General features: G+C 48.8%; 1 protein-coding gene across 2 annotated transcripts; it reads right to left on the bottom strand.

Moving 5' to 3' along the window:
- Positions 1 to 12,639: 12,639 nt before the first annotated feature.
- Positions 12,640 to 107,222, bottom strand: LOC148481817 (scaffold attachment factor B2-like). Of its 2 annotated transcripts, none has more exons than XM_088452956.1 (19): positions 106,970 to 107,222; positions 99,368 to 99,455; positions 98,764 to 98,825; positions 98,268 to 98,295; positions 97,112 to 97,568; positions 96,769 to 96,812; positions 89,945 to 90,045; positions 87,380 to 87,529; positions 79,709 to 79,818; positions 73,655 to 73,770; positions 73,359 to 73,450; positions 60,487 to 60,623; positions 59,482 to 59,772; positions 56,880 to 57,011; positions 50,198 to 50,234; positions 37,014 to 37,108; positions 14,210 to 14,268; positions 13,862 to 13,922; positions 12,640 to 13,133 (listed from the first exon to the last, which is right to left on the bottom strand). In XM_088452956.1, exons 1-19 carry the CDS (start codon positions 107,126 to 107,128, stop codon positions 13,022 to 13,024), a joined length of 2,331 nt encoding a protein of 776 aa, XP_088309082.1. In that variant the 5' UTR covers positions 107,129 to 107,222; the 3' UTR covers positions 12,640 to 13,021. The 2 variants fall into 2 exon arrangements, with proteins under 2 accessions (XP_088309082.1, XP_088309081.1); XM_088452955.1 differs by having other exon boundaries at positions 50,198 to 50,237.
- Positions 107,223 to 121,896: the final 14,674 nt, after the last annotated feature.

A 121,896-nucleotide genomic window follows, 5' to 3' on the forward strand; every position in this document is an offset into this window, starting at 1 on the left:
GCAGCACAGGTGCGACAGGGCAGGAGTCCTGTGGAACCCTATGGAATTCATAGAAATAGAGATAACAAAAGTTCTTAGCATATCTCATATATTCTACATCAGGGTCCATAGGGTATCCACAGGATACCTTGGGGATGTCCCAAAGCAGTATCCTTCAAGGGTGGGGAAGCTCCTGTGCTGAAAGGAGAATCCGCCGCCCGAAGGAAGTATCCTGAGAGGCAAAGGTGTCAAACGCGTAATACCTCACAAAGGTATGGACAGAGGACCACGTGGCAGCCTTGCAGATCTAGACTGCAGAGGCACCACGTCGAGCTGCCCACGAAGGACCCACAGACCTAGTGGAATGAGCCCTCACAGAGGATGGAACCGGAAGGCCTTCATGAAGATAGGCTTCTGAGCTTGCCATACGAATCCAACCTGCCAAAGTTTGCTTTGAAGCAGGCCAACCCTTTTTACGGAAGCCATAGAGGACAAACAAGGCGTCAGACTTCCTAAACGAGGAAGTGCGGTCAACATAAATCCTTAAGGCCCGCACAACGTCCAAAGTGGCCTCACCCACTGAAAGGTCGGGTGAGTTAAAAGCCGGCACAACGATTTCCTCGTTGATTTGGAAGGAAAATTGTTTTAGCTGTCAGCCATTTAAAGGTCCACTGACCCCAGTGGTTCAAACGGCGGTCCCTGGAGAGCCCTCAGGACCACAGCTAAATCCCAAGGCGCCACCGGTGGAACAAATGGCGGCTGAATTCGAAGAACACCTTGCATAAAGGTGTGCACATCAGGGATTGTAGCAATTCTACAATGGAACCAGACGGACAGGGCAGCCACCTGCACCTTCAGAGAAGCAAGGCGAAGCCCATGATCTAGTCCCGCCTGTAGGAAAGCTAACACTCTAGACAGACGGAACTCCCGAGGTGCATAACCGCTCGGCCGACACCACTGGAAGAACGTATGCCACACACTATGGTATATTCTTGCAGAAGGCGGCTTCCGAGCTCTTAGCATAGTTCGTACTACAGAGCTGGAAAACCCCCTGGACCTTAACATGGCCGTCTCAACAGCCACGCTGTCAAAGACAGCCGAGTCAGGTCCCGGTGAAGACAAGGACCCTGTGACAGTAGGTCCGGTCTGTCCACGGACAGACCCTGAAGGTCTGAGAACCAGTGCCTCCTGGGCCACGCGGGAGCTATCAACAGGAGCGTCCCTCCTTCCTGTTTGAATTTCCGGATTACCCGTGGAAGAAGGGAAAACGGAGGAAAGAGATAAGAAAACCGGAACGTCCACTGGATGGACAGAGCATCCACCAGAGACGCCTTTTCGTCTCTTGTGCGAGACCCGTACACTGGCAACTTGTTGTTGTGCCGTGACGCCATGAGGTCGATCTCTGGAAGACCCCACCTGTCCACCAGAAGTTGAAAGACGTCCTGGTGCAGAGACCATTCCCCCGGATGAACGTCCTCCCAGTTGAGAACTCCCGGGATGAATACTGCTGATATGGCCGGAAGTTTGCGCTCCACCCAGACCAGGATGCGGGACACCTCTACGAGTGCCGCCCGACTTCGGGTTCCTCCTTGCCGATTTATGTAGGCCACGGTGGTGGCGTTGTCCGACTGGACCTGCACTGGGTGACCTTGGAGAACCCGCTGTGCCTGCTGGAGAGCATTGAAAACGGTGCAGAGTTCCAAGATGTTTATCGGAAGCTCCTTTTCCGCCTGAGTCTATCTGCCCTGAAACAAGTGTGGACCCGTGACCGCTCCCCAGCCCCGAAGGCTGGCGTCCGTTGTCAATAGGACCCAGTTCGCCACCCAAAATGGACGACCCTTGTTGAGATGGGTCATCTGCAACCACCAGGTAAAGGGACAGGCGAACCTCTGGAGCACCATCGTCTAGGACTTTAGACTCTGAGGCAGTCCATTCCATTTGGACAGGATCAATTGCTGCAGAGGTCTGGAGTGAAACTGGGCATATTCCACCATGTTGAATACTGACACCATGGAGCCCAGTAACCTCATCGCCGAGTGTAGAGACACACGGCGACTCTGTAGACAACTGCGCACCCTCAACTGCAAGGCAGAGATCTTTTCTCCCATCACAAAGATCTGCTGCTGACTGGAGTCCAATAAGGCTCTGAGGTGCAGAATCCTCTGAGATGGGATCAGGGTGGACTTTTGCCAGTTTATCAACCAGCCGTGCCGTTGCAGTACTGCAATAGTCAGCTCCAAGTGGCGTAGAAGAGCTCTGGAGACCCTGCTACCAACAAAAGGTCGTCTAGGTACGGCAACATGCGGACTCCCTGCAGCCGCAGGAACGCTGCCATGACCGCCATAACCTTGGTGTTGCTGTCGCCAAGCCAAAAGGTAATGCCCGGAACTGAAAGTGATCGTTGCGGATTGCAAACCTGAGGAACTGTTGGTGACGCAAAAGAATAGGGACATGCAGGTAAGCGTCCTGTATGTCCAACGACACCATGTAATCCCCAGGTTCCAGTGCCAGAATGATGGACCGTAGGGTCTCCATACGAAACCGCGGCATCTGCAAGAGCTTTGAGGTTGAGGATCGGACGGTACGACCCATGGGGTTTCTGCACCAAAAATAAAATTGGAATAGAAACCCTGGCCCCTCTGGGAGAATGGAACAGGCACTATAACTCCAGCCCTTGAGCATAGTGTGCAAAACCTTCCGCAGTTCCATGGCTTTGTTCCGGTCTAAGGGAAGACCCGTGGTGAAGAATCGGGATGGGGGCCTGTGCCGAAAGGAGAGGGCATACCCGTAAGAAACCACCTCGTGAACCCAAGTGTCTGTCGTAGTTGCCGACCAATACTGGACGAACTGCAGCAGGCGGCCTCCTACTTTGGGATCCCCCAAAGGGAGGCCCGGACAGTCAGGCAGCAGGCTTGTCATCAGACTTAGGGGCCGGACGTCTGGTACTCCAGGCCTGTTTCCTGGGCTTGGCCGATTTCTTGGGGCCAGCCTGTCGGGGAAAGGACTGTGCTTTAGGCCTACCCTGGGGCCTATAAGGCCGACGTACCCAAACTGGAAGGGACCGCAGCAGACGGGAGACATGCAGACTTGGCTGCCGCCAGCGTGGCCACAATTTTGTCCAGTTCCGGACCAAAGAGGACTTCTCCATTAAAGGGCAAAGCTTCCAATCCCTTTTTGGAATCAGCGTCCGCCTTCCAGGATCGCAACCATAAGGTGCGACGAGCAGCAACAGCTGCCGAAGAAATCCGAGATGTAAGGGTACTAATATCCAAGGCCGCTTCATTGAAGTGGCCGAATCCCAGAGGTTGCCTACCAACTCGGCCTGTTCAGCCTAACAGTCGGAATCCAAAGACGCCTCCAAACTATCAGCCCAGCGCTCCATAGCTCTGGCTACCCAACATACGGCCATAGCCGGTCTGGATGCCCCCCCCGCGAGGGAATAAATGGACTTTAGGCAGATCTCCACCTTACGGTCCGTAGCATCCTTCAAAGGAGGACATGGAGGGCATGGGCAATGTGGCACTTGGGACTAGGCGTGTCACATGAGAATCCACCTGAGGGGATTCCCACTTAGAAAAATAATTGTCCGTAAACGGATAAGCCACCGCTAAAAAAGTCTTCGAGGCTGATAGTTTACCAGGATGTTTCCACGCCTCCTCTAAATGGTTTACTAACTGACCCGAAAGAGTAAACACTGTGGCGTCACCCTTAATATCCTTGAAAAAGGCATATTTGGACTTTGATACACGGAGGATCATCATCCTCAATACCTAAAGCTCGGCGGACTGTACTAAAGAGTCGGACGCTAAGTCTAAGGTTTATATTCCTGGCCTTATTCGTGCAGACAGGCTCTTGGTCAGAAAGATCCAGAATCTCCCCATCATCGGACGTCACGTAGTCTCCCTCATAAGGAGCGGACAGAGACGCCACCGACCGCTTGTGAGGCCGCAACACAGACTCCCCTTGTAACACGTCCGACAAATGCTGTACAGAACTTGTCAGTGAATTAACCTACGCAGGCTCCTGAGAGACCTGAGGAGGGGAAATAGGGAGACTGTGGGGTACCATCAGTTGTCTCGGGAAACCCTGCATGGGTGACGACACCACTGACTGCTGGGACAATCCCATCTGTGAGAACGCAGGTTGCGGAGCCAACTGGCCCACTAGGGTTGTAAGCGCTTTGGCGCAACAAGCCCAGGGCGGTTTCTGTACCGGAGCCGTGACAGTAATTGGTCGCACCAATTGGTACCTCGCACGTAGTACACAGAAGCTGGAGAGGAAAATCACTCTCAGACAAGTATGTGACCCCTCTCACTGATACTCTTAGTATAGTGGGAGAACCACCCTGCAATCACCGCACTGCAAGGGCTTTAGCAGAAGAGCAGGGACAGTGAAATAGCTGACAGTAGAAAGTGAAAGTACAGGCAGCAGACGCTAGCAGCAGTCACATACAATGCTAAGAAATTAATACCTGCACTATCAGCGCTGATCCTCAACTACGCAGAGCCTGGTAGGACACAGACCTGTTCCAACGGAGGAGAGGTATGCCGGGGGACCCAGACCACGATGCCACTGATCAGCAGCTTCCAGCAGCGTTCGCCATGCTTCTGCAAAGATGGCCACCGAGGAGCAGAGAGGAGGCCGGCCTGGGGGAGGAGCGCTGCCACAGGGCCAATCGGCAGGTGCAGAGAGCTGTGTGCAGCGGGGAAGGCGCACCACTGGGATGCAATTAACCCCTGGGACGCCGCAGCGCTACCGCTCAGCTGCGGTCCGCAGTCCCAGGCGGGTAGTGGAAGCGCAGGTTGATCACCTGGCTCCACGCTGCAGCCAGTCCCCAGGGAGCCCCCTGCCTGGGGACTCTGGACCATGTTTCAGCGGGGACCCACCTGCTTACCTGCTGCCCCCTTGAATCCGGCCATGGTCCAAAACATCTGGGATCACCGCTAACTGTGACCCCAGATGCTTACCAGCATCCCTGGATCAGTACCGGCATTCTGGTACCGGCGGGGGTGTAGGGAAGACAGCATGGACGTCAGTAGTAACTGTCCATGCTGTACTTCCAGATGGGCAGCCACAGCTGCCTTGAAGAAAACTTCAGGGGCTATCCTTAGCCCCCCTCTAAACAGGTGCTCCGACTCCGAGCCGGGCACCAACGAAACTGGGATGCCTTGGCTCGGGGTATAGGAGGGGGACCCTAGTGCATCCTGGGAGGTTGAAAACTAACTCTATGGTGCCCGATGCCTGACGTAATCACCTATACCCCAAGGTATCCTGTGGATACCCTATGGACCCTGATGTAGAAATTGGCTTTTTGCAAGACCTGACATTAAACAGGAGTCAGTCTGCAAAACAAATGGTTGAAGCAGAAAAACCATTTCATGTTTTTTGGAATGTTAGTCAAAATTCAGACCTTAATATGATACAAATGTGTTTCAGTTACTGCCAAAACTTTCTATTATTTGATCGAATGGGCCTCTTTTTGTGACTTAGATCTGAAAACTCATACCTAAAGTTTGAACACTCTTGAAATTTAAAAATTTACCACTACTGTATGTGCGCTTTAAGTGACAGCCTGCAGTAGCATTCAAAACTAGTTAAAATGGGAACAGGTTACAGTGGAAAATATGTAAAGCGTTGATGGAATGGGATTTTGTGGCACCATAGTTTGGGTCATGTTAGCAACTTAAGAGCAGGGTGCTTAAATGAGGCATATTAAATTATTTAGCAAGAAGGGTTCTAGCTGAGAAAGGCAAAGTGAGTCAACTTATATATCCATTAGGCTGGGTACACACGTAAAGATTTTCTGTCCAACCATCCAACTAGTTGATTGGTTGGAATGAAAATCTGGGGCGGTATGAAAGCAAATGACAATCAGAAATTTGCTCCTAAATGCCAGAAAACAGATGAAAACGGTCAGACAAGTTTGAACAAATTGTTTAGATCAAACATTTAACAAACAATTTTTGTCCATTTTCTGGCGTTTGTGAGCAAATTGCCGATTGTCATACCTCACCACAGGGGTCAGTGAACTTCACCTTTTACCCCAAAATATATTTAGATACGCCGACGTTACCCTCTTGATTTGAAAGGAAGGAAATCATATAGTGGCCCCATATAATTCCCTAGTAGTGCCCCCATAGTTATGCCCCTGTAGTGCCGCTTGTATAAAAAAAAAAAAAACAAACAAAAAAAAAACACTTACCTTAATCCCTGCTCCTGCACCCGCCGCCGACCTGTCCGCACGGCTGCTCCTCGGAACTATGGGAGACACGTCATGACATCTCTCCCATAGTGTGCATGGAGAGAGCCGGAAGCTGGAGTTCAGAAGAGAACTCCAGCCTACGGCTAATGCGGCGCTGCAGGGAAGGAGCCGGGCGGACGCTGGTAATAACATCTCAGCGGGCATATGAATCATTCTACATTATAGAATGATTCATATGGATGCCAGGCGGTCCGTCCATTACCCCCAGGAATTTTATTTTTACCCCATGTGGGGTACTTTACCTGTTCCCTGACCACTGCCTTACCAGATTTTCATTCCAACCAATCAACTAGTTGGATGGTTAGACAGAAAATCTTTACGTGTGTACCCAGCCTTAGAATAGAAGTGATAAAACAAGAGATATGGTAAGAACTTACCTTTGTTATCTCTGTTTCTACGAAGTCCATAGGGTCCACAGGGTTGACCTTGGGGTATAGGTTGGGAACCAAATCCGGGCACCACGCAGTTAAAGCTTTTAGCTCCCAGGATGCACTTGGGTCCACTCTCCCTATAACCCCACCCCCCAGCCAGAGGCACCTCAGTTTGTAAGTAGCCAAAGGCCGGAGGAGGAGAGAAAAAGAGAGAGAAAACTGGAACACTCTAGAACCATACTCACAGAAAAGGAGACGGGAAACCGGTGACCAGTAACACAGCCCATATGAAGCCAGGTGCGTCAGGGCGGGCGCCCTGTGGACCCTATGGACTTCGTAGAAACAGAGATAACAAAGGTAAGTTCTTACCATATCTCTTGTTTTCTACTTCAGGGTCCATAGGGGGTCCACAGGGTTGACCTTGGGGATGTCCCAAAGCAGTTCAACCAAGGGTGGGGACGCTCCTGTGCTGAGAGGAGAATCCGTCGCCAAAAAGGAAGCATCCTGAGAGGCAAAGGAAACCAATGCCTAGAACCTTAAAAAAGGTTTGGACAGAAGACCACGTGGACACCTAGTAAGGCAAAACAGCCGAGGCGCCACAACGAGCCGCCCACGAGGGTTACATGACCCGAGAAAAAACAAGCCTCAACGACAGAAATGCCTACCTATGGGTAGGCCCCTGAGGAAGACATACGAGGCCATCCAGCCAACATTTCATTATAGGCCGGCCATCGTTTCCTGTGAAAACCAGAAACCGCAGACCACCAATAAGGAGTCCGATTACCATAAGGAACTTGAACGGATCATATAAAGCCAAAGAGGCCGGACCACAGTCAATGAGGCCACACCAGCCGAGAAGACTGGGGACTGAATGGCCGTACCATAAGTTCCAGAATAATATGGAACCTAAAAACCACTCTAAGAAGAAATACAGGGCGAGAGCAACTCACACCCTGACCTGATGCCCTCCAGAAGAGGGAGCCACATGAGAACGCTCCCAATTCAGACACTCTCCTGGTTGATTTAAACACCCTGAGAGAGAGAGAGCTTAAACAATAGACCTTGTAATGGCTATCACAACCAGCAGTTCCATTGACTGTCCCCGGACGGAACAAAGAACCACTACTAACTCCCCAGGAGACCCTAGGGAGGACAAGTGGAGGCATAATCCAGAAAACACTCCAAAGGATGAACTGGATACCAGAGCGGAGCAATTCCATATCTTAACCATACCGACAGTGTAGAGATCCGCACTGTCAGGAAGGCCAGGCCAAGGGTGAAACCCAAGCCAGCCGGAAGGAATGCCAGAATATCTGAAAATCCTGGACACCGGAGGATCGTATCGACAGGTACGATACCATAAGAATTATGTATGCCACAGTCCGTGGCAGATCCCAGCAAAGTCTGGCCTATCTGCTCTAAACATCTCAATGAAGACAGAGCCAGGGAAGCCCTAGGACCACAGTAGGGGCGCAGTCAAAGACAAACGATCCAGGTCCAGGGAAAAACAAGGACCCTGAGACAACAGGTCCAGATAGTGAAGCAGTAGGAACGGAGTATCGATGAGGAGACTCCGAAAATCTCAGTACCAGTGATGTCTGGGACGAACTGGAGCCCCCAGAAGGAAAACCCCTCCGTCTCGAATTAAACTTCCGAAGACCTCGAGGAAGAAGGGAGACCGGAGGACACAGGTACACAAAGTGGAAGGACCACTTCACTGACAAAGAGTCACTGAAGGTAGCTTCAGTACTCCTGGAGCTGGACTGTAACACCGGTAATGTGTGATCAAGTCAGAAGGCCATGAGGATCAATCCCCTCAGGGAGGCCCCCTCTGCTCACCAGGAGTTGAAACCTCTCTTGGAGAAGAGACTAGTCCCCGGGATGCACGTCGCAACAGCTGAGGAAGCCCGCTTCCCAATGGAGAGCTCCGGGAATAAACACTGCAGAGTTGGCCAGGAGAAGACCCTTGGACTATGTCAGAATGGATGACATACCTGACATTGCCACCCAACTACCAGTGTTGCCTAGATGGAAGTCACTGTTGTGACACTGTCGGACTGAACCTATTCAGGTTTACCGTGACATATGGGTTAGGCCAGAGTGAAGGTCCAAGACAGCCTAAAGTATCAACAAGTTAAGTGGCAGGACAGAAACGACAGACGTCCAACTGCCCCGAAACGAATGCGGACCAGACACTGTCTGTAGCAAAGAACACCCTGGACGAGATGGCCATAGCCACCCGGACAGAGACCAACTCGCCTCCGGAGAAAGTATCATCGTTCGAACAGCGATCCGATGGGAAAAACTCGATCCATCTGGAGGGGAGTCAATTATGGCAAGGTCTGGAATGGAACTGAGCACATTCCACCCTACCAAAAGGTAGACACTCTGGTAGACCGCGCATCACAAAGAGTAATGACATATGTCGAATGCGTAGATATCCGCACACTCCAAGTTGAAGAGTGGAGATCTTGTCTTACGCCAGAAAAATTCTCAGAGTCTGAGAATCCAGCAGTGCTCCCAGATGAAGAAAACCCTGTGAGGGATGTAGGGAGGACTTTTTCTCCGTTGACTAATTATCAGTGCCGAGAAGAAGCCACGGTTATCCTGACCTGGCGGTAAAGTACCTTGGTGATCCTGCTAAAAGCAGGAGACCATCCAGAGAAAGGAGCATTCGGATACCCTGAACAGGTGAACTGTCAGAAAATCCATAAGGCTGGTAAACCCCGGTGGAGTTGAGGACAGTCCCAAAAGGCAGAGCCCGAAACTTACAAGTGTTGCTGTGGCACAGCAAACCTGAACCCATGCTGATGAGATGGCTCTGTACGTACCCGTAGGTACGTATCCTGAATACTCAGATATACCCTAAAATCCCCAGGTTCCAAACGTCGGATGATGGAGCATGGACGATTCCACCTGAGTCCAGGCACCGTTGGAATCTGATTCAGGGATTTGAGACAGAGTATAGGCAAATGAGGACCAGTCGGTCACCGCCCCAGAAAGAAAGTAGAACAACCAGTCCCTCACTGAGATAGTGAGGTTGGCCGAAATAGCTCTGCTTACCACAAAGACTGTATAGCTTTCTGGGATTGTAAGGCCCTGATCAGGTCTGAAGAAGGGCCCGTGTAACAATGCCTGTGAGGAGGCTGCCTGAGCAATGAGAGGCCGTTGAGAATCAGTACCTCACTCTGGAAATTCCCCAGATGTAGACCTGTCCCGTCAGGCTGAGGGTATATCCTCAGGTGTAGAAACAGGGTCGTCCGGAAGTCCAGGACTGCTCGGTACTGGATATGGTGGCCCCCATGGAGGCCGACAGCCTAGGAAAAAACAGGCCTTTAGGCTGACCCTGAGGACAAAAAGACTTAACAGAGTTAGTCCGAATGTAGTGGGAGTAGCTAAAGACGGTATCTCCCCATTAGTGATACTGCCAATGATGCAACGATCTTGTCAAGGTCAGGACCAAACAAGATCTTCCCCATGGAAGGAGTGTGCATCTCTGCTTTCCCATAACGCAGCCATAGGGTACTGCGGCGGATACAGACGCCGCCGAAACCCTGAAAGTTAGAAGACCGGCATCCCATGAGGTAATCCCACATATGACCACTGCATATTTTATGTGAGCGGCAAAGATATATGAACCTCAGGACGTGTTGGAGGGGAAAAACGTCACAAAAGCATCACCATGCGATGGCCATGGTAGGACGGGCAACAGGCCCTGAAAACGAGTACATTGAATTCAGGCAAAGTTACCACCTACGGATCCGTAAAATCCGTCCAGGCCGGGATGGGAGGCGTATTAATGCCTGTAACCCGATGATTAACATACAAATCCATCCCAGAAGGGGATTTCCATTACTTGTGAGGACCCTCAGGGAACGGGAAACAGGAGGCCTTTGTGACTCCTCGTATCTGGCGACAGCCAGACTCCCGCTATGAGATCCACCCTCTGGGCAGAAAACGGGAGATGTATGATACAGGTGCAGGATCGACATTCTCTATATCCAGAATGAACCTGGCTACCAGCCCCAAAGCAGGGATAATAATACTTGAAATCGGCTCCCCCCATGTGAGAGGGAAAGAGCCGAATATACCATCCAGTTCACGGCAGAGCCACTGGTCAGTAACCACAGGACGTATATCACGCCAATTAGTATTTCTATAAAACAACACCCACCAGGGTGGCCGTTGTGGTAAACCCTGCAAGGGGAATGACAGACCGATGTGGTATCGGAGGTAATTCATGTACTGTGAAAAACCCCGGCGGGGAGCGACAGTCTGTTGCACAGGGGTAAATTGCAAGAAATTGCGAGATACCCCGAGTTCAAAAGGGCAGTATGGTGAAGTAACTCCAAGCGAGTGACGACAATGGGGCCCGCCCGGCGATCCTCAAAGGAGAGGATCCTGAGAAATAAACCGCCCTTTAAGGGGGTCGTGCAAGGGGCCCGGCGCCAGATGGTGCCGCATACATAAACCTTTCTGAGTTAAAATCCTCCGCACTAATTCCTGCAGGCTATGACTTGCAGGATCGCAATAATGGGTGCAGTATCGTGTGCAATCTCCTGGTCAGATATATCTGACTATCTTGACGGAAATATTAAGCAGCGCCATACCGGTCCTGACTGACGCTAAGATTAGCTGCAGGGACCCATTATCAGCGTATGCAACTCACAGTTCCATCTAAAATATGGCAACGTGCAGCACGCAACAGTATGTGACAAACCTCACAGATATTAACAAATATATATATGTGAGGTCTCAGAACCACCCCAGGTACACCTGTATTAGGGCAGATAAAGAAAAGGGATAGATATACACTGACAGGTGAGAGAAAAAGCAGACAGTCAGCACTAGCAAAAGTCACATACAATGCAGAAAAATATATATACATACATAAGCATGACATATAATATACTGCACAATGTCGCTACATTCAACTGCCCAGATTCAGTGTCTGGGAAGGCTATAGCGCTGTGTACACTCACCCAAAATGGCCAGGTACGCAGGGGGACTGGGCTCACTGTCATCCTAAGAGTTCTGCAGCACCACAGAGAGAAAATGGCCACTGGAGACCGAAGAAGCGTGGCCCGCGGAGGAAGCAGCTCAGCGACGCCAGACTGTATTATTGAAAGGCGCGCTGAGCTGAGGGGAGGAGCCGCTAGACAGGGAAGGCTTCCTCCCCTGGCTAGCAATTAACCCCCCGGGATGCCGGCTCCCGCTGCCGCTATAATCCCTGGTGGGCTGTGGACACGCGGGGTATGCCTCCATGGAGGGGGAGCCCGCCGCCACCGCTAGCGCCTCCGGTCTGTCCCCAGAGACCGGAGGCATAAGGCTGCATGTACACGCGGGTCACCGCAAGCGGTGACCACGCGACTTACCTGTCCCCGTCGATCCGGCAGCAGCCCAGGGATTCCTCCAGAGCCCGGCTAGTACAGACTCTGGGGTCCCGCTGCGATCCCCAGATCTGTACTGGCGTCGCAGCGCCGGCGGGGTGTAGGAGCGGCAGCTCAGACGTCCATTGGACAGTCTGATGCTGCCGCTCTGAAGAGTAGTAAAAAATAATAAAATAAAACTCTTTTAAGCTTAGGGGCTGCTAAGCAGCCCCCCTGCAGTAACGGTGACCCAACTCCGGCCGGGCACCAACTTAAACTGAGGTGCCTCTGGCTGGGGGGTGGGGTTATAGGGAGAGTGGACCCAAGTGCATCCTGGGAGCTAAAAGCTTTAACTGCGTGGTGCCCGGATTTGGTTCCCAACCTATACCCCAAGGTCAACCCTGTGGACCCCCTATGGACCCTGAAGTAGAAAGACAGGTTTTAGAATTAAAAAAAAAAAAAAAAAAGGATTAAGAAAAATGTCACCCACCTAACAATTTTCGAACACAACAGAACAGTGATGTGGATTGCTTGACAAAACACAAATGAAAAATTACTATAGCAATATTTAGATTGCAAGTAAAAAAAAAAATTTACCATGAACTTGCAGGTGATTTACATCCTGTACAACTTTGAATGATTTGACACGCCATGTCAACAAGGTTCATGATTTTATGCCATAAATATATGAACAAAAATGACCGTACATAGTAAGAGCCATGTCGTGAAGAAAACAAAGCTTAAAACCAGATGAAAAGATTAAGTTGTACATTTCATGTAGTTAAACCAGGTGTTAAAGTGTCCTGGATGTTTAATTCAATAGACCAGTTTATCTTAAAAGCATTTAGAAAACGGCATACCAAAAACGGTAAAAAAATTTGCTTTATGCAAGTTTCGTTTTTCATTTCAATCTTCTTTAATGGGTTATGAAGAATGTGTTTGTTACAAAGTAGTCTGAGAATACAAGCACAACCCTCAAAAAACAAAAAAAAACAAAACACAGTATGTCAAACTTATATTAAAACAATTTTTAAAAATGTTTAATAACGTGTAAATCGAGGGTCATTTGGTCTGTTTTGCCCTCCAAAGTTTCCTCCTTGAAGTTCTAATGTTGCAGACATATTTGTAGAGTTCTCATTTTGAAGAAAGTTGCTGTACAAGAGGGAAAAAATACCATACTTAGTACAAATTAAAAACAACCCCACAAACCATTCTACAAATACATACCTCCCCGTACATTTATGGTGCGTACACACTACACGATATGCTCCCTGAGCGATATCGTGTAGTGTGTCCCCGGCAGGCTGTGCTCAATGTCGTTCATGACATTGAGCACAGCCGCTGAACGATATCATTAACGATATCGTTCAGCGCCTGGCTCTCTTCCCCCATTCCCTAACATGCAGCAACCTGACGACATCGGCAGATTGTGCTGCATGTTCAGGCGATGGACAATGTCGTAAACGAGCAGCAGGAGTTCGCACCGAGCGATTGCACGATTATGATGTCGTAATCGTGCAGTCGCTCAGTAATATCGCCCAGTGTGTACCCACCATAATTGTAAAACGTGTCCCTTAAGTAAAGGATTTAGCAACAGTCAAATATTATGATTGATGGAAAGTGTTTAAAAAGCATGGCTAGAGATAGAGAAATACTAGAGATTGCAAACTAAGAAATCTGACTGCCAGCTGGAGAACACTGAGAAGCCCACGATGCAGTGAGCCATAAGTGAGAACTGACATTTGATTCCTGCAGTCTGTCATTTCCCTATACACATTTTAGAGTTTCATTATATATTAGAAATGGAATGCATTATATAAAAGGTTTAATCACCTTTCAAAAAGGTGAGGTTTAATATGCATATCTAGCCAGAAGCTTACCCATGTATTCCTCTATTCATGTGTCCTTGTCCTGAGGGACCAGGCTGCATTCCACGACCACCTTTTCAGAATAAAAAGCAGAAATATAAATGCATGAATCTTGCCATTTACCTAAAGCAGGGGTTCCCAACAAAGGCCCTCAAGGCACTCGACCAGTCCAAGTTCTAAGGATAGCCATACTTGAGCACAGGTGTCTTAATTAGTACCTCAGTTATTTTGATTTAACCACCTATACTCAAGCACGGATATCACTAAAACCTGGACTGTTAGTGTGCCTTGATGACAGAGGTTGGGAAACACTGACCTACAGCATCCCACCATCTGTCAAGTTCTCCTCATACACATTACCTGTTCTTGTACGATCAGCTTCCATTTTACGACCATGATCTCCCCAATCGCGACCATCCCTAAAATATAATGAAAAAAAGTTAGATTAGGACAAGATTAAGTTTATAAAGTTATTGACAAAAAGGGCAAAACACAGATAAATGGCTTATACATACTAGCATGTTGTGTATGGTTAAGTGCCGATATAGATTATATGGTTCCATTTAGTTTTAATGGCTTCCCTATGGAGAATGAGTGGGGCGCGTCATACACATACCTTAGAAAGATGGTGGGTTCCCTCTGAAATGATGGGTCCCCTTAGTACTTATTGTTTGGTGATCACCAGATGTTAGCCTGTACTACAGACATTTTTTCCACATATGGGGTGGAGGGGTACTGTGTCCTCTCGCACCCATGACACCAGCAAATTTGTAGGCACCCAAATTTGAAAGCAAAGAATTCACTCTTTTCTTGTGGACCCATTAGTAGCTACTGTCTAGTCACCAGACTTAACACTGAAAACGTTTTTTTTTTTTTTCCGTACACGGGCGAAAAGGCACTGCATGCCCTATCATCCACGCAATTACAACTTTTCCATCTTTCAAATTATGTATTCCCCTTAGCAGCTATTGACAGGCAGTAACTTGTGATCAGACTATTGCGTTGCACTACAGAGAAAAAAAAAAATAAAAAAATCTGCACTTGAAATGAAAATGCTTTCTCAAAATTTATAGTCTTGATTTAAGGCAGACTATGGTGGCACAACAAAGCGTGGTTTTATAAACTAGACCTACTGCATTATGAGGGACCATTTTCATTTGACAAGATAGGGAAGATATGAACTTTAGATTTCCCCCTCCCCAAAATTTGGAACATTTTTATTTACGATTATTGTCTAGTGATAGTCTTGAAAGAGGAGTGTCCTTACAGTGTGCCCTCATGTGTGTATGGGGGAGATCTTGTCTATGAAAAAAACACATTTTTATAACACCTACTTAGAAACACCCTGCTTATCACTATGGTTCTTGTTTCACCAATAATCCACAAGTATTTTTGTGACGTTTATAAGACCAAAAAAAAAAAAAACAGCAGTGTGTTAATAAATCTGTTTTCTGAAAATAAAGTCTGCTTAAAATAAAAACAAGAGATATGGTAAGAACTTACCTTTGTTATCTCTGTTTCTACGAAGTCCATAGGGTCCACAGGGTTGACCTTGGGGTATAGCTGGATCTGGATCCATGGGCACCACGCAGTTAAAGCTTTAGCTGCTCCCAGGATGCACTTGGGTCCGTCCTCCTCTATATCCCGCCCCCGGCCACAGCACCTCAGTTGGTAAGCAGCCAAGGCCGGAGGAGGAGACTAAACAGAGAGAAGGAAGACTGGAACACACAAGAAACCATACTCACAGAAATGGGAGACGGAAAACCGGTGACCAGCCACACAGCCCATTTGAAGCCAGGTGCGTCAGGGCGGGCGCCCTGTGGACCCTATGGACTTCGTAGAAACAGAGATAACAAAGGTAAGTTCTTACCATATCTCTTGTTTTCTACTTCAGGGTCCATAAGGGGTCCACAGGGTTGACCTTGGGGATGTCCCAAAGCAGTACAACTAAGGGCGGGGACGCTCCTGTGCTGAAAGGAGTACCCGGCGCCCAAAGGATGCATCCTGAGAGGCAAAGGTGTCAAACGCATAGAACCTCAAAAACGTTTGAATTGAAGACCAAGTGGCCGCCTTACACAGCTGAACAGCAGAAGCGCCACGTCTAGCAGCCCAAGAGGGACCCACAGAACGAGTGGAATGAGCCTTAACAGAGGCTGGCACAGGTAAGCCCTCCTGTGCATAAGCCTCACAAATAACGGAACGAAGCCAACGGGCTAACGTTTATTTGTTGGCAGGCCAACCCCTCTTGTGAAAACCAAAGAGGATAAACAAGGAATCAGACTTCCTAACCGAAGCCGTCCGGTCTACATAGATTCTAAGCGCCCGGACCACATCTAAGGAAGTCTCACCAGCTGAAAGATCAGGGGACTGAAAAGCTGGCACAACAAGTTCCTGATTAATATGGAACTTCGAGACCACTTTGGGCAAAAACTCAGGACGAGTGCGGAGCACCGCTCTGTCCTGGTGAAAAATCAGGAAAGGAGGGCGACAGGAAAGCGCCCCCAATTCAGACACCCTCCTGGCCGAAGCAATTGCCAGGAGAAAAACCGTCTTAAATGTCAGCCACTTGAGCTCCACCGCCTCAAGAGGCTCAAACGGAGGACCCTGCAGGACCCGTAGCACCACCGCCAAGTCCCAAGGAGCCACAAAGGGAGGCTGGATCCTGAGAACACCTTGGAAAAAGGTGTGAACGTCTGGTAGTATTGCAATCCGCCGTTGAAACCACACGGACAAGGCGGACACATGAACCTTCAGAGATGCAAGGCGTAAGCCGAGATCCAATCCTGACTGAAGAAATTCCAAGATCCTAGAAACTCGGAACACCTGAGGATCATAATGTCTGGACTCACACCACTGAAAGTAAGTGTGCCACACTCTGTGATAAATCCGTGCTGAAGCAGGCTTGCGTGCCCTGAGCATGGTACCAATAACCGAACTGTAGAAGCCCCGAGACCTCAAGACGGCTGTCTCAAGAGCGACACCGTCAAAGACAGCCGACCCAGATCCGGGTAAAGGCAGGGCCCCTGAGACAACAGGTCCCGACGCTGAGGAAGAAGGTACGGAGCGTCGATGGAGAGGCTCCTGAGATCGGAGTACCAAGGACGTCTGGGCCACGCCAGAGCTACCAGCACGAGCATGCCGCCGTCCTGCTTGAATTTCCGCAGAACCCGAGGAAGCAGGGATATCGGAGGAAACAGATACGCCAGGTGAAACGTCCATTTCAACGACAGCGCGTCCACCAGACTTGCACCTGCGTCTCTTGTCCTTGACCAGTAAACGGGCAACTTGTGATTGTAACGGGAGGCCATCAAGTCCAGCTCCGGCAGTCCCCACCTGTCCACGAGTAGCTGAAACACCTCTGGGTGAAGCGACCATTCCCCGGGATGCACGTCGTGACGGCTGAGGAAGTCCGCCTCCCAAATGGGGACTCCGGGGATGAAGACCGCCGAGATCGCTGGAATGTGACCCTCCGCCCAAGTCAGGATACGAGACACCTCCGACATCGCTGCCTGACTGCGAGTTCCGCCTTGGTGGTTGATATACGCCACCGTGGTGGCGTTGTCGGACTGCACCTGTACCGCCCTTCGAAGAGCGGGGCCGGACGACTGCAGGGCCCTGTATACTGCCCGCAGTTCCAGGATGTTGATGGGGAGAAGTGCTTCTTCCGCTGACCAACGACCCTGAAGCGACAAAGAGCCGGTCACTGCCCCCCAACCCCGGAGACTGGCATCCGTCGTGAGCAGGACCCAGTCCGGGATCCAAAATGGGCGCCCCTCGACCAGATGAGCTGTCTGAAGCCACCAAGCCAAAGATAGCCGAACGTCCGGAGACAACACCAGCACCTGAGAGCGGATCCGGTGAGGTAACCCGTTCCATTCCGATAGAATCAGCCCCTGCAGGGGCCGGGAATGGAACTGGGCAAATTCCACCATGTCGAATGTCGACACCATGGACCCCAGAACTCTCATAGCCGAATGGACTGACAGGCGGCAACGGCTCGGGCAACTGCGTATCCGCAGCTGTAGGGAGGCGACCTTCTCCGGAGTCAGGAAGATCCTTTGCTGACGCGAATCCAGCAGGGCTCCCAAATGAACCATCCGCTGTGATGGAATCAGGGAGGACTTTTTCCAATTTATCAACCACCCGTGTGCTTGCAGGCAAGCGATCGTCAGGTGGAGATGTTGAAGCAGTACCTCCGGGGAGCTCGCCAGCAACAGGAGGTAGTCCAGGTACGGCAGCAGCCGTACATTCTGGTTCCGAAGATGTGCGGCCATGACCGCCATAATCTTCGTGAACACCCTCGGTGCCGTGGAGAGACCAAAGGGTAGCGCCCGGAACTGATAGTGGTGTTGAAGGATAGCGAACCTCAGATACCGCTGGTGTGAAGATGCTATCGGAACATGGAGGTAGGCGTCCTGGATGTCCAGGGACACCATGTAATCCCCCGGTTCCATCGCCAGAATGATGGAACGTAACGTTTCCATCCTGAACTTGGGAACTCTGAGGAATTTGTTCAGAGACTTCAAGTTGAGGATAGGGCGATGAGACCCATTGGGTTTCTGCACCAGAAACAGAGACTAATAATACCCCGTCCCTCGTTGTGATAGAGGAACGGGAACAATGACCCCTGCTTTCAGCAAGGACTCTATAGCCTCCTGAACCTGTAACGCCTTGGTCTTGTCCTGAGAAGGACTTGTGCAGAAAAACTGGTGGGGTGGTCTGTGCCGAAAAGACAGGGCGTACCCCTGGGAGACCACTTCTCGAACCCAGGCATCCGTGGTGGTATTGTGCCAGCACTGGGCAAATAGAAGAAGTCGGCCTCCCACTCTGAGGTCCCCCAGAGGGAGGCCCGTCCCATCAGGCCGCAGGTTTATCTTCCTGCTTGGAAGAAGGGCGCCGAGCACTCCAGGCTTGCTTCTTGGGTTTAGAGGCAGTCTTACTCGCAGACTGTCTCGGGAAGGACTGACCTTTCGCCTTACCCTGAACCCGAAAGGAACGAAAAGCCGAACTCCGAACCTTAGCAGGCAGTGCCGCCGAAGGGAGGAAGGCCGACTTGGATTTAGCCAGGGTGTCCACTATTTTGTCCAAGTCCGGACCAAATAGTAATTCCCCATTGAAAGGTAAGGCCTCCAGACCTTTCTTTGAATCAGAGTCCGCTCTCCAGGACCGCAACCATAAGGATCGGCGGGCAGACACCGCTGCAGCCGATACCCGCGAGGTCAGCAGACTAGCATCTAAAGAAGCTTCTCCAATGTAAGAAGCGGCGTCCCTCATTTGTCCCAACAACGCCCGCTGGACATCCGGAGCGTCGTCCGGGACGGTATCTTCCAATGCATTGGCCCACCCCTCAATGGCCTTGGCCACCCAGGAGATGGCCATGGACGGTCGGGCCACCGCCCCGGAGAGGGAGTAAATAGACTTTAAGCAAGTCTCAACTTTCCTGTCCGTGGGATCCTTCAGCGAGGATATCGACGGTAATGGTAAGGTGGCGCCCCGAGTTAAACGGGTGACATGGGAATCCACCGCCGGTGGAGTTTCCCATTTTTTACAATGTGCCTCAGGGAAGGGGTAATTAGAAGCCAACCGCTTCTGAGGAAGGAATCTCTTACTGGGCGCCTGCCAAGCTACCGCCATATGATCCGTCAGGGGAAACACCGCAGAAGCCACCTTAGTTTTTTTGAAACTAGGAAACTTCGACTTAGGAACCGGTGCCTCATCCTCTATAAGAAGAATAGCTCGCACCGCCCTAACTAGTGCTTGCACATTAATGGACGACTTGGTATCCATTTCCTGGACCGAGGCGTCCGAGTCAGTGTCATCAGGGACCTCCCCATCATCTGAGGAACCCTCTGAGTCCGATACCTGAGCAGCCCGTGTCATGAGTGGGCGTTTTGAAATCCTAGAAGGCATGTCAGTCTGCAACATTGACTGAAAAGCCGAGGAAGCGGCCGCCAAATTTTGCACGGAATTGGAGAGCACATCCACCCAGGGTGGAGGAGTCACCATAGGGGCCTGAAAAGGTACCACAGGCTGCTGCGGCACAGGGGAAGCCTGTATATACATAGGCAACCTCGCATAGGGACCCACCGACTGAGACCCAGGAGGACTCCGCAATAACTGCGGGACACCCGGGGAATGGGGGATGGTCGGCTGGGGCAACGACCTAGTAGGGAGAGCAGTCGGGACCGACAGACGGTCCGCAATAGACACCAGCACTTGAGAAAACATCGCCCACGGTGGTTCCTGCGCCAGAGAAGGTCTGGATGGGCCAGGAGCCACCTGGCATCGACTACACAGGCCATCCTGTGACAAATCCTCCCTATCTACTCCTGCAGAACAGCGTCCGCAGGAGGCCAACACCGGAGCCACTGAGCGCTCAACCTCCTCGTCTGACATGACAGAATATATTATATAGTCAAAAAATATATCTGGCAACAGGGCAGAAGAAAACGCACTCACCGGTGTGCTAAACAACAGCCCACAATACGGCACTGTGTAGCACACAACTGTATGTGACGGACCTCACAAATACGTGATCTATATAAGTGAGGTCAGTAGAAACGCCCCTCCCCCACACACCTGTAGGGCTTGTAGGTGAAGTAAAGGGATAGGTATAAGCTGACAGTAAGCGGGAAAAAAAGCACAGACAGGCAGCACTAGCAAAAGTCACATACCATGCAGGAAGATATACTCACTGCACCTTTCCACTACAATCAACCTGCCCAGATTCAGTGTCTGGGAGGGCTATAGTGCTGTGTACGCTGTCCTTAATCAGGGGAGAGGTACACAGGGGGACCGGTCCGCGTGCTCCCTGAAGATCTGCGCTGCCACTGAGAAAATGGCCGCTGGAGACCTCAGAGGAGGAGTGGCCGAGTAGCTGCAGCTCAGCGACGCCAGACTCCGTGCTGAAAGGCGCGCTGAGCTGAGGGGAGGAGCCGCTAAACAGGGAAGGCTTCCTCCCCTGGCTAGCATATTAACCCCAGGGCTTGCCGGCATCCCGCTTGCCATATATCCCTGGTGGTCTAGTGGTCCCACGGGTTATTCCTCCTCAGAGGGGGAGCCCGCCGCCACCGCTAGCGGCCCCCGGTCTGTCCCCTAGGACCGGGGGCAAAGGACTGCATCTGCAGGCAAAACCCGCGAGCCGCCGCTAATCGGCGACTCGCGGCTTACCTTGTCCCCGGCGACTCCGGCAGCAGTCCAGGGAGGGACCCAGAGTCCGGCTAGTACGGACTCTGGCCTCCCGCCGCGATCCCCAGTGCAGTACTGGCGTCGCGGCGCCAGCGGGGAAGGAGAGCGGCAGCGTGGGCGTCTGCATAGACAGCCTGTCGCTGCCACACTAGAGCCTCTGTTTTAAAATAAAAATCTAACAGGCTCTTTTTTTTTTTTTTTTTAAATAAAAATAGAAAGCTTTTGGGGGCTGCTCCTGCAGCCCCCCTGCGCAGGTGACCCGACTCCGGCCGGGCACCAACTCAAACTGAGGTGCTGTGGCCGGGGGCAGGGTATAGAGGAGGACGGACCCAAGTGCATCCTGGGAGCAGCTAAAGCTTTAACTGCGTGGTGCCCATGGATCCAGATCCAGCTATACCCCAAGGTCAACCCTGTGGACCCCCTATGGACCCTGAAGTAGAAAATTCAGCGATACTAATGTTGGAATGTGACGAGCGCAAACATTGGAAAATGGCCTCTGCACAAGGGTGAGAAAACCCTCAGCAGCAAGGTGTTAATTCCTTTGTTATGACCACACTTAAAATCAAAGGAAAATTTAAAACAAACGAATTATACTGCCCAATAAATTATTTTAAAGCCAATGGTAAAGAGATTACCCGGGGGCAGATAAGTCTTACTAGGAGAGTGATTTCTAAAGTTCATGGAGCAAGGAGATACACTTGTCACACTGGGGTCTGAACTAATGGAGTTTAAAAGAGACACCAGCTTTAACATGTTATCCTTTTGTGGAATAAAATGCTAGAGCTTTAATTATTTCCTCTAAGCAGGAAGAGCAAAATTACTGACAGACATCTGTCACTAATACTTTTCCAGCTGTACCAATATGATCCTATACTTGGCCCTCAATGTAATGAACCGGACTACTTTGCAAACTTCCAAACCATTTTACTGTAAGAGGTATTGAACACCTCAATTAGGGGTTTGGCAGGACAAACTGAGAAACAAAAGTTAACGTTTTACACTAGTAGGCCTAAAATCACAGAACACAGGGATTAATAATAAAATGGTAGTTTTTGCACTAGCTGTCATTCAGTATCCAAGGCTTTAGAAGTGACAAACAATGGCCATCCACTCTTAAAAGGAAGCACAAATGAGAGGGGAGGATTGTTAAAGACTATTACAGCCTCTAGAGGTCTCATCAAAAACTATTTCAACCTTGACAGACTAGGAATACATGCAGGGATGAGAAGTTAGTTGCTCTGAAGACATCTGCCAATGCATCATGATGCACCATCTAGGAAGGTCGAATCACTGTGGTAAAGTGCACCATGTTCTAAAGAAGAATCCACACCACTACCACAGACGAGACCATACAGCCCATCCTGTAGACATTCAGCACATCACTTAGGCGGGAGGATGGACAAAGTGACCGCCAACAACTTATTGCCGATATGGAGGTGTACCTTTCGAGGTCCAGAGGGTTCACAGGAATACCATGGGGATTACGGTTCAAGACCAGACACCAAACAGTTAAAGCTTCAGCTCCCAGGATGCCTCAGTGTCCTCCATATAGAACCCCCCCCTCCCCCCCTCCCTAGCCATAGGACATCAGTTTAGTTAACAAGCCTCAGGAGAAGGAAAGAAGGAAGAGCAATCGTACACCAGGAACTTACACAAAATTAAGGAATCTGACCGAAAGAAAAAAAAAAAAGAAAAGATTACCCATGCAGTCAGGTGAGTCAGGGTGGGTGCCCTGTGGACCTCAAAGAAAAGGAGTTATTTAGGAAAGTCTAGCATAACTCTAAATTTTCTTCTTCAGGGTCCATAGGGTTCCACATGATTACCATGGGGATGTCCTAAAGCAGTTCCCCTGAGCAGTAAGGAGAATTCGTCGCGCAAAAGGAAGCATCCTGAGAGGCAAAAGTATCAAAGGCAAAGAATCTAAGAAAAACGTCTGGACAGAAGACCACGTGGCTGACTTGCACAATTGTTCAGCAGAGGCACCACGACTGGATGCCCATGATGGCCCTACAGACCTAGTAGAATGTGTTGGCACCATGCTTGGGACAGGGAGATCAGTCTGTGTACACCAGAGTCAACCGTAGCCATCTCGCCAGAGTCTGCTTATTAGCTGGCCATCCTTGTTTGTGAAAACCATATAATACAAAAAGAGCATCAGATTTTCTAAGAGATTTATTGCGCTCCACAGATAGAGGGCATGAACTACATCCAGGGATGTTTCACCTACAGAAAGATCTGGTGCCTGAATAGCTGGAATTGCAATTTCTTGATTTACATGAAAACTGGACACTACCTTAGGAAGGTAACCCTTGTATGAAGAACAGCTTTATCCTGGTGAAAAATCAAATGGAGAGCGACAAGAAAAGCGCTGCCAAATCAGAGACACTGCAAGCAGAAGAGATAGCGAGAAGGAAGTGTCTTTGCCGTCAACCACTTCAAATCTACAGAGTCTAGAGATTCAAATAGAGGAGCTTGTGGCCCCTTAAGAACCAAAGACAAATTCCACGGTGCTACTGGTGGCACAAAAGTAGGCTGAACTCCATTTAATTTTTTTCCCCCAACATCTGGTAATGAGGCACTCTTCATCTGGAACCAGACTGACAGTGCAGAAACCAGCACTGTCAAAGTAGCCAGGTGGAGAACACGGTCTAAACCTGCCTGGAGAAAAGCCAGTATCCTGGAAATCCTAAATACCTTCAAATCACACTTTGTGGGAACACAATTGACCAAAAGAATGCCACACTCTAATATATGCTGGAAGAGGCAGGCTTCTGTGCCCTAAGCATGGTTTCAATTACAGCATTGGAAAAACCTTTTGCTCTTAAGATGGAGGATTCAAGAGCCACGCCGTCAAAGCCATACGAGGAAAGTCCAGATGCCGGCAGGAACCCTGCGTTATCCTCTTCCTCTATGGCAGGATCTGCTAAGGACTGTATTGACAGATTCGGTATGTCGTGAACCAGTGACGTCTGGGCCAAGCCAGAGCCATCAGTATTACTGTTCTGCCTTTCTGCTTGAATTTCCTGATAACTCTTGGGAGGACGGAGTTCGGAGGAAAGATACGCCAGCTTGAAGTCCCATCTTACTGCAAGTGCGTCCACAAAGGTTGCTGATGGGTCTCTGGACTTGGACCTGTACCTGGGAACCTTGTGGTTGTGATGTGATGCAATGAGATTTCTGGTAGACCATTTGTTTACCAAGAGCTGAAACACTCCTGGATGGAGAGACCACTCTGTCGTATATGTCCTGGCGACTAAGGAGGCCTACTTCCCAATCGAGTACCCCTGGTATGAATATTGCAGAGATGGCCGGAAGATGACGTTCTGCCCAAAACAAAACCCATGTCACTTTCATGGCTGTGTAACTTCTTGTGCCTCCCTGATGATTGAGGTAGGCCACTGTTGCACTGTCTGGCGTCGCTGAGCTGCTTCCTCCGCGGGCCACGCTTCTTCTGAGGTCTCCAGGCAGCCATTTTCTATGTGCAGCAGCAGAGCTCCGGAGATGGCAGCGAGTCCAGTCCCCCTGCGTACCTCACCATTAGGTCAGTGTACACAGCGCTGTAGCCTTCCCAGACACAGAGCCTATTTCAGGTATTATCCCTGCTTTAGGGCTGGTAGCCAGGTCTATTCTGGTTATAGAGAATGTTGACATGCACCTGTATCATACAACCTCAGTCTAGCATGCCTTCGGGTTCCCTGTTTCTGACTGGCAGGTGATCGCATGGCGGGACTCTGGCTGTCGCCAGATATGAGGTATCACGACAGCGATTTGACCTCCTGTCCCAAATTCCCTGAGGGTCAACACAAGCCCCTCCTGGGGTGGATTGGCATGTTACTCGTCTGATTACAGACGTTACTACGCCTCCCATTCCTGCGTGGTCGGATTCTACGGATCCGTAGGTGGTAACACTGCCCCGGAATCAGTATATTCGCTTTCAGGGGCTGTTACCTGTCCTACCATGGCTATAGCATGGTTGGTTAATACTATTGCATACTGGACTGATGCATTTGTAACGTTTTTTCCCCTCCAACACCTCTGGGGTTCAAATGTCTTTGGTCACTCACATAATATATGCAGTTGTCCTATGAGGAAATACCTACATTGGATACCAGTCTCCTAACTTTCAGAGTTCCGGCTGCGACTGTATCCGCCGTAATACCCTATGGCTGCACTCTGGGTATGCAGCGGCGCAGATACCATCTATGGGGAAGATCTTGTTTGGTCCGGACCTTGACAAGATTGTAGTAACATTGGCGGTATTACTAACGACAAGTTTACCGCCTTCAGCTACTCCCACTACAAGGCCTCAGACTAAAGGCTTTTGGCCCTCAGGGTCAGCCTAATGGCCTGTTTCTTCCTAGGCTGACAGCCTCTACAAGGGCCGCCATATCCAGTACCGAGCAGACCTGGGCTTCCGGTCGACCCTGCTTCTGAACCGAAGGATAAATCTTCAGCCTCACTGGACAGGTCTACAACTGGGGGATTCCAGAGTGAGATACCGACTTTCTCAGTTCACCCAGTGCTGGTGTTAAGTCGCCATGGCTGCGTGGGTAGGACTGGTAGTCTCACGGGTACGCCCTCTCATTGCTCAGGCGGCTTCTTTCCATGTGGTGGTACGCGGGCCCTTCATCAGACCCAAACTGGGCCTTACAAATCCAGAAAACTATACAGTCTTTGCGGTAAGCAGAGCTCTTTAGGCCATCCTCACTATCTCAGCGGGGGACTGGTTGTTCTGCTGTCTTTCTGGTGCAGTGGCTGAATGGTCCTCTTTGGCCTATTCTCTGTCTCAATTCCCTGACCCAGTTACTACAGGTACCTGGGCTCAGGAGGCGTTCACCATGCTCCATCCTGGGGTCTTTATGGTATCACTGAATATTCAGGCAACGTACCTACGGGTACATATAGGGCCCTCTCATCAGCATGGGCTCAGGTTTGCTGTGCCACAGCAACAATTGCTCTTTTCGGGCTCTGCCTTTTGGGATTGCCCTCAGCCCCATCGGGATTTACTAGCTTTATGGATTTTCTGACAGTTCATCTGTTGTGTATCCGACTGCTGCAGTATCGGGACGGCCTCCTGCTCTTAGCAGGATCACCGAGGTACTTTACAGCCAGGTCAGGATAGCCATGGCTTCTTCAGGACACATGTTTAATCAACGGGGAAAAAGTCCTCCCTGTATCCCTCACAGGGTATTCTTCATCTGGTAGCCCTGCTGGATTCTCAGAATCTGAGAATTACTCTGGCGTAAGACAAGATCACTTCATCTAGGAGTGTGCGGATGTCTACGCAGTAGACTTATGTCATTACTCTGTGATGCGCGGTCAAGTATCCAGAGTGTCTACCTTTGGAAGGGTGGAATGTGCTCAGTTCCATTCCGGACCTTGCCATAATTGGCTCCTCTCCAGAAGGATTGAGTTTTTTTCCATCGGATCGCTGTTCAAACGATGATGCTCTCTGGAGGCGAGTCGGTCTCTGTCCGGGTGGCTATGGCCATCTCATCCAGGGTATTCTTTGTGAAGGACAGTGTCTGGTACGCATTCATTTTGGGGCAGTTAGAAGTCTGTTGCTTCCACCCTGCCAATTTACTTGTTGGATCTTTAGGCTGTCTTGGGCCTTCACTCTGGCCTAACACATTTCACGTTAAACCTGAAAGGGTTCAGGCAGACAGTGCCACAACAGTGGTTTCCATCCAGGCAACACTGGAAGATGGGTGGTAATGACAGGAATGTCACACATTCGGACATAGTCCGAGGGTCCCTCCTGGCCATCTCTGCAGTGTTCATTCCGGGAGCTCTCCATTGGGAAGTGGGCTTCCTCAGCAGTCATGACATGCATTCCGGGGACTAGTCTCTTCTCCAAGAGACTAGTTTCAACTCCTGGTGAGCAGAGATGGCCTCCCTGAGGTGATCCTCATGGCCTTCTGGCTATCACTTACTACCCATGTTACAGTCCAGCACTAGGGGTACTGAAGCAACCTTCAGTGACTGTCAGTGAAGTGGTCCTTCCACTTTGTGTACCTGTGTCTTCCGGTCTCCCTTCTTCCTCGAGGTCTTCCGAAGTCTAATTCAAGACGGAGGGGCTTTCCATCTGGTAGCTCTAGATCGTCCCAGATATTGCTGGTACTTATGTTTTCGGAGTCTCCTCATCAATGCTCTGTTCCTACTGCTTCTCTGTCCGGACCTGTTGTCTCAGGATCCTTGTTTTTCCCTGGACCTGGATCGTTTGTCTTTGACTGCGTCCCTACTGTGGTCCTAGGGCTTCCCTGGCTCTGTCATCATTGAGATGTTTAGAGCACATAGGCCAGACTTTGCTGGGATCTACCACAGACTGTGGCATACATAATTCTTATGGTATCGTACCTGTCGCTACAATCCTCTGGTGATTAGGATTTCCAGAAGTTCTGGCATTCCTTACAGCTGGCTTGAGTCTCGCCCTCTGCCTAGCCTTCCTGTCAGTGCGGATCTCTGCACTGTCAGTTTGGTTTGGATGTGGACTTACTCCACTCTCTGGTATCCGGTTCATCCTTCAGGGTGTTTTTTCTGGATTATGCCTCCCTTTATCTCCCTTAGGGGCTCCTTGGGATTTAGTAGTGGTTCTTCGTGCCCCCCTGGGACTTTCATTTGAACCACTAGCCTTGACAGTCATTACATGGTCTATAGCTTAGGCTCTCATGGCGTTGGCATCCGCCAGGAGAGTATCGGAACTGGGAGTGTTCTCAGGTGGCTCCTTCTACTGGATGATTCACTATGTCAGGGGGGTGAGTTGCACTTGCCCTGGGTCTTTTCCTAAAGTGGTTTTTAAGTTCCATATTTTTCTGGAACTTATGGTACTGACATTTTAGTCAACAGTCCTCTGCTGGTGTGGCCTCATTGACTGTGGTCCGGCCTCTCCGGATTTATGTGATCCGTTCAGGTTCCTTCAGGATCTCAGACTACTTATTTGTGGTCTTTGGACTTCATAGGGAAGGATGGCCGGCTGCTAATTTGACATTGGCTAGATAACTTCGTATGGCTATCCTCAGGGGCCTACACATAGGATAGGCCTTTCTGTTTTGGTTGATACTTATTTTACTTGGGCTGTGGGCCCCTTGTGGGTGGCTCGCTGTGGCGCCTCGGCTGTCCTGCCTTGCAAAGTGGCCACGCGGTCTTCTGTCCACACCTTTTTAAGGTTCTATGCATTGGTTTCCTTTGCCTCAGGATGCTTCCTTTGGGCGACGGATTCTCCTCTCAGCACAGGAGCGTCCCCACCCTTATAAGGACTGCTTTGGGACATCCCCAAGGTCAACCCTGTGGACCCCCTATGGACCCTGAAGTAGAAAATGAGATCTGGTAAGAACTTACCTTTGTTATCTCTGTTTCTACGAAGTCCATAGGTTCCACAGGGCGCCTGCCCTGACGCACCTGGCTTCAAATGGGCTGTGTGGCTGGTCACCGGTTTCCAGTCTCCTTCTCTGTGAGTATGGTTATAGAGTGTTCCAGTCTTCTCTTTCTTTCCTCCTCCGGCCTTTGGCTACTTACAAACTGAGGTGCCTCTGGCTTGGGGGTGGGGTTATAGGGAGAGTGGACCCAGTGCATCCTGGGAGCTAAAAGCTTTAACTGCGTGGTGCCCGGATTTGGTTCCCAACTTATACCCCAAGGTCAACCCTGTGGACCCTATGGACTTCACAGAAACAAGAGATATGGTAAGAACTTACCTTTGTTATCTCTGTTTCTACAAAGTCCATAGGGTCCACAGGGCACCCGCCCTGACGCACCTGGCTTCATATGGGCTCTGTGACTGGTCACCGGTTTTCCGTCTCCCATTTCTGTGAGTATGGTTCTTGTGTGTTCCAGTCTTCCTTCTCTCTGTTTCGTCTCCTCCTCCGGCCTGGGCTGCATACCAACTGAGGTGCCTGTGGCTCGGGGGCGGGGTATAGGGGAGGTTGGACCCAAGTGCATCCTGGGAGCAGCTAAAAGCTTTAACTCCGTGGTGCCCGAGGATCCAGCTATACCCCAAGGTCACCCTGTGGACCCCAAGGTCACCCTGTGGACCCTATGGACTTCGTAGAAACAGAGATAACAAAGGTAAGTTCTTACCATATCTCTTGTTTTTGGTGAAGGTGGTTAAATCAATCCTATACATTCAGGATGATGAACCAGCTCATAGTAAGAAGGCTCCAGTGTTTAATCACCACCGGAAGGTGGTAAACTGAGTTTCCTCTATCTGAACAGCTCACTGAGCTTATGGATGAGGCATGGTGTAACCCTGACAAATGTTTTTATGTGAATAACAAGAGATATGGTAAGAACTTAGCTGCTCCCAGGATGCACTTGGGTCCAACCTCCCCTATACCCCGCCCCCGAGCCACAGGCACCTCAGTTGGTATGCAGCCCAGGCCGGAGGAGGAGACGAAACAGAGAGAAGGAAGACTGGAACACACAAGAACCATACTCACAGAAATGGGAGACGGAAAACCGGTGACCAGTCACAGAGCCCATATGAAGCCAGGTGCGTCAGGGCGGGTGCCCTGTGGACCCTATGGACTTTGTAGAAACAGAGATAACAAAGGTAAGTTCTTACCATATCTCTTGTTTTCTACTTCAGGGTCCATAGGGGTCCACAGGGTGACCTTGGGGATGTCCCAAAGCAGTCCAACTAAGGGCGGGGACGCTCCTGTGCTGATAGGAGAACCCGGCGCCCAAAGGATGCATCCTGAGAGGCAAAGGTGTCAAACGCATAGAACCTCAAAAAGGTCTGAATGGAAGACCAGGTGGCCGCCTTACAGAGCTGAACAGCAGAGGCGCCACGGCTAGCAGCCCAAGAAGGGCCCACGGACCGAGTGGAATGAGCCTTAACAGAGGCGGGAACAGGTAAACCCTCCTGCATATAAGCCTCAATAATAACAGAACGAAGCCAACGGGCTAGAGCCTGTTTGTTGGCAGGCCAACCCCTCTTGTGAAAACCAAAGAGGATAAACAAAGAATCCGACTTCCTCACAGAACTAGTCCGGTCCACATAAACCTGGAGTGCCCTTACAACGTCTAAGGAAGTCTCCCCAGCCGAAAGATCAGGTGACTGAAAGGCTGGTACAACAATTTCCTGATTAATGTGGAACCTGGAAACCACCTTAGGCAGGAAATCAGGACGAGTGCGAAGCACCGCTCTGTCCTGATGAAAAATCAGAAAAGGGGGACGACAAGAAAGCGCCCCCAAATCTGAAACCCTCCTGGCAGAAGCAATTGCCAAGAGGAAAACAGTTTTAAAAGTTAACCACTTGAGCTCCACTGACTCCAAGGGCTCAAAAGGAGGACCCTGTAAGGCCCTAAGAACCACCGCCAAATCCCACGGGGCCACAGGTGGCACAAAGGGAGGCTGGATTCTCAAAACACCCTGGAAAAAGGTGTATACGTCCGGCATAGCAGCGATCCTGCGCTGGAACCACACCGACAGACCAGACACGTGTACCTTCAGTGAAGAAAGACGTAAACCTAAGTCCAAACCGGACTGAAGGAAAGCCAGAATACGCGAAACTCGGAACACCTGGGGATCATAGTTTCTGGCCTCGCACCACTGAAAGTAAGTGTGCCACACTCTGTGATAGATCCTCGCGGAAGCAGGCTTGCGCGCCCTCAGCATGGTGGTAATAACGGAGCTAGAAAAGCCCCGAGACCTCAGGACGGCTGTCTCAAGAGCCACGCCGTCAAAGATAGTCGACCCAGATCCGGGTGAAGACAGGGCCCCTGAGACAACAGGTCCCGCCGTTGAGGTAGGAGGTACGGAGCGTCGATGGACAGGCTCCGCAGATCGGAGTACCACGGCCTTCTGGGCCACGCTGGGGCCACCAGGATCAGTGTGCCTCCGTCCTGTTTGAACTTGCGCAGGACCCGAGGCAGCAGAGATATCGGAGGGAACAAGTAAGCCAGTTGAAACAGCCATTTCACCGACAGCGCGTCTATCAGACTTGCGCCTGCGTCCCTTGTCCTTGACCCGTACACAGGCAGCTTGTGATTGTAACGGGACGCCATCAGGTCCAGCTCTGGCAGCCCCCCACTTGTCCACGAGTAGTTGGAATACCTCTGGATGAAGCGACCATTCCCCGGGATGCACATCGTAACGGCTGAGGAAGTCTGCCTCCCAATTGAGGACTCCTGGGATGAAAACTGCCGAGAGAGCTGGAAGATAGCGCTCCGCCCAAGCCAGGACGCGGGACACCTCCGACATCGCAGCTCGACTGCGAGTCCCTCCCTGGTGATTGATGTACGCCACCATGGTGGCGTTGTCTGACTGCACCGTGAAGAGCGGTGCCGGACGACTGCAGGGCTCTGTATACTGCCCGCAGTTCCAGGATGTTGATGGGAAGAATCGCTTCCTCCGCCGACCAACGACCCTGAAGTGACAAGGAGCCTGTCACCGCCCCCCAACCCCGGAGACTGGCATCTGTCGTGAGCAGAACCCATTCCGGGATCCAAAAGGGGCGCCCCTCCAGGAGATGCGCTGTCTGCAGCCACCAGGCTAGGGACAGACGCACCTCCGAGGACAACACCAGCATCTGAGAGCGGATACTGTGTGGCAATCCGTTCCATTCTGAAAGAATCAGCCCCTGCAGGGGCCTGGAATGGAACTGGGCAAACTCCACCATGTCGAATGCCGACACCATGGACCCCAAAACTCTCATCGCTGAGTGCACCGACACTCTGCCACTGCTCAGACAACTGTGAATCCGCAGCTGTAAGGAGGAGACCTTCTCTGGAGTCAGAAAAGTCCGTTGCTGACGAGAGTCCAGCAGGGCCCCCAAATGAACCATCCGTTGTGATGGGATGAGGGAGGATTTCTTCCAGTTGATCAACCAGCCGTGCGCCTGTAGACAAGCGACCGTCAGGTGGAGATGCTGGATCAGTACCTCCGGGGAGCTTGCCAGCAAGAGGAGGTCGTCTAGATACGGTAGCAACCGTATCCCCTGGCTCCGAAGGTGAGCCGCCATGACCGCCATCACCTTGGTAAATACCCTTGGTGCCGTGGAGAGACCAAAGGGTAGAGCCCTGAATTGGTAGTGGTTGTGGAGAATAGCAAACCGCAGAAACCGTTGGTGCGATGTTGCTATAGGCACATGGAGGTAGGCGTCCTGGATATCCAGGGAGACCATATAATCCCCCGGTTCCATCGCCAGTATGATGGAACGCAAAGTTTCCATCCTGAATTTGGGAACCCTGAGAAACCTGTTCAGGGACTTCAAATTGAGGATGGGGCGATGAGAGCCATTGGGTTTCTGCACCAGAAACAGCGTAGAGTAATACCCCATCCCACGTTGAGACTGTGGTACGGGTATAATGACCCCCGCCGTCAGCAAGGCCTCTATGGCTTCCTGAACCTGCAAGGCCTTGGTTTTGTCCTGAGAAGGACTTGTGCAAAAAAACTGGCAAAGGCGGCCTGTGCCGAAAAGACAGGGCGTACCCCTGGGAGACCACTTCTCGCACCCAGGCATCCGTGGTGGTATTGTGCCAGCACTGGGCGAATTGAAGAAGTCGGCCTCCCACTCTGGGGTCCCCCAGAGGGAGGCCCGTCCCATCACGCAGAAGGCTTATCTTCTGGCTTGGAAGAAGGGCGCCTAGCACTCCAGGCTTGCTTCTTTGGCTTTGAGGCGGTCTTGGGTGCGGACTGCCTCGGGAAGGACTGACCCTTTGCCTTGCCCTGAACCCGAAAGGAACGAAACGCCGAGCTCCGGACCTTAGCAGGTGTAGTAGCTGAAGGGAGGAAGGCTGACTTGGATTTTGCCAGGGTATCTACTATTTTGTCCAGGTCCGGACCAAATAGTAATTCCCCATTAAAAGGTAAGGCCTCCAAGCCTTTCTTTGAATCCGCGTCTGCTCTCCAAGACCGCAACCACAAGGATCTACGAGCAGACACTGCTGCCGCCGAAACCCTAGAGGTCAACAGGCTAGCATCCAAAGATGCTTCTCCAATGTAGGAGGCGGCATCTCTCATCTGTCCTAACAACGCCCTCTGGACGTCCGGAGATTCATCCGTAAACGTGTCCTCCAAGGCGTTGGCCCACCCCTCAATGGCCTTGGCCACCCAGGAGATGGCCATGGACGGCCGGGCTACAGCCCCTGAGAGAGAATAAATAGACTTTAGACAAGTCTCCACCTTCCTGTCCGTAGGATCCTTCAGCGAGGATATAGACGGCAATGGCAAAGTAGCACTCCTGATGAGGCGTGTTACATGGGAATCGACTGCAGGCGGAGTTTCCCATTTCTTACAATGCGCTTCCGGGAATGGATAATTGGACGCCAAGCGTTTCTGTGGCAGGAAACGCTTACTGGGCGTCTGCCAGGCCACCGCCATGTGATCAGTCAACTGATCAGACAAGGGGAACGCTGTAGAAGTAACCTTAGCTTTTTTAAAACTAGGATACCTTGACTTGGGAGCGGGTGCCTCATCCTCAATCAGAAGAATAGCCCGCACCGCCTTAACCAGAGCCCGCACATTGATGGAAGACTTTGTCTACCTCCTGGACTGAGGCATCTGAGGCCGAGTCATCCTGTACCTCACCATCATCCGAGAACCCCTCAGAATCCGAAAGATGCGCAGCCTGTGCCATGACTGAGCGTTTAGACGCCCTGGAGGGCACGTCACTGCGCAACATCGACTGAAAAGCCGAAGATGCTGCCGCCAAATCTTGGACAGTGTGGGAAAGCGCATCCACCCAGGGTGGAGGAGCTGTCACAGGAGCCTGAAACGGCACCACAGCCGGCTGTGCCACAGGGGTGGACTGAATATACATTGGCAACCCCGCATAGGGACCAACAGGCTGAGACCCCGGGGGAGTCTGCAATAATTGTGGGACACCCGGGGAATGGGGGATGGCAGGCTGGGGCAATGCCCTAGTAGGGGCGCCAGTCGGGACCGACAGACGGTCCGCGATGGACACCAGCACCTGGGAAAACATCGCCCATGGTGGCTCCTGCGAAATGGGAGGTTTAGACGTACCAGGGACCGCCTGGCACCGTCCGCACAGGCCGTCCTGTGACAAATCCTCCCTATCCACTCCTGCAGAACAGCGCCTGCAGGAGAACAATGCTGGAGCCCCGGAGTGCTCAATCTCCTCCTCAGACATGACTTAGGAAGAAAACGTGCGCACTCACCAGTGTGCTGAACAACAGCCCACAATATGGCACCGTGTAGCACACAACTGTATGTGACGGACCTCACAAATACGTGATCTATATAGGTGAGGTCAGTAGAAACACCCTTCCCCCGCACACCTGTAGGGCTTGTAGGAGAAGGAAAGGGATAGGTACAGGCTGACAGTAAGTAGAAAAAAGACAGACAGGCAGCACTAGCAAAAGTCACATACCATGCAGGAAGATATACTCACTGCACCTTTCCACTACAATCAACCTCCCAGATTCAGTGTCTGGGAGGGCTATAGCGCTGTGTACACTGTCCTTCTGCAGGGGAGAGGTACACAGGGGGACCGGTCCGCGTGCTCCCTGAGAGTATCCACGCTGCCACAGAGAAAATGGCCGCTGGAGACCTCAGAGGAGGAGTGGCCGAGTATCTGCAGTTCAGCGACGCCAGACTCCGAGCTGAAAGGCGCACTGAGCTGAGGGGAGGAGTCGCTAGACAGGGAAGGCTTCCTCCCCTGGCTAGCATAATAAGCCCCGGGTTGCCGGCATCCCGCTTGCCGCGATATTAACCCTGGTGGTCTAGTGGTCTGGCGGGGTATGCCTCCGCTGGAGGGGGGCCCGCCGCCACCGCTAGCGCCCCCGGTCTGTCCCCTAGACCGGGGGCATGGGACTGCATTTGAAAGGAACCCGCGCACCGCCGCTAATCAGCGGTGCGCGGCTTACCTGATCTCCCCGGCGTCTTCCGGCAGCAGTCCCGGGGGAAACCAGTCCGGCTAGTACAGACTCTGGCTTCCCCCGCCGCGATCCCCAGTTCAGTGCTGGCGTCGCGGCGCCAGCAGGGAGAAGGAGCGGCAGCGTGGGCGTCTGTACAGACAGCCCAGCGCTGCTGCTCTAGAGAAAAAACTTATAGTAAAAAATAAATAAATTTAACTAAGTTAAATAAAAAATTAAAAGCTTTAGGGGGCTGCTCCTGCAGCCCACCCCGCAGGGTGACCCGACTCCGGCCGGGCACCATCTAAAACTGAGGTGCCTGTGGCTCGGGGGCGGGGTATAGGGGAGGTTGGACCCAAGTGCATCCTGGGAGCAGCTAAAAGCTTTAACTCCGTGGTGCCTGAGGATCCAGGATCCAGCTATACCCCAAGGTCACCCTGTGGACCCCAAGGTCACCCTGTGGACCCCTATGGACCCTGAAGTAGAAAGGAGGACTATCCACTGTAGACAGATGGTGGTCCTCCCGAGCTAGATCCTGGAGAGGAACTTTGCACATTATCTGAATCCTCTGATGAGTCTGAATCCATATGTTGATCAGACTGATAAAAAGCTAACTTGCTCTTAAGTGCCCTAGTAACTACTGGTCTGCGATCAACATTAGATGGTGCCATTCTCTGACTAGAATGGCCATCAACATACTTCCATGAAAAATGCATAGGACGTGCAAACACAGCCTGCTGTGGACACACTATCCAAGAAGGCATAGTGGGAGTGGCCATATGACCCACAAACTGCTTTATTACCTTGGATAAAGGCTACCCAAGAAGGCTCCCCCTCCTTTATCTTTTGACATTCAGTAAAGCAATACTTGCAATGTTATGTGACAGCCTTCACAAAATCTAAATGAATATGAAGTACTCAGAAAAACCTTCACCCCAAGAGGATTGAGAGGATGAAAAAAAAAAAAAAGTCAATACAGCAGCTAGCAACCCTGAACTGTTGGGGAGCCTTGAGGTCCGCGTTTGGGAACCTCTGACCAAAGGAGTGGAAGGATATAGAGCACTATATACCTTAACCAAGGGAAAGGTACACAGGGAGACTGACCCAAACCCTCCTGAGACCAATAGCTACAGGGCGCACAGAGCGTGGACCGTGAGAGTCTCATACACATGGAGGGTAGGCAAAGCAACCCATATGCACAAAACCCTTTGGTAGGGACTGCCTCTGGGTCGGTGGAGTAGCGCCTACCTTCCCCCTAAGCTGCGCTAACCAGCCGGGTACGCTGGGCTCGTAGCAGAAGAGGCTGCAGCCAGACGCCCAGCGTCAGACGACAAGGACCCGGTGGTATAGGGAGGATGCGGACAAACCCGGGCCCCGACAGTAGCGGCTTCTGGTGAGTCTGATACCGGAAGCAAGGACTGCCACGTGCTATTCCCCGAAAGCAAGGAAACGCCTTAGCTGACATCTCCGTGCATCCAGTTGCTGTCCAGGTCGCAGCATTGCGGCTAGCAAGCTTTGTGTTGCGGCGCAGCGGAGGTAGATGGAGTCGCAGTATACGAGTCTCAATTCAGATGCTTAATACTGCCAACCCAAAAACAAAATAAAACAATAAACGCTTAGGACTGCCAGAGCAGTTCCGTTACAAAGGTGCATCTTGATCCTGCCGCACCAAACAAACTGAAATGCTATGGCTAGGGGCAGGGTTTTTAGGACCCCGGGGCTTCCTGGGGGCTGAAGCTTTAACTGTTTGGTGCCTGGTCTCCAACCATAATATTCCCAATGGTATCCCTGTGGATCGCTAAGGACCCTGAAGAAAGGAGTGGGCAATCAGTAGCCCCCAGCTGTTTTAGAACTACACATCCCAGCATGCCCTGCCACATTTTTTTGCTATTTGGCCATGCTAAAACTGTTGCAAGGCATGGTGGGAGGTGTAGTTCAACAGCTGGAGGGCAGCTTATTTCCCACTCCTGTCTTAAAATGTAATAATTTCATTTTTAGCAACATGGAAATGTTTCTTCCAATGCTTTGGATCACTGCAAAAATCTTGCTAGCTTACATATCAAATAAATTTTACATGTAAAGTTATTAGAAGATCAATTCTAGAAACATGTTTAACGCAGGCATCATAGCTGAACTGTTGAATAGCTTTCATATTACAAACCTTCCATGTGGTGGGACACCTCTCCCTTCACTGACACGTCTATCATAATCTCCCCACCCATCACGAGGCTCTCTTCCATGACGATCCGGATAGTTCTTTTACGAAATGGAGGGGGGGGGGAGGGGAAAAAAAGTTGATACCAAATTGCAAACCCTTCATAAAATGTATTGAAAAAAAAAAAAATTCCACATGGGTTAAATTCCTACAGAAATGTAAAATTACCGATATTTGAAAAAAAAAAAAAAAAAAAAGCCAAACTATTTACGGTAACAGTTTTCAAATATACAGTGCCTTGCAAAAGTATTCACCCCCCTTGGCATTTTACCTTTTTACAGGATGTAATATGAAATTTATGATTGATCTGCACAAAATAGTCTAATTGGTGAAGTGAAAACAAGAGATATGGTAAGAACTTACCTTTGTTATCTCTGTTTCTACGAAGTCCATAGGGTCCACAGGGTTGACCTTGGGGTATAGGTTGGGAACCAAATCCGGGCACCACGCAGTTAAAGCTTTTAGCTCCCAGGATGCACTGGGTCCACTCTCCCTATAACCCCACCCCCAAGCCAGAGGCACCTCAGTTTGTAAGTAGCCAAAGGCCGGAGGAGGAGAGAAAAAGAGAGAGAAAACTGGAACACTCAATAACCATACTCACCGAAATGGGAGACGGAAAACCGGTGACCAGCCACACAGCCCATATGAAGCCAGGTGCGTCAGGGCGGGCGCCCTGTGGACCCTATGGACTTCGTAGAAACAGAGATAACAAAGGTAAGTTCTTACCATATCTCTTGTTTTCTACTTCAGGGTCCATAGGGGGTCCACAGGGTTGACCTTGGGGATGTCCCAAAGCAGTTCAACCAAGGGTGGGGACGCTCCTGTGCTGAGAGGAGAATCCGTCGCCAAAAAGGAAGCATCCTGAGAGGCAAAGGAAACCAATGCCTAGAACCTTAAAAAGGTGTGGACAGAAGACCACGTGGCCACCTAGTAAGGCAAAACAGCCGAGGCGCCACAGCGAGCCGCACACGGGGGTCACATGGCCCGAGAAAAAACAAGCATCAACAACAGGAAGGCCTACCCATGGGTAGGCCCCTGAGGAAGACCTACGAGGCCATCCAAGCCAACATTTGGTTATAGGCCGGCCATCCTTTCCTGTGAAAACCAGAAATCTCAGACCACCAATAAGGAGTCCGATTTCCGTAAGGAACCTGAACGGATCACATAAATCCAAAGAGGCCAGACCACAGTCAATGAGGCCACACCAGTCGAGAGGACTGGGGACAGAATGGCCGTACCATAAGTTCCAGAATAATATGGAACCTGAAAACCACTAAGAAGAAACACAGGGCGAGAGCAACTCCCACCCTGACATGATGCCCTCCAGAAGAGGGAGCCACATGAGAACGCTCCCAATTCAGACACTCTCCTGGTTGATATAAACACCCTGAGAGAAAGAGAGCCTAAGCAATAGACCATGTAATGGCTATCACAACCAGCGGTTCCATTGACTGTCCCCGGAGGTAACGAAGAACCACTACTTACTCCCAAGGAGTCCCTAGGGAGGACAAATGGAGGCATAATCAAGAAAACACTCCAAAGGATGAACTGGATACCAGAGTGAAGCAATTCCATATCTTAACCATACTGACAGTGTAGAGATCCGCACTGTCAGGAAGACCAGGCCAAGTGTAAAACCCAAGCCAGCCGGAAGGAATGCCAGAATATCTGGAAATCCTGGACACCGGAGGATTGTATCGACAGGTACAATACCATAAGATTTATGGCTGCCACAGTTTGTGGTAGGTCCCAGCAAAAGCTGATCCATGTGCTCTAATCATTCCAACGATGACAAAGCCAGGGAAGCCGTAAGACCACTGTAAGGACACAGTCAAAGACAAACGACCCAGGTCCAAGGCAAAACCAAGGACCCTGAGACAACAGGTCTGGGCAGTGAAGCATCAGGGATGGAGTATCGATGTAGAGACTCCGAAGATCCAAGTACCCCTGACATCTGGGGCAATCAGGAGCCACCAGCAGGAAAGCATCTCTGTCTCGATTGAAAACACTCCCAAAGACCTCGAGGAAGAAGGGAGACCGGAGAACACAGGTACACAAAGTGGAAGGACCACTTCACCGACAAAGAGTCGCTGAAGTTTGCTTCAGAATCACCATAGTGTGATAAAGTCAGAAGGCCATGAGGGTCACCTCAGGGGGGCCCCCCCTGCTCACCAGGAGATGAAACCTCTCTTGGGGAAGAGACTAGTCCCCGGGATGCACGTCGTGACGGCTGAGGACTCCCGCTTCCCAATGGAGAGCTCCTGAAATGAACGCTGCCGAGATGGTCGGGAGGAGACCCTCGGACTATGTCCGAATATGTGACATACCTGTCATTGCCACCCAACGAACAGTGTTGCTAAAAAGGAAGCCACTGTCCTGACCCTGTCGGACTGAACCTTTTCAGGTTCACCGGGAAACAAGAGTTATGCCAGAGTAAGTTAATTGACAGGGTGGAATCGACAGACGTCCAACTGCACTGAAAAGGATTCGATCCAGACACTGTCCCTAGCAAAGAAAACCCTGGACGAGATGGCCATAGCCACCCGGACAGGGACCGACTTGCCTCCGGAGAGAGCATCATCGTTTGAACAGTTATCCGACAGAAAAAACTCATTCCATCTGGAGATGAGCCAATTATGGAAAGGCCTGGAGTGGAACTGAGCCCATTCCACCATGCATCCCAGAGTGTAAAGACATCTGTCGACTGCGCAGACAACCATGTACTCCTAATGGAAGAGAGGAGATTCCGTCTTACGCCAGAAGAATTCTCAGATTCTGAGAATCCAGCAGGGATCCTAGATGAAGAATACCCAGAGAGGGATGCAGGGAGGACTTTTTCCCCGTTGATTAAACGTCTGCACCCTGAAGAAGCCACAGTCATCCTGACCTGGCCGTAAAGTACCCCGGTGATCCCGCTAAGAGCAGGAGGCCGTCCAGGTACAGGAGCATTGGGATATACTGAACAGAAGAACTTGAACAGAAGAACTGTCAGAAAATCCAAAACGCTGGTAAACCCCTGTGGGGCTGAGGACAGTCCCAACAGGCAGAGCCCGAAAAATTTTAAGTGTTGCTGTGATACAGCAAACCTCAGCCCATGCTGAGGAAAGGTCTCTGTAAGTACCCGTAGGCACGCGTCCTGTATATCCAGTGATACCCTAAAGTCCCCAGGTTCCAAACATCGTATGATGGAGCATAGGGATTTCCTCCTGAGCCCAGGTAGCTTTAGGAACTGGTTCAGGGAATTGAGACAGAGAATAGGCCAAAGAGGACCATTCAGCCACCGCACCAGAAAGAAAACAGAACAACCAGTCCCTCACTGAGATAGTGGGGATGGCCTAATTAGCTCCGCTTACCGCAACAACTGCATAGCTTTCTGGATCTGTAAGGCCCTTGTAAAGAGGGCGTACCCTCCTACCCACGTAGCCGCGGCAACTTGACACTAATACCGGGCGAACTGAGAAAATCGGTATCTCCCAGTTGTAGGCCTGTCCCGTCAGACTGAAGAGATATCCGTAGGTTCAGAAGCAGGATCGGCTGGCAGTCCAGGCCTGCTCGGTACTGGATATGTCGGCCCTTGTAGATGCCGACAGTCTACGAAGAAACAGACCTTTAGGCTGACCCAGAGGACAAAAAAGACTTAACAGACTTAGTCTGAGGCCTTGTAGTGGGCATAGCTGAAAGCGGTAAACTTGTCGTTAGTAATACTGCCAATGTTACTACAATCTTGTCAAGGTCAGGACCAAACAATATCAACCCTAAAGATGGTATCTGCACCTCTGCATTCCCAGAGCGCAGCCATAGGGTATTACGGAGGATACAGTCGCAGCCGGAACTCTGAAAGTTAGGAGACTGGTATCCAATATAGGCATTTCCACCTATGACAACAGCATATATTACGTGAGCGACCAAATACATTTGAACCCCCGACGTGTTGGAGGGGAAAAAACGTTACAAATGCATCAACCCAATATGCAATAGTATTAACCAACCATGCTATAGCCATGGTAGGATGGGTAACAACTCCTGAAAGCAAGTATACTGATTTCAGGCAGAGTTACCACCTACGGATCCGAAGAATCCGACCACGCAGGAATGGGAGGCGTAGTAACGTCTGTAATCAGACGAGTAACACGCCCATCCCCCCCAGGAGGGGCTCGTGATGACCCTCAGGGAATTTGGGACAGGAGGCCAAACACTGTTGTAACACCTCCTATCTGGCAACAGCCAGAGTCCCGCTATGCGATCCACCCGCTAGTCAGCAACAGGTAACCCGAAGGCACGCAATACTGAGGGTGTATGATACAGGTGCAGGTCAACATTCACTCTAACCAGAATGGACCTGCTACCAGCCCTAAAGCAGGGATAATAATACCTAAAATAGGCTTCCCCCCGTGTAAGAGGGAAAGAGCCCCGAACAGTACCCAGTTCACGGCAGAGCCAACTGGGAAGTAACCACAGGGCGTCAACCACGCCAATTAGCGTTTCGTAGAAAACGACATCCACCCAGGGTGGCTGTTGTGGTAATCCCTGCAAGGGGAATGACAGACTATTGTGGCACCAGGGGGAATTCATATACTGCGAAAAACCCCTGCAGGGAGCAGTAGTCTGTCACAGGGGAAGAGTGCAAGAAGCTGCGAGATACCCTGAGATGAAAAGGGCAGTATGGTGAAGTAACCCCAAGTGAGGTACAACAATGGGGCCCGCCCGGCGATCCGCAATTGAGAGGATCCCGAGAAAACAAACCGCCCAAGGGGGTCGTGAAAGAGGCCGGCACCAGATGACGCCACATACAGAACCCTTTATGAGTCAAATCCTCCGCACTAACACCTGCAGCACATGACTTGCAGGATAGTAAAAATGGGTGCAGTATAACGCTCTATCTCCTGGTCAGACATATCTGACCAATCTTGGCGGAAATATTAAGCAGCACTATACTGGTCCTGACTGATGCCAAAAATTAGCTGCAGGGACCCATTTTCAGCGTATGCAACACACAGTTCCATCTAAAATATGGCAACGTGCAGCACGCAACAGTATGTGACAAACCACACAAATATTAACAAGTATATAAATGTGAGGTCTCAGAACCACCCTAAGTACAGCTGTATTAGGGCAGATAAAGAAAAGGGATAGATATACACTGACAGGTGAGAGAATAAAGTACAGTCAGCACTAGCATAAGTCACATACAATGCAGATATATACATATATACATAAACATGTCATATAATATACTGCACTATTACACTGCATTCAACTGCCCAGATTCAGTGTCTGGGAAGGCTACAGCGCTGTGTACACTGACCTGATGGTGAGGTACGCAGGGGGACTGGACTCACTGCCATCCTGAGAGATTTCTGCTGCACCACAGAGATAAAATGGCCGCTGGAGACCTCAGAGGAAGCGTGGCCCGCGGAGGAAGCAGCTCAGCGACGCCAGACTATGGATACTGAAAGGCGCGCTGAGCTGAGGGGAGGAGCCGCTGTAACAGGGAAGGCTGCCTCCCCTGGCCGGCTATTAACCCCCGGGACGCCGGCTCCCTGCACCGATCGTTAAGTCCCTGGTGGTCTAGTGGACACACGGGGTATGGGGGGCCCGCCGCCACTGCCGGCGCCTCCGGTCTGTCCCCTGAGACCGGAGGCACAGGACTGCATTTGAAATGCGCGGATCACCGCAAGCGGTGATCCGCGACCTTACCTGCTCCCCGTGGATCCGGCAGCAGTCCTGGGCGCCCGCAGAGTCCGGCTAGTACAGACTCTGGGGTCCCGCTGAGATCCCCAGATCTGTACTGGCGTCTCAGCGCCAGCGGGGTGACGGAGCGGCAGCTTAGACGTCCTATGGACAGTCCGACGCTGCCGCTCTGAAGAGTCCAAAGTCCATGAAAAAACTTTGTCCCTAAAAAAATAAAATAAGCTTAGGGGCTGCTAATCAGCTCCCCCTGCGCTAACGGTGACCCGACTCCGGCCGGGCACCAACTTAAACTGAGGTGCCTCTGGCTTGGGGGTGGGGGTATAGGGAGAGTGGACCCAGTGCATCCTGGGAGCTAAAAGCTTTAACTGCGTGGTGCCCGGATTTGGTTCCCAACCTATACCCCAAGGTCAACCCTGTGGACCCCCTATGGACCCTGAAGTAGAAATGAGAGAAATTTATTTATATATATATATATATATATATATATATATATATATATATATATATATATATATATACATATACATATACATATACACACATATATACATACATACATACATAACAAGAGATATGGTAAGAACTTACCTTTGTTATCTCGGTTTCTACGAAGTCCATAGGGTCCACAGGGTTGACCTTGGGGTATAGCTGGATCTGGATCCATGGGCACCACGCAGTTAAAGCTTTAGCTGCTCCCAGGATGCACTTGGGTCCGTCCTCCTCTATACCCCGCCCCCGGCCACAGCACCTCAGTTGGTAAGCAGCCAAGGCCGGAGGAGGAGACTAAACAGAGAGAAGGAAGACTGGAACACACAAGAAACCATACTCACAGAAATGGGAGACAGAAAACCGGTGACCAGCCACACAGCCCATTTGAAGCCAGGTGCGTCAGGGCGGGCGCCCTGTGGACCCTATGGACTTCGTAGAAACAGAGATAACAAAGGTAAGTTCTTACCATATCTCATGTTTTCTACTTCAGGGTCCATAAGGGGTCCACAGGGTTGACCTTGGGGATGTCCCAAAGCAGTACAACTAAGGGCGGGGACGCTCCTGTGCTGAAAGGAGTACCCGGCGCCCAAAGGATGCATCCTGAGAGGCAAAGGTGTCAAACGCATAGAACCTCAAAAACGTTTGAATTGAAGACCAAGTGGCCGCCTTACACAGCTGAACAGCAGAAGCGCCACGTCTAGCAGCCCAAGAGGGACCCACAGAACGAGTGGAATGAGCCTTAACAGAGGCTGGCACAGGTAAGCCCTCCTGTGCATAAGCCTCACAAATAACGGAACGAAGCCAACGGGCTAACGTTTGTTTGTTGGCAGGCCAACCCCTCTTGTGAAAACCAAAGAGGATAAACAAGGAATCAGACTTCCTAACCGAAGCCGTCCGGTCCACATAGATTCTAAGCGCCCAGACTACATCTAAGGAAGCCTCACCAGCTGAAAGATCAGGGGACTGAAAAGCTGGCACAACAAGTTGCTGATTAATGTGGAACTTGGAAACCACTTTGGGCAAAAACTCAGGACGAGTGCTCTGTCCTGGTGAAAAATCAGAAAAGGAGAGCGACAGGAAAGCGCCCCCAATTCTGACACCCTCCTGGCAGAAGCAATTGCCAGGAGAAAAACGGTCTTAAACGTCAGCCACTTGAGTTCCACTGACTCAAGCGGCTCAAAAGGAGAACCTGCAAGACCCGTAGCACCACCGCCAAGTCCCAAGGAGCCACCGGAGGCACGAAGGGAGGCTGGATCCGGATAACACCCTGGAAAAAGGTGTGAACATCTGGCAGTGTAGCAATCAGTCGTTGAAACCACACGGACAAAGCAGACACATGAACCTTCAGAGAGGCAAGGCGTAAGCCGAGGTCCAAACCTGATTGAAGGAACTCCAAGATTCTGGAAACCGGGAACACCTGAGGATCATAGCTTCTGGATTCACACCACCAGAAGTAAGTGTGCCACACCCTATGGTAAATCCGTGCGGAAGCAGGCTTGCGTGCCCTAAGCATGGTACCAATGACCGAACTGGAGAAACCCCGAGACCTTAAGACGGCTGTCTCAAGAGCCACGCCGTCAAAGACAGCCGACCCAGATCTGGGTAAAGGCAGGGCCCTTGAGACAATAGGTCCTGACGCTGAGGAAGAAGGTACGGAGCGTCGATGGAGAGGCTCCTCAGATCGGAGTACCAAGGACGTCTGGGCCACGCCGGAGCTACCAGCACGAGCGTGCCGACGTCCTGCTTGAATTTCCGCAGAACCCGAGGAAGCAGGGATATCGGAGGAAACAGATACGCCAGGTGAAACGTCCATTTCACCGACAGCGCATCTACCAGACAGGCGCCTGCGTCTCTTATCCTTGACCCGTACACGGGCAACTTTTGATTGTGACGGGAGGCCATCAAGTCCAGCTCCGGCAGCCCCCAACCTGTCCACAAGTAGCTGAAATACCTCTGGATGAAGCGACCATTCCCCGGGATGCACGTCGTGACAGCTGAGGAAGTCCGCCTCCCAATTGAGGACTCCGGGAATGAAGACCGCCGATAACGCTGGAATGTGACACTCTGCCCAAGCAAGAATGCGAGACACCTCCGACATCGCTGCCCGACAGAGTTCCTCCTTGGTGGTTGAAATACGCCACTGTGGGGGCGTTGTCGGACTGCACTTGAACTGCCCTTCCGTGAAGAACGGGGCCGGACGACTGCAGGGCCCTGTATACTGCCCGCAGTTCCAGGATGTTGATGGGGAGAAGTGCTTCTTCCGCGGACCAACGACCCTGAAGCGATAATGAGCCGGTCACTGCCGCCCAACCCCGGAGACTGGCATCCGTCGTGATCAGGACCCAGTCCGGGATCCAAAAGGGGCGCCCCTCGACCAGATGAGCTGGCTGAAGCCACCAAGCCAAAGACTGCAGAACCTCAGGGGACAACACCAGCCTCACAGCGGATCCGGTGAGATAACCCGTTCCATTCTGATAGAATCAGCCCCTGCAGGGGCGGGGAATGGAACTGGGCAAATTCCACCATGTCGAATGTCGACACCATGGACCCCAGAACTCTCATAGCCGAATGTACCGACAGGCGGCAACTGCTCAGGCAACTGTGTATCCGCAGCTGTAGGGAGACCTTCTCCGGAGTCAGGAAGATCCGTTGCTGATGAGAATCCAGCAGGGCTCCCAAATGAACCATCCGCTGTGATGGAATCAGGGAGAACTTTTTCCAATTTATCAGCCACCCGTGCGCTTGCAGGCAAGCGATCGTCAGGTGCAGATGTTGAAGCAGTACCTCCGGGGAGCTCGCCAGCAACAGGAGGTCGTCCAGATACGGCAGCAGCCGTACATTCTGGTTTTGAAGATGTGCGGCCATGACATAATCTTTGTGAACACCCTCGGCGCCGTGGAGAGGCCAAAGGGTAGCGCCCTGAACTGATAATGCTGCTGAAGAACAGCGAACCTCAGATACCGCTGGTGCGAAGGTGCTATCGGAACATGGAGGCAGGCGCCCTGGATATCCAGGGACACCATGTAATCCCCAGGTTCCATCGCCAGAATGATGGAACGTAACGTTTCCATCCTGAATTTGGGAACTCTGAGGAATTTGTTCAGAGACTTCAAACTGAGGATAGGGCGATGAGAACCATTGGGTTTCTGCACCAGAAACAGACGAATAGTACCCCACCCCTCGTTGTGATTGAGGAACGGGAACAATGACCCCTGCTTTCAGCAAGGATGCTTATAGCCTCCTGAATCTGTAACGTCTTGTCCTGAGAAGGACTCGTGCAGAAAAACTGGTGGGGCGGTTGTGCCGAAAAGACAGGGTGTACCCCTGGTAGACCACTTCTCGAACCCAGGCATCCGTGGTGGTATGGTGCCAGGACTGGGCAAACAGAAGAAGTCGGCCTCCCACTCTGGGGTCCACCAGAGGGAGGCCCGTCCCATCAGGCAGTAGGTTTATCTTCCTGTTAGGAAGAAGGGCGCCTGGCACTCCAGGCCTGCTTCTTGGGCTTAGAAGCGGCCTTGGTCGCCGACTGCCTCGGGAAGGACTGACCTTTGGCCTTGCCCTGAACCCGAAAGGACCGAAAGGCAGAGCTCCGTAACTTGGTAGGCGCAGAAGCCGAAGGAAGGAAGGCTGATTTAGACTTAGCGAGAGTACCCACTATTTTTTCCAAGCCAGGACCAAAAAGCAACTCCCCATTAAAAGATGAGGCCTCCAGGCCCTTTTTGAAGTCTGCGTCAGCTCTCCAAGACCTCAGCTGCAGCCGACACCCGAGAGGTCAGCAGGCTTGCATCTAAAGATGCTTCCCCAATGTAGGAAGCCGCATCCCTCATTTGTCCTATCAACGCTCTCTGGATCTCCGGAGCATCCTCCGGAAAGGTATCTTCCAAAGCGTTGGCCCAGCTCTCGATGGCCTTAGCCACCCAAGAGATGGCAATGGACGGACGGGCCACGGCCCCCCGAGAGAGAGTAGATAGATTTTAAACAAGTCTCCAGTTTCCTGTCCGTGGGATCTTTCAGGGACGAGATCGACGGCAAAGGCAGCGTAGCGCTTTTAATTAAGCGGGTAACGTGGGAATCCACCGCAGGCGGAGTCTCCCACTTTCTGCAATGAGCCTCAGGAAAGGGATAGTTGGAAGCCAACCTTTTCTGCGGTTGGAATCTCTTGCTGGGCAACTGCCAGGCCCCTGCCATATGATTCGTTAACTGATCGGACAGGGGAAAAACCGTCGAAGTTACTTTGGCCTTTTTAAAATTAGGGTACTTCGACCTGGGAGCCGGCGCATCCTCCTCTATATGAAGGATGGCCCGCACCGCCCTAACCAATGCCGGCACATTAATGGAGGAGTCCACCTCCTGGGCCCCGGCATCCGAGTCAGAGTCTTCATGGATCTCCCCAGTCATCCGAAGACACGTCCGTGTACTGTGCCACCAATGAAGCCGGAACGGGTCGCTTGGACGCCCGTGGGGGCAAATCACTGTGCAACAGATTGAAAGGCCGATGACGAAGCCGCCAGACTCTGAACAGAGCTGGAGGGGACATCCACCCAGGGAGGGGGTACCGGTTTGAGGATACCCCTGAAAAGGTACCATCGACTGCAGCGGCAGCGTGGGAGATTGCATGAATACAGGCAATCCCGCATAAGGACCCACAGTCTGAGACCCGGGAGGAGACTGCACCAGACGAGTCACACCCGGGGAATGGGGGATGGTAGACTGGAGCAACGCCCTAGAAGGTACCGCAAGCCGGTCCGCGATCGACGCCAGCACTTGCGTAAACATCGCCCACGGAGGATCCTGCGCCACCGGGGGTTTAGAGGGACCAGGTACCAGCTGGCACCGCCCGCACAGACCGTCCAGAGACAAATCCGCCCCGTCAACCCCTGCCGAACAGCGTCGGCAGGAAAACAACACATGAGCCACGGAGCGTTCATTCTCCTCAGACACGACACAAAACTTTTTGCAATAAAAATGTATCACCGAAACGAGGTAAAGCGTATAACACCTGCGCACTCCCAAGTATGCAACACAAAACAGCCCACAATATGGGTACTGAGTAGCACACCGCAGTATGTGACGGACCTCACAAATACGTAGATCTATATAAGTGAGGTACACAGAAAGAACACCCCTCCCCCACGCACCTACAGGCCGTAGGAGAAGGAAAGGGATAGGTAAAAAGCTGACAGTAAGTAGAAAAAGCACAGACAGCAGCACTAGTCACATACCATGCAGGAAGTTATACTCACTGCACCTTCAGCTACAATCAACCTCCCAGATTCAGTGTCTGGGAGGGCTATAGCGCTGCGAACACTGTCCTGAACAGGGGAGAGGTACGCAGGGGGACCGGTCCACTGGAAGCCGCCTGGGAGCTCTGCGTTGATGGCCGCCGGAGAGCTCTGAGGAGGAGTGGCCGAGTGAGAACAGACCAGCGACGCCAGCACGCATGAGAGAAGGCGCGCTGGGCTGAGGGGAGGAGCAGCTCAAGCAGGGAAGGCTGCCTTCCCTGCTAGTAATGAAACCCCAGGGACGCCGGTTCCCTGCCGGTCTTACACACTGGTTGTCCAGCGGTCACGCGGGGTATACCACAGAGGGGGGGAGCCCGCCGCCGCTACTAGCGCCACCGGTCTGTCCCCAGAGATCGGCGGTATGAAGACTGCATACACTTCCCCCACGCACAGCGCTGCACGCGGCTTACCTGGCCCCTTGTGTCCGGCAGCAGGAGGTCCCGGAGCCACGCTAGTACTGACTCCGGGGTCCCGCTGCGATCCCCAGATCAGTACTGGCGTCGCAGCGCCAGCGGGGCTGTTGGAGCGGAAACGTGGACGTCCAGATGGACAGTCTGATGCTGCCGCTCAGAAGAAGTAAAAAATAAAGAAATACTCTTTTCTTTTGTAAAAAATAAAATAAAAACAAAAAACTTAGGGGCTGCTTATGCAGCCCCACTGCGCCAGGGTGACCAGACTCCGGCCGGGCAACTAAAACTGAGGTGCCTGTGGCTCGGGGGCAGGGTATAGAGGAGGACGGACCCAAGTGCATCCTGGGAGCAGCAAAGCTTTAACTGCGTGGTGCCCGTGGATCTAGATCCAGCTATACCCCAAGGTCAACCCTGTGGACCCCCTATGGACCCTGAAGTAGAAATTTTACTTTTCGGCCACCAAGGAAAACGCTATGTCTGGCGCAAACCCAACACATCCCATCACCCCAAGAACATCATCCCCACAGTGAAATATGGTGGTGGCAGCATCATGCTGTGGGGATGTTTTTCAGCAGCAGGGACTGGAAAACTGATTTGAGTCGAGGGAAAGATGGATGGTGCTAAATACAGGGATATTCTTGAACAAAACCTGTTACAGTCTGCCTGTGATTTGAGACTGGGACGGAGGTTCGCCTTCCAGCAGGACAATGACCCGAAGCATACTGCTATAGCAACACTCGAGTGGTTTAAAGGGAAACATTTAAATGTTTTGGAATGGCCTAGTCAAAGCCCAGATCTCAATCCAATTGAGAATCTGGGGTCAGACTTGAAGATTGCTGTTCACAAGCGGAAACCATCCAACATGAAGGAGCTGGAGCAGTTTTGCCTCGAGGAATGAGCAAAAATCCCAAGGGCAAGATGTGGCAAGCTCAGAGACTTATCCAAAGTGACTTGCAGCTGTAATTGCCGCAAAAGGTGGCTCGACATAGTACTGACTTTAGGGGGGTGAATAGTTATGCACGCTAAGTTTTCTATTATGTTGTCCTAAATGTTTGAATCAATATACAAAAAATGTAAAAAAACACACAACTTCAGTTGTAGTCATGTTCTGTGAATAAAATGAATTGTTTGAAGGTATGCATTTCAATACCAGGTTGTGAGGCAAAAAAACATGAAAAATGCAAACGGAGGTGAATACTTTTGCAAGGCACTGTATGGAACCATAACTATTCATACAGGATTTAATAATCTTACTCACCACATCTCTGCCTCCCAAGCCAGACCTTGATTCATCCCTTCTAGAAGAAAAAATTTGAACGTTACAATGTATAATCTTAAATGATCTCTTTTCCTCTGGTGCATTTTAACTCAAACTAATGCTTTAAAAAACAAGAGATATGGTAAGAACTTACCTTTGTTATCTCTGTTTCTACGAAGTCCATAGGGTCCACAGGGTTGACCTTGGGGTTATAGCTGGAACAGGATCCATGGGCACCACACAGTTAAGCTTTTAGCTCCCAGGATGCACTTGGGTCCTCCTCTATACCCCGCCCCCGAGCCACAGGCACCTCAGTTGGTAAGCAGCCTAGGCCGGAGGAGAATATGGAACAGAGAGAAGGAAGACTGGAACACACAAGAAACCATACTCACAGCAATAGGAGACGGAAAACCGGTGACCAGCCACACAGCCCATTTGAAGCCAGGTGCGTCAGGGCGGGCGCCCTGTGGACCCTATGGACTTCGTAGAAACAGAGATAACAAAGGTAAGTTCTTACCATATCTCTTGTTTTCTACTTCAGGGTCCATAAGGGGTCCACAGGGTTGACCTTGGGGATGTCCCAAAGCAGTACAACTAAGGGCGGGGACGCTCCTGTGCTGAAAGGAGTCCCCGGCGCCCAAAGGATGCATCCTGAGAGGCAAAGGTGTCAAACGCATAGAACCTCAAAAACATTTGAATTGAAGACCAAGTGGCCGCCTTACACAGCTGAACAGCAGAAGCGCCACGTCTAGCAGCCCAAGAGGGACCCACAGAACGAGTGGAATGAGCCTTAACAGAGGCTGGCACAGGTAAGCCCTCCTGTGCATAAGCCTCACAAATAACGGGAACGAAGCCAACGGGCTAACGTTTGTTTGTTGGCAGGCCAACCCCTCTTGTGAAAACCAAAGCGGATAAACAAGGAATCAGACTTCCTAACCGAAGCCGTCCGGTCTACATAAATTCTAAGCGCCCGGACCACATCTAAGGAAGTCTCACCAGCTGAAAGATCAGGGGACTGAAAAGCTGGCACAACAAGTTCCTGATTAATATGGAACTTCGAGACCACTTTGGGCAAAAACTCAGGACGAGTGCGGAGCACCGCTCTGTCCTGGTGAAAAATCAGGAAAGGAGGGCGACAGGAAAGCGCCCCCAATTCAGACACCCTCCTGGCCGAAGCAATTGCCAGGAGAAAAACCGTCTTAAATGTCAGCCACTTGAGCTCCACCGCCTCAAGAGGCTCAAACGGAGGACCCTGCAGGACCCGTAGCACCACCGCCAAGTCCCAAGGAGCCACAGGAGGCACATCCTGAGAACACCTTGGAAAAAGGTGTGAACGTCTGGTAGTATTGCAATCCGCCGTTGAAACCACACGGACAAGGCGGACACATGAACCTTCAGAGATGCAAGGCGTAAGCCGAGATCCAATCCTGACTGAAGAAATTCCAAGATCCTAGAAACTCGGAACACCTGAGGATCATAAAGTCTGGACTCACACCACTGAAAGTAAGTGTGCCACACTCTGTGATAAATCCGTGCTGAAGCAGGCTTGCGTGCCCTGAGCATCGTACCAATAACCGAACTGGAGAAGCCCCGAGACCTCAAGACGGCTGTCTCAAGAGCCACGCCGTCAAAGACAGCCGACCCAGATCCGGGTAAAGGCAGGGCCCCTGAGACAACAGGTCCCGACGTTGAGGAAGAATGTACGGAGCGTCGATGGAGAGGCTCCTCAGATCGGAGTACCAAGGACGTCTGGGCCACGCCGGAGCTACCAGCACGAGCATGCCGCCGTCCTGCTTGAATTTCCGCAGAACCCGAGGAAGCAGGGATATCGGAGGAAACAGATACGCCAGGTGAAACGTCCATGTCACCGACAGCGCGTCCACCAGACTTGCACCTGCGTCTCTTGTCCTTGACCCGTAAACGGGCAACTTGTGATTGTGACGGGAGGCCATCAAGTCCAGCTCCGGCAGTCCCCACCTGTCCACGAGTAGCTGAAACACCTCTGGGTGAAGCGACCATTCCCCGGGATGCACGTCGTGACGGCTGAGGAAGTCCGCCTCCCAATTGAGGACTCCGGGGATGAAGACCGCCGAGATCGCTGGAATGTGACCCTCCGCCCAAGACAGGATACGAGACACCTCCGACATCGCTGCCTGACTGCGAGTTCCGCCTTGGTGATTGATATACGCCACCGTGGTGGCGTTGTCAGACTGCACCTGTACCGCCCTTCCGTGAAGAGCGGGGCCGGACGACTGCAGGGCCTTGTATACTGCCCGCAGTTCCAGGATGTTGATGGGGAGAAGTGCTTCTTCCGCGGACCAACGACCCTGAAGCGACAAAGAGCCGGTCACTGCCCCCCAACCCCGGAGACTGGCATCCGTCGTGAGCAGGACCCAGTCCGGGATCCAAAATGGGCGCCCCTCGACCAGATGAGCTGTCTGAAGCCACCAAGCCAAAGATAGCCGAACGTCCGGAGACAACACCAGCACCTGAGAGCGGATCCGGTGAGGTAACCCGTTCCATTCTGATAGAATCAGCCCCTGCAGGGGCCGGGAATGGAACTGGGCAAATTCCACCATGTCGAATGTCGACACCATGGACCCCAGAACGCTCATAGCCGAATGGACCGACAGGCGGCAACGGCTCAGGCAACTGCGTATCCGCAGCTGTAGTGAGGCGACCTTCTCCGGAGTCAGGAAGATCCTTTGCTGACGCGAATCCAGCAGGGCTCCCAAATGAACCATCCGCTGTGATGGAATCAGAGAGGACTTTTTCCAATTTATCAACCACCCGTGCGCTTGCAGGCAAGCCATCGTCAGGTGGAGATGTTGAAGCAGTACCTCCGGGGAGCTCGCCAGCAACAGGAGGTCTTCCAGGTACGGCAGCAGCCGTACATTCTGGTTCCGAAGATGTGCGGCCATGACCGCCATAATCTTCGTGAACACCCTCGGTGCCGTGGAGAGACCAAAGGGTAGCGCCTGGAACTGATAGTGGTGTTGAAGGATAGCGAACCTCAGATACTGCTGGTGTGAAGATGCTATCGGAACATGGAGGTAGGCGTCCTGGATGTCCAGGGACACCATGTAATCCCCCGGTTCCATCGCCAGAATGATGGAACGTAACGTTTCCATCCTGAACTTGGGAACTCTGAGGAATTTGTTCAGAGACTTCAAGTTGAGGATAGAGCGATGAGAACCATTGGGTTTCTGCACCAGAAACAGAGACGAATAATACCCCGTCCCTCGTTGTGATAGAGGAACGGGAACAATGACCCCTGCTTTCAGCAAGGACTCTATAGCCTCCTGAACCTGTAACGCCTTGGTCTTGTTCTGAGAAGGACTTGTGCAGAAAAACTGGTGGGGTGGTCTGTGCCGAAAAGACAGGGTGTACCCCTGGGAGACCACTTCTCGAACCCAGGCATCCGTGGTGGTATTGTGCCAGCACTGGGCAAATAGAAGAAGTCGGCCTCCCACTCTGAGGTCCCCCAGAGGGAGGCCCGTCCCATCAGGCCGCAGGTTTATCTTCCTGCTTGGAAGAAGGGCGCCGAGCACTCCAGGCTTGCTTCTTGGGTTTAGAGGCCGTCTTACTCGCAGACTGTCTCGGGAAGGACTGACCTTTCGCCTTACCCTGAACCCGAAAGGAACGAAAAGCCGAACTCCGAACCTTAGCAGGCAGTGCCGCCGAAGGGAGGAAGGCCGACTTGGATTTAGCCAGGGTGTCCACTATTTTGTCCAAGTCCGGACCAAATAGTAATTCCCCATTGAAAGGTAAGGCCTCCAGACCTTTCTTTGAATCAGAGTCCGCTCTCCAGGACCGCAACCATAAGGATCGTCGGGCAGACACCGCTGCAGCCGATAACCGCGAGGTCAGCAGACTAGCATCTAAAGAAGCTTCTCCAATGTAAGAAGCGGCGTCCCTCATTTGTCCCAACAACGCCCGCTGGACATCCGGAGCGTCGTCCGGGAAGGTATCTTCCAATGCATTGGCCCACCCCTCAATGGCCTTGGCCACCCAGGAAATGGCCATGGACGGTCGGGCCACCGCCCCGGAGAGGGAGTAAATAGACTTTAAGCAAGTCTCAACTTTCCTGTCCGTGGGATCCTTCAGCGAGGATATCGACGGTAATGGTAAGGTGGCGCCCCGAGTTAAACGGGTGACATGGGAATCCACCGCCGGTGGAGTTTCCCATTTTTTACAATGTGCCTCAGGGAAGGGGTAATTAGAAGCCAACCGCTTCTGAGGAAGGAATCTCTTACTGGGCGCCTGCCAAGCTACCGCCATATGATCCGTCAACTGATCCGACAGGGGAAACACCGCAGAAGCCACCTTAGTTTTTTTGAAACTAGGAAACTTCGACCTAGGAACCGGTGCCTCATCCTCTATAAGAAGAATAGCTCGCACCGCCCTAACTAGTGCTCGCACATTAATGGACGACTTGGTATCCATTTCCTGGACCGAGGCGTCCGAGTCAGTGTCATCAGGGACCTCCCCATCATCTGAGGAACCCTCTGAGTCCGATACCTGAGCAGCCCGTGTCATGAGTGGGCGTTTAGAAATCCTAGAAGGCATGTCAGTCTGCAACATTGACTGAAAAGCCGAGGAAGCGGCCGCCAAATTTTGCACGGAGTTGGAGAGCACATCCACCCATGGTGGAGGCGTCACCATAGGGGCCTGAAAAGGTACCACAGGCTGCTGCGGCACAGGGGAAGCCTGTATATACATAGGCAACCCCGCATAGGGACCAACTGATTGAGACCCAGGAGGACTCCGCAATAACTGCGGGACACCCGGGGAATGGGGGATGGTCGGCTGGGGCACCGCCCTAGTAGGGAGAGCAGTCGGGACCGACAGACGGTCCGCAATAGACACCAGCACTTGAGAAAACATCGCCCACGGTGGTTCCTGTGCCAGAGAATGTCTGGATGGGCCAGGAGCCACCTGGCATCGACTACACAGGCCATCCTGTGACAAATCCTCCCTATCTACTCCTGCAGAACAGCGTCCGCAGGTGGCCAACACCGGAGCCACTGAGCGCTCAACCTCCTCGTCTGACATGACAGAATATATTATATATCTGGCACCAGGGTAGAAGTAAAACGCACTCACCGGTGTGCTGAACAACAGCCCACAATATGGCACTGAGTAGCACACTACTGTATGTGACGGACCTCACAAATACGTGATCTATATAAGTGAGGTCAGTAGAAACGCCCCTCCCCCACACACCTGCAGGGCTTGTAGGAGAAGTAAAGGGATAGGTATAAGCTGACAGTAAGCGGAAAATAAGCACAGACGGCAGCACTAGCAATAGTCACATACCATGCAGGAAGATATACTCACTGCACCTTTACACTACAATCAACCTGCCCAGATTCAGTGTCTGGGAGGGCTATAGTGCTGTGTACGCTGTCCTTAATCAGGGGAGAGGTACACAGGGGGACCGGTCCGCGTGCTCCCTGAGATCTGCGCTGCCACTGTGGGAAAATGGCCGCTGGAGACCTCAGAGGAGGAGTGGCCGAGTAACTGCAGCTCAGCGACGCCAGACTCCGAGCTGAAAGGCGCGCTGAGCTGAGGGGAGGAGCCGCTGACAGGGAAGGCTTCCTCCCCTGGCTGGCCATAACCCCAGGGATGCTGGCTTCCCGCTTGCCAGTTATCCCTGGTGGTCTAGTGGTCCCACGGGTTATGGGGGGGGGGCCGCCGCCACTGCCAGCAGCCTCCGGTCTGTCCCCAGGACCGGAGGCTAAAGGACTGCATTTAAGGCATTCCGCGCGCCGCCGCTAGCCAGCGACGCGCGGCTTACCTGAATCCCCGGCGACTCCGGCAGCAGTCCTGGGAGGTAGACAGAGTCCGGCTAGTACGGACTCTGTCCTCCCGCCGCGATCCCCAGATCAGTACTGGCGTCGCGGCGCCAGTCGGGGATCAGAGCGGCAGCGTGGGCGTCTGTACAGACAGCCCTTCGCTGCCGTCTGTAGTAAAAAGATTAAAAATAAATAAAATTTAACTTAAAATAAAAAGCTTCTGGGGGCTGCTCCTGCAGCCCCCCTGCGCGGTGACCGACTCCGGCCGGGCACCAGCTTACACTGAGGTGCCTGTGGCTCGGGGGCGGGGTATAGAGGAGGACCCAAGTGCATCCTGGGAGCTAAAAGCTTAACTGTGTGGTGCCCATGGATCCTGTTCCAGCTATAACCCCAAGGTCAACCCTGTGGACCCCCTATGGACCCTGAAGTAGAAATACTTAATTTCATATTATTGACTTGCCTAAAGTTATTATCCATGTACCGACCAAGACCCCCATTCTCAAAATCTTGAAATCTGTCCTGCCTTATGATATAAATATCAGTAATATAAATATCGGGGTGACTGAGCAGCTGCGTAGACATCCTATGGAAAGTCTGCTGCGCGTTCAATAGTTATTTCTTCCAGCAAAATAATAAAATAAAATCAGCTTTGGGGCTGCTAAACAGCCCCCCTGCGATAAGTGACCCGACTCCGGCCGGGCACCAACTACAACTGAGGTGCCTCTGGCTCGGGGGCCAGTACATACGGATGACGGACCGTTGCATCCTGGGAGCAAAGCTTTAAGTGCGTGGTGCCCGGGATCCAGATCCAACCTACACCCTAAGGTCTCACTGTAGAGCCTATGGACCCTGAAGAAGAAATACTTAATTTCATATTGACTTGCCTGAAGTTATTATCCATGTACCGACCACGATCCCTATTCTCAAAATCTTGAAATCTGTCCTGTCTTCCAAAATCACGATATCGATCATCCAATGCCATTCTTTTTGACTCTGGCCAATAAGGATCATCTCTTCTATAGTTCAAAAGAGCAAGAGAAAGTTAAACAGATACAATAAAAGATGCCAAACTAAAGTAAAATTCCATCTAGGAAATGCATTAAAAAATAAAATGTTAACCACTTCCATTTTTTTCCCAAAAACCGCTCTGCATGTTAGTTTTTTTATGATTGAATTAGGTCAAGAACATCTTTTAAAAATAATTATCCAATGTGATTTTATATAAAAACAAAAAAAAACAAATTTTTTTGGAAAAGCAGTATACCATAAAACTAGCACAGCTGACAATGGTCAACACTAGTGTATACCATAAAAATTGCTATTGATAGCCGATGGGTTCAACAATCGATTGTTTGAGGCTGCAGCCACTGATGTTCCTTAACATCAGTTGGGGCTGCCATCGATGGTGCAGCAACGCTGACCATCGGCAATGACAAAACCACCTGTCAGACTATCGACTGTTTGCAAACCATTGATGGTCGGAGGCAATCCCTAATTTTTCGCACCGGAACTGAGCTGATTTTAGCGGAAATCTGTGCGTGAGCAGGACCCATCCTGCGAGTGTGCAGAATGAGTTCTGCGTAGTTGCACGCAGCCCCCCCTTCTGTGCCTCTGCATGATTGACAGACATTTTAGTGGTGGTTTTGTGTGGTGACCAGCGTTTCCGCCCCGTTTTCCAGAAGTGGCAACAGTTTCCTGGCCTCGCAAGCCAACCACCATCGGTGGTCGCGATGGTGGTCCCAACCTGTGGCCAACCTGCATTGGCAAAATTTCGAAGTTGTGGGTGTGAATATACATACATACTGCAAACTATACTGCCCAATCACGGTGAACAGCAGTGATCGTGACAGAGGCGGAGCGTCAATAGGATGGAGGGGCTATGGATGCCGCTGGCTGCAGTACTCACACACAAGCCTTGGGAGAAGCCACGCCGGGAGGAGCCGCTCCGGGCAAAAACTAGCAGTCGGTGGGAGGTGGCGGCTTGGGCTGCAGGGCAAGGACAAAGTAGCTCTGTAGCCGCGCCGGGAGGAGGGTTTGGATGGCGGGCCGGCCCGAGAACGCAGCCGCCGCACCGGGCGGAGGGGGTGGACAAGGAGCACAGCAGCTGGGACATGCATCGGGAGTGAATACTGCGGCGCTGGTAGGCAGCCTGAGGTGAACAGCAGTAAGGGAGGTGTCACGGAGGCTGCCCAATCACTGCTGGCCACAGTGATCAGGATACAATGAAGCCTGCAGCCGCGCTGGATGGGGGTGCCGCCTGGCACCCAATCACTGTGGCCAGAAGTGATCGGGCCACACAGGCGGCTGCAGGAAGTTTAGTTTCCCACAGCCGCCTAGTGGGCACTTCTATCAGATACAACCATGTCAGGGATAGCCCAGCCTGGAGTGGTCATATCTGATAACTCTGTGCCAGGCAAGTGGTTAAAGCGTTTATGCAGCATCACAGAACAAGCACACCATCTCTCAGATATCCCTTTTACACCAAAGTCCCGGGTCTGACCCGGGATTTGGAACACCGTTCCATCTCGGCTTAGACCCCTATCTTACTGCTGGGTCTGCAGTGAACTGGGTCTTCTGGCGTTGCAGAAGACTATTGAAGATGCAATCTCCAAACGCCACTGAAGCCGGCCAATCAGCAATCAGGTAGCATGCAGCAAGACCCGGATGTTCGTGACCCGGGTCGCAGTTTACACAGGAATGACCCGTGTCCAACCCTGCAAGTTACCCATGTTGGAACCCCGAGTCAATAGACCCAGGTTGAGCAGTTTCCAGAGACGAAAACCCCAGGTTCATGCGCAAAAACCCAGGATTTTCATGTCAGTGTAAAAGGGGTATAAAAGGAAGTTCACAGAAAGGGGGAAATTTTAAAAATGCATTAGTCAAGAAAGCTTGCCGAGGACATCAGTGTTTGACAGGGGTAAACTCTTCCCACTATGGGCCCACTTAACCCAACGGATCACTGTGGTACTATGCCACCTCAATGCAATCCTTAACAGTACTGGCTATCAGCATGCCTCCTCCCCAGTGAAAGGGGGTAAGTGACAGAAAGGGGAGCATGACAGCCGACAAAACCGTTGCCTACCTTACTAATGCATCTCCTGTAAAGCGTCTAGCCACCTTGCCGCGTATGTCTTGTACCCATAAGTCTGCAGCAGGTGAAGGACAAAAAACCTGGTAGTGTGGAACAGTTCCTAGATTGCCCCAGCAAGTAAAAAGTCAAAATAAAATTCATGCCTGACAAGTGTCATGCTCCTCTGGAACTTAAGGGTTCCAGGGTATAGAAGGGGAGGAGCCTATATTCAAAACAGTTCAGTTTTAAAGTGCCAAGTTCTTCTACCCTACTCTTATACCAGTGTTCCCCACAGGAAGAAAGAAAAACGCAGTCACAAGCCAGAAAGGAATACTGCAAACATTAAGCCATTTTTAATACACAATAAGGAAACATTTAAGCAACTGGTTTTCCATGCACTATAAAATGAATGTTACCTTCCATCCGCATCATATGGCCTTCGCACTCCTGGGCGGCGATCCAATTCATATCGTAAGTGATCTTGCTGGCGGCGCAGCTCATCGCGTACTCTCTGGATACGCTCCTGCTCTCTCCGTCTTTCTTCCTCTATGCGCATTCGCTCTCTTTCCAGTCTCTCACGCTCCATCCGTTCCCTCTCAAGCCGCTCCCTTTCAAATTCAAGTCTAATACGTTCTCTTCGTAGCCTCTCTCGCTCTTCTTTTTCACGGACCATTAGGACTCTTTCGCGCACTCTTCGATCTCGCTCCCTGTAGTACAAATATAAATCTTCAAAATGAGTGTCAATTTGTCATTCACTAAGCGTGTGTTCTATATGAAATATAAAAACATACATTTAGCGTTCCCGCTAGGCTGTTTTAGCGGGGCGCGGCGCCCTGCCCTCCTTCTGGAGGGCAAAAAGCACCCTGCCCTCCAGGAGGAGGGCAAAAAGCGCCCTGCCCTCCAGGAGGAGGGCAAAAAGCGCCCTGCCCTCCAGGAGGAGGGCAAAAAGCGCCCTGCCCTCCAGGAGGAGGGCAAAAAGCGCCCTGCCCTCCAGGAGGAGGGCAAAAAGCGCCCTGCCCTCACAGCCTGCGGGTGCCGTTCTCACCTGCGGGACGCAGTGTCCCGCAGGTGGAGAAACATGCGGTGACCCGGTCACCGCCAGAGAATAGATCCCGGCGCATGCGCCCGGCATCTATTCTCCCTTTCTGCAGCGCTTGGGGGCAGCCCGGCATGTCCGTAAGCGCCTGGCACGCCCCCAAGTATGACGAAAAGGGGATGTGTCTTATAGACACGCCACCTTTTTATGACCACGCCCCCTTTTCGGGCACACGCACAAGATTGCCCTCTCTAGCTCCGGTGCCCTGCCTGCCGCCGGAGCTAGAGTGAACACTATACATTCATACTCTAAGGGAAAAAAACCCTTAACCTACATACTTTCATTAAAAAAAAAATTTATTTTAAATAAAAAAACCATACCATACCTTTGTCTCTCCATTTCTCTTATTTCTCGCTCTCTCTGCCTTTGTCGCTCACGCTCTCTTTGCTCTTTAATTTTATCAAAAGACAGTATCTCTTTTTTCTCTTTACTTTCAGATTTTCGGTCCTGACTCTTGGAACTCTAAAATAAAATAAAGTAGTCAAATTTTGAACTGCAAAAAACTCAAACTCCGTTTAGACAGGCAATTTATAAGTCTACTTAAAATTTGTATGCAAAGATAGTATTACTCCACAATAAGGAGACAGCCATAAGTCTGGTGCTACACTTATACATTGTCTGTCCTGGATTCCCTCTAGTGTTTAGGTTATGCAGTTATGATTCAAAAAAGAGATATGGTAAGAACTTACCTTTGTTATCTCCCTTTCTACGAGGTCCTTAGAGTCCACGGGTGACCTTGGGGTATAGGTGGATGACGTAGGCATCAGGGACCATGCAGTTAACTTCTTTCCCCCAGGATGCATTGGCCCCCCACTATACCCCGCCTCCCAGCCAGGGCATTACTCAGTTTAGTAGCAAGCCAGAGGCGAGTACTGTGAGAGAGAAGGAAGTCTGGAACATACAAGGAACACATTCTCGCTAGGAAGGAGACAGACACTAGACCAGACAACACCATAGCTACCGTAGAGGGCGTAAGGGCGGGTGCCCTGTGGACCCTAAGGACCTCATAGAAAGGGAGATAACAAAAAGGTAAATTCTTACCATATCTCCTCTTTTCTACTTCAGGTTCCTTAGGGTCCACAGGTGACCTTGGGGATGTCCCAAAGCAGTTCCCCTTAAGGGTGGGTACGCTCCTGTACAGAAAGGAGGACCCACCGCCCAAAGGAAGCATTCTGAAAGGCGAAGGTATCAAATGAATAATACCTCACAAAAGGTCTGGACTGAAGACCAGGTGGCCGCCTTACAAAGCTGTACAGCCGAGGCACCACGCCGAGCTGCCCAGGAAGGGCCCACAGACCTCGTAGAATGAGCAGATACAGAAGGTGGAGCTGGAAGGACCTCCCTAGAGTAGGCCTCCGAAATAGTCAGACAAAGCCAAAGTCTGTTTCGTGGCAGGCCAACACTTTTTATGGAACCCAAAAAGGACAGAGAGAGAGTCTGATTTTCTGTATGATAGAACGGTCCACAAATTCTGAGGGCTCGCATAACATCCAAAGAGGCCTCACCTGCTGAAAGACCCGGACCAAGAAAAACCGGAACACAATTTCCGCATTAATGTGGAAACTTGTCACCACCTTAGGAAGGAAACCAGGGCGAGTACGAAGTACTGCCCTGTCCTGGTGGAACACCAAATCTGGAGAGCGACACGAAAGGGCCCCCAAATCTGACACTCGTCTAGCCAAAGCAAAGGCCAGAGGGAAGACTGTCTTAAACGTAAGCCATTTCAAATCCACTGATTCCAGTGGTTCAAAAGGCGGGCTCTGCAAGACCCGAAGGACAACCGCCAAATCCCAAGGCTCCACCGAAGGCACAAAGGGTGGTCAAATCTGCAGCACACCTTGTAAAAAAGTGCGCACATCCTGCAGAGTCGCAATCCGTCCCTGAAACACAGACAGGGCCGAGACCTGTACCTTCAGTGAAGCCAGGCGGAGTCCTAGGTCCAGGCCTGTCTGGAGGAAAGCCAGTATCCTGGAAATCCTAAACGTCTGAGGATCATACCCTTTAGGGGTGCACCACTGAAAGTAGGAGTGCCACACTGTGGTAAATCCTGGCAGAGGCTGGCTTCCGTGCACTCATTAAGGTGTTAAACCACCGCACCAGAGAAGCCCTTTGACCTTAAGAGGGATGCCTCAAGAGCCATGCCGTCAAAGCCAAGCGACCCAGATCCGGCAGGGACCCTGTGACAACAGGTCCAGACGTTGAGGTAACAACCACGGAGTGTCTATCGACAGACTCTGAAGGTCTGAGTACCAGTGCCTCCGTGGCCACGCTGGAGCCACCAGCAGGAGCCTGCCTCCTTCCTGCTTGAACTGAGTACGCGAGGAAGAAGGGACACCGGAGGACAGAGATACGCAAACTGAAAGGTCCACCTGACCGACAGAACATCTAGTAGAGCGTCTGCGATCCGCACACTGTTAGCTTGTAATTGTGTCGGGAGGCCATTAGGTCCACTTCCGGAAGGCCCCATCTGTCCACCAGGAGTTGAAACACCTCCTGGTGAAGAGACCACTCCCCTGGATGCATGTCGTGACATCTGAGGAAGTCAGCTTCCCAATTGAGGACTCCGGGTATGAACACTGCCGATATGGCTGGCAGATGGCCTTCTGCCCATGTCAGGATGCGTGACACTTCTTGCATGGCTGCCTGACTTAAGAGCTCCTCCCTGGTGGTTGATGTACGCCACGGTCGTGGCATTGTCTGACCGCACCTGCACAAGAATTTCTTGTAGGATGTGTCTTGATCATGAGAGAACCAGGAAGACTGCCCTTAGTTCCAATATATTGATTGGAAGGACGGTTTCCTCTAGCATCCACCGACCCTGAAAGGAGTGGGGACCTGACACTTAAGAGGTGATCTGTCCCATCGGGCAAGGATCAATGACTGCAGAGGCCTCGAATGAAATTGCGCATACTTCACCATGTCGAACGTTGACAAAATCGACACCAGCAATTGCATTGCTGCATGCACACAGACCCGGCAACTGTGGAGACATCTGCGTACCCACGTCTGCAACACAGAGATCTTGTCTGATGTCAGGAAGATCCTTTGCTGCTGTGAGTCCAATAGAGCCCCTAGATGCAGCATCCTCTGCGACGGAGTTAGAGACGACTTCTCCCAATTTATGACCCATCCATGCGACTGAAGCACCGAGATGGTCATCTGGAGGTGATGGAGAAGTACCTCTGGAGATCCTGCCAGGAGCAACAGATCATCCAGATATGGCAATAGGCAGATCCCCTGCAGCCGCAGATGGGACGCCATTACTGCCATAATTTTTGTAAATATCCAAAGGGCAGTGGATAGGCCAAAGGGTAACGCCTGGAACTGGAAGTGTTGCTGTTGCACAGCGAACCTGCAAAGCCGCAATCGGGATATGCAGATAGGCACCCCGGATGTCCAGGGATACCATGAAATCACCCGGTTCCATAGCCAGTATGATAGTACGTAGTGTCTCCATACGGAAACGAGGAACCTGTTTAGGCACTTGAGGTTCAGGATCGTGCAGTAGGTCCCATTGGGCTTTTGCACCAAAAACAAGTGGGAATAAAACCCCATGCCCCGCAGGGGCTCTGGTACTGGGACAATCACTCCTGCCTTGCGCAGGGAACATACAGCTCCTGTATCAATAAGGCTCTGTCCTTGTTGGAGACGTCCGAGTGGAAGAATTGGTGAGGGGGGGCCTCCCACTGCGGGGTCCCTCAAAGGGAGGCCCGTCCAGTCATGCAGTGAACTTGTCGTCTGGTTTAAAGGCTGGACGCCTTGTACTCCAAGCTTACTTTTTGGGTCTGCCAGTCTTCCTGACAGCCGTCTGCTTGGGAAATGACTGGCTTTTAAGCCTAGTCTCCACTCTGTGTAGGGCCGAAAGGATGGAGTTCGGGAACCAGAGGGAACCGAGGCTGATGGCAGACGAGCTGACTTGGCCGCTGTTAAAGTGTCCACGATCTTGTCTAGATCTGGGCCAAACAATGCTTTCCCGTTGTAGGGTAAAACTTCCAGTCCCTTCTTAGAGTTGCATTCGCCCTCCAGGACAGGAGCCATAAGTACCTGCGCGCTGTGACAGCCGCAGCTGACACACTGGAGGATAAACTGATATCCAGGGCTGCCTCAATCATATAGGTAGCACTCACGTATATTGCCCACCAGGGACAACTGGTCCTCTGAAGCATCAGGAGACAGGGACTCCTCCTCCACGGCCCTAGCCACCCAAGAGATAGCCATAGACTGTCTGGCCACTGCTCCTGACAAGGAGTAAATGGACTTTAGGCAGTATTCCACCTTCCGGTCAGTTGAGTCCTTTAAGGACGCAATGGAAGGCATAGGTAAGATCACACTTCTGATTAAGCGTGTTACATGGGAGTCCACCACAGGAGGTGAAACCCATTTCTTGAAGTACTCCTCAGGAAAGGGGTATGCATTGACCAGACACTTTTGCGGCTGGAACCACCTCACCGGAGCCTTCCACGCTTCCTCCAGATGATCCACTGACTGATCTGACAGAGGGAAAATGGCTGTAGAACTTTTAACCCTCTTAAACAAGGGAAGTTTAGATTTAACAGCCGGAGGGGCAACTTCCTCCTCAATAACCAACACCTCTTTTACTGCTCAGACCAGGCCTGGAATGTAAACACTGGACTTGTGCTGCTCATCCCTTGAGGATAGTTCAGAGTCAGACTCTGGAAGCACCCCATCATCCTCAGACGACCTGTCATCCTCATCCACATAGGGATGGCGAGGAGACACAGAAGGCCTTTTTGCCAGCACCCTAGGGGTCCTAGATAGTGAATCAGGGTCAGAGCTCGCAGACAGGTTGACCTGAGACCCTTGTGGTACATTAACCACCTGCGGTGCCAACTGGATCTGTGGCATAGGAGCCAGAACCAGCAGATGCTGTGAAGACCCCACTTGGGGGAGCATAGGGGGCACAGCCATGTGAACCATAAGCGTCTGCAGTGCCTGAGCAAAGCATGCCCACGGGGTTCTTGCGCAGTCCCTAGGACTGAAGAGGGACCTGGAGGGACATAACACCTGCCACAAACCCTCACGCAGCACATCAGTCTCCCCAAAGCCAGCAGCACAACACACACAAGACTGCAAAGAGGGGATAGACACCCAGGTATTATCCTCACCGCTGGACATGGTGAAAGGAGATATAGGTGTGTAAATAGGGGTATACACCACAACTGTTTGTGACCTAACCCGACCTGGACAGCAAGCCAGAGGTTAAACGGAAAAACAATGTACAGCAATATTTTTAGTAGAGAGTAAAGCAGACACATTCAGATGCTAGCAAACAGTCAAACATTGCAGGAGAAAAACTCTGCGCTACTTGGCACTTTAAAATCAACCTTAAAGTCACTGAAGACTGAAGGGATTACGTGTGCTGCAAATCAACTTCAAAACCAAAGGGCTAATGAAGGCTGCAACTACATACCAGAACCAGGAATCCAAAGTATGTAGGGGGACACAGGACACCAGCTACTCACCGCTGCCTGGGAGTCAGAAAATGGCCCCCAAACACTTGCTGGGCGTAGGTGCCTGTAGGAGGAGTCCACTTCAGCATGGCCTGAGAGCAAGGCAAAGGTGCGCTGAGTGTGTGTGTGTGTGTGGGGGGAGGGGTCGGCTGTGCAGGCGTGCCATCTCCCCCAGCCAGACTAAGAACCTCCGGGGACGCTGGACCCTTCCTCCTCCAGAGCCTGGCGGTTATTTGTCCCTGGTGGCCTAGTGGACGCTGGGGTATTGGGGGCCGAGTGCCACTGCTGACCGGCGCCGGGCGTCCCATACCCGGCGCTAACGTGCTGCCCTGCGGCGGTTCCCGTCTAGGGATACCGTGCGCAGTATTGCTGACACTCTGGAGGCTTTACCTAACCCCCCGCCGCTGCAGCCCTGGGAGCAGACATGTCCCGCTAGCAAGGACACGCCGCTCCTGACCAGACTGACGGCTTTGTGCTGAGACGCGGCTCCGGCAGGGGGGGGGGTGTAGGAGTGGCGGTCCTGACTTCCGCTGAACTGTCAGAGCCGACCGCTCAATCGCACTGACTCCAGTCAGCCGAATCATCAAACATCAGGGGCTCTTCTGCTAGCCCCCCTGCTCCCCAACCTCTCCGGCCGGGGCACCACACTAAACTGAGTAATGCCCTGGCTGGGAGGCGGGGTATGGAGGGGGACCAGTGCATCCTGGGGAAAAAGAAGTTAACTGCATGGTGTCCGATGTCTACGTCATCCACCTATACCACAAGGTCACCTGTGGACCCTAAGGAACCTGAAGTAGAAAAGCAGATTTAAATAGGGAACAGGATTTTGACTCCATTAGGGATACTAGAAACTATGGGATATAGATGGTCCTGGAGGAATCTGGGTACTGAAAGGTCTGATAGTCAAAACTGATTTGGCAGGGTGTGCTTTAGTCCAAAGGACAGGGGAGGGAGAAGAGAACTCTAGCTACACACAGGGCACCCTTATCGGCTTCAGTCTCCCCATGTAATCAGAGAAAAAGTATTTAATTGGTCATCACAAAAATACAGTTCTTTCACACATTGCAAATCTATTCCTAATGAAGGCAGCACTCCTGTGCCGTGCCAACATTTGCCAAAAACTAGCATCATTAGATGTGATGTGTCAAATCACTAAAATGAAACCAAAAAAAACAAAACAAAAAAAAAAAAGTGGCCACCATACATCAAAGCCGCTATGCTGAAGCGCTTTCCCCGGGCCGCCTAGATGGTCCCCACCAACCTGGTCAAATGAGCCGCGACAGACAGGAACAGGCTGTATGTCAGCCAGATGACCGCTGCAATCAATCGAACAATGTTCTGCTTGAAGGCTGGCCAGCCCCATAAGTGGACATCAGCATAAACAAGGTGTCCCAATACCTATCCACATGTATCGATAGTACCATAACCACGTCCAAAAACATATTGGTGTCTGCAAATCAGACTGATTCACCCATTTGTAAGGAAGAAGGTTGATGAGGCAACGGGACAACCCTGGGCTGAACATTTATTCTGGTATGGAAAAACGCCCTGTCATGGTGGAAAACAAGGATGGAAAACCTGTGGGATAATGCACTAAGTTCCAAAACCCGCCTGCCTAAGGATACAGCCAAGGGTAACAGTGTTCCAGGTCAAGAAGCAGAGGCCCACATTTTCTAAAAGTTCAAAAAGGAGACTTCTGGAGAGCCTGAAGCACGAATACGAAGTCCCATGGGACCACAGGTTAATTGAGAAAAAAAAAGCCTAAAGATGCACTTTAAGGGAACGAAGTGCAGGTTTCGAAGCCCCTGGTCCATTGTGGTTCAGCTGGGAGGCAATCATGTCCATCTCCAGGTGACCTTAATGTTCCACTAGTAGCTGAAAGACCTCAGGAAATTCACTCGGTAGCTGTTTCTCAACCCTGACTGATGAGGTAATCCACCTCCCTGGTGTCTACACCTTGAATGTAGACCACTGAACGCAGGAACGAACGGTTCAGCCCACCTCATGATCCGGTCTCCTGCATACTATGACGTATTGGTGGTTTAGGCAAGCCAGGGATGGCCAGACTTTTGGACTGATCTACTTTTAAATCTAAAAACCCTTTCGTGAACTACCGAGCACAAAGGGGCGTGGTATGCAAAAACGAGAGCGTGACCTAGCAGCAAGGGACATGTGGTCTGTCCTGCCGAAATCACACAGTATCCCCAATTCAAATGACTCCACACAGCAAAATCTTATTCACGTTATGACACAGTAGTGCCCCCTTATACACAATCCCCTTGCAGTTGTGGCCATTATGCAATGCTCTCAGTAGTGCCCTTTATACAGAACCCGCCAGTAATGACCCTTATACTGTGCCCCCTCCCAGTGTAGAATAGCCCCCACTCCCCTGTGCAGTCCTTACCTCTTCACGCTGGGCGCCGCTCCACGTCATCAGTGCACCTGCTTTCACTCCAGCATAGATGCTGTCTGTTGCAGAATCCAACTAGATCCAGCAGACGTGCAGGCTCCTCAGATGCGGGTAGACGTCACCCGCACACCACATCACTGGGAACGCTGGCCTCTGAAACGATAAGAAGCTTCTTTGGTCTCTGCTCCCTTCAGATACCAGCGTTCCCAGCTGCTGCAGCAAATTGGTCGCGATCTACTAGCAGGAGCTCCTCGAGCAACCAGTAGACCACGATAGACGTCTTGGCTGGCCCTGAGTTAAGCGTTGGCAGTCACATTGTTCAACAGTAGTTTGACCAGTAGGTGCTGGAACGGAATTTCACATGTAGACAGCCTGAACTTTCAGAATGTTTATTGGCGGGTGGGCCTCTTCTGCCGTCCAATGGCCCCGAAAGATTGTCTGTCAGGTCCTCAACCTCTCAAACTGGCGTCAGTGGTGGGGAGAGCCCACTATGTGGAAAGGATTGCCCATGCTCAGATGAGAGGCTACAGTCACCAGCAGTGGAAGAGTCTCATACAGGGAAAAAGATGAAAGACCTGAGGCGGACGTGAAAACTGTTCTACCTTGCTAGAAGCACCCACTGGATGGCTACCATGTGTGCAAATTGCACGTATAAGGTGGACAACATTTTGCCTAGAGCACCCTTACACAAACTAACAAAAACTACACACTGAGAAGAGCTTTGAATCAGAGTATCCAGTACTGTCCCTAAGTAGACCATCCTCAGATAGGACCAGGCTGGATTTCTCAATATTTAGAATGCACATGTAGGATAAGCATCTGTATTGTTAGATGAAGATGGGATTTCCAGGGGGTCCTGAGACGCTGCAGTGATTAGGAGTCATACATGGATAGGACAATTATGAATCCCTTATTCAGCAAGGTCATTGCCATAAATCACATCACCTTTTGAAGAAATGAGGCACAGTGGATAGGACAAAAGTTACACACGCATTTTACAGACACTGGTTTTCAAATCATAGTGCGTACTACTGCATCTGAAAAATCCTAGTCTTTAAGAGGGCTGTTTTAATAGCCACCTGGTCAAAGCTAGCAGAGTGAGATCCGGGGGCAGGCAAGGGCCCCAAGACAGAAGGTCCGGTCTGAGGGGAAGATGGCAACTTGGTACGCAGACCTTCGGCAAAGGTCAGTAGCCCAAGCTCTGCATAGCCAGTCTGGAGCAGGTCATGGCCTGGAGGGGATTCTTTGAAGTACCAAGCATATCCCGTGATACTATGCCTCAAACCCAGTATTCAGTAGTTGTTCCCAGCCAGACTTCTGAGAAAAGAGACTCCAACGTGGCAGTCTGCTCAGTCATGCGGCTGGTTTTATCAACAGGTTTGGCCATTTGATTGAATCCTGACCAAGCCAGTACCACTAGACGAGGTACTCTTTGTCCTCAAGGAAGCCTCAAAGCTTTGTTTATACAGAGGACGAAAGGATTGAAAGGAAGTACTCCTGGGTATAAGCAGTGGAAGGAAGAAAAGCAATTTTGGAGACTGCAACACCCGCAATGATCTTGTCCAATTCAGGGCTGAACAGAATGCATCTATTCAAGGGGAGAGTTGCCAGGGCCTTCTTTGGTCTTTGATTCCAAATTTGCATGCAAAGACAGTGTGCTTGCCAAAACAGCTGAAGCAAATTCTGAGGCGAGGGCTGGACACAGTTGCGTCTTTTGAAAAAAAAAAAAAAAATGGATTCAAAGAAAATGTCCTATTTTCCTATCCTTTGCGTCTTTGGAGAGGTTCCACATTAGGAATAGCAATAGTGGTAGATTTCACCAGTTTTACTATAAAAGCATCCACTAGAGATGATAATTCCCACATCGCTCTGCCAGCAGAAGGATCAAGACTCATTTTGATACCTGAAAATGTTTAAGAAAGGATGAAACCAAGCTTCTTCTAGGAGATGCCATAGCAAGAGGAGGAAGGAAAGGTAATGTCCTCGTTGCGATTAAAAAGCCACCCGAGTAAGGGAACTTTCCAAATCCGTAATGAGCCAGGTGAATTTGACCCCAGTAATTAACGCCTCCACATTTCCAGGATTATACTGTACTTCACAGAAGCCTACTCTAGGGGGTATATTTACTAAAGTGAGTTTTTAGAAGTGGAGATGTGGCCCACAGCAACCAATCAGGTTCTACTTAACATTTAACTAGCACCTTCTAGAAGATAATAGCTAGAATCTCATTGGTTGGTATGGGCAACATCTCCACTTCTAAAAACTCACTTTAGTAAATATACCCCCAGGTCAGAGTCCTGTGGAAATTCCACTTCTGGAAGAGATTAAACTTCATAGCCTAATTCATATCCTGACTGTAGAGGAGTATATCTGACGTTTGGAAGCTCTCTGGGTGGCCAAAGGTACCAACATGCAGAGGAAGAAAAATTTAAAAGGCCCTGTACCGACAGACAACCTTTATACCCATGGAGGTTCAACGGGTGTTGAATGGGTTACTACAGGCATGGAGCAGTAGGTACCGCAAACGGGCGACCTGGAAGAAGCCATTTAGCCAGCCCCAACATGACCTTAGAAAGGTTAGCTGTCCACGCTGGTTCCTGAAGAGGCCCCCACTAAGTACTGCCCTGAACTAGTCAATTTATCGAGAGTTTCTTCAGGAACTGGCTTTCAGCACATAAGTGACCATCGCGCAAAGTGGCTAAACCTGTCTAAAGTAGGTGTTTGGACACCCAAACCGCCGTTAGGGTGCCCAAAGCAACAGACTTAGCACACATTTCTTATCGCACCTCAAAAGGCTGCGAGAAGTGGGTTCCCCGCAGCTTTAGGCGTCGGAGCAATTACATTTTTGCTCTGTTCAATCTGGTGCCGAATCCTATAGACTGTCAGCAGGGGAAGTTAAACAATTTAATCGTCCCCTAGGAACGGTTAGATCTACACTTCACACGGAATGCTAGAATAGCAAAACCTAACATACATTCACAGAAAATACATAGGAAAGTGCTCAAATAACTGGCACCAAGAGGTGAGGTAGAGAAGGTAACCTATGAACAGACAGCTTCTGCCTCCCCTGTGTGAGGTATGGGGAGGCAGAAGCAGCAGACAGGAGGCAGATGTAAAAATGGCTGCCCGGTGACAGTGAAGAGGAGAGGGACAGTGAAATCAAAAGCTAGGCAAATGCTGCCTCGCTTTGGCTAACACCAGGGATTTGCCACTGCTTTAGCAGCAGCCCCATTGCAAACAGTGACCCCGGTGGTCCAGGGGGGAGAGCGGAGAATCAGGCTGCCACCGAGATATCCTCCGATTTGGGCTGTGACCCAGGAGTCCACAGGATCAGTGAGACAGTCCGCAGCGACACAGATTACTCCCAGAGCAGTTCCCATAGAGGGAATGGCACTGCCTGTTCTACAGTCCATCCGGAAAGTATTCACAACGCTACACTTTTTCCACATTTTCTTATGTTACAGCCTTATTCCAAAATGGAATAAATTCATTTTTGTCCTCAAAAATTCTACACACAATACCCCACAATGACAAAGTGTAAAAAGTTTTTTTGTGATTTTTGAAAATGTAATAAAAAAAAAAAAAAAAAAAAAACTAAGAAATCACATGAACGCAAGTATTCACAACCTTTGCTCAATACTTTGTTGATGCACCTTTGGCACCAATTACAGACTCAAGTCCTTTTGAATATGATGCCACAAGCTTGGCACACCTATCTTTGGGCAGTTTCGCCCATTCCTCTTTGCAGCACCTCTCAAGCTCCATCAGGTTGGATGGGAAGAGTCGGTGCACAGCCATTTTCAGATCTCTCCAGAGATGTTCAATTGGATTCAAGTCTGGGCTCTAGCTGGGCCACTCAAGGACATTCACAGCGTTGTCCTGAAGCCACTCCTTTGATATCTTGGCTGTGTGCTTAGGGTTGTTGTCCTGCTGTAAGAACTGTCGCCCCAGTCTGAGGTCAAGAAAGCTCTGGAGCACGTTTTCATCCAGGATGTCTCTGGTCAGGATAGAAGGAAAGATAAATGCAGCAATGTACAGTCTCCCAGTTCCTGCTGCTGAAAAACAACCCACAACATGATGCTGCCACCACCATACTTCACTGTAGGGATGGTATTGGCCTGGTAATGAGCGGTGCCTGGTTTCCTCCAAACATAACACCTGGCATTGACGCCAAAGTGTTCAATCTTTGTCTCATCAGACTAGAGAATTTTGTTTCTCATGGTCAGAGTCCTTCAGGTGCATTTTGACAAACTCCAGACGGGCTGCCATGTGCTTTTTACTAAGGAGTGGCTTCCATCTGGCCACTCTACCATACAGGCCTGATTGGTGGATCGCTGCAGAGATGGTTATGCTTCTGGAAGGCTCTCCTCTCTCCACAGAGGAATGCTGTAAGCTCTGACAGTGACCATCGGGTTCTTTGTCAACTCCCTGACTGGGGCCCTTCTACCACGAATGCGCAGTTTAGACGGCAGCAAACTCTAGGAAGAGTCCTGATGGCTCCAAACTTCTTTCATTTACGGATAATGGAGGCCACTGTGCTCATTGGAACCTTCAAAGCCGCAGATATTTTTCTGTACCCTTCCCCAGATTTGTGCCTCAAGTCAAACCTGTCTCGGAGGTCTACAGACAATTCCTTAGACTTCATGCTTGCTTTGTGCTCTGACAAGTGTGGGACCTTATATAGACAGGTGTATGGCTTTTCAAATCATGTCCAATCAACTGAATGTACCACAGGTAGACTCCAATGAAGCTGTAGGAACATCTCAATGATGATCAGCGGAACCAGGATGCACCCGAGATCAATTTTGAGCTTCATGGCAAAGGCCGTGAATACTTATGTACGTGAGATTTCTTAGTGTTTTTTTTGAATATTAAAAATAGCAAAATCTCAAAAAAAAAAAACTTTACACGTCATTATGGGGTATTGTGTGTTGAATTTTGAGGACAAAAATGAATTTATTCCATTTTGGATTAAGGCTAACATAAAATGTGAAAAAAGTGAAGCATTGGGAATGCTTTCCGGATGCACTGTTAACTCAGCAACCCATCCCAGAAAAAAATAAAAATATGAACAGCTGCTTAGGAGGTGAGGGACGGGGTGTCCAGACACTCCTAGCACCACCTGCACCCCAGTGTCCCATGGATGAGAGGAATGTTAAAAAAAAAAAAAAAAAAAATAAGATACTGAAAACAAAAACCAAGTGAAGTAAGCTTTACCAATATCTGAGGGATGACCCTAAAGTAATTAGAGGTGATAGTTTCTCGCCTTCTGCAAGGCTTTTTTTTTATTTAACACACCACACTAATTGCTCTTACCCTTTCCTTTGAGTCAGATGAGGTTTTCACACTTATTACAGGCTCCCCCTTTGATTTATCCATGACAACTGTCCTTTCAGTTCCTCTGCTCCCTAGCATAGAAAAGAAAAAAGAAAAAAAATTGCAAATTTGTGCACTTACATGGAAAAAAAACTGCTGTAAGATGCACTCATTGCCGCTTAAAATTGACTACAGTCAGTGAAAGGAACAAACTCATGTTTTAAGTGGTATTGTTGTTTAAGACATTCATACAACATAATGCCTCCAAGCAGCAATTAAAATATCCATGAACATACCAGATTTGCTATTCCTTGACCGATCGGATGTTCCACTTTTGTGCTCTTCCTTGTCCTTATCAGTGGTTTTGTCATCACCTTTATCAGACACTTCGTCTTTCTTGCTTGGTGAAGACCTTTAAGTTAAATGTTTACAGGTTTTATATTTGTTTTCAGGACACTACACATTTAGTTACCTAGGGCTCCATTTAACAAGGAGTTCTAATCCCTTTAGCACTCATTTCAGACTTTACAAATAGGATTTTGGTACTTACCGATAAAATCAGTTTCTCCAATTCCACAAGGGACACTGAAGATCAATACACTGGGGTATAAGATGAGTGGATCAGGCACTTTAAATTTATGAGTGCGACTCCTCCCCCTCTATCCGCCAGAAGCCCCAGTTAGAAAAACTGAGCCCAAGGAGACGGAAACGGAGTTAGAAGACAAACTGAGAAGGAAACCAAACAGCCGAAGCCCGAAAATAAAAACGCAACAGTGCGCACAACGTATGTAAAAACAGAACAATGGTAGGTAAAGCAGTACTGGGAGGGCACCCAGCGTCCCCTGTGGAATCGGAGAAACTGAACGGTAAGTACCAAAATCCTATTTTCTCCTTCATCCACCAGGGGGCACTGGAGATCAAGACACATCCCTAACGACTGCAAACACATCAGATGTCAGATATAGTTATCTGACAAGAGGGAACGCGCATCGTTCATCTGACAAAAATGTCAGATTTTCCTTCAGATATAAACGATTTTTAAAATGGTTATTGTACAAATCTGAAGGAAAATCTGACCGTGTGTATGCACCATAACTTTTCCTGCTGTGGGAGAGCCCTGAGAAACCTGCAACACCCTTCAAAAACTAAACTCTGAAGTCACAAAAGGTATTAAACTGATAGAAACGAACAAAAAGTGTCCCCACGGTATAACTGAGGCACCTCGACAGGCAGCCCAAGAAGCACCTACGGAACAAATGTGCAAAAATAGAAAATGGTGGAGGCCAGGCAGTAGCAATATACGCCTGTCGGATGGCCAGACGGATTCATCTGTCCAATTAGAAGCAGGCCAACCCCGTTTGGCAGCATCATAAAGGACAAACAAGGAATCAGACTTGCGCAATGCTGCTGTACGGGCCACATAAATCCAGGTAGAAAGCAAAACATCCAAGGTGAGTGAAGACGGAGTCAGACAACACTGGAACCACAATTAGTTGGTTGATGTGAAAGGTGGACACCACCTTAGGCAGGAAGGACGGCTTAATATACCATTCCACACGATCATCATGAAAAATTAAGATAAGGAGGCAGACTCGAGGGGGCTCCCAACTCCAAAACCCACCTTGTCGAAGCCAAAGAAGGACAGTCCCCCAAGTGAGTTTTACATCCACCTCCTCCAAGGGTTTGAACATTGAATCCTGGGTGAACATCAGCACCAGGTTTAGGTCCCACTGAGCTGCAGGCAGGACAAACTGAGGCTGGATCCTCCCTGTACGGAGTCTGAATCTGAGGGAACAAAGGAAGGCAGCGCAGAAAAAAATACAGACACCTGATCCTTGAGAGAACCCAGGCGTATCCCAGTGTCCCTCTGAAAGAAGAGGAAACAGGACAAATGGAAAGCAGTGGTGGGAGACCCCCGCTCTTCACAACAGGCCACAAAAGAACGCCAGATGAGACAATGAGCTGACAAAACCGGTTTGCGAGCCTGGAGCTTGGTGAAAACTACAAAGTCTGGAACCCTGTTAAGTCTTGAGACATCGGCCTCCACAGCCACGCAGTTAAACATAGCCGCTATAAAAGTCGGGGTATATGAATGAACCTTGAAGCAGTAGGTCTGGGTGAAGAGGTAGTGGACAGGGATCCTTGACGAGGTGCAGTTGGAGTTCCGAGAACCAGGCCCTGTGGGGTCAGTTTGGATACACCAGGTTGACCATGGCCACCTCTAGCTTGATGACTCGTGGAAGAAGGGGAAAAGGAGGGAAAGAGGTACATGAGATCGTACCTCCGAGGAAGTCAGTCTATTGCCTCTGCATTCGGGTCCAGAGTTCTGGAGTATTACCGAGGCACCTGATTGTTTTGTCTGGAGGACATGAGATCTATTTCCAACCTGCCCCACCTTGTGACTAGCTGTTGGAAAACCTCTGGGTGAAGGGCCCATTCTCCAGGATGAAGGTCCTGTCAACTGAGAGTCAGCCTCCCAGTTCTCCACTCCCGGAATGAACAGCGCAGAGATCGCCATTACTTGGAGCTCTGTCCACTGTAGAATGTGACTCGCCTCACTCATGCGGCTGTGCGTCTCTCCTTGACAATTTATGTATGCGATGGCATCGTCCGACTGGACTCGAACCGCCTGACTCTCGAGAAGGGAAGTAGCTTCAAGTAGAGCGTTGAAAATTCTACAGAGTTACAGCACATTGATTGGTAGAGTCAACACGCGATGCGACTATTGACCCTGGAAGTGGTTGTCCAGAACTATCACTCCAACCTCTGAGAATGGCATCAGTCATCAGAGCAATCCAATCCCAGATGCCGAACCAGGCGATGCATATGAAGAGGAGTTCTGGACCATTGAGCCAGAATAATCAACTGTTTTAAGGGGAGAAAATGGAATCTGCGACCATCTTGCCGAGGAGACGGCTATACAAATGAATGGATACTTGTTTCAGCTTGAGGACCAGGAGAACAAACTGGCGAATTGCTTGAGCCTGGTCTACTGAGAGGAAGAGTCCAAAATCATCCTCAGAAAGTGGAGACGCTGAGATGAACCAGACTGGATTTCAGGAAATTGACAATCCAGCCTAATAGATGAGAACCTGGTGCGTTAGAGCTACATGGCCTAAGAGAATCTGAGCAGATGAGGCCTTGATGAGGTCATCCAGATACGGAACATTGGTGACTCGAGCAGAGATGGGCAATCATATAATACCTTGGTGAAGATCGAGGTTACAGACAGTCCGAACCTGAAAATGGGTCTTCTTGACTGCAAATCGAAGAAAAGCCTGATGATGTGGTTCCCATATTGGGATGTGGAGATAAGCACCCTTGATGTCTAAAGCCACCAAGAACTCCCTGTTCCAGACCCACAATCACTGAGTTAACAGGCTCTATCTTGAACCAGTAAAACTCCAAGTAAAGATTTAACCTTTTCAGATTCAAAATCGGTCTGAAACAGTCATCTGGCTTCGGGACCACAAAAAGTTTTTAGTAGGATCCCAGTACCACTGAGGAATTAGAACAGGGATCAAAACCGTAGAATCCACAAGTTTATGGATTGCCTGCAGAAGCACCCTGTGTCTCTGTTGGGAGACGGGAAAAGCTGTGGTGAAAAAAGCAACGTGGAGGGGAAGCTGCAAATTCTATCTTGTAGCCCAGAGATACCAGATTTCAGTTTCAAACTGAAGAACTGGTGTGAATCCAGGAATCCCGGATCATCAAAAGGCACGCACCCACATTGGAGTCCCCAAGGTGGGACTGGAGCCCGTCATGCAATTGGTTTGTCTGCAGGTTTGGCTTCCCGATGACAGGCAGTAACAGGTCGGCGGCCTCTGTCCCTACCTCCTCGAGCAGTCGAGGGGGCTCCACGTGCACGTTTTCCAAAGGACTGGGGGGGCCCAAAAGAATTGAAAGGAAGAACCAGCCTGGGTGCGACACTGAACAGGTGCAGTAGAGGGTAAGAAAGTAGACTTACCGCCTGTAGCATCGAAAATCAATTTGTCCAATTAAAGCCCAAAAATGGAAGGCCTTCCACTGCCCTCTTAGATTCTGCACCCACCTGCCAGGACCTTAGCCATAGGGCTTTGCGAGCTGCCAATGCCGAAGCTGAAATCCGGGATCCGACATGACAGATATCCCGGGCAGCAGCTCCCAAGTATATGGCAGACTCATGAATGTATTCCGCTAGGACGATTAAATCATACCTAGGCACTCCTGATTCCAGACCACTGACCAACTCCTCCACCCATCTCTCCACAGCCTTGTCGACCCAAGAGCCGACCAAAGCCAGCCTGAGCAACACCCCTGCTGCTGAAAAGATGGATTTCAAAGTGGTCTCCAACTTACGTTCAGAACTGTACTTGAGGGCAGAAGTCCCAGGAACAGGCAGATTGGTCTTCTTAGCCGTGAGACAGAAGGATCGACCTGTGGAGGATTTTTGCACTTCTATGGAATAGACGTGGGAAAAGGGTACATGGTCAAAAACTGCTTGGGTACCTGAAATTCTGTCAAGATGCTGCAAAGCTGCAAACAATCGACCATTTAATTCCTGTGAAAAAGGATTGTTAACCTCTGTTTAGTACCAAACATGAACTCATCTGGAGAAACCGTGGATTCGATGTCCTGGCTCTTAAATACCTAGCAAACAGCCAGGATTAGGGACTCCACCCCCTAGATGCCCGAATCAGAGGTCTGTTGGAGAATATAGTCAGTGTCAGAAATTGCCTCCAACTCACCTTCCTCCTCCTGTGAAAGAAGCTCTGCATCTGTCGTTCAACTGGAGGACAGCTGGGAAAAGCCTCTTTTTTGATGGTTGATTGGAAGCACTGACCCTGGGAGAGGAACCCATGAGGTGTGCCAAGCCTTTCACAGCGGGCTAAGCCTCTCGCTAAAGCCAGTTCTGGGTCCATGAACCAGAGTCCTGGCTCCTAGCACGTTCCCTTACCCTGTGAGAGGTATCTAGTTCCGAGGGGAAGTCGGATATGACGCCTGCCAAGGAAGATATCCAAGGCGGTGTGGGGGGCAGAATCTGAAGATTGTCCCGATGCAGCGGGACCCCCGAAGTACACGAGTCACATAGGGCTTCTACATCTGATCGTGGCTGAAACTGCTTAGTTACATTTGGAACAAGCAAATACCTTTGCAGCTGCCCCTTTCCCTGTCATGGTGTCTGTCCAACACACACACACTTCACTCCTCACTTAGAAAACAAAAGAGTGGAACAAAAAACAGGCAGAGGGAGAGGAGTCACTGAATCCCTCTAATAATGCAATCCCCCTAACAATCAGCAGCCCACAAATTAACCACCTCATTGCACTCACAACCTTCAGGGCCAGTGCTGGAGTCTTTGCAGCTGAACAGGGAACAGTAGAGCAGCGCAGGCTGAGGGACTTTTCAGCTGCTGCTTGCCTGTGACAAAATAGCGCCGTTGTGAGGGGCCAGGCCAAATCTCCCCTGTACTGAGAGTTAGGCCAATGAGAGAGCTTCCCTGCACTCAGAGCTGTGCTGACCATCATCGCTGTAGGTCCACCCCCTCCTTCCCAGTGGCGCTGGGACCCGCCACTGTAAAGTGACATTGCTATTAAGGCGCTTGTCCTAAAAACGTCCGGGCTATCGAAGTGGGCGACAGAGGGGGGCCGCAGAGCAAACAGAGTCACCCTGCTAGTCAGGAGAAGAGTTTATACTTACCGCTGCTGGCTATCAGGGGTCTGTGGTGGGAAAATAGCAGCATGGGCATAGCTTCTATATTAAGCTGCAGTATGTCCCTCCCTGAGCTAATTGCCAGGGTCGCAGACTCCCACTCTTAAACAGCGGCAGGTCCCTCCTGAGGCCTCCATGTAGCAGGCTGACAGATGCAGCTTTGTCAGCCTGTCCTCAAATGCTTAGTAAAATAATAAAATAAGTGTGGTCTGATCTCAGCCAGTCACCAACTCCCTTGGGCACAGTTCTAAAACTGGGGCTTCTGGGTGATAGAGGGTGGGGGAATCACACCAAAATTTCAAGTGCCAGCTCCACTGATCTATACCTCAGTGTCTTGATCTTGAGTGTCCCCTGGTGGAGGGAGAAAATGGGTTATGACATCTGTTCAGTATGTACCAAACAGCAGCAAGCTTACCTTATTGCTGTTTAGGACTGTTGTATATCTATAGATAATTTAAGCAGCATCATCACCAAAGTGGAAAGCGTAAAACCTTTCCAGCTACAGCCAAGTAATTGTCAGTTTGACGCACAATGTTGCATGCACACAAGTGGCCATCTCATCACATTTGGCATCATTAAATTGGAGCACTTAGTATGCTAGACGTGAAAAGTGTCTCCATATACAATATTCTCAAAAGAAAAGCCAAATGTATTCATACTTTTCTGACTTATCTGTTGAGTGTCGTCGATCGGCACTTAAGGATTTTTCTTTTCTTGGCTCATTTTCTTTCTTGTCTAAAGGTTTTTTACCAGCAGGCTCGTTCTTTGCCTACATCAAACAAGGATACAAACTTAGAGAACCTACAGAAATATTGATTAGTTTAGTTCAATCTTTCCTTTAACAAGCCAGTTTTAAAATATAAGGATGACAACTGCACGTCTACAGTCAAGGAAACTCTGTAAAAGTATCCAGCTGAAGCACTCTATGCATAACAAGAGATATGGTAAGAACTTACCTTTGTTATCTCTGTTTCTACGAAGTTCATAGGGTCCACAGGGTTGACCTTGGGGTTATAGCTGGAACAGGATCCATGGGCACCACACAGTTAAGCTTTTAGCTCCCAGGATGCACTTGGGTCCTCCTCTATACCCCGCCCCCGAGCCACAGGCACCTCAGTTGGTAAGCAGCCTAGGCCGGAGGAGAATATGGAACAGCGAGAAGGAAGACTGGAACACACAAGAAACCATACTCACAGCAATAGGAGACGGAAAACCGGTGACCAGCCACACAGCCCATTTGAAGCCAGGTGCGTCAGGGCGGGCGCCCTGTGGACCCTATGGACTTCGTAGAAACAGAGATAACAAAGGTAAGTTCTTACCATATCTCTTGTTTTCTACTTCAGGGTCCATAGGGGGTCCACAGGGTTGACCTTGGGGATGTCCCAAAGCAGTTCAACTAAGGGCGGGGACGCTCCTGTGCTGAAAGGAGCACTCGGCGCCCAAAGGAAGCATCCTGAGAGGCAAAGGTGTCAAACGCATAGAACCTCAAAAACGTTTGAATAGAAGACCAAGTGGCCACCTTACACAGCTGAACAGCAGAAGCGCCACGTCTAGCAGCCCAAGAGGGACCCACAGAACGAGTGGAATGAGCCTTAACAGAGGCTGGCACAGGTAAACCCTCTTGTGCATAAGCCTCACAAATAACGGAACGAAGCCAACGGGCTAACGTTTGTTTGTTGGCAGGCCAACCCCTCTTGTGAAAACCAAAGAGGATAAACAAGGAATCAGACTTCCTAACCGAAGCCGTCCGGTCTACATAAATTCTAAGCGCCCGGACCACATCTAAGGAAGTCTCACCAGCTGAAAGATCAGGGGACTGAAAAGCTGGCACAACAAGTTCCTGATTAATGTGGAACTTCGAGACCACTTTGGGCAAAAACTCAGGACGAGTGCGGAGCACCGCTCTGTCCTGGTGAAAAATCAGGAAAGGAGGGCAACAGGAAAGCGCCCCCAATTCAGACACCCTCCTGGCCGAAGCAATTGCCAGGAGAAAAACCGTCTTAAATGTCAGCCACTTGAGCTCCACCGCCTCAAGAGGCTCAAACGGAGGACCCTGCAGGACCCGTAGCACCACCGCCAAGTCCCAAGGAGCCACAGGAGGCACAAAGGGAGGCTGGATCCTGAGAACACCCTGGAAAAAGGTGTGAACGTCTGGTAGTATTGCAATCCGCCGTTGAAACCACACGGACAAGGCGGACACATGAACCTTCAGAGATGCAAGGCGTAAGCCGAGATCCAATCCTGACTGAAGAAATTCCAAGATCCTAGAAACCCGGAACACCTGAGGATCATAATGTCTGGACTCACACCACTGAAAGTAAGTGTGCCACACTCTGTGATAAATCCGTGCTGAAGCAGGCTTGCGTGCCCTGAGCATGGTACCAATAACCGAACTGGAGAAGCCCCGAGACCTCAAGACGGCTGTCTCAAGAGCCACGCCGTCAAAGACAGCCGACCCAGATCCGGGTAAAGGCAGGGCCCCTGAGACAACAGGTCCCGACGCTGAGGAAGAAGGTACGGAGCGTCGATGGAGAGGCTCCTGAGATCGGAGTACCAAGGACGTCTGGGCCACGCCGCAGCTACCAGCACGAGCATGCCGCCGTGCTGCTTGAATTTCCGCAGAACCCGAGGAAGCAGGGATAGCGGAGGAAACAGATACGCCAGGTGAAACGTCCATTTCACCGACAGCGCGTCCACCAGACTTGCGCCTGCGTCTCTTGTCCTTGACCCGTAAACGGGCAACTTGTGATTTTGACGGGAGGCCATCAAGTCCAGCTCCGGCAGTCCCCACCTGTCCACGAGTAGCTGAAACACCTCTGGGTGAAGCGACCATTCCCCGGGATGCACGTCGTGACGGCTGAGGAAGTCCGCCTCCCAATTGAGGACTCCGGGGATGAAGACCGCCGAGATCGCCGGAATGTGACCCTCCGCCCAAGTCAGGATACGAGACACCTCCGACATCGCTGCCTGACTGCGAGTTGATATACACCACCGTGGTGGCGTTGTCGGACTGCACCTGTACCGCCCTTCCGTGAAGAGCTGGGCCGGACGACTGCAGGGCCCTGTATACTGCCCGCAGTTCCAGGATGTTGATGGGGAGAAGTGCTTCTTCCGCTGACCAACGACCCTGAAGCGACAAAGAGCCGGTCACTGCCCCCCAACCCCGGAGACTGGCATCCGTCGTGAGCAGGACCCAGTCCGGGATCCAAAATGGGCGCCCCTCGACCAGATGAGCTGTCTGAAGCCACCAAGCCAAAGATTGCGAACGTCCGGAGACAACACCAGCACCTGAGAGCGGATCCGGTGAGGTAACCCGTTCCATTCCGATAGAATCAGCCCCTGCAGGGGCCGGGAATGGAACTGGGCAAATTCCACCATGTCGAATGTCGACACCATGGACCCCAGAACTCTCATAGCCGAATGGACCGACAGGCGGCAACGGCTCAGGCAACTGTGTATCCGCAGCTGTAGGGAGGCGACCTTCTCCGGAGTCAGGAAGATCCTTTGCTGACGCGAATCCAGCAGGGCTCCCAAATGAACCATCCGCTGTGATGGAATCAGGGAGGACTTTTTCCAATTTATCAACCACCCGTGTGCTTGCAGGCAAGCGATCGTCAGGTGGAGATGTTGAAGCAGTACCTCCGGGGAGCTCGCCAGCAACAGGAGGTCGTCCAGGTACGGCAGCAGCCGTACATTCTGGTTCCGAAGATGTGCGGCCATGACCGCCATAATCTTCGTGAACACCCTCGGTGCCGTGGAGAGACCAAAGGGTAGCGCCCGGAACTGATAGTGGTGTTGAAGGATAGCGAACCTCAGATACCGCTGGTGTGAAGATGCTATCGGAACATGGAGGTAGGCGTCCTGGATGTCCAGGGACACCATGTAATCCCCCGGTTCCATCGCCAGAATGATGGAACGTAACGTTTCCATCCTGAACTTGGGAACTCTGAGGAATTTGTTCAGAGACTTCAAGTTGAGGATAGGGCGATGAGACCCATTGGGTTTCTGCACCAGAAACAGAGACTAATAATACCCCGTCCCTCGTTGTGATAGAGGAACGGGAACAATGACCCCTGCTTTCAGCAAGGACTCTATAGCCTCCTGAACCTGTAACGCCTTGGTCTTGTCCTGAGAAGGACTTGTGCAGAAAAACTGGTGGGGTGGTCTGTGCCGAAAAGACAGGGCGTACACCTGGGAGACCACTTCTCGAACCCAGGCATCCGTGGTGGTATTGTGCCAGCACTGGGCAAATAGAAGAAGTCGGCCTCCCACTCTGAGGTCCCCCAGAGGGAGGCCCGTCCCATCAGGCCGCAGGTTTATCTTCCTGCTTGGAAGAAGGGCGCCGAGCACTCCAGGCTTGCTTCTTGGGTTTAGAGGCAGTCTTACTCGCAGACTGTCTCGGGAAGGACTGACCTTTCGCCTTACCCTGAACCCGAAAGGAACGAAAAGCCGAACTCCGAACCTTAGCAGGCAGTGCCGCCGAAGGGAGGAAGGCCGACTTGGATTTAGCCAGGGTGTCCACTATTTTGTCCAAGTCCGGACCAAATAGTAATTCCCCATTGAAAGGTAAGGCCTCCAGACCCTTCTTTGAATCAGAGTCCGCTCTCCAGGACCGCAACCACAAGGATCGGCGGCCAGACACCGCTGCAGCCGATACCCGCGAGGTCAGCAGACTAGCATCTAAAGAAGCTTCTCCAATGTAAGAAGCAGCGTCCCTCATTTGTCCCAACAACGCCCGCTGGACATCCGGAGCGTCGTCTGGGAAGGTATCTTCCAATGCATTGGCCCACCCCTCAATGGCCTTGGCCACCCAGGAGATGGCCATGGACGGTCGGGCCACCGCCCCGGAGAGGGAGTAAATAGACTTTAAGCAAGTCTCAACTTTCCTGTCCGTGGGATCCTTCAGCGAGGATATCGGCGGTAATTTTAAGGTGGCGCCCCGAGTTAAACGGGTGACATGGGAATCCACCGCCGGTGGAGTTTCCCATTTTTTACAATGTGCCTCAGGGAAGGGGTAATTAGAAGCCAACCGCTTCTGAGGAAGGAATCTCTTACTGGGCGCCTGCCAAGCTACCGCCATATGATCCGTCAACTGATCCGACAGGGGAAACACCGCAGAAGCCACCTTAGTTTTTTTGAAACTAGGAAACTTCGACTTAGGAACCGGTGCCTCATCCTCTATAAGAATAGCTCGCACCGCCCTAACTAGTGCTCGCACATTAATGGACGACTTGGTATCCATTTCCTGGACCGAGGCGTCCGAGTCAGTGTCATCAGGGACCTCTCCCCATCATCTGAGGAACCCTCTGAGTCCGATACCTGAGCAGCCCGTGTCATGAGTGGGCGTTTTGAAATCCTAGAAGGCATGTCAGTCTGCAACATTGACTGAAAAGCCGAGGAAGCGGCCGCCAAATTTTGCACGGAGTTGGAGAGCACATCCACCCATGGTGGAGGAGTCGCCATAGGGGCCTGAAAAGGTACCACAGGCTGCTGCGGCACAGGGGAAGCCTGTATATACATAGGCAACCCCGCATAGGGACCTACTGATTGAGACCCAGGAGGACTCCGCAATAACTGCGGGACACCCGGGGAATGGGGGATGGTCGGCTGGGGCACCGCCCTAGTAGGGAGAGCAGTCGGGACCGACAGACGGTCAGCAATAGACACCAGCACTTGAGAAAACATCGCCCACGGTGGTTCCTGCGCCAGAGAAGGTCTGGATGGGCCAGGAGCCACCTGGCATCGACTACACAGGCCATCCTGTGACAAATCCTCCCTATCTACTCCTGCAGAACAGCGTCCGCAGGAGGCCAACACCGGAGCCACTGAGCGCTCAACCTCCTCGTCTGACATGACAGAATATATTATATATCTGGCACCAGGGTAGAAGTAAAACGCACTCACCGGTGTGCTGAACAACAGCCCACAATATGGCACTGAGTAGCACACAACTGTATGTGACAGACCTCACAAATACGTGATCTATATAAGTGAGGTCAGTAGAAACGCCCCTCCCCCACACACCTGTAGGGCTTGTAGGAGAAGTAAAGGGATAGGTATAAGCTGACAATAAGTAGAAAATAAGCACAGACAGGCAGCACTAGCAAAAGTCACATACCATGCAGGAAGATATACTCACTGCACCTTTACACTACAATCAACCTGCCCAGATTCAGTGTCTGGGAGGGCTATAGTGCTGTGTACGCTGTCCTTAATCAGGGGAGAGGTACACAGGGGGACCGGTCCGCGTGCTCCGAGATCTGCGCTGCCACTGGGAAAATGGCCGCTGGAGACCTCAGAGGAGGAGTGGCCGTGTAACTGCAGCTCAGCGACGCCAGACTGCGTGCTGAAAGGCGCGCTGAGGGGAGGAGCCGCTGACAGGGAAGGCTTCCTCCCCTGGCTGGCCATAACCCCAGGGATGCTGGCTTCCCGCTTGCCCCTTTATCCCTGGTGGTCTAGTGGTCCCACGGGTTATGGGGGGGGCCCGCCGCCACTGCCAGCAGCCTCCGGTCTGTCCCCAGGACCGGAGGCTAAAAGGACTGCATTTAAGGCATTCCGCGCGCCGCCGCTAGCCAGCGACGCGCGGCTTACCTGAATCCCCGGCGACTCCGGCAGCAGTCCTGGGAGGTAGACAGAGTCCGGCTAGTACGGACTCTGCCCTCCCGCCGCGATCCCCAGATCAGTACTGGCGTCGCGGCGCCAGTCGGGGATCAGAGCGGCAGCGTGGGCGTCTGTACAGACAGCCCTTCGCTGCAGTCTGTAGTAAAAAGATTAAAATAAATAAAATCTAACTTAAAATAAAAAGCTTCTGGGGGCTGCTCTCGCAGCCCCCCTGCGCGGTGACCGACTCCGGCCGGGCACCAGCTTACACTGAGGTGCCTGTGGCTCGGGGGCGGGGTATAGAGGAGGACCCAAGTGCATCCTGGGAGCTAAAAGCTTAACTGTGTGGTGCCCATGGATCCTGTTCCAGCTATAACCCCAAGGTGAACCCTGTGGACCCTGAAGTAGAAAAAAGAAATATACTTCCAATAGGCAGCTGTATGTCACTGCAACTTAAACGCTGCAATTTACTGGATGGCACAAAGAAAACAAAGTGAAAATAAAAGTAAACCATAAAATAAATGCTTTGGGCAGCATAAGGCAGCCCAACTGTCTGAACAGTGATCTGACTCCTGCCAGACACAAAGCAAACAGATTTGCCTCATGCTCAGTGTATAGGGAGGGGTGGGGTGTTACCGCAGCATTCTGGGAGCTGAAAAGCTTAACTGTTTAGTGTCCGGTCCCTGTGGATTCCCATGAACCATAAAGAAGCATCCTTTTAAAAATATAATGCAACACCAGCTTAAGTGTTATGATTAAGCCCCAACGCATCTACATCTCAACAGTATACAGTAGGTTAAAAAAAAAAAAATTCGGTATGATGTAGTTTAGTAGTTATCCCCATACAGATTTTATGCTAGAGACGCAAATCCCCAAAGTACAAAACTGCCCAATCCAGCCCAGTGTCTGTACACTAGCTCTACATTTATTCTTTGTTGCAGAAAAGTGAAATTGTACAGCAGTGTGGTATATAAGTGTCATATGCTGGGCTTTGGAATTACTCTTAAACCATAAAAAGAGTCTGAAACCTATTCAGGACTAGTGTTCCCGCTAGCCTGTTTTAGCGGGGTGCGGCACCCTGGCCTCCTTCTGGAGGGCAAAAAGCACCCTGCCCTCACAGTCTGCGGGTGCAGTCTTCACCCGCGGGTCACAGTGTCCCGCGGGTGGGGAAATGTGCGGTGACCTAGTCACCGGCGAATAGATGCCGGGGCACATGCGCCCGGCATCTATTCTCCATCGGCAGTGCTTGGGGGCTGCCCGGCGTGTCTGTAAGTGCAAAGCACACCTCCAAGAGTGGCAAAAATGGGACGCGTCTTATAGACACACCCTTTTAATTGGTCACGCCCCTTTCCGTACGCGAGCACGGAAGTGCCCTCTCTAGCTCCGGCACCCTGCCTGCCATCGGAGCTAGAGTGAACACTACAGGACAGAGAAAGTTACAAAGAATAATTTCAAGGCAGAGAGTATGTGGAGTATACAGACCACTTGTGTTCAAGGCAAGCCTACTAATTGGTCAATGTTTGCCTGTTGAGACAATATCCTTTTTAACCAGACAGCCAAGGAAAAAAGAGCATAATGGAGTTAAATAAGTAAAGGACCCTTAATTTCATATCTATTATTCAGCTCAGGTGAAGCACAAATGTTAATGCAAAATGAGGTAATAGTGGATTCACTTGTCCTTTAAGGCAAGGGAATGGTTAATTTAATAAACTATGCATGTGACCACTTACCTTTTCTACTGAAATCATCCTTCCATGAAGCTCTGTCCTGTGAAGATGGCTTATGCATTTTGTTGCATCCTCTGAGGATGACATTGTTACAAATCCATAACACCGTGCGCCAGGACTACGGGCATTGGTTACCACCTTGGCACCAATAACCTTGGAGAGAGAGAAAAAAAAAAAAATGAATAGTCTTATCAACATTCACTTTTAATTGTTGGCACAATCTATAGGAACAGAGTGAATTAGGTGATCTTGTCTTGAAAAACCAATTATCTCCAAAAACTACAATGGAGTTTATAAAAGATATTCTTCAGCTAGAAACTGAACCATCTGTTATGAAAGGTTATGCTGAAAGGCAATACTTTTTAAAAACAAAATTTAATAATTTTTGATAATGTAGTTAGTGATGCATTGAAATGTATGACTGCGCTCTCATTTCACATACTGTAGTACAATAAATGTTTTATTCAAAAAGGTATGTCATGGGATAAATAATATCCCATCATAGTTGTGCAAAAAACTTGCTGCAGTACCCTTAAATTGACTAACTGGAACTAGCATGGCTACAAAGAAACCTATCCAACTTTAATGCAAAATGTACCACAACTTTAGTTTTAGTTAGTGACAAGCTGCTGAACTTGCTAACACATTAAGGAAGACTGATGCCTTACAAAAGCCAGGCCTTCTAAACTAGTCTCATACATATCTGTGTGCATGACACTACTCAAAAATTAGCAAAGCGCTCCTTAGTTGGGGTGGCATGACAAGGTTTCAGAGTGACATCCTTAAAAAGCAGGCACTTTATGATGTCACAACAGTGTCATGCGGAACTCAGACGTAAAGTGAAATACACAGTGCAGACTGCTAGACAGTCTTAAGAAAAAAAAAAAAAAAAACCCAACACCACCACCAATCAGCAGGTGGCAAATCACACACCCAATGAAATAAAGGTGCATACACGTAACGATTTTTTGAACGATTTAACTGATGTCTTTCATGCGCGTTTCCGTTTGTAGTTCATTCTGACTGACCAACTGAACAATTTTCATTAAGGGAAGTTACAAAAATAATTTGTAGTTCAAAAAATCATTCATTACACTAAAAAAAAAAAAAAAAAAACAGATAATCTGACAGAAAATAGTTCATAAAATCGTTGGTAACAAAATAGTGTGTATGCAGCTTAAATGTTCAGCAAGTGTGGTCAAAGGTTCATATAAAACAGCAAATTGCAGAACTAAAATATAACATGAAGTAGCTTAACTACTGTGAAATGTACTGCAATGTTTTCAAAGCAGAAGAACATGTTTGAAGCCTTAAAAGCATTAAAACAATATCCAATTTAAAACAGGTCAGCTCACTGGGAACAGCATAATTGGCAAACATAAGCAAAATAAGTCTAGCATACTCAGCTGTATCTTTTAGATTATACGATATTAAACTAGGGGATATGTTAAAATGCAAGAATAGAATCGGCAGATGGAACTGAGGAATAGATTCTCCCTCTTTCATACCAGCGTTGATGTTTATGCTATATAGTACATCTTCTACCCTGAATGGCACAGAGTACTTCAAAAGAAAAAGAACAGGCCCCACATTATGCGCACTTGAGACACTAGGAATCACGTTGACAGGTGTAAACTTCTTACCAATGCTCAGCAGAGTACAAGCCATGCACCTGCCGCTGTGGGTGACTTTGCCATGACGGGGAGGACTAATGCGCTGAACAAGTGCAATAAACAGGACGAGAGAAACTTTCTACTACATGGATCTCGTCAGGTACAGTGAGGGGCAGTTAGTGAAGGAGAACATGGCTACTCAGAGCTCATGTTCATATAGTGACTCTGGCTTGTGTAGAAGACAGGAGGGTGGACTATAGAGATTTAGACTGCTTGGGGATCCTCCTGTGGATTGTGTAGATAAGAAATACTCCTTAAAGATTTTAAGTACTTTCCCTCCGAAATACAACCACTGTCCTAAGGCAATGTCAAAGGAACTACAAGGGAGAATAGTCCTAAGCAAGCACTGCCAGAAGCAGATACTCCAGGATCAAGCTTACAAAGCAAAACAGACAAGCAACCACTGATAAATTTAATGCAAGTTTAAAACAGTGGCATGAGTAAGCCAGTTTCACCAAAGTCCGTTGGACGAGAACACAACACAGGATATAATTGGAGCTCCAGAACTTAAACTGTACCTCTGGACTTGCTATATTTAATGAGCAAAGAGCAGAGGTAGAACACAGCAATGAAGGAAAGTCACATCTCATTCACCATGCTCTACAGAGAAGCACAAGTTTGCAATCAACACAGGTGTGAAGTGTTTTGGCACAATCTGCAAATAGCTATAATTGAGACTAAAGCATCAGACTTATCTAGTAAATAAGTAAATGACAGTCTTCCCAGAACACCTGCCATAGAATGAATACATACTAAAATAAATAAATATATATATATATATATATATATATACACACACACACACACACACACATACACACTTATTTTGAGAGACTTGTCTCTTACGGATTGGGAGGGGGGGGAGTGGGACCAGACATACAGTAGAATACTGTACCTTTCCATACTTGCTGAAGAGGTTCTTCAAGTCTGTTGCTCTTGTGGTAGACGAAAGCCCACTTACCCACAGATTTTTACCAAGGTTGGCATCAAGTTGCCCTAATAAACAAAGTTGAGAGTTATTCATGAGGTGGATGCATTTTCATAGAGTTGTTTGTGCCACAAATTAAAGCATTAAACATGGGGGTGGCAATGACTACCAATTAACATTTGAAGGTCAAATAACATTCACAACCCAAGTATGAACACATGTAAAATTACTAACCAGAGAACATGAACTGTGCTTCAATACAAAATGATTATGCACGAGATATTCACATACAGCAGAAGACATTTTTACCAATACGTCCCTGGGAGTTATAATTTTGCTAAATACATTTTTAAAAGTATTTGTAGATATATAAAATAAAAAAAAGTACTTACAGTGGCACTGTTAAAACTTAACACCGCATGAATTGTTTCTTAAAATAAGAATATTTATACACCATTATAAAATTGATTCAGATGCAATACATTTGGTATGAAATAGGTTTACCTAGCTTTATGTTAACATGTAAGGTTTTTGTAGGACTTCCAAAAAAGTACAAAGTACATACGGTAGTATGAAGTATAAAGGAATGTATGCACCAAATATCCGTTTGTATAGTTTATAAACAAATGTAAGGGGTTTAATAGTCCTCTTGCTCTCCTCATAGTACCTGCAGGCTTGCCCTGCCATTGTGAGTGGATGACCACACTAGTAACATAGTGCCAGGAGGCAACTGGAAGGAGACATGAGGATTAATAAAAATTTTTTTTTAAAAAATGTAGTAGTTGTGAAAGTAAACTCAACTCTGCATACAGACATTGTATCTATAGTATGCTGTCCTGTGTTTATGGGAAATAGGAAAGCTCAAGTGAACCGACCAGAGTAATGCATTTTTGTTTATTTGTGAAGACATAGTCCCTGAATATCACATGCTCTATTTCTGGCCCATCAAGCAGTTTTAGGAAGTATGATAGAACACATACACCTGCAAGCACTGCTTAAGATAAATCTTCCAAAAGGAATCAATCTAGTTGTATACTAAAAATCACTTTCTATTCACATGCACTGCATCACAAATAGTGGTGTATCAAACGAAGATACATGGGGGGTTTGGGCTACAGAGAATCGTGAAAAAAAAAAAAAAAAAAAAAAAAAATATGGAGATATGTAAGAACTTACACCTTTGTTATCTTTCTACGAAGTCCATAGGGTCCACAGGGAGACCTTGGGTTATAGGTGATTGAGTCATCCAGGCACCACGCAGTAAAATTTCTCCCCCAGGATGCACTGGGTCTCCCTCCTATACCATGCCCCCGGGCCAGAGGCACCTCAGTTTCATAGCAAGCCAGGAGGATAGAAGAAGAAAGTCTGGAACACCCAAGAATCACGTTCTCACATAGATGGAAAAACGGTGACCAGAGCGAAGCCCATCCGTGCACAGGTGCGTCAGAATGGATGCCCAGAAGACTTCGTAGAAAAAGAGATAAAGGCAAGTCTCATTTTCTACTTCAGGGTCCATAGGCTCCACAGGGAGAACTTGGGGATGTCCCAAAAGCAGTCCCTTTAAGGGTGGGGATGCTCCTGTGCAGAGACAAGAATCCACCAGCCAAAAGGAAGCATCCTGAGAGGCAAAGGTATCAAATACCTCAGAAGGGTCTGGACAGAAGACCATGTGGCCGCCTTACAAAGCTAAACAGCAGAGGCGCCACAGCAAGCTGCCCACGAAGGACCCACAGACAGAGTAGAATGAGCAGTAACAGAGGGTGGCACTGGAAGGCCCTCATGAGTGTAAGCCTCAGAGTTCGCCATGTGAAGCCATCTAGCCAAAGTTTATTGGCTGGCCATCCCTTCTTGTGAGAGCCAAAGGGGACAAACAAGTAGTCAGACTTCCGAAGGGAGGTGGTACGGTCCACATAAATCCTGAGGGCACTTACCACATCCAAAGAGGCCTAACCTGCAGAGAGGTCTAGAGAATTAAAGGCAGGTACAATAATTTACTCAGTGTGGAAACTAGAAACCACCTTAAGAAGGAACCCAGGGCGAGTCCAAAGCACCACCCTGTCCTGGAGAAAGACAAGAAATGGGGATCGGCAAAAGAGGTCCCAAGTCTGACACTCATCTGGTGGAAGCAAAAGCAAACAGAAAAATAGTGGTTCTCAAATGGCTTACAGCCAAGACTGAGTCTAGGGGTTCAAAGGGAAATCCCAAGGCGCCACAGGAGGGACAAAGTGAGGCAGAATGCGAAGGACACCCGTTGGAAAATCAGAAAGGAGCAATCCATCACTGGAACCAAACTAAGAGCAGAGACATGCACCTTCAGTGAGGCAAGGCAGAGATCAAGATCCAAACGCGTCTACAGGAAAGCCAAAACTCTGGATATCCGAAATACCTGCGCGCCGTAATCCTAGCAGAGGCTGGTTAACACACTGAGCATGGAGTTAACCACAGAGCCAGAAAAACCCTTGAACCTTAGGAGGGATGTCTCAAGAGCCAAGCCGTCAAAGACAGGCGACCCAGATCCGCGTAAAGGCAAGGACCCTGAGACAACAGGTTTGGACTTGAGGCAACAGTAATGGAGTGTCTATGTAAAGACACTGAAGATCTGAGTACCAGTGACATCTGGTTCACGCTGGAGCCACCAGCAGGACAGTGCCTCCTTGTTTGAACTTCCGAAGTACTCGAGGAAGGGAGATAGGAGGAAACAGGTACGCAAACTGAAGGTCCAATTGACTGACACCGTCTACCAAGAGAGCCTTGGCGTCTCTTATCCTGGACCCGTACACTGGCAGTTTGATTGTGTCGGAAGGCCATGAGGTCCACGTCCGGAAGGCCCCACTTGTCCACTATGAGCTGAAACTTCTTGGTGAAGAGACCATTCCCCGGAATGCACGTCGGGACGGCTGCGAAAGTCTGCTTCCCAATTGAGAACTCCTGGAATGAACACCGCCGAAATGGCTGTGGGATGACCTTCCTCCCATGTCAGAATGCGTGACACCTCTGTCATTGCCACCTGAGAGTCCCTCCTTGATGGTTGACGTATGCCACGGTCGTGGCGTTGTCTGAGCTTGCACGGGCTTTCCGTGAAGTCTGGCTTGTTGCAGGGCCCTGAAGACTGCCTGAAGTTCCAATATGTTGATTGGCAGTGCAGAATCCTCTGCTGTCCACCGTCCTTGAAAGGAGTGTGGACCTATCATTGTGCCCCAAACCTGGAGACTTGCGTCTGTTGCCAGTAGGACCTAGTCCGGAATCCAAAAGGGGTGCCCCCCTGGTGAGGTGGCCCGTATGCAGCCACCAAGGAGCCAGACGCACCTCCGGAGAGAGCACCATCGTTTGTGCCTTTTTCCGATGGGGTAATCCATCCCACCTGGAGAGGTTAACACTTCTGTAGAGGCCGGGAATGAAACTGGGTATATTCCACCATGTCGAAAGTAGACACGATGGAGCCCAGTAACTGCATTGCTGAGTGAATGGACACGCTGCAACTGTGGAAGCATCTGCGTACTCACGTCTGCAAAGTGGAGATCTTGTCTGCAGTCAGAAAGCTCCTCTGCTGTTGTGAATCCAACAGAGCTCCCAGATGGAGCATCCTTTGAGATGGGATCACAGAGGACTTCTTCCAATTGATCAACCACCCGTACATCTGTAGCACAGATATTGTCAGTTGTAGGTGGTGAAGTACCTCTGGAGACCATGCCAACAGTAAGAAGTCGTACAGGAATGGCAACAGGCCGACCCCCTGCAGGCACAGATGGGCAGCCATTACCGCCATAAATTTGGTAAACACCCAAGGTGCAGTAGAGAGGCCAAACGGTAGAGCCCGAAACTGGATGTGATGTTGTAGTACAGCAAACCTGAGAAAACGCTGGTGAGCCGAAGTAATTGAAATATGCAGGTATGCATCCTGAATATCCAGCGACACCATAAATTCCCCAGGTTCCATAGCCAGTATAATTGAGCTTTAGGGTTTCCATCTTGAAACAGAGGTACCCTGAGGAATTTGTTCAGGGATTTAAGATTGAGGATAAGTCGGTGGGATCTGTTCGGTCTTTGAACCAGAAAGACTGGAATAACTGGACCGGTACAATGACCTCTGCCTGAAGCAAGGATTGTACTGCCTTCTGAATTTCTAAGGTCTTCTCCTTGTTTGACAGAAGGCCTGTGCAGAAAAACTGATGGGGAGGTCTTCGACAGAAGGAGAGGGCGTATCCGTGAGACCACTTCTCTTACCAGTATTGGGAGAACTGTAGTCTACCTCCCACTCTGGGATCCCCCAAGGGGAGGCCAGCCCCATCAGGCTAAGGGGTTGTAGTCAGGCTTGGCAGCCGGACGTCTCGCAATCCAAGATTGCTTCTTGGGCTTGGCAGTCTTCTTGGTGACTGACGGCCTAGGGAAGGACTGAGCTTTAACCTTACCTGGGGCCAGTTAGGTCAGAAAGGACGAGATCTAGGAGGGAGTAGGGGCAGATAAGCAGATTTAGCAGCTGCCAACATATCTACAATTTTATCCAAATCAGGGCCAAACCAAAAAAAAAAAAACTTTACCGTTATAAAGGTAAACACTAAGCCCTTCTTGGAGTCTGCATCTGCCCTCCAAGAGCGTAGCCACAGGGAGCGGCGAGCCGCAATGGAAATCCTAGCATTCAATAGGCTGACATCCAAGGCAGCCTCGTTAATATAGGTAGCTGAATCTCGAAGGTTGCCCACTAGATTCAACTGCTCTCTAGTAGCATCCGAGGACAAGTACCCTTCAAGGGTGTTTGTCCAAAGTTCCATAGCTCTCTAGCTACCCAGCAGATAGCCATGGCTGGTCTGCACGCAGCACCTGAAGGAGTAAATGGATATCAGGCAAACCTCCACCTTCCATGTTGTCCTTAAAGGATACTACAGATAGGATGGCATAGGTAGGGTCGCGCTTTTAACCAAGCGCGCCGCATGGTGAAGTACCCCATTTTGTAAAATAGTCCTCAGCAAAAGGAGAAGCATAAATCAGGCGTCCTTGCGGCTGGTAACGCTTTCCAGGTATTTCCATGCCACCTCCAGGTGGTTTACCAGCTGATCAGATTAAGGAAATACAACAGCGGTCACCTTTATGTCCTTGAAATTGGCATATTTGGACTTAGGTGCTGGAGTTTCGTCCTCCCCTATGGCAAAGGCTGCACAGACAGCTTGAATCAGACCTGGAATATAGATCTTTGACTTAGGATCTGCCTCTCGTGCAGAGGGTTCAGAGTCAGTCATCTTGGAGCACCCCATCAGACGATAGGTCAATCATATTGATTAGACAGATGACGGCAAAATTCTTTTAGCCGGTCTAATCCCCTGCCCCATATCCGTAAGGTTCTGCACCGTAGTGGAAAGCGTATTAACACAAGGAGGATTAGATACAACTTGCATGGGTGCAACCAGCTGAAGCAGGCTCTGAGAGGGCATAAGCTGCTTCTGCGTGAACCCCAGCAGAGTAAATAGGGACTGCCAAACGTCCCGATATAAGCAATTAGTGCTTGCGCAAAGCACACCCAAGGCGCCTCCTGCAGAGTGGATGAGATAGTAGAGGAATCCTGTAGGGGCATAGAACCTCAGACATAACCCCTCAAGCACCATGTCTCCCACACCTAATCCTGCAGCACACCTTTTACATGACAGCAGGTCTGGAGCAAAACTTGGCATATCACCCTCACTACCAGACATGGTGGAGAGAATATCTCTATACGATCCACCACAAAGGATAATAAAACTGTGAGGCTCAATATGCACCCTAACACTTGCATTAGGGCTCTGTGAAAAAAGGAACAGGGAAAGTAAAATGGCTGACAGATGAAAAAAGAAACTCGACAGCGCTAGCATAAAGTCATATACAATGCACAAATGGCACTACTAATCAACTACACAGACTCAGTGTCCGGTAGGGTATAGTGTTACATATGCTGACCACCTGAAGGAGAAGTATGTAGGGGTGACCAGAACACCGCACGTGATCTGCGATGCAGCCAAGGAGAAAATGGCCAGAGACCTCTGAGGGAGCGGTTCCAGAGGAGAGCTGCCACAGCCTAGCCAGACCGCGGTAGAAAGGTGCGCTGTGCAGCGGGGAGGAGCCGGCTGATAAACAGGGAAGGCTGCCTCCCCTGGTCTCTCGGAACTATTTCCAGCCTATGTCCCTGTTGGCCAAGTGGAAGTGCCTGCTCCACTTGCTGCCATCCCCAGCCCTGGGAGAAAATGCTGTGTCTCAGCGGGTCACTGCTCGCGGTGACCTGTCGCAGTTCAGAGATCCTCCAGGGTCTTCGCTAGCCAAGACCCCGGAGGCCCACAGGCAGCGCGGACATCCCCTGGACTGTCCAAACTTGAAGAAAGCTTGCAAAAATAAAATCTTCAGGAGTTGAATAACAGCCCCCACCGCGTCAGAGACCCAACGAAACTGAGGTGCCTCTGGGCCGGGGTATAGGAGGCAGACCCAGTGCATCCTGGGTGAAAAATTTTACTGCGTGGTGTTCGGATGACTCCTTCACCACTTATACCCCAAGTTCCCCCTGTGGACCCTGAAGTAGATAAGTTCATAGTATTTTTGTTCAGGATGCTCTGCTCTTATAAGGCAGTGGAGCCATGATTTAAGAGAACAGAAATGGTCACAATACAATTAAAGGAGGGAGCATAAAGGAGGGAGCATAGTAGATTGTGTTCTTTAACACATACCTGATGCACACAAAAATTAAAAAAAATTGTCAAAAACCTAAAAAGGTCCTTTTAAATACAAACTAAACTGCATTTGAACAATGCGATTATGTTTAATATACAACATACCTTTCTCATCTTTCGCGATGTTTTTATCAGCTTCTTCAGTCGAACTAAATAAAAGGTCAAAGTTAGTGAACAATTTAGAGATTTTACAGGTTTTCAATACCTACCGTTTCATAATTGCTCAAAAATGTTTGGAAGAAATTACATGCAAAGTATATTCACAGTATACTTGATAACTAGATTTTGAATCTAAAATCAAAAGTGAAAAGAAAATTCAAAAAACCTACCAAGAGTTACTACAGAAAAGACTGCCAAAGAAAACCATATTGTAACCATATTTTATAATGCCTCTAAAAGAAAAAATGAAAGGAAAAATATCTTGTCGAATACTTAGAAAACAACAAACCTCATTTTCTGATCGTCCTCTTTTGCAGAGGACTCTCTAGTGGCCGAAGTTTCTTCCTCTGTGCCTTCATTTTTTTTTGCTCCATCATCATCAAGTGGTTTGTCTTCACATTCCAGGTTTTCGCCAATACTTGATTGTTTTCGGCTACTCTGACCACTTGTATTATCTACATCTACCATTTCAAAGTCAGTGTCCTTTTTTGTGCTCTGTTCTTTAGACTCCCTACCACCTAAAGGTTTAGTGTCTTCAGCTTCACACTCTTGATTAGATTCTCCATCTAAATCTAACGTGCTGTCTGCAGATTCGATTGTCACAAAAACCTCTTCCTCGTCCTTGGTCTTTTCTGATTCAACACAACTGTCATCTTGATTAACTGACTCCTCCCCTTCCGGAGCCTCTTCTTTAAGCTGTTCAGATTTATCACTTTCCCCCAATATGTCGAGCACTTTCTCATTTTCTATAGATTTAATAGGAATAGAACGGCAAAATTTAATTACCAGGGAAAAAACAAAATCACAAAAACGCGGAACTGGCATGGCTGCCGAATTAGAAAGCTACACAGAGATTGGAAATTTATATTACGTAATGTGTATATACTGAGCTGAAAGTATGAAAGATTAAACAGTGAACGCCGACTACACTAAAAACGCTGCAAACACGGCAATCGCTTAAGCTTCGTGGTGTCTTGAATAAAACAGAGCTTGATCTCATATGAATGTTCTGTCTTCTTGTAGACTTCAGTTTGTCCATGAATTTACTGTAGAATTTTATTGAGAAAGGTCATTCCAATTTCTGAGAAATCCATATTCAGTAATCTTCCAGCGATCCGTAATGCAAGAAACGCAACGCATTAATCATGTTCCAAAGGAAAAAGACTGGTCCTTCAAGAATTTTGTCTTCTTGCATCTGATGCTTTACTTTCAATGTTAATTGTGATGCACAGATAAACCAATCATCTGTTTTCTTTATCGCCAGATTTATGTAATTCAAATGTCTTATCTATGCAAGTTTTTAAGCAGACACGATAAATTGCACAGATCTGGCAATCTACTTTTCCAATCTCTGTGGCCCATGCCTCAAATTTGTTGGGCACGTGGAGATATACCATCACAACTAAAGAATGAGATTACGATTATATTACTAATCTAGACAATACCTTGTTCCAAACTTGCTTCCTCAATTTCCTGCGAGAAAAGAAAAAATGGTCTCATTACTGGAAATGAGAACTGAACACAAACATTCCCAACACAGATTCAAAACTAAATCCCTCTATGGCAGCAGCAAAAAAAAAAAAAGGGGGTGGGGCAGCAGATGGTTAGTGCACATTTCTTAGTAGACATAGCATTTGCCCAGCCATATTTTGTGAGTTTATGGTTTTCTAAAGTGATGGGAGCTATTCACAGTTTGTGAGAAAAGCCCTGCAACAGCCACAACCCTGCTCCTAAATGCATGGGATCATCAATGTAGTTTAGGCACCCAGCCTCAAAGTCCTACTTTAGTCGAATTTCTGCTCGCACATCAGGCGGACGCAAGCATAAACCCGCGATAAGTGCAACCTTGGGGCAAGCAGTCCCAAAACAAATGAATAGCTCCTGGTCACTTTAGATGGGAGACCAAACAGCCCCCCCTAAGACATCTAAACAATTTTTTACCTGGCTATCGCCCGAATCCTCCTCCAGCCCGTTATCTTCAGCCTCTTCCTCTTGCTTTCGAACTATTTAAGAGAATAAAACAACCAAATGAAAGCAAAGTGATTCCTGATGGTTTAGAAGTGCACTGGTTACAACTGTTCTAACAAATAGAGACAAAAAGGAGAACATTAAACCAGGCCAGAAATGTTGGAATAGAAAACCACAAATACTATTCTATATATTACTCTTTACCTAGGTAGTAAACATTTGTAAAGCAATAGACCAAACATAACCAAACGACAATTTGGGGGGGAATTCAATTGTTGCTCTGATCGGGCGTCCATTAGTTTTGAAGCGCCCAAAAGCACCGGGTTTAGCTGCCACAAAGTTGCTAAACCCATCTAAAGTCTGTGTTAGTCCAAATAATGGACTTATCGAACGTTTCTGCTTACTACCTCAGGTGGCTACGAGCAGAAATGCGTGCAGCCACAGTTATGGGTGCCCAAATGACAGAACAATTGAATTGCCGTCAGTGGACACCATCTAGTGGTGGGCATGAGATAATCAATTCCCCCTGTGTCCAATACACTAAAACAAATCATGATAAACGTTTAATTTTGCACACCTCTTCCACTTCTCTTCGGAGTCTTTTTGCTAGGTGTATCCGGCGTCACTTGCATCTCCTCTGGATTTCCACCCTCTTCCTCAACAGCCTTTAAGAGAAATTATAAGCCAGAGAGTTAGAGAAGCCCAATTAAAAAGGGTTTATAAAATCCTTTTACAATTGAAGTTGCTGTATTAATAAAAACTTTTAAAAAAAAACATGCCAGATTTATAAAAGCACAATAAACTATAAAGTTAAATCAGTGCAAACAGACTTATCATAGATCAGAGGTTCCCAAACGCAATCCTCAATGCTCCCCAACAGTTCAAGTTTTAGAGATATCCATGGTTGAGCACAGGTGGATAAATCATTGACTGAGGTACTAATTAGGTCAAATGTGCTCAACCATGGATATCTCTAAAACCTGAACTGTTGGGGAGCCTTGAGGACCATGTTTGGCAACCTCTGCCAAAGGATACAATCCAACTCAACTCTAAAAGGCACACATCCACTAGACAATTAGATTGAGCGATTGAACGACATAGTTAGATAATTGTTCGATAATCACTTGAAAATCATTGGTCATTTAGACATCCATCATCGTACAAATATGTTGTACAACCTGACGATATCGTCAGGTTCAACATGTTTGCAGGTGATTGATGTCCCTTAACTGCTCGTTTAGTGAAGGAACATCACAGACAGAAAAGACTGCACGAATACAATTTCGTAACCGTGCAGTCTTTTGTCTGTCATCTAGTGGATGTGTGCCTTTAGTTTTATCTTCTAGACAAAAAAAAAATATATACATACATACACAATTACACGTATTTATTAAGCAGAAGTGATACTGCTGGCGAGAGGTTAATTCAGTCACAGGGTATCATCATGAACACAATGTGGACGAGTTCTGCTTGTTCATGGTTTAATCAAAAGTCAGCTTAAAGCAGTCCTTAATTAAAATTAATTTCCTTCTGTACCTATTGCACATGATGCAAACATGTACAACATTATGAAGATTCAGTATCAGAAATAGATGTGCAATCTCTGTAGAGGACTGCACTTTTGATAGGGTTGCGATTAAACCAAGTACTGTTTATGTGAGTGGGACAGCAGGGACAAGCAAAAGAACTATGGGGCCCATGTATTATTAATCTATGTACTACCAGGAACTCTCAGGGATAGCAGTTGCGGTAACCACTGTCATCACTAGTTATATCCAAGGCATTGGAGAAGTCTTTCACTGAAGTGAAAGTTTTCTCTGGGGGAAGCTGACACTGCGCATCTGCACAGCATCAGCTTCTGAGACTGGCCAGGTGCTGCTGGGGAAAGATCGAAAGATCTCTCTTCTGCCCCTGGATCTCCCATAGTCAGACAACATGGTGTAAACTACTGATGCTAAACTCTGAAAAGCTTTGCTTTTTGGAGTTTAGTACGTAGGGGTCAGACCGTAGTCACTTTTGATAATGGGGACTGCGATCTGGAGTTGTAATTTGCACTTTGCAAGAGATTTCTGTGAAATCTCCTCCAATGTGCCATTAGTACATAGGATCGATACATAAAATCATGCAGAAACTGCAGTTTCTGCATAGTATGTAAAAAAAAATGAAAAATGGCTCGATACATAGGCCCCTATGTTCAGAAGGATTGGACAAAATGTACTTCACATGATCCCGGCAATAAAAATGTGAACAGTTCACATGTTGATTCTGAAAATATACATTGACCTTCTGCATATCAGGCTTGGGGCCATATTCAATTAGTAGCGAAAACTGCTGTTTTTCGCCCCAAAAAAAAAAAAAAAAAACTGGAGAAAAAAAATTTTTTTTTGCAAAATCCCTATTTTTGGCTAAAATCTTTCAGAATACTCTGGACATCTCCCCCTAATGATAAATTACAGCAAAAAAAAAAATAATAATAATTGTTTACTGTGCCAATAAATAACCGTGCAAATTATGGGTGACTTTTTTTACGGTTTTTTATTTTCGTGTAAAAAACGCAATTTTACTTGCACCCATTTTAATGCGCCCTCAATTTTACGTGGAAAAGTAATTTCCAGGGGAAAAAAAATAGCTATCATTTTCAATGATTTTTTATTTGGCGCAGTCGTTTTTCGCCAAAGTACATAACTTACGAAAATTGTTGGGGGTAATCATTACGGGGTGTCCAAGATTAAAGAAGGTATTTTTGAATGCCTTCAGCTTGAAAAAAAAAAAAAAAATTTAAAAAGATTTGGAGACTGAAGGATAGTTGAATGAAGTTGAGAAAGCTACATGGCAGAGTTTGATAACTTTCTGCACACTGTTTGGGGAAATCACAAAACCAAACTTTAATTAAAATATCAAACAAACAATGGGGCCAATTCCATTCAGCACAATGTGACGCAATGCCCAGCTGCACACATATTGGTCATATACGGTAGTTAGGGAAAACATTGCAAGTATTGCAATGCTGGCGGGCACAACGTGCCTTTCCAGAATAGTACATAGGGGACAATTCAATTCAACGCAAATTGAATAGCACAGGGAAAAAGCTCCCGGAGCTATTCAATTCAGCGTGCTGTTATGTTGGACAAATGCCCGTTCTTGCACTTTAAACATGGCATTTAGTCGCAAAACTGGACATTCTCCGACTAAACAGCCTGGCGCAATGCAGTTTCCGCTGTGCTAAGGGCAGGAAACCATCATTGCACCAGGAGTTGTGTCTGATTTTTGCATGCACCCCAGGAAGCGTGAGAAGAAGAAAGTCGGGTTTAACAGCGCTCTGAATTGAATAGCTCCGGCAGCTCATTCCCGGCATTATTCAATTTGCGTTGAATTTAATAGAGCCCATCCCGTCTAAATTAATTCCTCCACAGCTACTAGACAAACTATAAGTTTGTCTTAGATTTTAATAAGTACATACAGTACCAGTCAAAAGTGTGGACACCTCATTCAATTGTTTTTGTTTATTTAAATTATTTTCAACATACAGGTTGAGTCTACCATATGCAAAATTCTTGGGACCAGGGGTATTTTGGATATCGGAATATTCCGCATTTTGGAATATTTGCATATCAATGATATGGACCCAAATATACAAATAGAATGCATTTATGTGTTATATACACCTTATACACAAAGCTGGCAGGTAATTCTATACAATATTTTCAATAATTGTGCTCAAAGATTGTGTACAGAAATGAATTTGTGTTTCATATACACATTATACCACATAGCCTGTAGGTAATTTAATACATTTTTAATAATTTGTGCCTTAGACAAAGTTTGTGTACATTGAACCATCAAAAATCAAGGGTTTCATTATCTCAGTCATGCCAAAAATATGGGATATGGGAGACTCAACCTGTAGTAGATTAAAACTGAAGACATCAAAACTATGAAAGAACACATATGAAATTAAGTTGTAAACAAAAAAAAAAAAAAAAAAAAAAAAAGTGTTACACAAATCAAAATATTTATATTTTAGATTCCTCAAAGTAGCCCCCTTTGGCCTTGATGACAGCTTTGCACACTCTTGGCATTCTCTCAATCAGCTTCATGAGGTAGTCTCTTGGAATGGATTTGAATTAACAGGTGTGCCTAGTCAAGAGTCAATATGTGGAATTACTTGCCTTCTTAATGTGTTTGAGACCATCAGTTGTGTTGTGCAGAGGTAGGGTTAGTACACAGTGGACACCACTATTTGACTACTGTTGTAATCCATATTATGGCACCAACCACTCAACTCAGTAAAGAGAAACGACAGTCCATCATTACTTTAAGACATGAAGGCAAGTCCATACGGAACATTTCAAGAACTTTGAATATATCCTCAAGTGCAGTTGCAAAAACCAAACGCTATGATGAAACTGGCTCTCATGGGGACCGCCCCAGGTAAGGAAGACCAAGAGTTACCTCTGCTGCAGAGGATAAGTTCATTAGTTACCAGCCTCAGAAAACACTACTTAACAGCACCTCAGAAACCACCTTCACAGAGTTCAAGTACCAGACAAATCTCAACATCAACTGTTCAGAAGAGACTGCGTGAATCAGGCCTTCATGGTCATATTGCTGTGAAGAAGCAACTACTGAGGATGAACAACAAGAAGAAAATTGTTTGGGCTAAGAAACACACAAGGAATGGACACTAGACCAGTGGAAATCTGTACTTTGGTCTGGAGTCCAAATTCGAGATTTTTGGTTCCAACCGCTGTGTCTTTGTGAAATGCAGAGGTGAGCGGATGGTTTCTGCATGTGTGGTTCCCACTGTGAAGCATGGAGGAGATGGTGTGGGCTTGCTTTGCTGGTGACACGGTTTGTGATTTATTCAAACTTCAAGGCACACCAGCATGGCTACCACAGCATTCTGCAGCACCATGTCATCCCATCTGGTCTGCGCTTACTGGGACCATCATTTGTTTTTCAACAAGACAATGACCCCAAACACACCTCCAGGCTATGCAGGGGCTACTTGACCAAGAAGGAAAGTGATGGAGCGCTGCGTCAGATGACCTGGCCTCCACAATCACACAACCTAAACCCAATTGAGCTGGTTTGGGACGAGTTGAACCACAGAGTGAAGGAAAAGCAGCCAACAAGTGCTCAGCACCTCTGGTAACTCCTTCAAGACTGTTGGAAAACCATTCCAGGAGACTACCTCATGAAGCGGATTGAGAGAATGCCAAGAGTGTGCAAAGCTGTCAAAGCAAAAGGGGGCTACATTGCGGAATCTAAAATATAAAACATTTTGATTTGTTTAACCCTTTTTTGTTTACAACATAATTCCATATGTGTTATGTTATAGTGCCGACGCCTTCAATATTAATCTATGTTGAAAACAATGAAAATAACAAAAACCATTGAATGAGAAGGTGTCCAAACTTTTGACTGGTACTGTATATGAATTTTTAAAAAAATGAGTTGCATGTCATACAAAACCCTTACCTGAAAAAGCCTTCCGCAAAAAAAAAAATATAAAGTATTTTCAGCACTAAATTTTTTGTTTCTTCCCAGTATGGATCTGTGAGAACTCATCACAATAATTTCAATGGTCCCAAACTGTCAGTAGTTAATGGCACATGCTAACTGAATATTTAAGAATAAGCTAATGCATTGCTCTCACAAAATGTGGCAATTAAATTAGGGTGAGTTTGTGGATGCAAGTTTGTTTCATGAGACACGCATACATTGCATGAACGCACGCACTTGAGACAAGACATCCATTTACAGATGTGGCCTCAGATATAGCCACGCAAATGAGTCTTATTCGCACAGATCTGCGAATAGGTAGCACAAGCAGCTTGTGCTGATTAAATTTGCAGCATGTCTATATTCCATGAGTGACTGCGAGTGTATCTGCATGCAAAATGCTACGTTACAGTGTCAACGGCTGTAACATTGTTTTGCATGCCAATACACCAGCAGTCGCTCAAAGAACATAGACATGCTGCATATCATTTTAATTAGAGGCGACGCAAATGAAAGTAAAAAGTTGCACAAAAAGACGTTTGGCGCTTCAGTCACACGGAGCTTGCGCGTTGTGTAGCGCCCAGAGAATAGATATGGGCACATCTGTAGGAAGGTCAATTTGTGGTGAGGGTGTGCAACATTTCATGCACTTTTGAGGTAGCATGTAGAAAAGTGGGGAATCTATCCTGGACCCCACAAAATGTAATCAGAAATAGCAGGACCATAGAGAAGGTTGTTAGTGGCCATAAGGAAAATACTGGAGGTTCTTAACTTACAAGGCAAAGTAAATCAGCCTGCAAGGTCGCACTACATGTGACAATGAGACCCAGGCTTTAGAAGAGGTTTGTTACTGGCCACAGGTGCAGGACATCCTCAGGAACCACCGGCAGTGATGCTGTAGTATGACTGCCATCACTACTGCCGGAATCGTGTAACAGAATGCCGAGCAAACTGCATTCTGGAGCGTATGCACAGGGGATCAAAGTGATCCGCTGTGTTGGGGTATATGCTCATGGGGGTGGGTGACTCCCTTGTGGGGATCTAGCATCAGTGGAGATGGGGGTAAAACCATATGAAGCTTGTGGGGGGGGGGGGGGGGAAGGTTCAAAAATAGTGTTTACTGGTCACAGGGTAGGAGGAGAAGGAGGTGGTGCAAACAGAGGCTTTTTACAGGTGGGGTCAGTTTATAAATAATTTTGCTAATATTGCTACAATGTGCTGGAGGGAATATCCCCTTTTTTTCCTGTGGTTCAGTGTAAACCCCGCTCTTTACAAGCACCTGGGCAATATCATTAAGCTGATGTGAGCGACCACCATACTTTCTATTTTCAGCTTATAAAGCAGGAATTTGTTTACTAGTAAGGGCAAGATTCAATTAGACGAGAAAAGCCAAAATCTGCTAAAAAGTTCGCCAATTGCCGCTTTTCGCCTGTTTGCATCTTCTTTAAATTCAATTCCAGGACATTTTCACATAAGCGAAAACTCAATGCACTGAAATAGGCGGAAAAGTTTCTACAATGAATGGCAGACGGGAAAAAGTGCAAGAAGACATCAGTCAAAAAAATAAAAAATTACCTAACACCCCAAAAAGGGGGTGTCATTTTTGGGGCAAAAATTAAGGTGGGGAACAAGGATAAAAATTGCATAAAAGGTATCTTGCGGGGGCTGTATGGATGGGGCAGGTGTTTTTAGGATTGCAGGTGCATGCAGCAGGTGAATTTTTCACATTGCCAATGTGAAAGGGGGAGGGGGGTTAGTTATTTTATAACATGGGCCTATGGAAAGTAAAAAGTGGGGCTGCAAAATACCTTTTAAAAACAATTTTAAGACTTTAAACAAATTAAAAAACATTAGTTTTGGGAGTATTAATGGTGGAAAATGATAGCAAGCTTTATTCAGGAATGTAAAGTCTTTCCAACATTTTGGGGTAAACAAAAAAAAGTCTAGAAATTTCAGTGTTTTCATAAATTGAGAAAAGTAGAACATTTATGTTATTTAAACCCATGCAAGCGCATTATTCTTCATTGGAAGAGGTATACAAGAGGTTGTGTACTGTGGCCCAACATTTTTACCTTAAAATAAAGCATTTCCCTGCCTGAAGGGGGCGTGCACAATAAAAAAACACGACTGTCCACTGAAAAATCTATGTGCATTTGGTGGAACTGAATTGCAAGTTTAATTCGCAGCGAGGGTTTCCCCGTGAGAATGTTTTTGGAGGACCCAACTCGCATTGACCCAATTAATGGAGATAATTAGCTAATCTGAATTTCCTTACTGCTGGATCAAATGCTTGCGAGTGCACATAGGGTTTGGTGAGCATCCATCCATAAGCACCAATTAGCCTACAACTGCAGAGTTACATGCCTGCCACAGGGAACACACACACATCTGGGCAATAAACACAAATTCGGTCCCCTTATGCGGAAGGCCGCTTCTGTTGCCCGCACGGCGGCACCAGCACCCCTCTCACCGACAAAAGATCAGTCCCCAGTACCAGCACCTGACTAGGCGGGATGGGGGCAGCCGATGTTTCTGCAAACAAAAGGTACCCATCACACAGAACGATCCCCGGGTGTCTCCCCCTCATCCCCTTCCACGGCGACCTGCCCTCATCACTCCACCCCTCACCCATCCTGCCCGCATGCATGCATGGCCAGGACGGGCGCAGCCTCACCTTCTTCAGCCTCTCCATGAGTGCACTCTTGTTCCCGCCGGTGTCCAGGTTCCGCCTCTTCAGCTCGGCCTTCAGGTCAATCACCCGCAGCTCGCTGAGCTTCTTGGTCTCGGCCTCGGTGCTGGCGCCCGAATCCGCGGGAGGCTGACTGTCCGCCATGCTAGTCCGGGGAAACTGCGTAACCGCCGCTGTACACACACACACACGACGCGACCGCCGCCCGTAGTCACAACGAACTACAAAATGGATGCGGCGCCTGCTCAGAGCAATATCAGGCGGGCGGCGTAACGTGCGTAAAATAAAGAGGCGTGGCCTACTCATCATCACGCATGCGCACTTGCACGGTATGTAAAACGCGTGCGCGCGCGTTATTTTTTTGTGAGAGAGGGTGAGAGTGAAGCTAGCCATACACGGTGCGATTAAAGAGAGCTATTTCTCACATGCCGGTTTCGGTATTTAACCGGCTGTGAAATGTAGTACTGCAGGGAAAGGACAGGCTCCTTTCACACGGCACGGTCACCGTGCTATAGCTGGAAAAAACTACTATGCAGGATGGTGCCCTGCCGTCCCTGAACGCCAGTAGTGTGAAGGAAACAATGTTTCCTTTCACACACACTGGCTTCTGCCGGCCGCATGTGCAGCAGCAGCAGCTGTGCATGCCCAATAGGGGGAAAAAAAAACCACTTTAAAAAGTGGCTCAAAGCCGTTGCTTATGAACGGCACAGAGTGCCAGAAAAAAGCCATCCGCTACCAGCCTGTTCTTGCCTGACCGGCCAAAGCCGTCATTTGTGAAATAGCTCAGAGAGCTATTTCACACATGCTGGTTTTGACCGGACGGCAAAAAAACGCCCGGTATTTAACCGGCTGTGAAATATAGTACTGCAGGGATGGCACGGCACCGTCCTGCATAGTAGTTTTTTCCGGCTATAACACGGCGGCCGTGCCGTGTGAAAGGAGCCTGTCCTTTCCCTGCAGTACTATATTTCACAGCCGGTTAAAATCTGGTAACGTATAGGAGTAAATGATGATCAGAAATTTGCTCCTACATGCCAGGTAACAGATGAAAATGGTCTATATGGGAAAGATTTCTGGACTGCACACCCTGTACTATATATATAATGGGAGGTGCTACCTGATGAGATTAATTGCAGGCACAAAAACAGACAAATCTCAGGTGCACAACTCCAAATTATTAATAATATATAAATGCAATAGAATTTTGCAATCAATAGAGGTTTTTAGCATAATCTTGGCCAAGGTTATGGGCCTACCCACCACATCCAGGTAACCTCTTTCCCATATACTTCATTTAATGTGCTTTTTTGCACACCTGAGGGAAAGGAGATGCTATCAGTTTGGATTAGCATCCCTACCTTATTGGTTTAAAAGCATGGAGTCTGGTAATGTATATGCACCCTGGTATTAGGCACAATTCTAGGTAAGTCCTACAAGTTTTATATACTGTAGTGCAACTTTGGTTCATTTTTAGGGCGTGGGTCCCCCTGGTTTGCTTTGGTTGATCTGTTTCAGGGCACCGCATTATAACACATTTTTCTTTTATAACACATATTAACCCTTCACTGTTTATTATACATGTACCTCACTTTTTTATTTTCATTCTTTATATGCAGCTGTGGCTGCTCTTAACTATCTCTTTTACACTGCACTTTTCTTACCATGGCGGTGCCCTGGGGCGGTTTAGCTGGGCCAGTTTGGGGGTGTCCTGCGCTCTGGATTTGAATCGTAGTATGTTAGGGACCTACCCTAAAGAGGTTACCTGGATGTGGTGGGTAGGCCCATAACCTTGGCCAAGATTATGCTAAAAACCTCTATTGATTGCAAAATTCTATTGCATTTATATATTATTAATAGTTGTGCACCTGAGATTTGTCTGTTTTTGTAGATGAAAATGGTCATCAGACAAGTTTGTTAAATGTTTGACCTAAACAATTTGTTCAAACAACAGTTTTTGACCATTTTCTGGCATTTGGGAGAAAATTGCTGATTGTTCTTTGCTTTCATACCTTACCAGATTTTCATTCAAACCAATCAACTACAGTCAGGTGCATAAATATTGGGACATTGACAGAATTTTCAGCCTAATGATGGCTTGCTTCACTGATAGTGACAGCTCTTTGGATCTCATATTGAGAGTCGACAGCAACTGATTCCAAATGCAAATGTCACACCTAGAATCAACTCCAGACCTTTTCCCTGCTTAATTGATAATGAAATAACGAGGGAATAGCCCACACCTGTCCATGAAATAGCTTTTAAATTGATAGTCCCATTATTTTTGGCCCCTTAAAAAGTGGGAGGCACATATAGAAACCGTTGTAATTCCTACACCGTTCATCTGATTTGGATGTAATTACCCTCAAATTAAATCTGAAAGTCTGCAGTTAAAGCACATCTTGTTTGTTTCATTTCAAAGCCATTGTGGTGGTGAATAGAGGCCAAAATATGAAAATTCTGTCAATGTCCCAATATTTATGCACTTGACTGTAGATCACAAGCTTACAGTGTAAAAAATGCTTCACCTGCACTCAGGGTACTGGTGATTGGTGATCTGTGAACTTCTCTGTTACTTTGGTCAGCCGATCATCAGGATTCTGCTCTGTGACCCCCGGTAAGCCTCACTACTCCAGTGACTGTTTGCTGTGGCATCCTTCCAGGCTCCAAACTGTGTTCTCTATCTGTGACTCTCTCCCGTGTTACCTCCTAGAGCTTTCCTGCCTCTGGATCTCCAGTGTTACTTCTGCGTCTGGATCTCCAAGTAATATCTCACAGAGCTATCTTGCGTCTGGATCTCCAGCATTGTACATAGTGCTCATCTGAGTATTATCCTCCAGAGTTATTTTACAGTTTCTTTCTCCTGTGTTCATCACCAAAACTATTCCTTAGCAACATTCTCCAATATTTCCTCTGGTGATTTTCCATCATTACCTTGTTCCTGTCACTCAGTCTCATCGCTAATTCCCAGGTACCTGACCAGAGGGTCGCGACCTACTCACTGGTTGCAGCGAAACCCACATGCCAATTGGATGGGTCACTGGTGAAGACCACCAGTGGGTTAGACTCCACATCTCTGGTCCAGTCTCGCCAACACCTGGATTTAGCTTATGAGGAAGACGTAAATCCAACCGACCCACTTACTGCTTCCTATTCACCCTAGTACCCCAGCCCTCAGTCCCCTGACTGAGGATCCCCATTGCCAGGTTGCGACAGTTTGTTCAGGCCCAAATGGAAGCCACTGGTTCTCAGGATGAAGGGGCTATACAAAACCTTGCCTCGCATATGGAGAACCAGGAAGCAGCTCAGCAATGTGTGGCACAATAGCTCCAGGACGTATCCACTCAACTACTTCCTATTCAGTCCACTCTTACCTCACTGACCTCAGCTCCCTCTCCATCCTTACCCGTGAATCCTCCCTCTGCCTCTGCTCCTCCGAAGGCCCATCTCCAGTTGGCCCCTCCCAATCGTTTTGATGGAAATCCAAAACTCTGCCGTGGCTTTGTAAAACAATACGAAATTCAATTTGAATGTCTGCCACAGAATTTCCCTACTCAGAGGTCGAAAGTAGCATATATCATCTCATTACTCAATGGTACGGCCCTGGATTGTGTTTAACCTTTTTGTAAACGAGCAGATCCGCTGGTTTCCAACTATGAATACTTCATCTGTACATTTAATAGAAATTTTTGATGAGCCTGGCAGATCTGCTTCTTCGGACACTCAACTTCGGCAGGGATCACATACTGTGGGGCAATACGTGGTTCAATACTAAATTTCAAACCATTGCCTCAGAAATGGAATGACAGAGCTCTCTTGCACATTTTATCAGACAATTAAAGGATGAACTGGGCTCCCGGGATTTACCAGAATAATTTTCAGAATAAATTTTTTTGTGTATTAAAATTGATTTGCGCCACAGGGAAAGATTGGCGAGTAAGTGGCGAGAAGATCGTATTAAGAGTCATCCTCCTCCTACCAGCACAACTTTTTCTTCTCCTTCACCACCCACAGATGAGCCTATGCAAGTCAACAGATCCCAGTTGTCTCCTGCTGAACGGACTTGTCACCTTCAAAATTAGCTTTGTGTTTATTGTGCAGCATCAGGCCTTTTCTTGAAATCCTGTCCTCTTCTCTCGGTAAACGAGAGAGCCTAACCAGTGATGAGAGCGTTTGGTTGGGGGTCCTAGCTAAATACACCCATCTAATAGATCCGTTAATACCTGTTGAGATTCAAGTGGGGTCCCATATGAGTCTTGAAGCTTTAATGGACTCTGGTGCAGTGGGAAACTTCATTTCTGAGTTCTTAGTGCATGACCTTAAAATTCCAGTCAGGGCCCTTTAGAGAGTATTGGCTCTCAAGAGTTGATGGTTGGACCCTTGAAGCCGGAGTCATTTCCTCTGTTTCTCTACCAGTTTCCCTTCACTAGGGGCTTTACATCAAGAGAAGATACTAGTATTACCTAAAAGTATTCACGCTCTGGTGTTAGGTTTGTCCTAGCTGCGGCCTCATAATCCTACCATAGACTGGGCGACCATGCACATACTGGCATGGGGTTCTCACTGCCATCAAAAGTGTCTTCCTCAAATAGTTTATGTGCGGTCTCATCAGGCAAATACTGCAACTCTCACTTCTTGTGTCTCTTTAGCTCCCATAAATTCTAGTTCAAACCCAGATTGTCAGGTTCCTGAATCTTACCGAGAGTTTTGTGATGTCTTCTGTGAACATGCCATTGACAAGTCACCTCCCCATCAGCCTTGGGATTGTGGCATCGATATGGTCCCTGGGAAGACTCCACCTCGCGGTCGTATCTATCCTCTCTTGGGACCTGAAACAGTGGTTATGTCATATTACATCCGAAAAAATTTGGCCAAGGGGTTCATTCGACCATCTACAGCTGGAGAAGGGGTTGTGGAGAAGAAGGATGGGGGTCTTAGACTCTGTATTGACTACCAAGGATTGAACGACATCATGATTAAGAATAGATATCCCCTTCCCCTCATTCCCGAATTATTTGACAAAGTACGTGGTGCCTCCATCTGCACTTAACTGGATCTTTGAGGAGCGTACAATCAAATTAAAATAAAGCATGGAGATGAATGGAAGACTGCCTTTAATACTCACGACAGCCACTACGAGTACTTGGTGATGCCCTTTGGCCTGTGTAACACCCCAATCTTCCAGGAATATGTAAATGAGATCTTTCGTGATATTCTTTATCGTTTTGTAGTAGTTTATTTGGATTACATTTAGATTTTTTCCAGTGAACTTCAGTCTCACCACCAGCATGTCATGGAAGTCCTCTCTCGTCTCTCGAGTTCATCATCTATTTGGGAAGATCTCCAAGTGTATTTTTGAAAAGTCTTCTGTTCCTTTTTTGGGTCATATTATTTTGAGAAGATCTTTGCAAATGGATCCTGAGAAGTTGAGTGCTATCAGGGACTGGTCCCAACCTAACTCTTTAATATTGGTTCAGCGGTTCCTAGGTTTCTCCAACTACTACCGAAGTTTTATTCATAACTTTTCACCCATTGTCGCCCCCATCACAGCGCTCACAAAAAAAGCGCAAACCCTTCATGTTGGTCTCCCTCGGCTGTGGCTGCTTTCCAGACCCTCAAATAAGCTTTTTCCTCTGCTCCCATCTTGTGTCAACCTAATTTGGAAAAAACGTACACAGTCAAGGTCGGTACTTCCTCAGTCGGCGTGGATGCAGTGTTATCACAGGTAGCTGAAATGGACGAAATCACCCTTGTGGGTACTTCTCACGAAAATTCTCTTCTGCTGAAAGAAATTACGCTATCGGAGATCAAGAGCTTTTGACCATGAAATTGGCACTTGAGTGGAGACACCTCTTAGAGGGAGCCAAGTTTCCTATTACTATTATTTCGGATCATAAGAACCTCTTGTATTTTAAAAGAGCTCAGCGTCTTAACCCCAGACAAGCTTGTTGGGCTTCATTTCTTTAAGTTTAATTTAAAAATTCTGTTTCGCCCGGTATACAGAATAAGAAAGCTGATGCTCTATCCCGGTCCTTCCTGCCTCCAGGAGAAGATGAGGTCCTGCACAAGAATCAAACTATTCTTGACCCATTGGGTTTTGCACATACTTCACTCTCCCTCCTGGCAAAGTGTTTGTGGCCCCCAGTCTTTGCAAGCAGTTACTTACATGGGCTCATGCCTCTGTTTGCTGGTCACTCGGGCATTCTCAAAATATTGAAACTTCTCCAGCACTATTATTAGTGGACATCTATGAAGGAAGACGTCGGCAAATTAATTTATTCCTGTGCCAAGTGTGCCCAACACAAATCCACTTGCAGGAAAATGGTGGGTCCTGTACAACCTTTACCCATGCCGACCAGACCATAGTCTCACGGTCGATGGATTTCATTACGGACCTACCTACTTCAAAACAACACAACACAATTTGGGTAGTAGTAAACTGTTTCTCTAAGATGGCATACTTTATCCCTTTAGTTGGTCTTCCCTCAGCGCCACAATTGGCTAAAGTATTCCTGTGTGAAGTTTTCCGTCTACATGGTCTACTTATGGAAATTGTATCCGACTGGGATGTATAGTTTGTGGCGAGATGCTGGTGGGTTCTTTGTTCTTCCTGTGGTGTTAAACTAAAATTCACTTTGGTCTATCACCCCCAGACTAATGGACAGTCTGAAAGGGTCAATCAAGAACTGGAGACGTTTATTATACTGTTTGTGTCTTCTTCTCAAGGCGACTGGTTTGACTTGCTTCTGTGGGCAGAATTTGCTCATAATTACAGATATCATACTTCTACAGATTCCACTCCTGTTTTCGGTAGACATCCTCGTGTTCCTGAATTCCAAGCCTTACCTCCAATTGAAGTACCCGCATTGCCAGTCTTTTGGAGTCTTACTCGGACATCTGGAAAAATATTAATTCTTCTTTACAAACCTCTAGTAATTAGAAGTTTGCTGATCAAAGATGTCTGGCTGTACCTCTTCTTAAGCCTGGTGACAGAGTCTGGCTCTCCACAAGGAACATAAGGTTCCCAAGTATGAAGTTTACTCCACGCTTCATTGGTCCCTATCGGATTCTAAAGGTCATTAACCCGGTAGCCTATAAATTGGAATTACCTCAATTAAGGATACCTAATTCTTTTCATGTTGCCTTGCTTCGTCCGTTGGTCCTCAATCAGTTCCAACTCACCCTTACCCAAGACTCCCCAAGTTCATACTCAATGCGGAGTTGAGTTTGAGGTTGAAAAAATCCTTGACTCTAGATATGGGTTGGGTCATCTCCAATACTTAATAGATTGGAAATGCTACAGCCCAGAGGGACGAGCATGAATCAAAGCCTCTGATGTACCTGCCCCACAGCTTATACATGCTTTTCATAGGAAATATCCTGGTAAACCTTCAAGGTGTCCAGAGTCTACCCTGAAAGGGGGGGGGTACTGTCAGGATGCAGCCTGGGATTGGCCGCTACTCACGGCGGTGCTGGCTTACCCTGATCTTCCAGACAGTCAGATGCCAGGTGCATTGGCGGGTGGCGCACTGAGTATTGTTCCCGGGGTCTGCTAGACTTCTATGAAATGCTCCATTGCAGAGTTCCATGTGGCTGGGGTCATGGGTGCAGCCATGTTGTCTGTGTCACCTGACCGGACCTTCCTCTAATGGTAGTCCAGCAGTCATTCAGCTGATTCCTTTCTCCAATGACCAGCTACCTAAGGGTATAAGGCCCTCATTCAGAGGCGGTCATTAGATGCAAGCGGTTGCCCTGAATCAGGGCAGCCGCTTGCATCCTGAACGGCAGCCTCCTTGTCAATCGTTAAGCTGTGGGTTACCACCCACAGCTTAATGACCGACCAGGTTGATGGTTGCGATGGTGATCACGGGGCTTACGACCAGACCCTAAGTTTGGGTCTGGGCACTCGTAAGCCCCAGGGAGCTTTCTGCTCTGATGGAGCAGGAAGCTCCCCACTGACATCACTGATGATCTCAGTGCGGCCGCCCACAAAACGGTAGGCGTTCGTAAAGGAACGCCTCCATCTTGGAAACCACCCCCCCGGCCCGCCTACCAAATGGGGGCAGCAGTCGATCAACATCGACAGCCGCCCCTTTGGTAGCGAGCTCCAGAGTTTCTCTGTCGCTCCGGGGCTAGCGCACGCGCAGTGCGGCCGCTGCACGTGCGCAGGCCTAACCATCGAGCCGACTCTGAATAAGGTCCTAAGAGTTGGACTCCAGGAACAGAAAGTTGCCTGAACAACTTCACTGCTCCAGTGACTGTTTGTTGTGGCATTGTTCCAGGCTCCACTCTGTGTTCTCGCTCTGTGACTATCTCCAGTGTTACCTCCCAGAGCTTTCCTGCGTCTGAATCTCCAGTGTTACTTCCCAGTGCTATCCTGCACAAGAACAAAGAAGAAAACTCTGCACAGGATATAAAGAATATTAGGTCGATCATACATAAACCAACATATGTCTTAGATAATTTGGACAAATCCTTTCTATTTAAATGGATGGTGATGGTCCCCAGGAGTTAAACAGAAGTCAAGAATAAAAGAAAAACCATATTCTCCTGTGCAGCAGGAAAATAAAGAAGAATTCCTGCTTGCGGTCACGCTTATTAATGTTATAACAGATGAAATTATGAAATTAGTTTAAAACATAACTTTTACTAAATATACACTTAAAAGATAGAGCTTCTAAACACTCAAAAACTCTCTATTCCACAAAGAAAAAAATTGTACTGGTGTTTCAGAGAGACATGGTAATAACCACAGAACAATAAACATATAATAAAGATCTATAATAGAATAACTAGATCCACATCATTGTGTTTCACAAACCCCCTTGAGTGCTTTTTAGGGAGAGAAAGGGCAAATTTGTTTGATATGCTTATTACTGTTATAAGAAAGAATAAACATATCTCATATAGATCATGAAAGTCATAATTTGACCTGCTCTAACAAGCTAAATTCATATCTGTATACATCTATATAAATCTTTGTACACATATACATCTGCTACAATGAGTCTTTGATAATTAGCTTAACTGCTTCACACTCTCAATTAAACATCTTTAAGAAAGCAGCACATTTCCCATAGTCCATACGTATGGTCATCATTATTCCTATGGAATTGTAAACAGAGGAAATGCACTCTTTAATAGTCAGTTACATTGAGTAATATTATCAATGGTTTAACTCCTTATCCTATCATCTTATTTTGTCATTTAGAGAATAATTTGTTATCAGTTGTAACACAATTAAGGGCAATCCTGCCCAGCAATTTTAGATAGGCTTAATTCTTATAGCTTATAATAATACCTTAGTATTTACGTAACTCCAATGAATTCATCATTATTTTTTATAGATGTGTGTGGTGTGCTAGAAGGAAACGTAAATAACAGTCACACGTTCTCTGTGCCGCTTCTGCTGTTTAACAATATGAAAAAACATTGATTGAAAAATGAGAGCACGTTGACGAGGTGTGTGAACTGTGTAAGTAAGGAAAAGGGGCTTCTGCTGCAGCTATCGTGCTGTGGCTGACCCACTGATATGCAAGATATTGCAGTGCAGCCGTTGCACTACAGTGGAGCCGTGAGAGCCAGAGATAAGATAAGGTACCTGTATAGGAAGAGGGTGTGTGGGTAACGTCTTTTGAGGTTTCCTCAGATGCCGGTGGGGAGATCAGTCGTGTTCTACTGACTCTCCCATTCTCCTGGACGTACGTTTCGCCTGTGGCTTTCTCAACATGGACCCGGGTGGCATGTACTAGGAGACTCAGCCTTTTATAAGATGAGGGTTCATTGACCAGGATGAAATCTCCTCCAATCCCCGATTACACAAGGGGTGGAGCATATATTACATTGTCATCACCTGTAAGGTAATGGCTAAATTGCTGTTATATAGTAATGCTTGCATCTTCAAAAACGACGCATTCAATATACTACGTTAGTTTTGAAATATTAGGTGAGATAGGCATATTGCAAAGATATATTGTAATGATTGACGAGCATCAAATAAGCATAATCACCTGATAGGGTGATATATGTCTCATATTCTGTATCTATAAGAGGGTAAGAATACACGATCTCGTACCTTGAATACCCATATCATAAATTTATATAGATACAATATTATGAGGAACCATATATTGATTTAACATGTCATATTATGGGAGACTCTAACTCACTAAGGGTGTTACACAGGAGACTGGAATGAGCAGAAATTAACAAATAGCTAGGGATCTGAGAGAAATCTTATATTAATTCATCATTTCATCATATCATAATATAGGAAGGTATAATATCATCTTGAAGTGTGCTATCCTGCGTCTGGATCCCCAAGTATTGCCTTCCAGAGCTATCCTGTGTCTGGATCTGGAGTGTTACTTATCAGAGCTATCCTGCCTCTGGATCTCCAAGAAATACCTCCCAGAGCTACCCTACATCTGGATCCCCAGCATTATACACCAGAGCTATCCTGCATCTGGACCTCCAGCATTGTACATAGTGCTCATCTGAGTATTATCCTCCAGAGTTATTCTTCAGTTTCGTTCTCCTGTGTTCATCACCAGAACTGTTCCTTAACAACATTCTCCATTATTTCCTCCGGTGATTTTCCACCAGTGCCAGTCTCATTACCTTGTTCCTGTCACTCAGTCTCCTCAATAATTCCCAGGTACCTGACCAGAGGGTCGCGACCTACTCACTGGTTGCAGCGAAACCCACATGCCAATTTGAGGGGTCACTGGTGAAGACCACCAGTGGGTTAAACTCTGCGCCTCTGGTCAGGTCTCACCAACACCTGGATTTAGCTTATGAGGAAAACGTACATCCAACCGCCCCACTTACTGCTTCCTATTCAACCTAGTACTCCGGGTCTCAGTCCACTGACTGAGGATCCCCAGTGCCAGGTCATGCCACAGTCCCATGGGGAGAAAACACCTCACCCTAAAACTGGCTGTCCTGTGTGTGATTGGCAGGTAGCACTTCCAATGGGAAGCCACTGCCAGTAACAGTGCAGCCAGTGCAGTCACAGATTGCAACTGGCTCACTAGGTGGCAGGGAATTGGTATGAAATACCGTCGGCTGCACGGTTCGATTCCCGGCAGCGCCTGGCCGGCAAAAGCAGAGTTCCCGGCAGCGGAAGCCCGACAGTGCTGGAAATCCAGATCGTTGCTAAGGTAAGTATAAACTAACCTAACCCCCTAACCCTCCTTCAATCGGGATGCCGGTCTCCCGGCGTCTGGGAAATGTCAGGCGTTTACATCTAGACACCCGGCATTTCACCCTCGCCGGGATATGACAGTCGGGAAGCCGGCTGTCGGTATTAAGGCAGCCGGTTTCCCGATTGTATACCGGTGGCAGATCTTACTGGCATAGTTAAAATTTGCCACAGGTTACATCTATGTATTTTGAATTTGTAAGCAATCATTATTCCCTATGTTACAATTCCTAACTTCAATATTTGCTGGAAAATGGGGCCTGGTGGGGGCCCGCGTCTGACTGTGCCCCCTCTCCCTCTCAGAAGCCCAGCACACGCTGCAGTGGGAGACCAGGGAGACTGCTCACTGCAACTGAGCAGCAGCAGTCTCCTCTCCTCTGCCTGTGGCCACACCTTCTGCAATTAGGCCACGTCCCATTACTTATGGGGCCCGGGATGGCTCTCTACGGCCCTGATGATCATACCACTATTTGCAATACATCTTATTTTCCATATTTTTACTTTAGGTCCTCATGTAGTCCTTATCTATACAAGCATTATTGCTGTGCACATCTTGTATTACAGTTCTTGTGATTTAATGTTGATTTTAGTGTTATTGAAAACTTTAAACAGCACCCAGAGGCGGATTTAGACTTCATGGGGCACTAAGCAAGACTCAGATTTGGGGCCCCCGTTCCTCAAACAATCCATAACACTATATTTTCGTTTATAGTTTACTCCCCCTACATTATTTTTCGCGCTGAATCGCGTCATCGTGCCCCCGCCCCCTGCTTCACAATGCAGAAAATAACGGCATTGTGAAGAGGGGCCGGGGCCACAATGCCGCGATCACGTGGCTCCACCCCCAATGTGCCATCAATGGCCGGGCACACCCCCCGCTGTTAGCCGACAATCAGCTCCCTCCCGGAAGGAGGGAACTGATTGTCGGCAAGTATGGTTCACACATATGTGCTTGGGAATTTGATAAAAACTAACGTGCATTATCTATCACGAATAAACATTTATTCCATTATATTATTTTGCTATGTATTTTTGACGTACATTGCCACAATTAATTCAATGATTAGAGCCACACTGCCATACAACAAAGGTTAAATTACAAACTATCAGGTCATAATAATTATCTTTTTTTTTTGTTCAGATGTTTTGTTAAAGGAATGTTTTACTACATAAACCGTAAATAAATGTTTGGGTTTTGGCTGGAGCCCTATATGACACAGGTAGAGTACCAATTATTTAATATATAAAATTATGTAAAATGCCCAGTATTCTGCAACCCAACTCATCGTGACCTGGGTCACGCCGTTTACATTGTAGAGTGACATGGGAACAACCCGCGCTCAACCCTGCAAGTTAGCCGGGTCGGATCCCTGGGTCACTGGACCCGGATTGACAAGTTTACACTGACTAATATCCAGGGTTGATGCACGTTCACTTCACGTGCATCAACCTGAGATTTTTCAGTCAGTGTAAAAGGGGTATAACTCTCCCTCAGTACCTCTGTCTTCACCCTCCCTGTAATTCCCTCTCAGTGTCCCTGCCCTCACCCTCCCTGTACCTTCACCTCAGTGTCCCTGCCCTCACCCTCCCTGTAACTACCCCTCACTGTCCCTGCCCTCACCCTCCCTGTAACTCCCCCTCACTATCCCCGCCCTCACTCTCCCTGTAACTCCCCCTCACTGTCCCCGCCTTCATGGTTGAGACTAGATCCCCTTCAGCTAATGGACCTGGACGTGACGTAGAGTGAGGGCAGAAGAGTGGCTCTATGCCCTGAAAGCGCCGTTATTTTGTCTCAAATGTAGTATCTGGCCACCACCAGTATAAACTTGTACCCTCGGTCCGCTTTGCTTGCCACAGGATAGTAACTCCAATAGATGTACATGTGAATAGTAAATGATGATGTCAGGGTCCATTAGCTAAAGGGGATCTTGCTGCAACCCTGCCTTCATCCGCCCCTGCCTTCATCCGCTCAGCGCTCGCGAGCGGGTCTGAATTACCCGGTCACTTACTCTGACCCTTATAGACCTGTCATTCAGTCACATTCACCTTTGAATCACTCACACTGACCTTCAATGTCCCTACACTCATCAATTACAGTAATACTGTCAGTCACACTATCACTCAAGCTAATTACCACACAAATACCCATGATGTTACAGTCACATACTCACCCTGGTACTCACTAAATAACTCTGTCATCATATGGCTTATCATGTAGTGTGTACACAAGCACAATTAGGGATGGATATCGGAATCCCATAGTGGAATGGTGGGCCAGGCTTTCACCATCGAATGTAGCTAATCATCGCATTAAAAGCATTCAATGGTATATCCATTGCAATGGTTTGCACATGTGCAATACTCCCACCGCACAGAAGGCCAGTGGCAAAGTGGACTGTCTGTCACTGGAAGGCAGAGACTTGGTTCGCGCATGTGCAATATGCCCACAGCGCAGCCGGTCGCAGAGAAGGCTGTCTGTCACTAGAGGAGGTGGAGCAGGACAGGATGACATTGCCACTAACCTGAGGCTGAGTGAAGTCATAGTCAGCACAATCACACCAGTAGCAGCTAGTAAGGAGCCAGTGGTGATGCAGCTGTCAGGATTTTAAGAAAAATTTTACCATCAGAAAACTATTGCTGCATTACCATGGCAAACATCGGAACACTGTCATTGAATGGTAAAAATAGTGCAATTGAAAGATATACATCAATGGTCTGCAAACATCGACCATCAATATCAATCCCTAGGCACAATATATTGTTGTATCGTATCTGGCTGTCGCTAAATAATGGCATCTTTCAGTGTGTTCCCAGCATCAGTGAAGTCCTGAGGCTGATAAAGACTTTTTACCAGCGAAACGTCCGTGAATGCAAGTTTGTTTCATAAAACACGCATACATTGCATGAATGTGTGCAGCCGAGATATGCGAGATCCAATTAGGAATGGCAATTTGTGGTAGCCGTGGCGAGGGTGTACGACTTTCCTACAACATGCAACCTCGGAGAAGTGCATGAAAAAGTGGGAAAACTAACCTGGACCCCACAAAAGTGACAACTGAGATAGCAGGACCATGAAGAAGACTGTTAGTGGCCATAAAGTACTGGAGGTTTTTAAAAGGTGTCACACACTATTTTTGCACTTTTTATTAATGGTTGGAAAATTATAGCATCAAATTAAAGTCTCTCAAACATTTTGGTGTACATAAAAATGTCTGTATAGTAGTTTTGCAGTGTTTATAGACGATTAAACACTTTTACCTTTCATCTGATTAAAAAACCCCTCTCCCTTCAATACAGTACATCCACATACCTGTCCTACAGCATTTACACCTCCACTTACATCATTGACACCTCCACTTACCTGTCCCACAGCATTTATACCTCCACATACCTGTCCTATATCATTTACACCTCCCCATACCTGTTCAACATCATTTACACCTCCGCATACCTATCCCACATCATTTAAGCCATTATTGAGCTTTTTAGAGAAATTCATCTGAAAACTGACATATCTTTATTGACCAAATTATGCTATTTAAACCTCTCCAAGTGCATGATTATTCATTGGGACGGGTGTACCCGCGATTCTGACCTGTAGGCCTAATTCAGAAATGTACTGTACACTACAGCAATGCATAAAATGGTAATGCCGCAAGAGGCGTCTGAAGGTTAAAGACATCGTTATTATTATCGTCAATGGGATTGACAA

The sequence above is a fragment of the Taudactylus pleione genome, unplaced genomic scaffold (genome assembly GCF_031769625.1).
Source record: "Taudactylus pleione unplaced genomic scaffold, aTauple2 ptg000560l, whole genome shotgun sequence".
In the NCBI taxonomy this organism is placed as follows: Eukaryota; Metazoa; Chordata; class Amphibia; order Anura; family Myobatrachidae; genus Taudactylus; species Taudactylus pleione.

What these genes read in the sequence shown, in the direction of transcription:
- LOC148481817 (XM_088452955.1), bottom strand. Translation starts at nt 107,128, where the DNA reads ATGGCGGACAGTCAGCCTCCCGCGGATTCGGGCGCCAGCACCGAGGCC. An exon ending in TACATGGATAATAACTTCAG is followed by an intron (nt 50,238 to 56,879) that starts GCAAGTCAATAT and finishes TTTTTCTTCTAG; the next exon opens with AAGGGATGAATCAAGGTCTG. An exon ending in GGTGTCCCACCACATGGAAG is followed by an intron (nt 14,269 to 37,013) that starts GTTTGTAATATG and finishes ATTATATTTTAG; the next exon opens with GGATGGTCGCGATTGGGGAG.